Source organism: Coenobita brevimanus, chromosome 101 (assembly GCF_032717465.1).
Source record: "Coenobita brevimanus isolate Jiangsu-jjx chromosome 101, ASM3271746v2, whole genome shotgun sequence".
NCBI lineage: Eukaryota > Metazoa > Arthropoda > Malacostraca > Decapoda > Coenobitidae > Coenobita > Coenobita brevimanus.
The window spans coordinates 40,709,172-40,853,350 of record NC_137054.1 but is presented as its reverse complement, the minus strand read 5'-3'; the positions used below and the strand labels follow the sequence as shown (position 1 = coordinate 40,853,350).

At 41.3% G+C, this 144,179-nt stretch overlaps 1 protein-coding gene and 1 pseudogene across 1 annotated transcript; both read right to left on the bottom strand.

Moving 5' to 3' along the window:
* Positions 1-43,818: 43,818 nt before the first annotated feature.
* Positions 43,819-116,941, bottom strand: LOC145415011 (uncharacterized). The gene is made up of 8 exons (XM_080284428.1): positions 116,822-116,941; positions 116,439-116,501; positions 112,320-112,398; positions 110,557-110,743; positions 109,459-110,436; positions 106,938-108,521; positions 106,420-106,631; positions 43,819-44,117 (listed from the first exon to the last, which is right to left on the bottom strand). Exons 1-8 carry the CDS (start codon positions 116,939-116,941, stop codon positions 43,819-43,821), a joined length of 3,522 nt encoding a protein of 1,173 aa, XP_080140554.1.
* A 26,551-nt stretch (positions 116,942-143,492) lies between these two features.
* On the bottom strand, positions 143,493-143,611 carry LOC145415215 (5S ribosomal RNA; annotated as a pseudogene).
* Between the last annotated feature and the right edge of the window lie 568 nt (positions 143,612-144,179).

Below are 144,179 nucleotides of genomic sequence, written 5' to 3'. Positions count from 1 at the left end.
CTCCCGCTTTTAGGAAGGCGAGGCGATATAATTTGTGTCAGCGTGTGTCTGTGTGTGTTTCTGTGTTAGTGTGTATGTATCGGTTGCCAAAATGTTTCGTCATCAAATCTGATTTCTAGGCATAATATGGATTGGCTTTTTGTGAAACGCAGTGACAGAATTCCGTAGTGTTTTGCAAATCATCTTCAGATTTGGTTTGTAGGTAGCTTGTGCCGTAGCCAACAACTGTGGGCGATTTTCATTCGGCCTCCAAATGTTTTTGTTTCATTATTCCTGTTTTTCTCACATCTACCTAAATATCCATTTTCTCCTCTTTCCTCTTTTCCTCTCCCTTCCTGTCCTTTGTTTTTCCTCCTCTTTTCTTCTCCCCTCTTATCTCCTGGCTCTTACTTCCATTCCCTTCTCTTCGTCTTCCACCTTTCCTCTCGTTTGTATCTTTCTTCCTCCCCTTACCTATTTTCTTCCCTTCTCTGTTTTCTTCTCTTTCACCTTTTTGAAAACCATACCTCCTTTTCCTTACCTATTCTTATCCCATTCTTTTTTTTTTAATTTCATTCCAGTCCCTTTCTCTCATTTTCTCTTTTCCCTTACCTCCCTTCATTTTTTCTTACTCTTTATTATTGTTGCTTCCTTGCTTTCATTCGTACAGTTTTACTTATCTTTTTACATATCTGTCTTCTGTAATTTTCCTCATTCTTTTTCTCTTACTTTCCTTTGATTTCCTTCTTGACTTTCTCTCTTTTCCTTCCTTTCTTCTTTTCTCATTTTCTTACATTCTCTTTTTCTAACTTCCATTTATTCAGTTTTCCTTCCCTCCTTTCATTCTCTCTTCTAACCCCCTTTCATTCTGTTTTTCTTATCTCTTTTCGCTCTACTTTCCATATGTCCTCTTCTTTTATTTTCCTTACCCCTTTCATTTTATTTCATTTATCTCCTGCCATTCAGTCTTCTTTACCTCCTACCATTCCTTCATTCCTTACATCCCATCACTATTATATCTTCTATCCAGCTCTTAACCTGTCCTTGCCAGTCTCACTTTCTTCCCAACTTCCTTGCCTTCTTCCTTCCCTTCGCCTTCCTCTCATTTTCTCACATTCCGTTTTACCTTTTTATTCTTTAGCCTATCTGTTTTTCGGAGTTTTATTTATTATCGTGTGTTCCACTTTCTGTTCTTCTTTATTTTCCTTGTTCATCCATAATTTCTTGTCTTCCATTCTCCCTTATTTTTGTTGTTCTGTACTTTTCCTCGTTTTAGCTTCTCTGTCTCCTTCCTTGAGTCATTTTATGTTTGTATTTTTTTTTATTAGTCTTCCTTTCTCTCCTTAGAACTCTTTCTTTTCATATTTCTTTTCATTCACTCCTTACTTTGGCTTACGTTGTTCCTTCTTTCGTATCTTCATTATTGTCCCTCACTGGTATCGTGCTTGTGTGTGTGTGTGTGTGTGTGTGTGTGTGTGTGTGTGTGTGTGTGTGTGTGTGTGTGTGTGTGTGTGTGTGTGTGTGTGTGTGTGTGTGTGAGAGAGAGAGAGAGAGAGAGAGAGAGAGAGAGAGAGACGAAGGCAGACAGGAAAGAGAGAAACATGGATGGGAGAAAGTATGGAGAGAAGAATAATGGAAGAAGAGGGTAGATGGAAGCAAGTGGGAAAGGAGAAGGTGAGAAGGGAAGCAAAGAAGAACAGGAAGGGGATATGAAGGCAGGAGAGATGGAGGGAAGCAGGAGTAAGGAAGGTAGGGGATAGGTAGGAAGGGGACGAAAGGAAGAGGAGGAGGCGTGACGTAAGAAGACTTAATTATAGCTGATTATAGCACTAACACCAGTCAACATTACCATCACAGTCTCCACCACCACCACTGCCACCATCACCACCACACACCACTGCCACCATCACCACAACACACCGCCACCACCACTGCCACCATAACCACCACCACCACCACTGCCACCATAACCACCACCACAATTAACACTACAACCATGACTATCTACTGTAATTACTAGCCATCACCAGTATAGCTATATCTATATCATTTCCACTTAAAAAAAAAAGAAAAAAGATATTACCATCGCCATCACCAACAGTACCACCATAACCATTCATCATCACAAACACCACCACCACTACGAGCAATCACTACAATGACCACAATCACTACCACTACCACCACCACCAGCACGGCCACAATCATTTCTCCTCCCACCTTAATTACAGTAAGCACCTCCATAATTACAGCCATTACAATTACAGTAACCACACTCATTGTCAGCCACATAATCAATACACTATCACATTCACCACACCTACCACCACCACAGCAACTATCACTCTCATTATAACCACTATCACTATCACCACGGTACGAACATCATACCCCCTTACCGTCACCACAACTACCACAATTATCACAACAACCATCACTACCACTAACATCACTACAACAAATACCTCTATCACTGTCACTGCCACCACCTCCAATACCATCACAACCAGTATCCCTTCACGGCAACAATTTCGGTCCAAACACCATTGCATTAGCTACCACCACAATCACATTTACCACAACAGCAACCTAACACAACCACAACCACCACCACCACCACCACCACAACCACTATCAACACCACCGCGTCCATCACCACCCTTATCACGACCACCACCCCTTCACTCCCAGCCCATCATCCTCTGTTCATTCTTTCTATCTCCAGACAATTTCATTCTGCTTAGACGGTATTTTTCTAATTACAGAAATCATGTATCGCCTTCATTACCCCTTTCTCGAGTAGGCCTACAAGTACTTCCGAGCTGAAAATAATCTTTGGTGATAGGCTCAATAAGACGAAAAATGCGTTATAGGAGTGAAGGGGTTGACAGCCACTATAACAAACACCACTACTAAATCAGTTACAACCATCAAGCCTACAGGATCACAACCACCACAACTGCCAATCACCACGAGCATCACAATCACCATTACTGCAACACCTACCACAACGACCACAAAAACCACAGCTACTACAACCATGTACCACAACCCACATAACTACCACGCCCACCACACTTACAACAATCACTGTCCACCATAACCATCACACCTACCACAACTACCATAACCTTCGCAACCACCACACTCACTACATTTGCCACAGGTACCACAACCACATCAACCACAACCACCACACCTTCCACAACCACCACACCTACCACAGCACCATAACTATCACAACCTCCACAAAAACCACGGCCATCACAATCATCCCATTCACCTTCAGCCCTGCCACAACCACCACACCTACCACAACTACCACAATCACGTGACAGTGGTATGCAACTTAAAGCAATTTAGACTCGACAATATATAATCTGAGGTGGGGCGGACGCCATCTTGCCACGCTCAAAAGACTCAATTTTGTCAGTTTTTCTTATATCTGGATCGTTCCTTTTCCTTCCACTTCCCGCCTTTAATATCCTCCCTTATCCTCATCCTTATCTGTCGTTCTCTTTCTTTTCCTTCCTTCACTTTACTCCTTCTCTTTTCTGTAGTACTCTTTTTTTTCTCCTTTACAAGTCTTATCTTTCTTCTGCTCTCCATATTTACCTCCTGTTTTCTTCCTCCTTGCTTTCTTTACTTCAGTTTCTCCCCCGTCTTTTAACCTATTTCACTTCATCTTTACTTTCTCCCCTTCTCCTCCTTCTCTTTTTTCTCGTCTTATCTTCCTTCTTCCGTTATTTCCCTGCTTATCTTTCTTGCTTCTTTTATTCCATTCCCATCTATTCCTGTCTCTCCTTTCCTTCCTTTTAGTCTTTCTTCCCTTCCTTCTATCTTTATCATCCTTAATCTCTCCCAGCCATTCTTATATATGTCCCTTTCTCTTTTCTATCTTTCCATTTTTCCCATCCTTCAGTTTTCTACCCTCCTTTCCACCCTTCAGTTTTCTTCTTCCTTTTTCCTATCATTCCTTCTGCATCCCCTCTCAACACTCTCACCTGTTTCTTCCTCCCTCTACCTCATAGTTTTTCATAGTTATCTTCATTCCTTCATTTTTCTCTTCCTATCCACCTGTTTCTATCCATGTACTTCCCATTCCCACTTTTTATTTATTGTCCTTTCTCCTAATTTTTCTGTTTTCTCCTTCTTCCTTTTTCATTTTTCTAATTCTCTCTCTTCCATTCCTCTTGTCTAATCTCCCTCCTTTCCATCTTTCTATCCTAATCTGCCTCATTTCGATCCATCAGGTCTTACTTCCCTCCTTCCCATCTTTCGCTTCACTCTTCCTTCCTTTCTAGCCAGCCACCCTTTCCTTCCCCCTTTCCGTCCTACTACTTTTTCCTTCCTCCTTTTTCCTCGTACTACAGCTTGTTTCCTCTTCTCCATCCTTCTCTTCCTTCCCTTTTTCCCTCCTTCAGTTCTCACTTCTCTCTTCATTTCGTATGTTTCCCACCTCTTTTCATCCTCCCTTCTCCTCGCCACTTTCCGTCTAATTTTTTTCCTCCCTTCTTTCCATCATTATATTCCTGTACCATTCTTATCTTTCCTTTCCTTCCTCTTCTTAATCATGCTTCTTTCTTATGCCTTATTCCCAATTTTCCTCTCATCCCTTCTTTCCAGCCTATTTCTTCCTTCCTTCTTTCCACTGTTCTATGTTCTTCCTCCATTCCATCCTTCCCTTTCATTTTTTTTAACCTTATCCTCTTTCCTCCCCTTTTTACATTATTCCATTCATCCTTTTTCTTCCTCTTTCTTCCCCTCCCCTCCGAATGTCATTTTTTCTTCTTCCTTCTTGCTTTCCCTAATTCCGTTTCTTTCCTCCATTTTCATCTTTGTACCTAAATTCTTCCTTTCTTTCCATCCTTGCTTTCTTTTCTCCTTCCTTCCATCCTTCATTTTTTCCCTTCTTCCTTTTCATTTACATGCTATTTCTTTCTCCTTTCCATCCTTCTGTGTTCTCTTCACCCATTCTCACTTTGCCTTTCCCCCTCCATTTCATCTTTCTACTCTCTTCCATCCTCATTAATATAGGGGAGAAGGTGGTAATATAGACCACTTTTTGGTTTCAGACGAAAACATCATTTTTAAAGGCAAAAACTGCATCAATAACCGTCGGAAGTATTGACAAATTTTATCCTTATAACACATTCAGAGTTATAATGAGAAAAATTAAACCATTCAAATGCCACAACTTTTTATTCAAGCACATCCAAAAGAGTTGGTCCTGGAAAATGGGGTGGTAATATGAAACTAGTGGTGTGGTAATATGAAACTAGTTGGGTGGTAATATGAAACTAGTGGGGTGGTAATATGAAACTAGTTGGGTGGTAATATGAAACTAGTGGGGTGGTAATATGAAACAGTTTTGAAAATAAAAAGTAATATTTCTTTTTGTGAATACATAAATGATAATTTTACAGTGAAAAGGTATGTTTAAGAATGGAAGTCACCAATGAAAATATCATTTTCACACCCACCACACAAGACATGGGTCCATCCCTGGCACACTACACACTGAACCCATAGTTCTCCTGATTTGGACTTCGTGAATTTTTCTGAACAATAAAGACAGTTTGCATCATCTCTTCCGGGATTTGCTTCTCCCACAATTTCTTCTAGCGAGTTTGAATTCCCAGAAGACAGACTAATTCTCTCTTCTTCTTCAATAGAACTTTCATCCTCATCTCTCTGTCTTTTTGAAAAAAAAAAAAAAAAATCCGTTTTACTTTTCGCACTTTTTCCCCCATCTCCTTCTTTCTCTTCTGTGTAGGTCTGTTTGACAGATACCTTCACACACACAAAAAAAAAGAATGGTGGTAATATGGAACAAGGTAAATGGAAAAATGGTGGTAATATGGAACAAGGTAAAAGGAATGGTGATAGTATGGAACAAGGTAAAAGGAATGGTGATAGTATGGAACAAGGTAAAAGGAATGGTGGTAGTATGGAACACGCTGTTGCCACCCAACACCATTTTTAAAATGAGTTAGCAGAAATTCTAGGCTAGAAATTTTTTCCAGAAAACCAACTATGCCATTTTAATAGGTGTTCTTATGACTAATCCACACACTATATATCATAGTCCATGTATATCAATTTATATAGGATAACAAGTTTTTAATCTTAAAAAAAAAAAAAAAAAAAAAAAAGTTCACTAAGTGAAAATTAGACAATATCCTCTCAGAGCACCTCACCTCGAGTGAGTGTTTCCAGAACACTCTGGTGGCCTGTGGGGGAACTAATAGTTATGTTAATTCAGTTACCAATGGATGGCAGCACTTTTCAGCTGAGATAAGGTCTGTTTCATATTATCACCCTGTTTCATATTCCCACCCTCTCCCTCTTATTTCGTATTTTTTCCCCTCTTCTCCTCTTTCCTCCCTTTCTTCCATTTTCTTTTCTCCTTCCTTACCACAAACTTTCCCCATCTCTTCCTTCTCTCCTGTGTTTTCTTTTCCTATCTTGTCTTCTTTCTCCTCTTCTCCATCGATCTTCTTTTCCTCTCTTCCTTTACTGCTCTCCTCTTACCTTGTTACCTTTCCTCTTGTCTCCTGTTTTCGCCTTTTTTTTTCTTATCGACCACTTTTAGCTAGGCAAGGCTATTTTGTTTTCGTGCGTGTGCGTGTGTGTGTGTGTGTGTGTGTGTTGCCAAAAAAATCTCGAAAAGTTGTGGACGAATTTTCACTAAACCTTCAGGACGCAGCAGTAGGAGTAGACTGTAGCACCAGTCGAGTAGGGCAGTACTCCCAAGGTGGATAGAAAGCTGATGACAGGGAGAGCTGCAGCTCTCGTTTCATCAGCCCTCGGGACTAGGTCCCGACCATCCCCCTTTGCTGAACTTTTTCAGTGTCTCAGTAACACAGAGTAGACCAGCATGCTCTCCAATACAAGTTTCTCCAACTATCAACACCAAACTACATGCACAGTACACACCACACTTCTTTTTCAAAATTTTCAAAAAATGGCGTCGCATAACATAGCCTCGGAGTCCCCAGGGGGGGGGACCATAAATGCCCCCACCTTCAGCCCCTCTCCCGGTGACGACTCAAGGTGCCTGGAACCACTGTCTGACTCTCTTCTTCTTCATTTCTGCAACATTCGTGGCCTTTCCTCTAACTTTCGCTCTGTTGAGCACCACCTCTCCATCTCTAAACCTCACCTTCTTTTCCTAACTGAGACTCAGCTGTCTGAGGCAACTAACAGCAAACCCTTTTCTGTATCCTTCTACTTTCTCTATACTCATTTCAAAGCCACAGGTGGCTCTTGTGTATATATACGCAACAACTTATCTTGCTCTCGTGTTCCTGAACTCGATTCTTCTGAATTCTCTACACTCTGGCATCGGCTTTCCTGTCATTCTCTGACTAAATATATCTGTGCTGTTTACTTATCTCCTAAATCTACTGACTATCAAAAATTCTTTGACTGTCTTACATCTACGATGGAACACATTCTATCCATTTCTCCTTTCTCTGAAATCTCCATTCTTGGAGATTTCAATGTTCACCACCACCTTTGGCTCTCCTCTCCTTTCACTGATCCACCTGGTGAACAAGCCTACACCTTTTCTATCCTTAATGACCTAGGGCAGCTTGTACAGCACCTTACCCGTATCCCTGACCACCTTGGAGAGAGCTCCAACATACTTGATCTCTTCCTTACAACTAATCCTTCTGCTTACACTGTTAATCTTTTCTCTCCATTGGGCTCCTCCGATCACAACCTTATCACCTTAACCTGTCCTATTGCTCCGGTACGGCCTGCAGACCCTCCAAAAAAACGTCGTCTCTGGTACTTTGGAGCTGCGGATTGGGAGGCCCTCAGGCAGTACATCTTTGATTTTCCCTGGAATGATTATTGCTTCCATGCCCGGGATCCATCTGGGTGTGTCTTACGCATTATGGAGGTTATTCTTTCATGCATGGAAGCATACATTCCTTTCTCATATCCTTTGACTAATGCACGAAAGCCTTGGTTTAATCACGCTTGTTGCAATGCTGTCTGCAACAAGGAGAGGGCCTATAAAAGGTACCAGAGCCAACCCACCCCTGAATCACATCTTTTATACATTTCTGCCCTCTTTTCTACTCTGATGGCTCTGTAGCTATTTCTTCTACTGATAAAGAAGATCTCTTCGCTCAGACTTTCTCCTCCAATTCCACCTTAGACGATTCCGGTGCTGTTCCTCCATCACTTTCCCCCTCTGACTTCCTCATGGCTAACATTAAAATTTCTTCAGCTGATGTATTTTCTGCCATTGCTGGGCTCAGTACTAATAAGGCATATGGGCCTGATGGAGTCCCTCCTGTTGATCTTAAGAACTGTGCGTCTGTGCTTTCACCCTCCCTAAGTAAAGTCTTTCGTCATTGTCCGTCAACTTGCATTTTTCCTTCTTGCTGGAAGTTTGCTCTCATTGAGCCTTTCCTAAAGAAGGGTGACCATTCCCAGCCCTCTAACTATCTCTCAATTGCTTTAACATCCTGTATTTCAAAAGTTTTTGAGTCTATTCTTAACAGAAAAATTTTAAAGCATCTTTCCTATCACAACCTTCTTTCTGATCGTCAGTATGGGTTCTGTCAGGGATGCTCCACAGGCGATCTTCTCACCTACCTTTCAGACTCCTGGTCATCCTCCTTTCGGGACTTTGGCGAAAGCTTTGCCATTGCACTTGACATCTCAAAGGCTTTCGATCGAGTCAGGCATAAATCTTTAATTTCCAAACTGCCCTCTTACTGTTTCTATCCTTCTATCTGTGCCTTCATCTCTAGCTTCCTTTCTGGTTGTTCTATAGCCGCTGTTGTAGACGGCCATCGTTCTTCTCCTAGATCTATCAACAGTGGTGTTCCTCAGGGCTCTGTCCTATCACCAACTCTCTTCCTTTTATTCATCAATGACCTTCTAAACTGTACATCTAACCCTATCCACTCATACATTGATGACTCCACCCTTCACCTTTCCATTCGATTCCCACAATGTCCATCTCAGCAGTTACTTCAACAGGCAAGGGATGAGGCTATGGCACACCTAATGTCTGACTTGGCTCGTATCTCTGACTGGGGTAAAAATAATCTTGTTGTTTTTAATGCATCAAAGACTCAGTTTTTGCACCTATCAACCTGACAAAATCTTCCACAGGTATACTCACTTATGTTTAATAATACTCAACTTAATCCTGCATCATCGTTGAACATGCTTGGGGTTTCATTTACTCGGGACATGTCTTGGAAAGATCATATTACATCTCTTGTAAAATCTGCTTCCAAGCGATTGGATGTGCTAAGCCGACTCCATTCCTTCTTTGCCCCTGCACAATTGTTGACTCTATACAGGGGTTTTATCCGCCCCTGTGTGGAGTACAACTCTCATGTGTGGGGAGGCTCCCCACATACAGCTCTTCTCAATAGGGTGGAGTCAAAGGCTTTTCGTCTCATTAACTCTCCCCCTCTTACTGACTCCCTTCAACCTCTGTCTCTTTGCCGCAATGTTGCATCTTTATCTCTTTTCTATCACTACTTCAATGGTCACTGTTCTTCTGAACTGTCTGCATGCATTCCTCCACTTCTATGATGGGCGCGTAGCACCCGTCTAGCAGCAGACTCTCACCCTTTTTCTGTCCAACTCTCTAATGCAAGAGTTAACCGTTACTCCCAGTCCTTGATTAATGCAACAGGTCAACTCTGGAACTGACTCCCTCTGTCTGTATTTCCTGCTTCCTATGATCTCCAGTTTTTCAAACGCAGTGTGTCCAGGCATCTCGAAATGAATGGATCTTGAATTTGGCTCTCTCTTGAATTTTGTTTTTCTCTTGGAAGGAACAGTTTTGCTGGCTCATTGCCTTTGGTTCCTTCTTCCTCACATAAAAAAAAAAAAAAATTATGTTGATGTGCAGAAGCCTACAACTTTTGGCGAGAATTTAATCAAAGACGACCGAATGCCACCTGCCATGCATTTTTACCCAGTTTTCTGTCTGTCTGTCTGGCTGTCTGTTAACAACTTTACGCAAAAATTATAGATGCGACTTTGACTAAAATTAGAGGGATGATGGGCGATGACCTTCTGATCACCTAATTAAATTTTGGGCCAAATTGGGCAGAGGCCCAGGCTGTAGGCCCCAAAAATCTCTATCTATCTATATACCTAGGCTGCTTCCCCCAAGGAAAGGGAGGTAGCCGAGACAGGACGACACACTCCCCATTTACTCATCCATTCAAACACATTCATTCGCATCTTAGCCCCAAAGGGGAGAACGGACAGATCCTCACCGCACCACACTGCACAAGGGTCAACTGCACAATGCAATCAGTGACATCCGCAGCAGGGCCCGACAGCAGAGCTGGTTTACCCCTGCCACATCATAACAGACTCATCTCCTTACCCGCACCTGACCTGAAATAGCTGATCAGACCAAATGCGAGAGAATATCCCTTCAGGGCTGCGTCATCACTTATACATTCACAATTTCTCTCCACCCATTTCTGTCACGCACAGCCACTCTTCCTTGCTCAACAGACATCCCATCCAGCGCTCTCTTCACACTGTCCATCCATCCTATTCGTGGTCTTCCTCTCAGCCTTACACCTCTCACATCAGATCTAGTTATCTTTTTCACCAATCGCTCATTATCCATTCTCTCCACATGCCCAAACCATCGCAACACCCTCTGCTCAACTCTACCAGCCATCTCCCGAACAACTCCAGTTCTCCTTCGCACTTCATCATACCGCACTCGATCCATACGCGTCACTCCACACATACTCCTCAGACACCTCATCTCCATTACAATCAAACTTTTCCTCTCTGCTACACCCATATTCCATGTTTCAGCCCCATACAATGCAGTTGGTACCACAACACCCTCATACAGCCTTCTCTTTACATCCATTCTAAGCGAACGACATCTAAACACTTTTTTCATTCCTCCCGGCACCTTTCCTACTTCATTTATTCTAAATTTCACATCTGCATCTATTCTTCCATCCACAGCAACATGTGACCCTAGATATTTAAAACACTCCACCTCCTCAAGCAACTCGCCATTCAAAACTATATTCATCCCCCTACCATCTACCAACCTCGTAGGTAAAAAATCGTTTCTTCGCCATGACTCCTTTCAAATTCGTCATATCGCTATGAAACCAAAACCTAAATGTGCATCTTTCAAATATGCATCGTATAACATGGCTCATTACATCGGGGGGGTCATCCCCTACATAGTTATAGAGGGATCGGTGTCAGGTGGGTCGGGCCTAAAAAATCAAATGGGCATAAAAGTGTAAATTTTCACCCGATTTACTCCAAATTTGATATGTGGCATCTTTGACTAGATATCCTGTTGTGTTTATACGTCAGCACTAAAATGACTGCCGGAGACGGGTTTACTATGCCTTGGCACCGCTTCTTGTTCTCTGTTTACTTCACTTACAATCTTTTTCTACAGATATTTTCTTTAGCTTGTTTTTAATCCTTTTACTTCCTCTCCCAACATCCTGACCCATTCCTTCCCTTTATGTTCCCGTCATTCCTGCCTTTCTTTACACAATCTCACTTCCTGATAGCAACACAAGACAGTTCCTGACAGAGAAACATAATCAGGGACATCATACGCCACGAGATGTAGGAGTCCGGGGCTCTGCTACCCTTCTCGCTAACAGTTAATGGTAAGCTAAGTGATCGCCCAACCTTCCTGGCAGCATACTTGAAAAAAATGCAACGTTCCAGATTCCTTGTAGGGATTCAAACCGCAACACGCATCACATGGCCCTACCCAGACTAGCGTCGCAAAGTACTAAATTTATTTAATTATGCCACATTTTACAAGGCTTGCCTAAATCAGCATTATGACTATAACGTATGCACAAACCTGGAAACACATGGTACTCCACATGCGCTACACGAAGCCTGGAGTATACAAATTAACAGAAGCACATGCATTATTTTGTAAGCTTATTCGATGAATTTCAAAATAAGTGATAGAGCTGGGCGGGTTTTCAGGCCTCATTGTCAGCCACATTTCTTAATATTTTTGCTCCCGTGCCCCCTGGTGTATTTTATCGCTTGATGTGTGTGTGTGTGTGTGTGTGTGTGTGTGTGTGTGTGTGTGTGTGTGTGTGTGTGTGTAGCTCACACTTGTTTCTTCCGTCTTCGACCAAACTTGGTGGACAGGTTGAGGCCTATCCAAGGGGTTAACCATTAGTTTTGAGAACAAAATACCAAAGAATAATATATAAAAGATCAAGAAAAAAGGCAAAATTAACTCAAGCTGATCTACTCCGATTTTAGCAAAACTTGGTCACATGATTCCGGGTCCACCAGGGATGAATCGGTTTGATTTTGAGAGCAGTCGGTCAAAAGTCAAGCTCACAGGGCAAGATTAAAGGTTTGGCATTATAGATCAAACATTTTTTATTCGATGAAACCAAAGTTAGTGGGAAGACCTTGGGCCAAGAAAGAAGTGGTTAAAATTTTAGAATAAATGGTCAAGGGTGAAGAAAACAGGGCAAGGTCAGCTCAAGTAGTTTTGGTTCGATTTGAACGAAACTTCGTTGAAGTGTCTGGGATCAGGCAAGACTGAAATAATGATTTTAAAAACAGTCAGTGGAAGGTCGTGGTTACTAGGCTAGATCAAGTCTTGACCCATCGATCGATTCTATGGCGATAGTGTTGCATGCTCCTAGTTAAGTGTTTTGTCTAATCATGTGGTGCATACTTTCGCAGTATAGTAATTAATTTGCAGTATAGCTCCAGCATGTACTCGCAGAAAGTATTTATGTTGTGATGACCAAGGGAAAGCCAGTAACATCACCCAGGGTAATTGAAACTCGACTAACATGGGAACATACACCGAAACTCATTGGTCTCTCTATCATGGAGTATATTAGCCGTAAGAGATGGCTACACCAAACGGTAGTTAGTAAAATAACCTTTGAAAATCTCTTCCTGTCTTAGAAATAAATACATACCGTATCTAGCTACGAAGCATGGTAATAAGAACTTAAAAGATTATTGTATTTAATTTCGAGAATTTTGTACTCTGAATGCATTCAGTGCACGGATGAAGAGATCTCGTTGTGCTTACTCTCATGCCTAACTATCTTCATCTACTTGCATTCTTAGGAGTAAATCATGGTCTTAATGGTACGTCTGCTGGTACTATTTTATCAAACATTGTTGTAATTTTGTGAATGGGTTTTAACACACAACTTCATATAGTAACTGCTTTCACGAGTCAGTTACCCTCACTTACATCTTTATTACATCTTTTTTACGCATTTTCCTGGTGCGTCATCTTGGCTGCTGGTTTAACGGATGTATGTAACTTTTTTTTGTTAATGTTCTCCATATCTATTTCACACGTATATTTTCATTTCTCTCCTTTCATCATCATCATCATCATCATCATCATCCGGACCTCCTTTCCCACCCAAGGGCAGGGTGATGAGTAGCAATGTCCAGACAGCCCAAAATTGACCAATCCAATGGGCCACGCTTCCATTCACTCATCATTCAAGCCCCCGGAATCCTGGCTCTATCGGATACGCCAAAAACATTCACCACATTCTGTAGCTTCACATATCGTATCCGACAGAGTCAATCCAGACGCTGCCACATTAACCCCCTACACCGCGGGCTTGTTTACCAATGTTTTGCGTGTCCCGCAGGGTTATTCAGGCTCCGACAGACTCTCAAAAAATATTTGCCAAAAATCAGTTATTAGTCCTAGAATAATAATATTAAATAAGCTTATGGCACATACCTTCAGCTTTCTCCTGGAATGTTTCTTGAGCCTTCATCTGTTTCCGTAGGACTTGTGGAGACCTCTGAAGTAGGGTAACGAAGTCTCCACTTTACACTTCCCGACAACCCGTAATATGATTACCACAGCCAGATATAAACACTATAAACACTATTCTATAATTTTCAAGTAGTTTGGGATCCATACTCCAAAAAAAAAACACTGTGAAAGCAATGGAAATTACGAGCGCGACTGATCGTCGCACTTGCGCTAGTTCGCTCTTGGTACTCTGTCATTTATTATTCATAAAACCCCTCACACTTTATATTTCTATTACTATATCACACTTATATATATCTGGAGTCTTTCTCCATAAGTTTCCTTCAGTTGTATTAGTTTATTGTCACTGAAGTCATTCAATTTTCCATTCAGTAAAATACGTAGAGAGCCACGGATTCACTTTCACTGTTATAACATAAATTGTTTGTACTCATATTCTTATATCACTAATTACTTACATTACTATTTACATTTTCTATTCTATTTTCAATATTTACCCTTCTATTTTACTTACACTATGTTATTCACTGTCACTTTCAGTAAGATAAAACTATAATACACTGTTCAATCATATGTACTGAACATCCATTGCTTTCACCTACTATTTACACATTATTTCCAAATCATTCTGCTTCCACACTTGCACTGTTAGAACTGCTTCTGGCTGTGGTAATCGAAGAAGCAGGTAACACAGAGGGGAACCTGGCACTCAGCGCACTGCCAAGAGGTGCATTTGTGCTCAGGTGTGCGGCGGGTGGTATGCGCACATACCTGACACCTGCGAATCGCAGCCTTCCTTTTCCCTGTGGCAGGCATAAGCTCAAGTCTGTGCCGATCCATATACGCCCTCTGCTCAAGTCGGTCGGGAAGTGTAACTGGATGGCGCCTTGGAGTTGCTGCTGTCACCCTACCATATCTTTCCAGCAGCTGCTGGACAAAAGTCCTGGCAAACAACCTCAGGGAGAAGGACTTGGGTGGCTTGACCCTCATCTTTTACAGGATGAAGGCGTTCAGCATCGTCATATCTATGAGATGCAGAAAAACTTTCCTGTACCACCTAGTATTCTTCCTGAAGCAGTCGATCTCACCAATCATCATGTCGGACTTGTCCACCAGCCGCATGTTGATATTATAGTCCAACACAGCATCAGGTTTCATCACAGGTTCGCCTGTCCTACAGTCGACCTTCCCACTGTCTCTCATCTCCCCCTTATGTACGGTGGTGAGTATGTGCACGACCCTCTTGTCATGCGACCGTATTGCCAGCATCTTCTCAGACTTGCCGTAGGTGCACGTCTCCTCTCTGCGAGGTTCCCGCCTCTGGGAATTTGGGGAAGTGGGCACGATTACTTTTCACAGTGCCGCAGGAGCCAATGCCATGCTCAGAAAGGTATCTGGCAAGTTTCGGTGCAGTATAGTAGTTGTCTGTATACAGCACATGATTCCCACCAAAATACTTTTCTAGGAGCACTTTCACTACACAGCCTGAGAAACCAAGGGGGTGTGTTTAAATCCAGATCGACAGTGCTGGCTGAATATATGACGAAGTCAAGGATGTACCCCGTCTTACAGTCGCACAGTACAAAGAACTTAATTCCAAAACGATGGCGTTTGCTTGGAATGTACTGAACAAACCGAAGACGTCCTCTGAACAAAACCAAGGATTCGTCAATGACAACCTTCTGAAAGGGGTGGAAGATTGACATAAACTTATCCTTCATTCTGCTCAGAATCTCCCAGATCTTCCAGAGTGGGTCGGTTTGGGAAGGTACATCGTTGTCGGCAAAGTGCAGGTTTCCCATGATGTTCCGGAAGCAATCTCTGGCCATGTACTTATTGAAGGTGGGTGAGGGTAGTAAGGGGTCCTTGGACCAGTATTCTTCCAACTCATGCTTCTTGGAGTGTGGCATGAGAAGCATGAGGGCAAAGAACACATACAGCTCCTGCACTCCCAGCATGGACCACTGTTGCATCTTGGCTGCACCTGTACCACTTGCAGCATGTTGTGATGCATACCTGTTGGTCTCATCACATATGTGCTGCATGACTTCGTCATCTAGGAAGGCCAAAAGGTAGTTGACACACTCAGCATTTTCGTCCATAATGAAGGCAGGCTGAACTCCTGAGGAGCTCTCATCAAAAACCAAATTTTCTGGCACAAAATCTGACCCTTCCGTCCAAGCGAAGGCGTCCAGGATTCCCTGTCGTGGCGGTGTAGGGCGGGTGGTGGTGGTGGTGGTGGAGGTTGGCTGTGAGGCAGATTTATCTCGGTCAAGGTCACTCGTACTGACCCTAGGTTGCCGTACAGCACTAGCAGCCCTTACCCTACTAGCTACACTACTTTTCACTCTCCTTGATTTACCTCTACCTCTACGGCCTGCCTTCACTGTTGATGCTGGTGGTAACTCCGACGACGAAGACTCCGGAGATAACTCAGCTGACGATGATGAAGAAATGAGTGAAGTGGGGCTTGGGGAACGGGGAGCTGAATGCACTCGTGACTCGTGGCGGGCTGGGTCACGTGGGGGCATTGTTCTGGGGCTAACACGCCGCCTTTTCACTCCCTTCCCAAATTCCTGTCCTTGCTGCATTAAAGGCTCCTTTTCCTTGGAGCTAGACACTGATTCACACTCTGTAGCACTCGTTGTTGCTGTTTCTGGCACGATAACCTCACCCGGCTCATCACAAGATTCACCCGAATCGTCATAGTCACTGTCCATCATAATCATGGACAATTCTGCCAGTTCACGTGCCACTGCAGAGTCACTAAGGCCTTTCCTGCTTGCCTCACTACTTTTCTTAGGAGTAGAGGTCACAGGGCCCTTTGCAATGGGCGCAGAAGCGGCAGGAATGGCGGGGTGCGAGTGCAACATGGTTTGACCACAGCGGAGGACAAGGAACTAAATGCCGCAGCTTATCTGAGAAGGGAAGGGTTGACAATGACACTTTAGGCTGACTACTGCTAACTTACATGCTAATTTTTTATAGGTAGAAAATCTCGGCAATACATAAAGAAACAGGTAGTTCCAGGTGAATGTAAAGGTCAATTAGGATTCTCCCTTCCTTTCTGATATATATTTTTATTACAGACATCGATTACAAGGCATAATTCAAAGAGGAAATTACCATGGTAATATAGCGAATGAATGCACATGAGGTTTAGTCAGGTGATAATTAGCCAATTTCTGGTGTATAACACTATCGCTTACCTGTTTTTTTTTTTTGTATATATTATTTTGTATAAGTATAGGGCATAGGGCTTATTTCAATGGATGAAATCTGTGGAAAAATCCGGGGGAAATTTGCGTAGCGCAGCGCGGCGTGGGAGGTGAGAGGACAGGGTAATGGAGGGCAGGTAGGGAGGGGAGTCACGAAGGGGGTAAAATCACTAAATTGTCAACAATGGATGGGAGTACAGATGAGATTTGGAGTGCTGACTAGTGTTGGACATTGGCAGTACTGATAGATGATACAAGCCACCACTTGAAAGCCCGGGATAATTCAAAATAACACAGAATCACAAAAGTGACGCCCCGCGGTATGATCCATTGTGGCTGAGCATCACGAAAGTGACGCCCTGCAGTTAAGGGGTTAAACAGGGGTGCCAAAAATCTCTGATCATGCGTATCTCCTCACAAAATTCATCCGTCCAGCTCGATCCCCTGTCAGTTCCCTAGCCTCACCGACTTCCAAACCTCTGTTCCTCACACATTCATCCAACATATCTCTCCACCTTCTCCTTGGCCTACCTCGCCTCCTCCCTCCTTCGAATTTGCTCAGATATACCTTCTTCACCACTCTATTGTCATCCATTCTCTCCACATGACCATACCATCTCAGTACATTCTCTTCAATTCTGGTGTCCACTGACTTCCTCACTCTGCATCTTTCACGAATCACATTATTTCGTATCCTATCCACCCTCTGTACTCCACATACATTCCTCAACAGTCCCATCTCCACTGCTCTTACTCTTGACTTTTCATTTTCATGCCACATCATAGTCTCACATCCATATGTTAAAGTTGGCACTAACACTCCTTCATGTAAGCCTCGTGCAGCTGCAACACTCAAGCCTCTGTTTCTTATCAAGGCCTTCATTGCACCAGCTACTTTTCTTCCTTGTGTCACTCTACTTTCAACTTCTTTTGCACATTTTCCTCTCTTTTCTATCACTGTACCCAGGTATTTGAACTCTCTCACCAATTCCAGTCTCTCCATTCACTGTTACATTGCACTGGGAGTCACCTTCTCTCTCAATAACCATCACTTTACTCTTTTCTACATTTACTCTCAAGGAACGACGCTTACAGACATCAGCAAAACTCTGCACTAGCCTACCAAGTTCTTGTCCGGTACTTGCAAGCAGTACTGCATCATCAGCATACAACAAATTTGAGATATTCCATCCATCACCATTCATTACCAATGCCATCCCTTTTTCCATTACTCGTGTTTTCACTTTTCTCACCACCCCATCCATATATACATTGTACAACCATGGGGACATCACACAACCTTGTCGCACGCCCACACTAATTGTGAACCATTCACTTACATGCCCATTAACCCTGACACATGCTCCACTACCATCATAAAAACTCTTGACGGCACCTAACAGCTTACCCTCTACACCGTACATGTGCAAAACTTACCACAGTCCTTCTCTGTCCACTTTGTCATATGCTTTTTCCAGATCCATGAATGCCATAAACACCTTATGGTCCTTCTCACAAGCCTTCTCTACTATCTGTCTCACTGCAAATATTTGGTCCACATATCCTCTGCCACTCCTAAAGCCACCCTGTTCATCACTCACTAGGACTTTTGATATCTCTCTTACTTTCTCTATAATAATTCTTCCATATACCTTCCCTACCACACTCAGTAAGCTTATGCCACGATAATTCTTACATTCACTTCGTTCACCTTTATTTTTGTACAGGGGTACAATCACGGCCTTTCTCCACTCTGCAGGCACAGTTTCACTCATCCATGCCTTCTTACATATCTCCAACAAGCACTTCATTCCATTCTCTCCACTACATTTAAGCATCTCTGCATACACCTCATCAGCCCCAGCTGCTTTCCCATTTTTCAGCCGCTTCACAGCACTCTTCACCTGTGCGAGTGTCACGTCTCCTGGCGCTGCATTCCTTCTCTTCTCACCCCCAAAACCAATCATGTTTACAGCTGCCCTTCTCTCTCTATCCCCATTCATCAGGCTTTCAAAATATTCTTTCCATCTGGTCCTTACTTCATCTCCATGGGTTAATAATCTACCACCTGCATCACACCATCCCATTTCTTACCGCTTTCACTTCTACATTTCTGCACCTCTTTCCAGAATAACTTTCTATTTTCAGAGTAGTTCGCATTCATTTTTCTTCCTAGATCCTCATTTACCTCCTTCTTTTTCCTCTTCGCTAGTCTCTTTACGTGGTTCTTGCTCTCAAGATATTCAGTTCTAATTTCAACTGAACCCCTATCCTGTAACCACTTTAGCCACTTCTTCCTCTTTTCCTCCACCGCTCTCTTTACCTCCTCATCCCACCATGCTGTACCTTTCTTCTTTGTTGTTACTCTTGCCACACCACACACCGCTTTAGCATTCCTAACTAAGCAATCCCTATATGTATTCCACAGTCTGTCCAGATCCATTTCATTCCAATTCAGTAATTCTAACTCGTCCTCTACTTTGGTCCTGTATTCATATGCCATTTCTTTGATCCTCAGCTTCTCAACTTTCAGTCTTTCTCCCTGACTGCTTCTCTCTCTCCTGATCCACATAATCCTACCAGCTTTCTTTCTTCAAATGAGGGTAAATTCAGTCTTTTCAGCCTTCCTTCGTGGCTTAAATCTTTGAGGCCAGGCGTCAACCTTGCGGCTGTTCTTTGCACATTTTTTTTTTTAGTTTTGAGAGAGAGAGAGAGAGAGAGAGAGAGAGAGAGAGAGAGAGAGAGAGTACGTGTGTGTGTGTGTGCGTGTGTGTGTGTGTGCGTGTGTGTGTGTGTGTGTGTGCGTGTGTGTGTGTGTGTGTGTGTGTGTGTGTGTGTGTGTGTGTGTGTGTGTGTGTGTGTGTGTGTGTGTGTGTTCACTTTGGGATTCTACAAATGCAGTATATTCAGAGGTTGTCCTGATAACAGCTGTAGATATAATCCCAACCTTGCCTTCGTCTTTGTATTTAAATGCTGCTTACATAATGACCAGATATATGTAGTTCTTATTTGTCATTTATATGGCATTGATGCGACGACTGAATCTCCACTTATTTCAATTTATAAAATATTTTTTTGTGGACTGTTTACTTCTGATAATTCCTTTCGACTCTGAGGACAGCGTTGGCTGTGACAATTTATAAAAACACCAAGTGCAGAATAGGGGCCCAAGTTGTACAGTTTCACCAAAGGAAAGCACATCCTCACAGGCCGAAGATGAAAGCCAATGGTAAAGTTTAAAGTGTGTAGAAAACAGGCAAAGAAAAGATTTTGTACACTTTTTCTGTAGTACGAACAAAGGAGCCAAAAGAACCAAAACGGCGACCTTTTCTTGGCTTTCATCTTCGGGCTTGCAGAATATTTTCTGAGGAGTATATGTAAGATAAATTCAACCATATTCTTAAGACTTTTATAGACTTAAAATACCATCCAAACTTTCTTCTTGGAGCCTTGATAAACCAGTCAGTATATGAGTACACAACACAACAGATAAAGAACCGAAACCATGGAGAAGAATCATTTGACCTACAGTATATCACATGTACCTGATAGGATCTCTACTTACATGAATATGGCAGGGATAGATGTGATAAGAACAAGAGACTTGACAGTCCGTAATTTAATAATTAAGGACAAAAAAAAAAAATGTAAATGACGCATGTGTGTACAGAATTTCATGTTTGATTGTTACAAGGTTTAAACTGGTAAGACATTTGGAGGGTGGGAGAAAAGATTCAAGGAACATAAATGTCATATGAAAAACATTAATTTGAATAATACCAAGGTAAAACACAGATATGACACGGGTCGTGGAATGACGTGGAGTGACGTGAAAGTCTTGAGGCGTGTACAGTAATGATACTGTTTAGCGACTACGTTATGAATCAGCTCATATATCTGTCGAATAATATGAATCAAAATAAGTGTTCTTTACCAAACCTTTACCATTCGAGTACCTACTGACTACCGGGAAGCCGACTGCTTAGGTTGTTTGTCAACTGTCAATTTTGTTGTCACTGTCACCTTACTGTATGACCTATTTAAGGCACTATCCTGTGTGTGTAATACCTGAAGAAACCAAAGCTGGCGAAACGTTGAATAAACTGGGATGCTGTTCTGCGCTTGGTGTTTCTCTGTACTCGTACATGTGTTCTTATTTTGGTCATCCTGTTGTTTCTCACAGTTCATTTCCAAGACATTTTTTCAATATTAAGCCCAGTGTTCCATTTTTTACTCAAAATAATTTTGTGACATCAATTCTGACTTCACTGCAGAAATTCTATTTTCATTCTTCTTCTGACACAGGTATTGGAGGGCTTGGGTTCCTCAGCATTTCTTGCTACTACATCCCTCTCAGAATTCATTATGCTACTCTTATTTGTGTTATGTTCACTCAGAGTTTGTCAGTATTTTGCACATGCCTGGCTATTCTCGTGGCTCCTGTATCTGCTCCAAAACTGATCGCTCTTCTCCTTTGCATTCGTATATGTTGGGTCCAAAGATTGTTGGATAAATTTTTAGTCTTATTTTTACTTTGGCTATATTTTTGCATACTCCAGTTTATAAATAAATACACACACACACACACACACACACACACACACACACACACACACACACACACACAATATATATATATATATATATATATATATATATATATATATATATATTGTTACGGAACAGAGAAAGATAACGTACACTTTAAGTGAGAATGCTAAGAGTCACTACTGTCCCGTAAAGTTCCAGGTTCAAAACAAAAGAGTTAGGTAAAATTTCAAGTTAAAGTTTAATGCACAAACTAACAACAAAACATTCAGAACTCATAAGGATAATGTAATGGCAAATAAACAGGTTAAATATATGGTTAACTGCAATAGCCTCTATTAACATGAAATTAGCAAGAATAAATTTATCTAAGTCAGCCCTGATAAAATGAGATACCAGATAATACTCAGTGAATGCCAGATAAATTATTACAGATCCAAACTAGTATCAAAAATGACTGACATAAAACCCAACATCAAGCAAAAAAAGACCTCACCAGGCCCAAGAATTAACACCATGATACACAGTACAAGAAAAAACACAACAACAGTTATACTCAAATTACACACAGCTGCTAGATGTTTGGAGATTTCTTGAGCACTCACAATAATAATAACTGTACAGGGGAGGACAGAGATGTGAACAAAATGAGGAGCAGATCTAAGTGGCAATGATGCAGAGACTGAGCTCATTATATAGGGGCCAGCAGAGCTTGATACAACTTGTAAGAAGGACGCGCAAATGAAGCCATGGGGACAAAGAGATGAAAATCCCGCACTGAGTAACAGAGAACGACTTACTCTACTATAACGGTAGAAGGGGGGGACTGAGGCAGTACACGCTCGTGATCAAACATGCAGCATACTGTGCGTTAAAATTACACAAAGGATGATGAAATCATAGGCTATGTAACACCTCCCCACAAAGAAAAAAGAAATTTACAAAGGAAATTTCTTATTACTCTAAAACAATCTGTATATGGCACTACAGAACATGCAAATGTCTTTCCTAATGTTACAAAACATGAGATCTCCTTAGCACGTTCAGTCATAGGTACTTGCCAGTATCCCTTTGACAAATCAAACTTACTTATGTACCTAGCCTTTCCGATCTTGTCTATGCAATCTTCCACACGAGGGAGAGGGTAAGTGTCTGTTTTGGTTATCTGATTAACACGTCTGTAGTCAATGCAAAGCGGCTGTGACCCACCTGGCTTAGGGACTAGAGTGACAGGAGAACTCCACTCGCACTGACAGGGCTCAATCATCTTGTGGTCCAACAGGTAGCCAAGCTCCTTCTCGATGAGAGGAACTTTCACTGGGTTCACACGGTAAGGAGGCAGTTTAATTGGCTTTGCGTCTCCAACATCGACATCATGCATCAACACAGTGGTTCTTCCTGGAGTGGCACGGAACACTTGCGGGTACTCCTGCAGTAATGCCGAAAACTCCTGCCTTTCCTTGGGAGGTAGATGAGAAAGCTTAGTCTGGAGATCATTCATGATATCAGGATTCTTCCCCAAACTATCACTCAGGCTCATACTGCATAGGAGAGCTTCACTTGCAGACTCGGGTGGAACAGCTACAGTGCAGACTGGATTATTTTCGTCCCGCCTGTGATATAACTTTAGCATGTTGATGTGACATAGTTGCTTGCTCTTTCTACGATCTGGCGTGGCGATGACATAGTTGACATCACTGAGTTTCTTCTCCACGAAATAAGGGCCACTAAACTTGGCTTGAAGAGGTTGCCCATGAACTGGTAGCAGAATCAAAACCTGATCTCCTGGCTGAAAGTGGCGTAACCTGGACTTCTTATCATACCAAGTCTTCATCTTCTCCTGAGCAGCTCCTAAATTCTCTCTCGCCAGCTGTAAAGCAGTGGACAGCCATTCTTTGAACTTCATCACATATTCCAGCAGGTTGACGTCATCTTCCTCCGACAGCCAGCATTCCTTGAGTAACTTAAGGGGTCCTCTTACTTCATGGCCAAACAGTAGTTCAAAAGGTGAGAAGCCCAGTGATTCATTTGGAGATTCTCTTGCGGCAAATACGACGAAGGGAAGACCTTTATCCCAGTCTTTCTGATGTTCCAAACAGTATTTCTTGAGCATCGATTTGAGTGTTTGATGATATCTCTCCAACGCTCCTTGGGTCTGGGGATGGTAAGCTGAAGACGTGATCTGGGAGATGCCCAACTCTTTCAGAGACTGCTTGAAAACATTCGACATGAAATTACTTCCCCGGTCTGACTGTACCTCCTTAGGCAGACCAAACTTTGTGAAGAACCCTAGCATTTCCTTAACCACGTTCTTTGCTGAGATATTTCTAAGTGGAATGCCTTCAGGATAACGAGTAGCCATATCAATCATGGTCAACACATAAGAAAATCCTGAAGAAGTCTTAGGAAGAGGGCCCACAATATCCACCAACACACGGGTGAAAGGCGCCTCAAAAGGAGGAATGGGAACTAGAGGTGCAACCTTTTCGGTCTGATTACACTTTCCCACAACTTGACAGGTGTGACAAGACTTACAATACCAGGAAACATCCCTGAAGATACCTGGCCAGTAGAAGTGTTTCAAAATGCGTGCCACAGTCTTCCTCACTCCAAGGTGTCCTGCCAAACTGGAATCATGAGCCACTCTAATGATATCCTGCCTACAAACACGAGGGATGACAACTTGATGTACAACCTCCCATTCACAGTCGGCTGATGCTGTTGGGGGTCTCCACTTTCTCATAAGTACTCCTGACTTTACATAATAACAAGTAGAAGCACCGGCTGACTCTTCTTCACTGTAAGCAGAGTTAGCTAGACCTTTCAACTCAGGGTCAGCAACCTGCAACTCAACCAACTCTTGACGAGACAAATTATCAACACTACGGGGTACTGCCTCATCTGGTGAGTGGTCCAAATTAGCAAGAAAAGTGTCAGCTAGGATAACATCATCATCATCATTATCCTCTAAATCACCAGCAACTTTAGACTTAGCCCTAGTGATAGCACATGCAGGGAACACATCAGGGACATCACAATCCTGGGACGCCGCCACTGGCTCACTAGACAACTGAGGAGCTGGACACACTTGACTTCCACCAATATCATTTCCAAGTAAGAAAGTTACACCTGACATTGGGAGTGTCTCAACCAACCCAACCATAACGGAACCATTAACAAAACCAGACTCTAAATTCACTCTGCACAGAGGGACAGAGAAGTAATTATTCCCTGCACCTTGTAAGATTACAGTTTCATCAGAGGAATTAACATTAGAGCCTAGAACACTGGTCAGCATAAGGGATTGGCAAGCACCTGTATCACGATATATTTGAACTGACTTCCTGTCATTACTGTCCAGAGGACTGACAAAACCATCAGACAGGAAATTAGCACATGAACTCTTGAGAGTGTCACCCACGTTACTGCTCAAAAGAGGAGCTCCATCATGAGAATTTAAGTTACCCCTCAAAGCAGGTTCAGTTAACTCAGTTAAAGAATTCTGGGAACTCTCAAGAGTGGACACTAGACCAATTGACTGAATATTTAAAGACTCCTTTTTGTTCACATCACGCTGTCTCCTGAAACATCTCTCCGTAGTATGACCAAGCTTACTACAATAAGTACATTTACTTTTCTGAAATCTAGAGGTGAAGCTGGTATTTACTTCCTGAGAAACATCATCTTCATTTTCTTTCCTGTTACCTGTACTCTGAGTAGAGGCAACGTACTTACTCTCAGCTTTCCCTTTTTCTCTAGAATATCTCTTGTGAGTGAGAACATACTCATCAGCTAAAACTGCAGCATCAGACAAATTATCTATTCTTTTCTCATCAAGATATAGGCTTACATCTTTACTAATACACCTTTTGAAGTCCTCCAGCAAAATCATCTGCTTAAATTTGTCAAAATCAGAATCCACATTCTTAGAATTTAACCACTGCTCTAACAGATCTTCTTTGATTTTTGCATACTCAACATGGGATTGCTTATCTTGCTTGTAAGTTGTCCTAAATTTTACTCTATAAGCTTCAGGAACAAGCTCATAGGCCTTAAGAATCAAGCTCTTAACTACATCATAATTATCAGATTGATCCTGAGGCAAAGATGCATAAGTTACTTGAGCTTTACCGGTGAGAACAGTTTGAAGGAGTACTGGCCAATACTCCTTAGGCCAATTAAAACCTGTAGCTACCCTTTCAAGCAACTGAAAATACTTTGTTAAATCAGATTCATTAAAAGGAGGGACAAGTTTAACATTTTTAGCCACATCAAAATCATCAGAGCTAGATGATCCAGTTCCACCTTGTTTCATGCGATACTCATGGTCTGCCTGAATCCTAGCAAGTTCAATTTGTGCCTGAAACTCAGCCTCCTTAGCACGAGCCAGAAACTCAGCCTCCTTAGCATTTGCCTGAAACTCAGCCTCTTGAATACGAGCTTTTGCCTGAAATTCAGCCTCCTTAGCACGGGCCTCCTGCAGGGCTAGCTGTAACTTAGCTAATTCAATCTGCGTTTGCTCATTTCGAGGAGTTACATTAAACAAGCTTTCATTAATCATGTCAACAATTTGATCTTTAGATTGATGAGAGCGAACAGCAATTCCCAATTGTTGAGCAACAAGCTTAAGTTCATTCTTTGTTCTGTTTTCTACATCACACACTGTTTGCACATTTGACAAAAAATCTTTGGCTTCATCAAGTGTAGTAATAGTAGACATCATGAATAAGTAACAGTCACAAAATATCAAGCAATATCCTTATGATAATATCCTGAATATCCTGATATGAGGTCGCCAAATTTATGTTACGGAACAGAGAAAGATAACGTACACTTTAAGTGAGAATGCTAAGAGTCACTACTGTCCCGTAAAGTTCCAGGTTCAAAACAAAAGAGTTAGGTAAAATTTCAAGTTAAAGTTTAATGCACAAACTAACAACAAAACATTCAGAACTCATAAGGATAATGTAATGGCAAATAAACAGGTTAAATATATGGTTAACTGCAATAGCCTCTATTAACACGAAATTAGCAAGAATAAATTTATCTAAGTCAGCCCTGATAAAATGAGATACCAGATAATACTCAGTGAATGCCAGATAAATTATTACAGATCCAAACTAGTATCAAAAATGACTGACATAAAACCCAACATCAAGCAAAAAAAGACCTCACCAGGCCCAAGAATTAACACCATGATACACAGTACAAGAAAAAACACAACAACAGTTATACTCAAATTACACACAGCTGCTAGATGTTTGGAGATTTCTTGAGCACTCACAATAATAATAACTGTACAGGGGAGGACAGAGATGTGAACAAAATGAGGAGCAGATCTAAGTGGCAATGATGCAGAGACTGAGCTCATTATATAGGGGCCAGCAGAGCTTGATACAACTTGTAAGAAGGACGCGCAAATGAAGCCATGGGGACAAAGAGATGAAAATCCCGCACTGAATAACAGAGAGAACGACTTACTCTACTATAACGGTAGAAGGGGGGGACTGAGGCAGTACACGCTCGTGATCAAACATGCAGCATACTGTGCGTTAAAATTACACAAAGGATGATGAAATCATAGGCTATGTAACAATATATATATATAAATATATATATATATATATATATATATATATATATATATATATATATATATATATATATATATATATATATATATATATATATATATATTGCCAAACGCCATAATCCGGTAAGGGGTGGCCGTTTGACTTTGAGTTATTTGTTTGACGGGGATGGGCACTAACCCTCCACCAACCCACTTGCTGACACGTAGGAAGCACGTATGGCTTGGTTATATGGTTACCACCCAGCGTTGTAAATGGTTTCTTGGTTTACAGGAAACCATTTGGCTTGTCAGTCAATGTAAAGCCACCTGTAAAGGAAGGAAAAGCAATAAGAAGTGACAGGAAAGATGGGAGAAATAGGTATATATATATATATATATATATATATATATATATATATATATATATATATATATATATATGTATATATATATATTATATTCTTTCCAATTTATCTCCTAAAAATATACCTAAATTCTTGATAGCTACCCAATGTGAAATCTCAATTTTGTGATTTTCATATACATTACTCACGATGTGTCATGTGTGATTGTGTCATAAAAATACATTACAACTTGGGCATTTTTTGCAGATCGGAGTTTAATACATTTCCTTAATGTTCCTCTTGTTTGGTAAAAACTAAATCTAGTACAGCAGGTAGATCATCACCCCTCAGTCGTGTACGTTCTTTGATATACTTAAAAATAATTATTCAGGAGGTACCGTATGCTTAATGGTTTGTCATTCCATGTATTATCCTCACCTCTTGCCTTTAGACTTAGAGTATCCCAGGTTTATAGCATTACTGATATAATTTTACTGGACATCTCTTCCCATTATCGTAGTAAACTTTAAACTCTTTGTATGGATTTATCTGCCAGCTCATATTTTCCCTCATTTAGCATTGGTAAGTGTGTGCTTCAACAAACAGTATTGGGGTGAAACAAATGCAAGTGTTCACTAGTTTAAAAGAAATACACCAGACTAATGCTAACTAGTGTGAAAGAACTGCCTACGATGTAGTTAAAAACTAGACAGGTACACACCGTCAAGAAATTCTGTGTATTATATTGTGAAGACGGTGAGGCGGGAGAGGAACAGATTGAGGAAATACTAATGCCAATTGGTAAGCCAGAATCATTCTATTTTGCCCCCCCCCCCAAAAAAAAAAAAAATGCCCAAATGATTCATCCATCCTTTTTTCTGACCTTGACCCTTACTATACACCACACCACGCCTGTAATAAATCGGCATATCAATAGATGTTGTGGCAAGAGGGTGTGATGTTCAGTGGCACCCCAGCAAAATATGGTGGGCAGTTTTGGGTAACATCATAATAATGCCAAACCTATTTCAGTGTCCATAACTTGGTAACGTTCGAGAGGGACAATTATTACTACCTGCGTCTGTTATTTGTGTGTATAAATTTCCATCTACATCTCACTTCCTCTATGTCGAGATCTTGTCGGTGACTGTCCACTGCGTACGGAGGAATCAGTGTCTTCTGACTTCCACAGCAATTATCTGGAAGCTTCTGTCATCAAATCTAACGTGACTTATCCCCCGCAGTCCAATGAAATAAGCTCCATAGCCCGACGCACCCCAAGACCAAAAATATATGAGACGCAGCGCATCCACCACCGGGAAGGCTACCCAGGTAAAGCTGCTCACTTGCTGGAATCCAGAGCCAAGCCGCTGCCCACACGCCTGTACTGTTTGTCAGTATCTTGTGCTATTTGATATTCTTACTGTGAACATTCATACATGTTAGTTATATATGCCTTGAATGTCCTCTATGTATAATTATGTGTGGCATAAAATTGAAATGTTTTATAGTATTAACTGGACACGCTCCTGAATTTGTTAATAATAAAAGTTTTTGTGATTGTCTTGCGTTTTTCCAGCACTGTCTCTGGCAGCAGGGTAATCAACACACACACACACACACACACACACACACACACACACACACACACACACACTTAGCCAGATTTTCACTCTTTCCCCCTTGGCTATTATCCCATCGTGCTCCCCGTCTGGCCGCCCCCCTTCCCCCGTGATAATAGTGGAGCAGTACTAATGGGTGAAGTTTGGGCAGGTGGTGATGGGTTGGGCCCGTACTCCGCAAATGAAGGGGAAATAGGCTGGGGGGGAGGTGGCAGGAGTGGGGTAGTGAAGACGAGGAGAAAGTGGGGGTGAGGGGTAGTGGGGAGGGATGGAGTGGGCAAGAGTGGGTAAGGTAGTGGAGTAGGGGGTAGTTAGGGGCAGTGGGAGTAAAGGATGTAGTGAGGTAGGGTAGTGAGAGTGGGAATGAAGGAGGAGATAGAGTAGAGCAGATTGGGGGTTAGTGGTAGAGGTAGAAGGGTAGGATAGGGGAGGGGAGTGGGGGAAGTAGTGGAGCAGGGAGGGGTGGGGAAGTGGAAGAAGGAATGACTGTGAGGCAGACTACCAAGACGGACAGCAGGGGAGGTAGAGGAGTGGGATGGGAGTAGGAAGAGTGAAAGAGGGGGGGCATTGAGGTTAGTTGGGGGGAGTTGGGAAGGAAGCTGAGTAGGGGTGAGTTTGATGTAGAGGGTAGTAGGGCAGTGTGGAGTTGGGAAGGGAGGGGAGAGTGAAAACAGTGAAAATAGTTAAGTAAAATCGAGAGGGAATGGGAATAAGGGAGGTCATGAAGAAGGGAAGAGGAAGAGCAGTGAAGGAGGGAAATAATAGGAGCAGTGAAGATTGGAGCGAAATGGAGGCAGAGATGATTGTGTTGGGGTGCAAATGAGGAAGGGAGGGGAGGGATGTGGAGGAAAGAACAGTCCATCATCCTTCCCTTCTTCCTTCCTTCTTTCCCACGCATTGATTCCCTTTGGCCAGCTTTTCCTTCAGTCCACAGGATAAATACCACCAGTCCCATATTACTTCGTGCGAGGTGTCGGGTATGAGGCCAAACTGCCGTCTTCCAGAACATTTTTGGGTAGGTGACTGGCCTACATATCTGGTGGGATATTATGTTCAGAAAAAAAAAAAATGAGCATCCTTTTGGTGATCTTAACCGATGTGGACAGCATCATACCTTCACTCTTGCTGGTCTCTTAACCCTCTCAGTACGATGACTTCTTTTTGTAGTGTAGTCTTGCTGCTATCACTGAATTTCATGCCATCTAGGGGAGCCACCTGGTAGTAAAGGGTTTAATGTAGGTTGCAGCTAATCAGTCCAGTGCGGAATCTCTATCCTAAGCCGAATGAAATGGAAAAGAATCATTTTAAAATACAAAGTCCTCTGGTTGAAAATGTTAGACCACTAAGGTAGTATGCGTTCTTCTTTTCACCATTCTGATGATACAGTCACTGAAGAATTGCACCTACTTCATTCTGATGTATTTTAAAATGTTCTCACCACCAGACATATTAAGCTTTGGATGAACTTTTCGAATAGCAGCAGTTAGATATAACCTTCTCTAACCTTTCATTACCAAATGTATTTTCTAAAATGAACAAAATCGTTTGGAGATAAGAAGAAAAATTCTGTAACATGTATTATCTGATTACAGGGTCTCGAAAGCAGCAATAAGTTTTTTTTTGCACTGTCGCCATCACACACATTGTCCTTTTCACCTTCCCTTTCAGTGCCTCCTTTATTCCCCAGCCATCATACTTTTCATCCCTCACATCCTCTTTTCCCTAATGATTAATCATTTCTCTTATTCCTCCATCTCCAGGACACTCCACCTCATTCCCTCCTCTATCTGCCCTCAGTTCCTCTCCCACCCTTAGTCAACCACTCCTTCCTTATCATTCACCTTACAATTCGTTTTTCATCTCCCTGCCTTCCCAGCTTCCCCACCAGTCATGACTCTCTCTCATTTTCACTCCTCTTTCCTTCCTTTCTGTCTCCCTCATCTTCCCATTCCTCTCTCTTCTTCCTCTTCCGCCACACTGCCTCCTGCCTCCCTCCACATCACAACCACTCTCCCCCTGTACCTACATGTGCTCTCTTCCCTGTCCTCTTTCCTCCTTCCCTACATTAACTCTTCTGCCCTCTTTCCCACTCCTCTTCCTCTCCTTTCTGCTCTCCTGTTTCTCCCTGTCCCTTTTCCTTTTCTTTCTCTTCTGCATTTTCCTTATATTCATCCTTCATATTGTATTCCTTCTTCATTTTCTTGCTTATGCTCTCTCTCTCTCTCTCTCTCTCTCTCTCTCTCTCTCTCAATTTCCCTTATCCACCACTTTCATTCCACCTCCAGTCTCTTCTCTCCCCCCTCGCCTCTTATCATCCTTATCTTATCTCATCCTCAGTCTCCCTCCCCTTCCTCCTTTTCTTTCAGTCTTTCACAAACCTTCGTTATCTCTTACCCTCTCTCCAGATACATCATCTTCTCCCTCCTGTCTCTTACCCCGGCCCCTCATTCTCCATTTGTTTTTCCACTTCCCTTCTCTCCTACTCCCTTGTTTGTTTCTCACTTTCTCCCACATTCCTTCCCCCCCTCATCTTCACCTCCCTCTTTCCCTCCTTCCCTTCATTTCCCCTTTTCCCTTAACTCTGTCTCGTTCCTTCTCTCTCCCATTCTCCTTCCCTTCCTTATTTCCGATTTCCTTTCTCCCTCTCTTTTTCTTTCCTCCTTTCTATTACTTTCCCCCCCCCCCATCTCCAACAACTTATTTCTCTCAATCCTTCCTTTATACCTTTCCTACTCTCAGCAGCTTCTCCCCCTTCCCCCACACCCCCTTCTTTCCCCGTCCCAGCCCCTCCTCTCTCCCCCTCCCCCTCGGCCAATTATGCTGTAACTGCTCAACTGGCCCCAACTGCCACATCTGCACACATGTTTACCCCCGCACCCAGCCCACAAGCACCCCTCCTCCCCCAACCCACAAATACTCCCCCTTTCTCCCCCCTCACGCTTTTATTCCTCCGTCCCCGCCACTGCTCCTGTGTGCGATGCTAGCCCGAGGTAACTGCAGAGAGAGAGAGAGAGAGAGAGAGAGAGAGCAAAGGAGTGCATAGGGAAGCCGACATCAACAAACATAATGAGCCTTTCTTTTTTGTTTGTTACAGAGAATATTATGACTGCTGTATCTGATTTTACGAGCTTAAAGTCTGGATAGCAAAGTAAAAATCCCCTCCTCCCATCCACCAATCCCTTCAGCTGAAATCGGAAGGAAACAGTGGGTAGGAACACTATGTACTGTAGAATAACTGCCATTGAGATTCAACAGGAAACGATGAATAGAACCGATATTTTACTATGACAAAAGCTGTAAAGGAGAAGTGTCCTTAAGTGTTCATCGATATTGCACTTTTTTTGTGCTGTCCGTGATGATGAGGAGAAGGAAACTATTATTACATTATTTGTCTTACTCCGCCGTGAATGTGTTTACCTGGACACTGGAAAGCAGACACTTATACAGGTGTCTGTTAAATGTTACTATTGTATTGTAGTCTACCTCATTTCTAGACAGGTTATTCCGCATGTTTAGTGTACAGTTCCATCAACCTCTTCAGTTCCATGAGGTCACTTGTATTTTGTTATTGATAATTACGATAGTCCTGCCAGTCTGGCGGAGTTAGATATACCCTTTCTTAGCCACAATAGTGCAACATACTTTTTTTGCACGGATGAAACCCGCCTCGAAACAGCAATTATAACGTATGAATGGAGACGAATAAGATAATGTTTTGCGCTGAATGGGAAATTAATGCTTACTAATAACTTTACAGCCACCAGCTCTAGTGCTGTGAAATGCTTATTGACTGCTGTTTTGCATACCCTTTTAAAAATCGTTCACACTTGAATCAGCTCCGCTCGTAGTCTATGTTTTGATCATTTAAACAAATATTACTCCTCTGAATGTTCCAGTTATGGTTTGTGCCTCAGTCGGGGTATTCTTTGTCGTTTTTCACATTTTTTATATAATATAGTGGCATGAACTGAACACGATAACTCAGTGGCTGGGTACTAATATTGCACAAGGTGAGGATTCTCATGCAGTGCCGCTGAATCCAACTAATCTGGTCGCTTTCTTTCTTGTCTGAGTGCACCACAGACTTGAGTTTAAATAACTGGTTGTGAATTTTCCAAAATCTCTCCCCTGGTTAATATAAATGACCTCAGTAATATTCATAAAGTAATCAACTTTTTCATTTTGCGCCCGATATTTACACGAAGGACTTAGCACTTATGAATATCAAATCCAATCTGCTACATGTAAACCTGAGTGAACAGATTGTCAGTGTGTGTGTGTGTGTGTGTGTGTGTGTGGGGGTGGGTGGGTCTGTTCTCACACTCAGTCTGAGAGAACAGACTGAGTGTGAAGAGCGTTTTCACAAATACTGGTCTCTCTCTCTCTCTCTCTCTCCCTCTCTCTCTCTCTCTCTCTCTCTCTCTCTCTCTCAGCGTAAATAATGTGAGAGTAACAACAGCTCAACTTCTTGTCTTATCTCCGTTAAACTCTTCCACACATTACCCGGCTTAACACGCGGGGCGGGGGTAGAGGGCGTGGGAGGGGAAGGGGGAGGAGAAAGAAGGAGAAGGGGACAGGGAAAGGAGAGGGTGGGGGGCAAGGCAAGAAAAGCAAAGGAGTACAAAGTACAAAGGAAAGCAAACAACAACAGACTTTATGGTCCTTTCGAGGCTGTTTGTTACAGAGTAGACTATGACTACGAGATCTAATTTTACATGCTGAAGGATAAGGATAGCAAAGCAAGAAGGCTCCCCCAGCCTCCGAACCCTCCAGTAAAAACTGGCAGGAAAAAGTGAGCATAACCACCATGCAGCAAGGAAAAACTGACATGGAAATTTCATAAGCAAGACTGAAAAGGAAAAGTTACATTCTACAATACTTTACCAATAATCTACCAGTGTGAATAACCTGAAAGAGAAAGTAATCAAATAAACAAATAACTATGGCATGATATTATTTATGGGTACGTTGCGTTAAAGAGGCATCTGTAGACACAGCATGGAAATTGCACAGTGCACAGCGTGGATGTTCAGGGGTGGTGTGGCAGCCTTGCCTGGGGCTTTTAAGGTAGGCAGCAATTAATCAGGTCCCAGCTCCGTTCACTCCACTGAGACAAGGAACTTTCCCATACGGGACAAGCACACAAGTTACCTCCTGAAGCAGTGACCCCTGATATATTAATAATATCCCGATGGTGGTTATTTAACTAACAGGGACCCATCAGTGATTCACTGCCCATCATAGGTTGAATGTAAGAATAGTGACCATTAACTCAGGGCTATCTGTGCATATCCTAGCCTGTGCATATACTAAATTTGCTTTAATAAAATTGGTCAAGGCTCATATATATATATATATATATATATATATATATATATATATATATATATATATATATATATATATATATATACACACACACGAGGTGCTACTACCCAAAAGTTTCAGTATTTGAATATTGTAGGAAAATAAGTTACCTTACCTCCTAGTTCTCACTGTCGCCTTCAAAGTAGTCCCCTTGGGCATGTATACAGTGGTCCCAGCGTTTTTTGCACGAGCCCATGGATCCCTAGGTTTCAGGCATGATGGTCTTGAGCAACTCCGGCGATGCAGTCTGGATCTCCTCAATCAAATCAAATTGACGCCCTTTCAGTTGTAAAATCAGCTTGGGAAACAGGAAAAAGTCGCAGGGAGGCAAGGTCAGGCGAATAGGGTGGGTGGGGAATGACTACCGTGTTAGTGGAAGCCAGGAACTGCCAGACAATTGATGTGTGGGCAGGGGCATTGTCATGATGCAGGACCCAGTCCTTGTACTTCCACTGTTCTGGACGTTTGGAGCGGATGTTCTCCCTCAGACACTGCAAAACTTCACAGTAAAACTTCCGCTGACAGATTGACTGGGTGGGACGAATTCCTTGCGAACAATCCCCTGGATATCGAAGAAAACGACCAACATCGACTTGACATTGCTGTGTCATTGGTCCGTCATTGCAAAACTGCCAAACCACCTACACATCATGTTACAGTAGTAAGCGTAGCTCAACAACACGTCCGCTCACAGACACGGCCGGGGCCACACTGATGCACAAGGGGTGCTGCTGACTCCTCCTAGCGGCAAGAGGCAAAACTGGAAACGGTTGGCTTCCTCTGTTCAAATTACTGGAACTTTTGGATAGCACCTCATTTTATATATATATATATATATATATATATATATATATATATATATATATATATATATATATATATATATATATATATATATATATATATATATATCCCTGAGGGGATATTCTCCCGCATTTGGTCTGATCAGCTATTTCAGGTCAGGTGCAGGTAAGGGGATGAGTCTGTTATGATGTGGCAGGGGTAAACCAGCTCTGCTGTCGGGCCCTGCTGCGGATGCCACTGATTGCATTGCGCAGTTGACCCTTGTGCGGTGTGGTGCGGTGAGGATCTGTCCGTTCTCCCCTCTGGGGCTAAGATGCGAATGAAGGTGTTTGAATGGATGAGTAAATGGGGAGTGTGTCGTCCTGTCTCGGCTACCTCCCTTTCTTTGGGGGAAGCAGCCTAGGTATATATATATATATATATATATATATATATATATATATATATATATATATATATATATATACACGTGTTTTATTCAGAAGTAAACATATTATGTTGGAGATTAGATGTCGGACGGTTATCCAAGCAACCTTTAAATGTTAGTACTGTAGCACAACTTACTACATTCGAGGGCAATTTGTTCCATATATTTACAACTCTATTAAAGAAGAAATGCTTAGCTTCATGCGACTGGAATCATTTGCCAGTTATTTTATGCCCATTGCCTCTAGTATGATATGAGTGATCAAATGTGAAATATTTATCGACAGCCATATTATCAAGCCCATTGAATATTTTGATTACTTGAATTTAATCTCCTAGTAACCTCCATTTAGTTAGGGTAAAGAGATTCAGGGCTTCTAATAATTCCTCGTATGCTTTATTTTTTTATCATTTTTGCCATCCTTCGCTGTACTCTTTCAAGTTTCTCCATATCCTTTTTATAATACGGTGACCAAAATTGAACGCAATACTCCAAGTGCGGACTTACTAAGGAATTATACAATATGAGGACGATATTATTGGATTTATATACAAATGCTCTACCTATGAATCCAGTCAATTTATTGGCTTTTTCACAGCTTCTGTACATTGTTTGGCTGGTTTCAAATAATTTTTAATTATAACTCCTAAGTCTTTTTCGTGGTTTACCCTGTCAAGCTGGACATTTTTCATGTTATAACTTGCTCTTACGTTTTTACTGCCAATGTTTTGCACTTAACATTCATTGATACTGAAGTCCATTTGCCATGATTGGGCCCAGTTAAACAGTTGATCAAGATCTCTCTGAATTGCCTGCCTGGGCAATGCTGTATCTGCTCTGTTACCTATTTTAGTATCATCAGCAAATTTTGAAATCTTGCAGCAAAATTCCTCATCAATATCATTTATATATATTAAAAAAAAGAATATGACCTAGCACTGAACCCTGCGGCACTCTAGTTGTAACGTTTATCCAGTCTGACTCTTTTCCATTTATTATAACTCTTTGCTTTCGTCAGGTGAGCCAATCTTCTACCCACCCGAGAACACTGCCGCTGAAACCATGTGTCTTTAGTTTCTAAAGGAGTCTTTTGTGTGGAACTTTGTCAAAAGCCTTTTGAAAATCGAGGTAGACAACATGAATAGATTTAGTCTTGTCATACATGTTCAGTATATCATTGGAAAATGTCCAGCAGATTCGTGAGGCAAGAACAATTATTTCGAAAACCAGGCTGCAATTCTGTGATGAGATTGTTTGTTTCTAAGTGTCTCGCGAACTTGTCTCTGGTAATAGTTTCAAGCATTTTGCAAACCACCGATGTTAAACCAATTGGGCAGTAGTTTTCTGGTTGTGCTCTGTTGCCTTTTTAAATATTGGGGTTATGTCAGCAAGTTTTTATTCATGTGGCACCTTACTGTTCTTAAGTGATAAGCTGAAAAGTTCAGATAAAGGCTTTGATATTTCATTCTGCAGATCCTTTAATAAAATGAAGACATTTTGTCTGGTCCCAGTGTTTTATTCTCTTTTAATTTGCTAACTGCAAGTAGTACATTGTGATCACTAACTGCAGTGTAATTGATTATGTTCCCCTCTTCAATTGGAACTAGGGAAAAAGTAGGAATCATATGTACAATTTCTGTTGTAAATACTAACGCAAAGAAAGTATTAAGAATTTTCGCCATCACAGTTTCATCTTCAGTCTGCTCTCCGCTATCTGTTATTAAGGGATCGATTGTTGGTGTTATAACCTTTTTGATTCTTATGTAACTGAAAAATTCTTTGGGATTTGATTTACTGATATTGCAATATGTGTTTAAGGTTTTTCTTACTGCATTTTATTAATTAATTGGCTTTCCATCGAAGGGCATCCTATTCATTTTTGTAATTTTAACTCTCTGTGTTTTTATAAAATTTATATGCATGGTTTTTTGCTCCCAGACAATATTTAATATCAGAGTTCCACCATCTGGGTTTAGAATTTTTGGCAGGCCTTTTGTTGCGCATTGGAATTCATAACCTGACTGCACTGTTGAGAGTTTCTGTAAAAAAATTCCATATGTCATTGATATCTAAAGTTTTGACAGTGGAATGCCAGTCACCTTCACCTACGATTGCCTTTAATTTCTTAAAAATTGCCCTCTTAAAGTAGGTCACTTTCTTGCAACGGGCCCTGACATTGTCTTCACTATATTTAATGTAAAACGTAACTATGCGATGATCACTTGTACTAAATTCTTCTTCTACATTAATGTTACTCACAAGTTTTCTGATAGGGCTAAGACAAGATCTAAGATGTTAGCTCCACGTGTTGGGTAACTTACAAATTGACACGAAGAACTTTCCTATAAGTTTGTATATAGGTCTAACCTTGTGTGAGAGGATAGGGCTTCTCCCCATTTTGGAACTGGTAAATTAAAATCACCAAATATTACAGTGCTGTGCATGCAAGATATTTCGGCAATTTGATTGTAGATTACATTGTCGATGTTGAGTGGCTGACCGGTTGGACGATAAATTAAACCAAGAGTAACTTTATGACAAGATTCATTTCTAAGCTGAATAAAGTGTCAATGTTTTCAATATAGGGCTTAGTAATTACGGCTGGATGAAATCCTGATTTAATGAATAACAACACAGAAGGGAGGGAAAGAGACGAAGGAAAAGCAAGGGAGAAGGAAGGGGAGGGAGAAGGAGGACAGAGGAATGGAAGAGGGAGGGAGGGAAGGGAAGAGAAGAGGAGGTGGAGGGAGAGGCAAAGACGTGAATATACTGTCGATATGAGTGAAGGGGTAGGTGAGGGAGGAGGGGAACGGGGAAAGAGAAGGAGATTGAGAGAGAGGGGAAGAAAGGTGGGATGCGGGAAAGGAGACAGAGGAGGGGATTAAGAAGGGAACGAGAAAAGAGGAAAAAATTGAAAGCTGGGGAACGGGGGCAAAAGGAGAAGAAAAAGGGAGAGGAGGGGTGAAGAGAAAGAGTGAGGGGGAAGGAGAGAAATGAGGAGCAGGTAGAGAGGGGAAATATGAGAGAGGGAGAGGAGGGTTGAGAAGAAAGGAAGGGGAGTGGGGAGAAGGGATAAGAGCTACAGGAGGAAAGCAGGGGAGAGAGAGAGAGAGAGAGAGAGGTTGAGGAGGAGGAAACATGAGGCAGTGGACCAGACAAGACAGGAGGTGAAGGAGGATGTGAAAGAACGGAATTACATTTAATGAATATGTGTGGTACACACACACATATATATATATATATATATATATATATATATATATATATATATATATATATATATATATATATTTATATATCATCATCATCAGCCGTTTGAGTATCCACTGCAGGACCGGCCTATCCCGACAGAAGTCGGGACGATACAGCCAATATATCTTTACCAAGTGGCTTAGGCTGTCTGGTAGAGATTGTATGTAGGGTGAGAAGTGCTTGTAAGTGTAATTGTAGTGTTGGAGTGGCTTTGGATGTGTGTGTAGTCTGTGAACCAAGTGTAATCGGCCCGCGCAAGCCGACTGGGTGCAAGCATACTTTATAGTAAGCAACACTGGTTCAACCACAGCACCCCTTGTATCCGCCAATGCAGTACGTGGCCGAGTGAACACTCCCAAAGTTTATTACCCTGGCGGGGCTCGAACCCTGGCTCACCCGTGTACGAAGCACGAAATGCACACTCTACCACTGTACCACAGAAGCTCCATATATATATGTATATATATATATATATATATATATATATATATATATATATATATATATATATATATATATATATATATATATATATATATATATATATATATTTATATATATATATATATATATATATATATATATATATATATATATATATATATATATAAACACGATATATCATCATCATCAGCAGCAGCAGCAGCAGTTATTGGAAGTCCACTGCTGAACAAAGGCCTCCCCCAACCTTTTCCACGAATTCCTTGACTGAGCCAATCTCTGCCATGTTTTGCCTGCATACTTCTCCATCTCATCTCTCCACCTCCTGTCTGGTCTTCTTCTGCAATGCTCACTACTGGAGTCCAGTCAGTCAGCCTCTTGCTCCATCGGTTATCCTTTATTCTTGCTACATGACCTGCCCACCTCCATTTCTGTTCTTTATGACTTTTATAATGTCTCTGACTTTAGTCTGCTCTCTCACCCAAGCTGATCTTTTCCTGTCTCTTGAAGATATTCCCAACACTGTCCTTTCCATTGCCCTCTGAGAACGGATTAGTTGATTTTCCATTGGTTTTGTTGGTTTCCAGGTCTGACAACTGTACGTCATAGCTGGAATTATACATTCGTTAAATACTTTTCATTTCATACATAATGGCAAGCTGCTTTTCATGACGTCTTTATGTTTACCGAAAGCTTTCCATCGAATTGCAATGAGTCTTTTCATTTTGTTATCATGGTTTTTATTTGATTTTACAGTAGTATATTCCCCAAGTACCTGTAGTCCTCGACTTCTTCAAGAATTTCTTCGCTTATTCTGATGACGTCCTTGGGTGTATTTGGATTAAACATTACTTAATGGATTAGCTTTTCTCCATCTATGTTCACTCATTTGTTTTCCCAGTCTAGCTTTCTGAAAATATCTTCTAGGCATGCTGTAAATAATTTTGGTGAAATTATCTCTCCCTGATGGACGTCCTTTTCAATCCTAATTCTTTCCGAGTCTTTATGTAAATTAACTGTAGCAGTTCCTTCTTTATATACGTTTTCGAGCAGTTTTACAATGTTCTCATTTACTCCTTGCTCTCGCAGTGAACTTATAATTGCCATGTGCTCCGTTGAGTCGACAGCCTTTTCGTAATCAACAAAATCCAAGCAAAATGGTTTATAATATTTTGTAGTTTTCTCAATTAGCTGATTCATTGTGTTTAGAAGATCAGTTGTCTAATAGCCACTTCGGAATCCTGTTTGTTTACGAGGTTGGTTTTCTTCCAAATTAGTTATTGTACTGTTCTTAAAAACATACCATCAGGTCCATACAATCTTAAAACCGTCCACAAAGCCTTTCTACCAGTTCTATCATACGCATTCTCTAAGTCCATGAACGCCCAAAACACATCCTTACCTTTCGCCAAATACTTTTCATACACCTGGCTCACAGCAAACACTTGATCCACGCATCCCTTCCCTCTCCTAAAGCCACACTGCTCATCACCAGTCACCCCCTCTGTACAACACTCAACAGACTTATACCCCTAAAGCTAGTACATTCATACTGATCACCCTTACCTTTATACAGTGGAACCAAACAAGCACTTGCCCAGTCAACTGGCACCATACCACTCACAAAACACACATTCAGCAATCTACTAACCAGTCAGCAAGTCACTCCACCACCTTCAGGCATTCCACAGCATACCCATCCATACCTACAGCTTTCCCTGCTTTCATCTCCTTTACTGCCTCCTGCACTTGCTCCATTGTGATTAAAGAATCATTCAGCTCTCCCAGTACATTTACAGTATTCCTTGCACCCTTCCATCTGCTACAATTTCAGCCTCCCTTTCCTCCTCTACATTTAACAATCTTTCAAAATACTCTACCCATTTCTTCTTTACTGCATCCATCTCAGTTAACATCCTTCCATCATCTGCTTTTACCCTCTCCTCCTTCCCAGATTCTCCGTATCGCACGATTTTCACCTCCTTCCCAAACATTTTCTTATTCTCTTGAAAATTCTCAGTCAACCGCCTACCCCACCTTGCATCTGCTGCCACTTCATCATCACGCACGGCCCTTTTCACCCTATTCCTCTTTTCCTTATACCTCTCATATGACACCTCATCCTTTCTCTGCAGCCACACTTCTTATGCACGTCTCTCCTCAGCCACAGCCATACTTACTTCCTCGCACTACAATTCACTTCCCTTTCCTACACCACCACCCACTCGTCTCACACACCTCTTCCGCATGCCCCACCACAGCATTTTTAAACAACTGCCATTCCTCCTCCACACTGCCATTTTCCTGATATTTCACTGTGTTCCACTCGTCTTTCAACTTCACTTGATACTCTATCATTATCTCTATTTTATCCAACTCAATTTCAGAACCTCCCTGCCACACCTAACTCTCCTAGCTCTCACCCATCTCATACCTACTCTCAACTTTCCCTCCACCAGACAGTGGTCAGACATACCTCCACCCTCCCCTCTCAAAACTCTCACATCCAACAACCTTCCTCTTTCATTCCAGGACACAACCGCATAGTCCATCAATGCTCTATCAACAACCCATCCACCTTCCTGTCTCACCCATGTGTGCTTACATATATCCTTTTTCTCAGACAAGAAGTTTCCAATCACTACCTCTTGCTCAACACACATCCCTGTCATTCGTTCCCAATTTTCATTTCTTCCAAGCACACCATGCATACCAACTACATTTCCCACTCTAGCATTCAGATCTCCCATCATTACCACATTCACATTTGCTCCAAAACTCTGCAGACACTCATCAACATCATTCCAGAAAGACTCCCTCTCTTCTGCATGCCCTTCACTACCAGGTCCATATGCACTCACAAATACCCACAACTCACATTCAAATTTCGTTTTCACCCACATCAGTCTCAGTGACACCTTCCATTCAACATACACTGCTGCACGTCTGGGCTCACTAACAAGGCCACACCTTCTCTCGCCCTTCCTTTACCAACACCTGACATCGTTCCATTCACACTTCCAACCTTAGACTCACCTTTCCCTTTCACTTTTGTTTCACTCAAAGCTAACACATCCAACTTTCTTCTCACAAACATTCTCCCAATCTCCTCCCTTTTAACCTCAATCGTACTACATCCATGCACATTCATAGACCCAATCTTCAGGATATATACAGAATATATATATATATATATATATATATATATATATATATATATATATATATATATATATATATATATATATATATATATATATATATATATATATATATATCCCATTGGAGGCCGGTGTCCGGAATATTGGACAGAACTGGGATTTTTCAAGTCCTTATAAAGTAGGGAACCCCCGGGTAGGGACCTATGAGCTTCGCGACCATGAACCGATAGGCGGAGGGCGGTACGCTTAGTACCCACCAAGCTCCGTGCCTCGCCCAGCACCCCTGAGATCCAATGGGAGATATATATATATATATATATATATATATATATATATATATATATATATATATATATATATTTGTGTGTATTTCTGTGTGTGTGTGTGTGTGTGTGTGTGTGTGTGTGTGTGTGTGTAAGCTTGCAAGTCATTGTGTTTGTGAACCTTGGTGGTTGGGTGGATGGGAGTGGTGGATTGGTGGGTGAGTGGGTGGGGTGGACAGGGTGAGGGGAATGGGTATAAGGGAGAGTGGGTGAATGGGGTGGGTAGAGTGAGTATGCAGAGTCGACAGGATGGGTTGGATGGATGGAGGAGATGGGGAGTGGGGTGCGTTGGCTTTTGTGGTATTTTTGGGGTATTGTTGAAATGGGTCCCTAAGTAAAATAGGGCCATGATGGGTGTAGGGCCATGTGGGAATATAGGTCCATGGATACTATGTTCGTGCAGAAACGGGTTAAATTAAGAACATAGTTTCAATGGGTTAAAACTAGTTAATGGGAGAAATGGGTCCGTAAGGGAAATAGGTACATGAGAGAATGTAGGCCCATACGCAGGTTCGGTATTTTCCATGGGGAGATCATAGGCTCATAGGGGAAAATAAGTATACGGTGAAAATAGCTGGAGGGGAAGAAAATAAGTCCACGAGGAAAATGTGTCGAAGGTGGAAAATGGGTCCATGTAGGGGAAAATGGGTTGATGGGGAAAATATGCCCAAGCAAGAAAGCAGGTCCATAGGGAAAAAGACTCCAAGAGGAAATAGGCCACTGGGGTAAAAAGGCCCATGGTAAAGAGGCTTTTATAGAAAATACTGGTATGTTAACAACCATATATAGGCCCTTGGGAAAACAGGTTCATATGCACAATGTTTGCAAGAGGGAAAATAGGTCCAGAAGGGAAAAGTCTGTTAGTGATGGGAAATAGGTGGGTAGAGGCTGACACCTAGGAATGCAGGAAGAGATGAGTTTATGAGGGTATTTTATATGTCTCGAGGCTCGAAATATGGCGCTCACATGAGGGATCGTCCCGTAATCCGACATTGTAAGTTGCAATGATGGATGTCGGGCATGCCTGGCTGACAGCCACCAGTCTGGATGGCGTATGGCAGAATGGGGAAATAAAGGACCTTAAAGACCCTCCAAAGGACCCTAAACGAGGAGTTCTCTGGGGATCGCCAAGGGGGTCCAATGAAGCCCCTGTAACTGTCCTGGAGGCTGTAGGAGAGATGGGAAGGGCTGATTTCAAACTGTTTCCTGAAGACGATAGTAACACAATAACTCAGTGACACTGGCAGTCCTGGGCCCGCCCCTGGTAGAGTGCACCAAAACACAATTAATACTGTAGTACTAACTAACCTACAGACAGACGAAGTGAACAGAGCACTATCAATAAGGGGAGAGAGAGAGAGAGAGAAGGGGGGGGGGTGATAGGAAGGACTGGCAGCATAACCTGTATAAGACCCATAAGCACCAAGAACTGATAGGGCGCCAGGTATTTTAGATATCACATGTGCTTCGCAGCCCTACAGAGCCACTGTGTTCTTGCTCTCAGGCCTTGCCCTCGAATCTCAATCGTTTCCAAGTACAGTTGTCATCACTGAGAACTGCCACAGTGGCTGGCGCGTTTTGATAGATGTGGCAGGAGTGTGTTTATTTACATCGCAGCTTCAGGGGAATGACATGGCTGGTAAACCCTGTTGCTACGACGGCAGTGTGATTTGACGGGCTACAGGATTTAGATTTCACGGATTTAAATTTTCGAAATGTTGTATAGCGGCTGTGTTATATTTTGAAATAAGGACTCACAAACAATCCTACTTCCGGTTTAGTCCAAACCTAACCTAACCTAACCTAACCTAAGCTAATGCCTCCACTATATAACATTTCCAGGAATTTAATCCGTGAAATCTAAATCCTGCAAGCCTTAAAATCACAATGCCTTTACTACGATCATATCAGAGTGTCTGAGATTCCTTGTCCATATAGGCTGAATTAGCTGATATGTATATTACCTTTATACATATTACATACATAAGGAATATAGCTGTAGTACTCGTAACGTATATAATGTAGACGAATAATGTGTAGTATTCATTTGGGTAAGTGTTTCAGACTTGGTACAGACTAAGTATAACATGAATGCACTGAAGCAGCTGATATCAGAAGTCTTATTAATAAGTTAGTAGGCTGATATGTGGTGTCCACCCAAGAACACTAACGTAAAAATTTATCATACACAAAATATGGTTTGTTGAATAAGAGTTATATATACAGTAAATATCAGGCACGGAAGCAGACGGAGGTCGAAGGGTTCCAACGAATCCCGTTTTCTCCCTCTCACAGTTCCCTCCCTCCCCCAATCCCCTCCCTCTCACAGTTCCCTCCCTCTCACATTTCCCTCCCTATAACAGTCTTCTCCCTCTCACAGTTCCTTCCCTCTCACAGTTCCATCCCTCTCATAGTTCCATCCCTTTAACAGTCACCTCCCTCTCACAGTTCCTTCCCTCTCATATTTTCCTCCCTCTCACAGTTCCCTCCCTCTCACAGTTCCCTCCCTCTCACAGTTTCCTCCTATTCCCAAATATTTTCCTGCCATAAATTCCGAGTCATAATTTTTCATTCTCTCTCTCTCTCTCTCTCTCTCTCTCTCTCTCTCTCTCCATCCCTAGTCGGCCCCGTTTTTGTTTACTTGTATTAACTGCATCATTTTAACTTCAATATGTGTCTTAAGTTAAAAGATATTCCTGTCATTATTGCGTGGTAAATAAAGAGAAACTAAAATTGGGCTTAACATAGTAAAACATGGCTAAAATAGGCTCAGCTACTTGAAAAAAAAAGAAAAAAAAAGTAAGCATTATAACTCCCTCGGTTCTAAAAACATATAAATAGGAATGATTTTGTTCAGCATATGCATTTCGCCCAGACGTAACATTACCTTAGGGAGAAACACCAGCTTGTCTGTATTTCTGCTTAACCCCCCTCGCTGCCTTGACGTACTGCTTGGCTTATTCAGGATGCACTTACTTGATTTTATTTATTCTTAGAGACATATTTCGAGGTGAAAGGATTACAGAAGGTATAGTCTTCAGTAACTCCTTCAGTACTACAGTTATTATTATTATTATTATTGTTATTATTATTATTATTATTATTATTATTATTAGTAGTAGTAGTAGTAGTAGTAGTACTATGAAGATTTACTGTCCATTTGGTCATCTAGAGAGAGAGAGAGAGAGAGAGAGAGGGTGGCTGGGGGGGGGGGAGAAGCTCATTATTCCATTCGGTCTGGGATATTATTGTAACCCCAAAGACTTTATTAAGCTTACCAGGGACTTTCCAAACAGCAGGGGTAGATCGTCTTCAGTATGCCCTTCATCACCTCAGACCACCGCTATGTTGAATTTAGATCCGCTCGTGGAATCAGAATAAATGTGAAAAAGAAAGTTATCGTAGTGAAGTGCTTAACATTGAGAGCCTGTACACTTAATATGGACCAAAAGATTCGTGTAGTCTGGATTTCTGTTTAACCATGTACCATATATGCTCTCTCTCTCTCTCTCTGTTTCCTCCACCTCTATGTTTCTTCACCCCACCCCCTCCTCCCATTAGCCCCACCCACACTTTATCACTCAAAACTTTCATGCACTTAAGCGGTGGAAATCTCTCTCTCTCTCTCTCTGTGTTTCTACGTTACTGAGTTACTGAATCTCTCTCTCTCTCTCTCTCTCTCTCTCTCTCTCTGTGTTTCTACGTTACTGAGTTACTGAATCTCTCTCTCTCTCTCTCTCTCTCTCTCTCTGTGTTTCTACATTACTGAGTTACTGAATCTCTCTCTCTCTCTCTCTCTCTCTCTCTCTCTCTGTGTTTCTACGTTACTGAGTTACTGAATCTCTCTCTCTCTCTCTCTCTCTCTCTCTGTGTTTCTACATTACTGAGTTACTGAATCTCTCTCTCTCTCTCTCTCTCTCTGTGTTTCTACGTTACTGAGTTACTGAATCTCTCTCTCTCTCTCTCTCTCTCTCTCTCTCTGTGTTTCTACATTACTGAGTTACTGAATCTCTCTCTCTCTCTCTCTCTCTCTCTCTCTCTCTGTGTTTCTACATTACTGAGTTACTGAATCTCTCTCTCTCTCTCTCTCTCTCTCTCTCTCTCTCTCTCTCTCTCTCTCTGTGTTTCTACGTTACTGAGTTACTGAATCTCTCTCTCTCTCTCTCTCTCTCTCTCTCTCTCTCTCTCTCTCTCTCTCTCTCTCTCTCTCTCTCTCTCACACTCTGTGTGTGTGTGTGTGTGTGTGTTTCTACGTTACTGAGTTACTGAATCTCTCTCTCTCTCTCTCTCTCTCTCTCGTGGCCTGAGGGAGAAGAAGCAGTGCGGTGTGTTTTGATATACGTCACAGAGAGGGTGGGAGGGAGGGAAAGAAAGAGCAAGGGAGGGAAGGAAGGAAGGACGTTAAGAAGGGAGGGAGGGGAGGGAAAAGGGAAGGGATATGATGCTGGAGTATGGAGGGAAGGAGGGATATGAAGCAAAGAGGAGGAAGGATAGGAAGGGAGAGAGGGAGGAAGGGTGGAAAGGAAAACGAATGGGAGGGAGGGAGAAATTGTGGGAAGGAGAGCGAAAATGAGGAAAGGGATAAAAGAGGGAAGGAATGTGGAGAAGAGGAGAGAGGGATGGAACAGAGGGAGATAGGGAGTAAGGGAACGCGTACTGATGGACGAGGTTAACGAAATGGACAGGGATTAAAAAATAAATAAATTCATATATATATATATATATATATATATATATATATATATACGGAACAGGAACAAATAAAGAGACAGGAAAAAAAATAACATGTCTGGTAGTATAAGAGGGATAGGGAAAAATACGAGGGACAGGAAATGTAGGAGTAGTAAAGAAAACAAAAAGAGACACAAAAGGGTAGGGAAATAAAAACTCCTGGGAAAATAAGGGTGATAGAAAAAATGTCGAGGAAATATAAACGATGCGGACAATAAGTGCTTTTGAACTGATAAATTGATAATGGTTGAAAGAGTAGTAAATAAGAACACAGGGTTTCAGAATGGAGAATAAGAGTCAACAATAAGGACTAAAACTTGGGGCTCCCCCCAAGGGGAGAATCACACCAACAGCGAGATACATATCTAGCGCGACTCGGCATATGACTTTGACCTTGACCTACTATCATCATTTCCGAACTCGTAGATTTTCATCCCTACTACAGATCTGTAAAATTTTGTGATGATATCTTGAGCAGTTGCGAAGTTACCGTGCTAACAACCACACACACAAACACATAGACAAATTGAAAACAATACCAGATTCGCTGTTGCGGCTGGTAAAGATGAGAGCAAGGTAAACTGAAAGTATTTGGGTAATAAGAGCACTGGGAAAATGTCAGGAGAAAAAGTATGATCAGTTCGTTCGTTCGTTTATAAAGACTCCAGCATGCATGCATAAGTCAACTTCTGTCTCAAGCAGCCATTTTTTCAGTCCCTTATCCCCGAGGTCACATTCACTGACCGTGTCCCAGATCTTTTTCGGTCTGTCTTTCACAACTCCACCCTCAACATTCACACCTTTCCCCCTCTGCACCCAGCTGTCATCCTTCATCCTCTCCACATGGCCAAACCATCTCAATCTACCCTTTCTCATCACAATACAAATACATTTAAGTCCCATCCTTCTCAAGTCTTCATTTGCTATCCTAACCCACCCAGGCTCGTGGAGAACACTCTACAACAGAAGGAATAACTGGAGCAATGGAAATAATATGAGTAATGGGAGTGATAAGGGCAAAGGAAATACTAAGAACAGCACAAAAATATGAACAACGAATGAATGAACACAAGGGAGTATTAACAGCAGCGGAAAAACAGAGAAGAGAATTATTTGATCTAAAGGTAAAGATACAGGTGGGGACAGACGCCACGAGACTCTTAGCTGTGGTGCTTCTCTCTGTAATTGGACATTGAGCTTGTGGCAGCTATTACGCACCGTCCCAAGATACAAGATAACTACATCATCCAGGTTATCACAGTTACCTCCTTTAGGTGTTGTCGTAGATGCTCATTGTACTTACTAACCTATAATATGACTGATGAACACCTGAGTCGAGTGGTACCAGCTGCTCATTCGACTAGGAAAAATAAGTGCAGCAGAAAAAAAAACTTGTGGGAAAGGAAGAGTATCGGGGAAAAAATACGTTTCGGGTATAATGAAAGCAGTACAAAATACACAAGATTAAGGAAGATATCAGAGTGGTTTGGAAATAGGATCAGGAAAAACAAATGAACAGAGGAAAAATACGAGTACTAGGAAAATAGCAAAGAGAAAATATAAAGAGCAAGAAAAATAAGATCAGGGAACAGTAGGAGCAGCGGGAAAACTCAGGCAGAGGAAAATAAAATGGTGACAAAAGAGGTGAAGAAAATATGAGTGGCGAGAAAACAGTAGCAACGGGGAGAAAAAACAACAGGAAAAATATGAGCAACAGGAAAACTATCAGGAAAAAAAAAAAAAAAATAGGGCTGGGAATTTTTGAGAAGTAAGATGTGATGAAAATACGACACCATGTAAGAGCCGGGAAATAAGATGATGTGGGAGCGTCCGATGACCGGCCCTGGTAAACAGTTGTGGCAAATGAGAGCGGCAGGAAAGAAGGTTTGAAAGAAATGTAGGGTCTGAGAAATAAGCATGGTGAGAAGTAAAAGGGTTGGGAAATAAGTGAATCGGGATTTTATAATGGAAATTGAGAATGATGGGATATAAGAATGACGGGGAGTAATGGCTGGAAATAAGAATGAGAGGAAATAAGAATTGTGGGATATACGAGTATGAATGGTGGAAAATAAACAGCGTGAAACAGGAATGGTGGGAAATATGAATGGTGGAAAATAAACAAAGTGGGAAATTAGAATGGCATTCAGTAGAGCGCATACCTCCGCCAACGCCCTTTCTCGCAATGTTAAAAGAAAGTGAAAAAAAAAAAATCCTGGATCAGCACCTTTATCCGGAACTGCACCAAAATTTAATGGAGTCTATTCTGGGCCAAGGCCCATTCTCGTACCAAGTTTCGTGGAAATCCATCCAGTAGTTTTTGTGTAATTTTGCTCACAAACCAACCAACCAACAAACAAACAGACGGACAGGGGTGAAAACATAACCTCCTTGGCGGGGGTAATAAGAATGGTGGTGGGAAATATGAATGGTGGAAAATAAACACAGCGGAAATAAGAATGGTGGAAAATAAACAAAGCGGAACTGAGAATGGTGGGAAAATATGAGAATAAAGACGTAAAAGAGAGGAAAAATTACAGTAGGAAATAGAATGAATAATAATAAGTAGAATGGCACCCATTAGAGCGCATACCTCCTCCAAGGCCCAACATGCAGTTCCTTTTAATTCAATCAAGTCCTCTTTGTTACTGTACGGCAGCTGGAAAAAGACTACCCCCATATAAAAGCATATTTAAATCTGCTAGATCCGGAATTTTATATGGATCCGCGCCAAACTGTGCACATTCGTTGATACCTATTCGTAGATACCAACATCCTATATACGCCTGATTTTTTCATCAAGATCCATGCAAAAACACAGAAAAATTTACGAAAATGTCGAAAAACGCCCTTTCTCGCAATGTTAATGAATATGAAAAAAAAAAAAAAAAAAATCCTGGATACGCACCTTTATCCGGATCCTCACCAAAATTTAATGGAGTCTATTCTGGCCCAAGGTCCATTCTTCTGCCAAGTTTCGTAGAAATCCGTCCAGTAGTTTTTGTGTAATCTTGCTCACAAACCAACCAACAAACAAACAAACGGACAGAGGTGAAAACATACCTCCTTGGTGGAGGTAATAATGGAAAATAAGAATGGGAAAAATGAGAGAGATAAATAAATGAAGATTGTGAGAATGGTTCTTAGAATGATAAAAACGAAATATTATCTATCTATCTACTTATATATATATATATATATATATATATATATATATATATATATATATATATATTTGTCGTAGGTGGAGGCGCTCACCATCCACTCACTCGATGTAGTGCTGCTCACGGGTGTCTGCCCTTTTCTTTCCTCCTTCCTTCTTTCTTTCCTTCCTTTTCTGTCTTTCTTTACTTCATGCTTTCCTCATCCTTCACCTATGGGTGACTTTATACTCCCTCTTCTATCTTTCCTTCATTCTTTCCTCTTCCTTCTGCCTACTGGTGACTCTACACTGCGTGACAAGCCAAATGGTTTCTTATACACCAGGAAACCATTTACTACGCTGGGTGGTAACCATATAACCAAATTATGGCGCCTGATGGTTTAGTGGGTAATTACGGCATTCCAATCGGATTGAGCCTGTGAAGGTTTATATCCAAGGAGTGGTTGGGATTTATTGCCCACATAATGCCACTCAGGGATGAGTGAGGCTGGTCACTCTCATCTTAAATGTCACGACCAACTTGCCTAGCCCCGGGCTCCTACGCTCCTCATGGGACAATGTAGGATTGGATGATATATATATATATATATATATATATATATATATATATATATATATATATATATGAAATAAGACTGAGTGGTGCATTGGGTGGTAGAATGTGGTATGAAATAAAACCGGGTGGGTGCATTGATTGAATGAAGGGGTGGGCATGATGGAGTGTGAAAAAAGAGTGAGTGGGTGGATGACATGGTGGGTATGTGGGTGGGAAATAAGGATGTTGGAAATAAACGAGCTGTGGTGTGAACTCAGAGCGGGCTGGAGGTGTGGGATGGGTGGGGCGGTGGCGGGGTGGGTGGCAGTGCGGGGTGGCCGGCCAGTCAGCCAGCACGAGACAAACGACCCAAGTTTGGACCTCACCAGTCAGTCTGGGGCTGAAGCAGGAGGAGGGCAAGGAGGGGTAAGACGGGGAAGCAGATATGGGAGACAGAGGTGGGGTGATATAGTGAGGCAAGAAGCAGGCAAAGGTGAAACAGGGGGGCGGATATCGGAGAGGCAGAAAAGGGAGGCTTGGTTGGAGCAGGGGCAGGCAGAGGGCGCATAACAAGTATACAAATAGGGGGTGCTGGGGATAGGCAGTAAGTAGGCTGGGGTGATGCACGAATTATAAAGTGGCAGGCTGGGATAGTGTGAGAAGAAGAGGAAGGTAAGGGAGACTAGTGCAGGGCATGGGGCAACAAGGGGCGAGGGGATAGCAGACAGGAAAGAGGTTCGGGGCAACCAGGAGTAAAGCAGTGAGCAGAGAAGGGTGAGGTATGGGGCAAAGTAAGTGTAAGGTAGGGGGCAGGCAAGGGTGAGGTAGGGGGCAGACAGGGATGAGGCAGGGGTGAGGCAGGGGACGATGAGGCAGATAGGGCAGGCTGAGAGTGAGGCCAAGCAAGGGAATGTAAGGCGGTAAGGATTTACAGTAGGAGGCACAGGAGTATGGTCGGAAATACATGATATTAGGGAGAAGTAGGCAGGAGGATGTTTAAAGTGGTAGGCAGGGGATGAGGCAGGCTAGGCAGAAAAAGAGTATGGCAAAATAGCTAGGCCGGGAGACTAGCAGGAAAATAAGGTAGGTAAGGAGGATAGAAGGGGTGAGGCAAGGAGGCTAGCATTGGTGATACAGCGGGTGAAGCAGGGAGGTAATTGGAGGGTATGGCGATGTAGGCAGAACGGAGAAAAAGAAAGCAGAAGAAAATGGGACAGAGAGAGTGTGTAGAAAAGAGCAGAAGCAGAAGATAGGAGAAGGGAGGACGGCAAGGCAAGGTAAAGGGAAGCAGAGGAGACAGGCATGGGGGAAGGCAAGAGGAAGGAGACAGACGACAGGAATGGAAGGAGAAATGTTAAAGAAAGGTAAGGAGAAAGACAGGGTTAATGCATTCACCAAGAAGCGGCTCTCTTAAGCTGAATAAAATCTTCTGGCGACAGCAAGAATAAAATATATATAACGTTATTGTGATTAAGGCATTACGGGCTATGAACGACAGCAAGTACTGCATAGTAGATCGAGAGAGGATAAGCGGGTGGAAAAGTATGGCAAGGAGGAAGAGAGGTGGAGAAAGGAAAGAAAAGACTGGGAGCTGTATAGAAGGCAGGGAAGCAGTGAGAGATGGAGAAAGCAGCTAAAACAGGGAGGCAAGGGAAATATGGGTAAGGCAAGGAAACAATGAGAGGGTAAAGCGAGTACAAAGACGGCAAGATGAAAAATGGTGTCGGAATAAGCAGTCATGGAGGTGGGAGAGGCCGGGAGGACGTGGCCAAATAAAGAAATGGGAGGAAGTAGGAGGCATGTTTCATATTTACAAACTTTATTAGGCTTACGTTATGAATTCTTTACTCACACAGATGCCAAAAACTTCACAAGCACTCTAGACTGAACGTTAGAGTGAAGAAATACGAAAAATTTCCACATCGGAGTCTTCTTTGTCCTGCAGTCTAGTTAAGATCCTTGGTAAATACGAACTCTGGTCAGGAATGAGGTCGGTATTCAAGAAGGGAGACAGACGAGGCGGGGGGAAGGGGAGGGGAGCATGGTGGAGGGAAAAGCTGAGGAGGGGGGCGGCGGGGAGACGAGGATGTGGTAGAGAGTTCCAGGGAGAGTGGAGGTGGGTAGGAGAGGCAGACGAAGGGAGAGGAAGGCAGGGAAAGGGAATGAAGAGACGAGGGACGGGAGGTTGATAAGAAGAAAGGAGAAGCGGTGAGGGGAGAGGGAGGTTAATGGGGGAGATAGGAAGGAGGGAGTAGGTAGGCACGAAAGGGGATGGGGGAAGAGATGAGAACTGGAAGGGGAGAGAGAGAGAGAGAGAGAGAGAGAGAGAAAGAAAGAGAGAGAGAGATTTCTGATATTATGAAATCTAGGAAAACATAGATTTAGAGGGAGGAAGTAGTGAAAGAAGAGAAGAAAACAAAGGAGAGATGGAATACAAGAGGTAACAAGAAAGAGAGATCAACACAGTGGTGATAGAGGAACGAAATTAGAGGAAACCAGCTAGTGACTGGGATGTCAATAAAAACATGAAATTTAAACCAGGATACACACACACACACACACACACACACACACACACACACACACACACACACACACACACACACTAGTAGGGGTACCCGGCGTTGCCTGTCCAAAAAGGTGAACACTCTAATCCTATTTGTTCACATTCAATCTCTCTTTCTACTCCAGAAAGACCATGTAACTCTTGTGCTTTTGAAGAGGGATTATCAGAGGTCCAGGAACTTTCTATTTAAGCTTTTGCAGACTATCTATCTATCTATCTATCTATTGCCAGACGCCTCAATCCCGTTCGGAGTGGCCACAAACAAATCGCCTCCACGTCGCCCTGTCCCCCGCCATTTCACTGCCCCTCTCCCAACTCACACACCCCTCTCTCATATACCTCTCCACCCCATCCTGTCATAAAAGACATTGTAGTAACTTATAGAGAAGTTTTGTTGTTTGGTTGTCACTCTCGATTTCTTGTAGTAGGAATTAAAGATGAATACAGTGAGTTGATCTTAATTTATTATCCTCAGAGAAATCTAAGTTGAGCAGGGTATGTCTTACAGAGACAATATAATAAGTAAGTCTAGCTGAGCCCCTCTTTCTTGTTCACTCTCTCTACTACCTGTCGGTTCTAATGCTAGCCTCCTTCTGAGCTCTCCTTCCTAAATTCTGGTGAAACAGGGGTCGTGTCACGTGTGTTTCACTGTGGTTGGAAAGTTCCAGAAACCTGTGTGTGAGTATGTGTGTATGTCACTAGGCTTTGTTCGCCTGCTATCTCGCTGACACACTACCTACATCATCCCCTGACATTGCTACTTCCTGTGTAATGGTCAACATTTCCTCAGTTAACTTGCAAGATCATTTCCCTTTCCCAGGCTTGCACGGAGCTGTCTATCTATCTATTTATCTATCTATCTATTATGATTTGTAATTATAATATGGACTCATAACATTGCTTGGCCACGCCGCTGAAGGTCCTCCAACAGCAATCATCATTGACATATGCTAATCTATTAGTACATAATATTGATTATAATATTGTATACATATAATATTCATAGTAAATTGCAATGATCTAGTAATATTACATTTTAACAAGTTGTATACATATTTGAATAAATGCAATGGTTGTTGTATGACATTTTGTAAGATGTGTATGTATAACAGACATACGCATATAATTGTGCAATGGTAATACTGCTAGGTTATACATTACATATTGAGTTATCCCTTTAGTAATGTATAATATTTCACCTAACTTGAATGATGATACTGGTAGTACAGAATTGTGGTATAACTGTATGACTTTACATAATATTGTAGTAACATTGTGGTAATACATAATTGTAACATTGTGAATTGTTACATAATTATATTGTTATTGTTACATTGTAGTAACATTGTAGTAATACATAATTGTAACATTTTATGAATTGTTACATAATATTATGGTAATACATAATTGTGCTGGCCTTATAATTGTAGTTACATTTTGTTAATGCAACTGTTACATAATTGTGTTGGCCTTATAATTGTAAAGTTACATAAAAGTTACATCTTGTTAATGCAACTGTTACATAATTGTTACATATTGCTTGTAGTTACATAATTGTAGTTAAAGTTACATAAAAGTTACATCTTGTTAATGCAGCTGTTACATAAATGTTACATATTGTTTGTAGTTACATAATTGTAGTTAAAGTTACATAAAAGTTACATCTTGTTAATGCAACTGTTACATAATTGTTACATATTGTTTGTAGTTACATAATTGTAGTTAAAGTTACATAAAAGTTACATCTTGTTAATGCAACTGTTACATAATTGTTACATATCGTTTGTGGTTACATAATTGTAATAATTGCAGTCCTGACATTGAATCCGGTCATGCTGCGGTCGATGATATGATGTGCCATGCCACTAGCTTGTGGAGACAACAATTTGCTTTTTTGTTTGTAGTTTATGTGGTATTTTGGCATTTGTAGTAACACTTACAGTTATTTTCATTTGTTTGTTATGTGATCTTACTCTATTACTTTTTGTCTTTCTTTTTTTTTTTTTTTTTGTATGTATTGATTTTTTATAGTTTGTTTTTCTTCGTTTGTATACGCTTTTTCTGTGTTGTTCGAGGTTGCATAATTGTTGGTTAATTCCCCTGGGACCCATTTTTATGGTTTAGTCTATATTGCACAGATATTACTGAAAATGATATTATATAACCCCATATTTTGTTATTTTATATAAAAAATATATATACACTATATGCAGTATTAACTATATACACTGACTTGTTATTCACTTGTACCTATCGTGGGCAATATATGTGTCAGCACTGTGTGGAAATCATTGTCTTCACGATTGTGTGGAAGATGTTCATTCTTGCTAACGTCATTTATGTTGGCCATTTTTTTTTTCTGGTTTTCCTTGTAACTTGATTTATCTGTTTCCACTAGGTAGCTTTAGTAAGTGTTTAATACAGTTCTTTTAATCGCTCACTGAGTAACTGTGATGGTATATTTTCTTTATTACTTTGTAGATGTAATAATGTATAGCTGTATGTATGCAACACGTATTTTATGTAGGTATAAATGGTAACACTCGTTGGTAGTAAATAAATGCTATAATAAATGAATGAATATATACAGTGTAGAATATTTATTGTTGGTGCAAGTATTTAATGATTGAGTTATGAAGATAACTGAAGTAGGTATATGTATTTAAGTTGTAACTATACAGCACGTTTTATGTTTGTGCAGAAGTTTTTTGTCTATCACTGTGTATTGTATAAATGAAGAAATTATGTAACTCAATAGTTTTTACCGTGGTGGAAATGGTGTTAGTGATGGTGCAGGTGGTGTGTTGACTGACGTGGCGTATTTTCAGCAAGCACGCATGATGATGTCGACTTCCCACACTGGTAGCTGTGGTGAGTGAATGAGTAGCGATGAGTAACTTGAGTGAAGATGAGTGAGTAAGATGAGTTGTGAATATGGACTTGGTATTTGCTTCGTCGTCTTGACCTCTTCACTCCTGCGTCAGCGGTGGAGGTTGGGGGACGGTAGGAGAGAAAGGAGGGTGAGGTCAAATGGTTGTTAGTTGTGAGTCGTATCTCACTCTTCGTTTGTTTGTTTTGTTTTTTCTTTCTTGATGTATTCTCGGTCCTTTTTTCTTGTGATTTACTTGTTGTGGGATGAAGACTGCCACTACTTGTAGATGCGTGTAGATTATACAGACGACTCGTAGAGTTGTTACTTGTAGTTGATTGTAGACGGTTGTACTTCGTTGGTTCGTCGTACAAATTGCAAGATTGTTTATATCAGTATTTTGTTAAACTACTGGCAAGACGTCGTGTGATCACTTCTAAATCAGCGTGATGATCGTGGAGACGGAGGGAGGGGTTGGAGAGAATACTGTCAGGAGCTGGTTGTTGGTTGTGAGAGTTTTTTTTTTTTTTCACTCTTGATAATGCAGAATCAATTGTACACTCGTGGGCTTGTATTTTGTAGGAATTCATTGTAGAACTGAAGCTAATCTTGTAGAGTGTCACCTGCTTTTGTAGAAATTCACTGTTGATTCAAAGACGAGGTCCGTACTTTCGCTGACCACCAAATGTCATAAAAGACTTTGTAGTAACTTGTAGAGAAGTTTTGTTGTTTGGTTGTCACTCTCGATTTCTTGTAGTAGGAATTAAAGATGAATACAGTGAGTTGATCTTAATTTATTATCCTCAGAGAAATCTAAGTTGAGCAGGGTATGTCTTACAGAGACAATATAATAAGTAAGTCTAGCTGAGCCCCTCTTTCTTGTTCACTCTCTCTACTACCTGTCGGTTCTAATGCTAGCCTCCTTCTGAGCTCTCCTTCCTAAATTCTGGTGAAACAGGGGTCGTGTCACGTGTGTTACACTGTGGTTGGAAAGTTCCAGAAACCTGTGTGTGAGTATGTGTGTATGTCACTAGGCTTTGTTCGCCTGCTATCTCGCTGACACACTACCTACATCATCCCCTGACATTGCTACTTCCTGTGTAATGGTCAACATTTCCTCAGTTAACTTGCAAGATCATTTCCCTTTCCCAGGCTTGCATGGAGCTGTCTATCTATCTATTTATTTATCTATCTATCTATTATGATTTGTAATTATAATATCGACTCATAACAATCCCTCCATCTCATCCTCGGCCTCCCCCTCCCTCTTCCCCCCTCTACCTCACTCACATACACTCTCTTCGTCAGTCTTTCACCCTCCATCCTCTCCACATGGCCAAACCATCTCAGTGTATTTCTCCTAACGCTTCCTATCACATCCACATCCACACCACAATGCTCCTTTATATTCTCATTTGTCAGCCTGTCTCTCCGTGTGACTCCACATGCTCCTCTTAAATAACTCATTTCCACTGCTCTCAGTCTTGACTTGTGTCCTTCCAGCAACGTCCAAGCTTCACTTCCATACGTTAGAGTTGGTATCACAATACTGTCATGTAGTAACTTTTTCACTTCCATGCTCACTTCCCTGCTTCTTATCACTGCTTTCAAGGAACCAGCAACCTTTCTTCCCTGCTGTACCCTTTCAAGCACTTCATCCTCCAAACCTCCATCCTTACTCATCACACTACCCAAGTACTTAAACGTACTCACATTTTCCAATTCCTCACCATCCAACCTCGCTGTACATTCACTAACTTCACCTCTCTCAAAGACCATCACTTTACTCTTCCCTACATTCACCTTTAGGTTCCGTTTCTTACACACTCTCCCAAACTCATCCACCAAGCCTTGCAGCTCCCCTTCGTCTTCACTGAACAACACAGTATCATCTGCAAACAACAGTACAGGGAGTTTCCAAACACTACCCTCTCTCACCACGGCCACTCCAACATCCACTAACTCATAGTATTTGTGTGCACTTGTTTACTATGAGCGGTGACCGCAAATGACCTCCAACCAGTGACCTCAAATGACCTCGGAGGTAAACCTCACATAGCCTATGTCCAAACTGGAGATCATGTGAGTCTCCATGCCAAAAATTAGGTGGCTGGGTCCAGTTGTTATAACGTGTACATTCGATGACATCAAATGACCTCCGGTCAGTGACCTCAAATGACCTCGGAGGTCAATCTGACAAAGCCTATGTCCGAAATGGAAGACATGTGAGTCTCCATGCCAAAAATTGGGCTGCAGGGGCACCTGACGTTTTCCAGGCCAAAAAAGCGAACACTGTATCAGTGACCTCAGATGACCCAGATCTGAGTTTTAACCCCCCTAAAACCATCCTTGGGTCACCCTGATTCAGAATATATATGGATCTGGGGATCTCTGCCCCTTGGTTTGGGCGTGATTGAAGGACAAACAAACAATGCAGGTCATACATACATACGGTATATATATATATATATATATATATATATATATATATATATATATATATATATATATATATATATATATATATATATATATATATATATATATATATATATAAGTGGTAGGTGGTGGCGACCATCATCCACTCACTTGATGCAGTGCTGCCTACTTCTTCCTTAGCCTGTATCATTCTTTTTCTCTGCCTGCCCTCCTCTTTTCCTATTTCTCCCATCTTTCCTGTTACTTATTGCTTTTCTTTCCTTCACAGGTGGCTTTACATTGAGTGACAAGCCAAATGGTTTCCTGTAAACCAAGAAACTATTTACAACGCCGGGTGGTAACCATATAACCAAACACTACGTGCTCCCTACGTGTTAGCAAGTGGGTTGGTGGATGGTTAGTGCCCCTTCCCGTAAAACAAATAACTAAAAGTCAAATGGCCACCCCTTCCGGGATTATGAGTGTGGCAGCATATATATATATATATATATATATATATATATATATATATATATATATATATATATATATATTGTTACATAGCCTATGATTTCATCATCCTTTGTGTAATTTTAACGCACAGTATGCTGCATGTTTGATCACGAGCGTGTTCTGCCTCAGTCCCCCCCTTCTACCGTTATAGTAGAGTAAGTCGTCCTTTCTGTTATTCAGTGCGGGATTGTCGACCGTTTGTCCCCATCGCTTCATTTGCGCGTCCTTATTACAAGTTGTATCAAGCTCTGCTGGCCCCTATATAATGAGCTCAGTCTCTGCATCACTGCCACTTAGATCTGCTCCTCATTTTGTTCACATCTCTGTCCTCCCCTGTACAGTTATTATTATTGTGAATTTCTCAGGAAGTCTCCAACCATCTAGCAGCTGTGTGATTTGAGTATACGTGTTATTGCATTTTGTTCTTGTACTGTATAGCATAAGTTTAATTTGTAGGCCTAGTGAAGTTTGTAATTTATGTAGGGTTCTTTGTCAGTCATTTTTGATAATAGTTTGTATCTGTAATAATTTATCTGGCATTCATTGAGTATTATCTGGTATCTCATTTTATCAGGGCTGACTTAGATAAATTTACTCTTGCTAATTTCGTGTTAATGGAGGCTATTGCCGTTAACCATATATTTAACCTGTTTATTTGCCATTACATTATCCTTATGAGTCCTGAATGTTTTGTTGTTAGTTTGAGCATTAAACTTTAACTTGTAATTTTACCTAACTCTTTTGTTTTGAACCTGGAACTTTACGGGACAGTAGTGATTTTTAGCATTCTCACTTAAAGTGTACATTATCTTTCTCTGTTCCGTAACATAAATTTGGCGACCTCTCATCAGGATATTCAGGATATTATCATAAGGATATTCTTTGATATTTTGTGACTGTGATATATTCATGATGGCTACTATTTCTACACTTGATGAAGCCAAAGATTTTTTGTCAAATGTGCAAACAGTGTGTGATATAGAAAACAGAACAAAGAATGAACTTAGGCTTGTTGCTCAACAATTGGGAATTGCTGTTCGCTCTCATCATTCTAAAGATCAGATTGTTGGCATGATTAATAAGAGCTTGTTTAATGTAACTCCTCCAAATGAGCAAACGCAGATTGAAATAGCTAAGTTACAGCTAGCCCTGCAGGAAGCTCGTGCTAAGGAGGCGGAGTCTCGTGTTAAGGAGGCTGAATTTCAAGCACGTGCTAAGGAGGCTGAGTCTCAGGCTAAGGAGGCGGAATCTCAGGTTCGGATTCAGGAGGCACAGATACAGGCTCAGGCACAAGTTGAACTTGCCAGGATTCAGGCAGACCATGAGTATCGCATGAAACAAGGTGGAACTGGATCATCTAGCTCTGATGATTTTGATGTGGCTAAAAATGTTAAACTTGTCCCTCCTTTTAATGAATCTGATTTAACAAAGTATTTTCAGTTGTTTGAGAGGGTAGCTACAGGTTTTAATTGGCCTAAAAAGTATTGGCCAGTACTCCTTCAAACTGTTCTCACCGGTAAAGCTCAAGTAACTTATGCATCTTTGCCTCAGGATCAGTCTGATAATTATGATGTAGTTAAGAGCTTGATTCTTAAGGCCTATGAGCTTGTTCCTGAAGCCTATAGAGTAAAATTTAGGACAACTTACAAGCAAGATAAGCAATCCCATGTTGAGTATGCAAAAATCAAAGAAGATCTGTTAGAGCAGTGGTTAAATTCTAAGAATGTGGATTCTGATTTTGGTAAATTTAAGCAGATGATTTTGCTGGAGGACTTCAAAAGGTGTATTTATAAAGATGTAAGCCTATATCTTGATGACAAAAGAATAGATAATTTGTCTGATGCTGCAGTTTTAGCTAATGAATATGTTCTCACTCACAAGAGATATTCTAAAGAAAAAGGGAAAGCTGAGAGTAAGTACGTTGCCTCTACTCAGAGTACAGGTAACAGGAAAGAGAATAAGGATGATGTTTCTCAGGAAGTAAATACCAGCTTCACCTCTAGATTTCAGAAAAGTAAATGTACTTATTGTAGTAAGCTTGGTCATACTACGGAGAGATGTTTCAGGAGACAGCGTGATGTGAACAAAGAGGAGTCTTTAAATATTCAGTCAATTAGTCTAGTGTCCACTCTTGAGAGTTCCCAGAATTCTTTAACTGAGTTAACTGAACCTGCTTTGAGGGGTAACTTAAATTCTCATGATGGAGCTCCTCTTTTGAGCAGTAACATGGGTGACACTCTCAAGAGTTCATGTGCTAATTTCCTGTCTGATGGTTTTGTCAGTCCTCTGGACAGTAATGACAGGAAATCAGTTAAAATATATCGTGATACAGGTGCTTGCCAATCCCTTATGCTGACCAGTGTTCTAGGCTCTAATTTTAATTCCTCTGATGAAACTGTAATCTTACAAGGTGTAGGGAATAATTACTTCTCTGTTCCTCTGTGCAGAGTGAATTTAGAGTCTGGTTTTGTTAATGGTTCTGTTATGGTTGGGTTGGTTGAGACACTCCCAATGTCAGGTGTAACTTTCTTACTTGGAAATGATATTGGTGGAAGTCAAGTGTGTCCAGCTCCTCAGTTGTCTAGTGAGCCAGTGGCTGCGGCCCGGGATTGCGATGTCCCTGATGTGTTCCCTGCATGTGCTGTCACTAGGGCTAAGTCTAAAGTTACTGGTGATTTAGAGGATAATGATGATGATGATGTTATCCTAGCTGACACTTTTCTTGCTAATTTGGACCACTCACCAGATGAGGCAGTACCCCGTAGTGTTGATAATTTGTCTCGTCAAGAGTTGGTTGAGTTGCAGGTTGCTGACCCTGAGTTGAAAGGTCTAGCTAACTCTGCTTACAGTGAAGAAGAGTCAGCCGGTGCTTCTACTTGTTATTATGTAAAGTCAGGAGTACTTATGAGGAAGTGGAGACCCCCAACAGCATCAGCCGACTGTGAATGGGAGGTTGTACATCAAGTTGTCATCCCTCGTGTTTGTAGGCAGGATATCATTAGAGTGGCTCATGATTCCAGTTTGGCAGGACACCTTGGAGTGAGGAAGACTGTGGCACGCATTTTGAAACACTTCTACTGGCCAGGTATCTTCAGGGATGTTTCCTGGTATTGTAAGTCTTGTCACACCTGTCAAGTTGTGGGGAAGTGTAATCAGACCGAAAAGGTTGCACCTCTAGTTCCCATTCCTCCTTTTGAGGCGCCTTTCACCCGTGTGTTGGTGGATATTGTGGGCCCTCTTCCTAACACTTCTTCAGGATTTTCTTATGTGTTGACCATGATTGATATGGCTACTCGTTATCCTGAAGCCATTCCACTTAGAAACATCTCAGCAAAGAACGTAGTTAAGGAAATGCTAGGGTTCTTCACAAAGTTTGGTCTGCCCAAGGAGGTACAGTCAGACCGGGGAAGTAATTTCATGTCAAACGTTTTCAAGCAGTCTCTGAAAGAGTTGGGCATCACCCAGATCACGTCTTCAGCTTACCATCCCCAGACCCAAGGAGCGTTGGAGAGATATCATCAAACACTCAAATCGATGCTCAAGAAATACTGTTTGGAACATCAGAAAGACTGGGATAAAGGTCTTCCATTCGTTGTGTTTGCTGCAAGAGAATCTCCAAATGAATCACTGGGCTTCTCACCTTTTGAACTACTGTTTGGCCATGAAGTAAGAGGACCCCTTAAGTTACTCAAGGAATGCTGGCTGTCGGAGGAAGATGACGTCAACCTGCTGGAGTATGTGATGAAGTTCAAAGAACGGCTGTCCACTGCTTTACAGCTGGCGAGAGAGAATTTAGGAGCTGCTCAGGAGAAGATGAAGACTTGGTATGATAAGAAGTCCAGGTTACGCCACTTTCAGCCAGGAGATCAGGTTTTGATTCTGCTACCAGTTCATGGGCAACCTCTTCAAGCCAAGTTTAGTGGTCCTTATTTCGTGGAGAAGAAACTCAGTGATGTCAACTATGTCATCGCCACACCAGATCGTAGAAAGAGCAAGCAACTATGTCACATCAACATGCTAAAGTTATATCACAGGCGGGACGAAAATAATCCAGTCTGCACTGTAGCTGTTCCACCCGAGTCTGCAAGTGAAGCTCTCCCATGCAGTATGAGCCTGAGTGATAGTTTGGGGAAGAATCCTGATATCATGAATGATCTCCAGACTAAGCTTTCTCATCTACCTCCCAAGGAAAGGCAGGAGTTTTCGGCATTACTGCAGGAGTACCCGCAAGTGTTCCGTGCCACTCCAGGAAGAACTACTGTGTTGATGCATGATGTCGAGGTTGGAGACGCAAAGCCAATTAAACTGCCTCCTTACCGTGTGAACCCAGTGAAAGTTCCTCTCATCCAGAAGGAGCTTGGCTACCTGTTGGACCACAAGATGATTGAGCCCTGTCAGAGCGAGTGGAGTTCTCCTGTCACTGTGGTCCCTAAGCCAGGTGGGTCACAGCGGCTTTGCATTGACTACAGACGTGTTAATCAGATTACTAAAACAGACACTTACCCTCTCCCTCGTGTGGAAGATTGCATAGACAAGATCGGAAAGGCTAGGTACATAAGTAAGTTTGATTTGTTAAAGGGATACTGGCAAGTACCTATGACTGAACGTGCTAGGGAGATCTCATGTTTTGTAACACTAGGAAAGGCTTTTGCATGTTCGGTAATGCCATATGGTATGAAAAATGCACCAGCCACATTTCAGAAGCTCATGAATGTTGTAACAGAGGGTTTGGCAGGGTGTGTTGTTTATATTGATGATGTATTAATCTTCAGTGACAACTGGAAAGATCACCTATGCCATGTCAGTAAATTTCTTGACCGTTTAGTTCAGGCTAATCTTGTAGCTAATTTATCAAAGTGTGAGTTTGGTCAAGCTAAAGTTCAGTACCTTGGGTATGTAATTGGTGATGGACATGTTGCACCACCAGGAGCTAAGGTTCAGGTTATAAGTGATCTTCCCAGTCCTAAAAGTAGGAAAGAGCTACAAAGATTTTTGGGAATGGTAGGTTATTACAGGAGATTTGTTCTTAACTTTTCTATTCTTGTATCACCACTTACAGACTTACTGAAAAAGGGAGTTAAATTTGTCTGGACTGATAACTGTGAATCCTCTTTCAACAAACTTAAAGCTATTCTATTAAGTCAGCCAGTGCTCGCTACTCCAAATTTTGCTAAGCCTTTTAAGATGGCTGTTGATGCAAGTGATACAGGAGCTGGGGCTGTTTTGCTGCAAGAGGATGATCAGGGTATTGAACATCCTGTATCTTATTACAGTAAGAAGTTCACTCCACCTCAAAAGAACTACTCCACTATTGAGAAAGAGCTTTTGGCCTTGATTTTGGGTTTACAGCAGTTTTCATTTTATTTGTGTTCTGGTTTTGACCCCATAGTCATTTATACCGATCACAACCCACTGAAATTCCTTAGTAAGTTTAAAGATAAAATCAGAGATTGACAAGATGGAGTCTACTTCTTCAGGAGTATTCATTAGACATACAACATGTCAAGGGGAAAGAAAATGTTATTGCAGATTGCTTATCTAGACTTTAGACAGATTGTTTTAGAGTAATAAGAAATTTCCTTTGTAAATTTCTTTTTCTTTGTGGGGAGGTGTTACATAGCCTATGATTTCATCATCCTTTGTGTAATTTTAACGCACAGTATGCTGCATGTTTGATCACGAGCGTGTTCTGCCTCAGTCCCCCCCTTCTACCGTTATAGTAGAGTAAGTCGTCCTTTCTGTTATTCAGTGCGGGATTGTCGACCGTTTGTCCCCATCGCTTCATTTGCGCGTCCTTATTACAAGTTGTATCAAGCTCTGCTGGCCCCTATATAATGAGCTCAGTCTCTGCATCACTGCCACTTAGATCTGCACCTCATTTTGTTCACATCTCTGTCCTCCCCTGTACAGTTATTATTATTGTGAATTTCTCAGGAAGTCTCCAACCATCTAGCAGCTGTGTGATATGAGTATACGTGTTATTGCATTTTGTTCTTGTACTGTATAGCATAAGTTTAATTTGTAGGCCTAGTGAAGTTTGTAATTTATGTAGGGTTCTTTGTCAGTCATTTTTGATAATAGTTTGTATCTGTAATAATTTACCTGGCATTCACTGAGTATTATCTGGTATCTCATTTTATCAGGGCTGACTTAGATAAATTTACTCTTGCTAATTTCGTGTTAATAGAGGCTATTGCCGTTAACCATATATTTAACCTGTTTATTTGCCATTACATTATCCTTATGAGTCCTGAATGTTTTGTTGTTAGTTTGAGCATTAAACTTTAACTTGTAATTTTACCTAACTCTTTTGTTTTGAACCTGGAACTTTACGGGACAGTAGTGATTTTTAGCATTCTCACTTAAAGTGTACATTATCTTTCTCTGTTCCGTAACAATATATATATATATATGTATATATATATATATATATATATATATATATATATATATATATATATATATATATATATATGGCCACCCCCTTACGGGATTATGAGTGTGGCAACATATATATATATATATATATATATATATATATATATATATATATATATATATATATACACAACAGTGCTTGCCTGCAAAAACTTGCAGGACTAACTAATAGCCTTTCCTTCACGAAATGATTGCAAATACCATTATCTTTGTTCCCATACTGTTACTGAGGCTTCAGTGACAACTTCTGATCAATATGTCGGGGAAAAAAAAAAAATGAATATTTTAGTGTGTCGCAATTTCCGGCAATTTTGCACCGTCGTGTCGTGTGCTAACGCCATTATTATTTTTTTTTTTCACTCTCCGTGAACTTACCTTGACCATATGGAAAAAAATTAGGTCGATATCTATTACCGTTCTCGTGAAAGAAACGAACAAACTCACAGTCAGATATTCTCTCATGTCATTATTTTCGACAATTTCCCTCCTTCCCGTCGCGCGCGATTGCCAAAGTTTTGTGGATATTTTTCTGTCACTCCCTGAACTTACCCTGACTAAATGCTAAATGAATTATGTCGATATCTAATACCGGTCTTGTGAAGGAAACACACACACACACACACACACACAGGTTGACCGTACATAGAGAGAGAGAGAGAGAAAGAGAGAGAGAGAGAGCGAGGGGGGGTAAATGACTGCTGAGAAGGAAGACAGTGTTACTTCTTTTTTTTTTTCCCAAAATCAGTTTATGGCTAAATAAAACCCAACACAACAACTGAGCCATCATTTTAATTGCTGGTCCTTTTACTCGTACACAGGTGACACCATTTTAAGTTTATTCTTGCTTCTACCAGGCGATTTTATTCAAGAAAGGACTCTCGTTCTGAAGGTGTGTACTAATGCTACATATCCTCTCTTGTTAGAGACTCATTCACAAGCTGTATAAACTCTTTTGAATACGGCAAGGATTAGATTATGTGTCACCGGATAGAAGGGGTTAACTTAATTATTTAATGGCCCAGCCCTTGAACAAGCGGTTATTGGTTTTTACAGGACAATTAGGGAATAATAATTGATGGGAGTGAACCACGAGAGCTGCGGAATGTGTCAATACTGTCTGTCCATTGTGGGTGATGCATCATTGGAGGGAGTATGTGTGCATGTATGTACAATATGTATGTATGTATGTAGCGGCAGGCTTGTATATGTCTTGATATAGGCAGGCACCTTTATTATAGATTAATAACGGGAAAGCACACACCAAGGACAGACAACAGCTATACAAGAGTACTGTACATAGCAAGCACACCTGGCCAGACTACAAATACTTTAAAGGACTAAGACAAACCACACCGGCGCCCAGCAGAAATGCGGACAAGAACTGGCAACCCCTGACTCAGAAGGGAGTGAAAAGGTGACGGACGAACAGTGGACAGTCGGCGGAACAGGTGGTGCACTGGTTAGCAAGTCCAGCTGGAAACTGGAAGAATCTGCATTTGCTTCAAAGGCCTGTAAGACTATTGGCGTAAGTTTGTTTCAGTAAGTTCCTGCTGTCTCAGCAGCAATACAGTTAGGGATCAGAAGTCAACATCGAACTACAGTGAGTCATATTCTTTGAGATTATTGGGATTAAGAAAAAAATTTCTTGTCTGTCTCAATAACGCTCATGCAGTAGATGGCTGTAATCTAAGTGCTTTTGAACAGAATCAGGCAGCCCGCCGGTGCACCCCCAACACCTCTTTTTTTTATTCACCAGGCGCCCTTCTGCTGACATTAACTGCTTCCGAAAAAAAAAAAAAAAAAGAAATCCCACCTGACCCTCCATCAACATCTTCACCACCTGGAAAAATTACATCCATGTTTAGACAGTGATGAGCAATTAGGAGAAAAAAATAGCCTAACTTCAGCTTGGACCACCTAACCTGAAGAGGGTCCATGTCGGGCAGAGGCTGTTGTATCTCCCCAGTAAAACATCTTTTGCAAATGTGTGTCAAACTCTTCCATCTGAACACTCCTTCCAGCCTTGACAGATGCTGAAGACAGATTGGCCCTACCACTACGTATTTTTTGTACATGTTTCCTACTGTGGACATATAGTAACTAGAAGGTTCGTTCCCTGAGGCCCAGGAATTTTCCATATCACACACCTTCACATTTCACCCCTGCAGCTTTAATACCAACCTTGCATACTGGATACATGCTGGAGCTCTCTCATTTAGGACTGGTGTGATGGTATTAGAGCAGATGTTCATAGGAAAGGTTTGTGCGTATTGTGCAATGCAAGTGACTTATAACCAACTCAGAGTTTTATGCTTTTCCCTGCCGCCACCTGGGATCAATTTCGTGTCGTTTCGGGCACCAAAATGCTCTTCTATCCTTTTCACCATCACCTTGAGAACAGCACCATTCACTCCCGCGGTATTCACATTAAGGCGTCCAATTTTACCCTGAATAAGTTACCTGCACTACGTCAGCCATGCCTTAATGCCTGCTGAAGGAGAGATCGCAAGAGAGGAGCTATCACATTAATTGCCACTCCCTTCAAGTGGGAATCAGTACCGCTCTAAGCAACGCTCCATTACCTCCTGGAGAATCCCTGTTGGAGAGTTAAATAATCGTCTCCTGGCAAGACACAGTAGCAGCCGGTGACAAGGAAAGTTTTGTATTTGTCAGACCTCAGACGAGCTCACCAATGCTACTTAACGCTGTCCCTCAAACTCATGTGAGTCCTCCTGTTCCCAGCCATCGTCGGCAGTTGGTCTTGCCTCCATGCTGGTGTGCTCGGACGACTGAACGGAGGTTTTGGATGTGGTTACCAGCATACTGTATATAGAGCTTCACATATGAGATGCCCATGGAAGGATATCTACCACGCTGGGTGGTAAGCATATAAACAAATGACGCCTGGTGGTTGAGTGAGTTAAGGCACTCTAACTGGATAGCTTCCTTCAAGGCTTACATCCCATGGATGATTGACGACTATTGATCACATAATACCACTCATGATAGGCGAAACTGGTCGCCCTCGCCTTAAATGCTGGGACTGAATAGCTTAGTCCTGGGCCACAACGCTCCTGATGAGGGAAAGGGGGACTGGATGATGGGTGGATGAATGGACAATAATTACATATACTGTACTGTAAGTGTGGCAGATAAAAGGCTAAACATCAAGGTATATCTTAGTTCTCTTATACCCATGACACTCTTCTAGGAGTATCAGCCAATACGATCATTTCCGCACATAAAGATGGTGACAGAATTTGATATATCCCATTATTAGGCTGCAGAAAAAAAATCAGTTTATCAGTTAATCTATCTATCTATCTATCTATATACCTAGGCTGCTTCCCCCAAGGAAAGGGAGGTAGCCGAGACAGGACGACTCACTCTCCATTTACTCATCCATTCAAACACATTCATTCGCATCTTAGCCCCAAAGGGGAGAACGGACAGATCCTCACCGCATCACACTGCACAAGGGTCAACTGCGCAATGCAATCAGTGACATCCACAGCAGGGCTCGACAGCAGAACTGGTTTACCCCTGCCACATCATAACAGACCCATCCCCTTACCCGCACCTGACCTGACTAGCTGATCAGACCAAATGCGGGAGAATATCCCCTCAGGGCTGCGTCATCACTTATTCATTCACAATTTCTCTCCATTTATTTCTGTCACGCACAGCCACTCTTCCTTGCTCAACAGACATCCCTCTCGCATCCAGCGCTCTCTTCACACTGTCCATCCATCCTATTCGTGGTCTTCCTCTCAGTCTTACACCTCTCACATCAGATCTAGTTATCTTTTTCACCAATCGATCATTATCCATTCTCTCCATACGCCCAAACCATTGCAACACCCTCTGCTCAACTCTACCAGCCATCTCCCGAACAACTCCAGTTCTCCTTCGCACTTCATCATTTTGCACTCGATCCATACGCGTCACTCCACACATACTCCTCAGACATCTCATCTCCATTACATTCAAACTTTTCCTCTCTGCTACACCCATATTCCATGTTTCAGCCCCATATAATGCAGTCGGTACCACAACACCCTCATACAGCCTTCCTCTTTACATCCATTCTAAGCGAACGACATTTAAACACTTTTTTCATTCCTCCCAGCACCTTTCCTACTTCATTTATTCTAAACTTCACTTCTGCATCTATTCTTCCATCCACAGCAACATGTGACCCTAGATATTTAAAACAATCTACCTCCTCAAGCAACTCACCATTCAAAACTATATTCATCCCCCTACCATCTATCAACCTCGTACACTTCCTCACTTTACTCTTATTCTCATTTACTTTCAATTTCCTCCTTTCACACACCCTTCCAAACTCCTCTACCAACTGTCTCAATCTCTCCTTTGAATCAGTCACCAGTGCAGTATCATTTGCAAACAGCAGCTGCTTCACATTCCACTCTCCACCATCAACATTTACCAGACTCAGACCACCTAAAACTCCTGCATTCACCTCCTTTCAACACCATCCATGTAAATATTAAACAACCAAGGCGACATCACACATCCATGTCACAGCCACACTCTCACGGGAAACCAATCACTCACAGCATTTCCCACTCTTACACATGCTTTACTATTTACATAAAAACTTTTCACCCCTTTTAGTAACCTACCATCAAGTCCATACAATCTTAAAACAGTCCACAAAGTCTCCCTATCAATTCTATCATACGCTTTCTCTAAATCCATAAATGCCCAAAACACATCCTTGCCTTTCGCTAAATACTTTTCACACACTTGTCTCACAGCAAACACCTGATCAACGCATCCCCTCCCTCTCCTAAAGCCACACTGCTCATCACTAATCACTCCCTCTGTACCCTCTCTAACTCTCATAATTAACACTCTACCATACACTTTACCTACAACACTCAACAGACTTATACCCCTAAAGCTAGTACATTCATACTTATCACCCTTGCCTTTATACAACGGGACCACACAAGCACTTGCCCAGTCAACTGGCACCATACCTTTCTCAAAGCACACATTCAATAATCTTACTAACCAGTCAACAATAGTCACTCCACCACCCTTCAGGCATTCCACAGCACACCCATCCATACTTGCAGCTTTCCCTGTTTTCACCTCCTTTACTGCCTTCTCCACTTCCTCCTTCGTGATCAAAGAATCATTCATTTCTCCCAACACATTTATTCATTGCACCCTTCTATCTGCCACAATCTCAGCCACCCTTTCCTCCTCTACATTTAACAATCTTTCAAAATACTCTGCCCATCTCTTCCTTACTGCATCCATCTCAATTAACATCCTTCCATCCTCTGCTTTTATTCGTTCTTCCTTCCCAGACTCTCCCTTTCGCACCCTTTTCACCTCCTTCCAAAACATTTTCTTATTCTGTTGAAAATTCTCTGTCAGCCGCCTACCCCACCTCTCATCTGCTGCCACTTTAGCATCACGCACAGCCCTTCTCTCTCTATTCCTCTTTTCCTTATACCTTTCATATGACATCTCATCCTTCCTCTGCAGTTAATACTCTGTCTAAATGCAGGAGAGAGAGAGAGAGAGAAAGATCAGATGTTTATTTTCCAGGAAATATAGCAATATCTCTGGGTTAACAACTGGGGTAGAGTCACTGACCTAGAAATATGCAGAAGACACTGAGAACTTGAACTAAAAACAGAAATAGAACTATCTATATGTATCATCATCCTTTAATCTGGAAGGTGTCATTCACTTTCTTATACACCTACTTGATTTCATGGATCAAAAGTGCATTAGTTACCGTTCATTTCATTTCACTTTACATTTTGCAAAGTTTCAGTCCTTAGCGATAGAATTCAGGTACTTCTCACAGTCTAGTCATAGTTATAAAACGGAACAAGCAGGTGTGGTTTTTAACGTGTTTTCTCACATTTTATTTGAGTTTCTCTCTCTCTCTCTCTCTCTCTCTCTCTCTCTCTCTCTCTCTCTCTCTCTCTCTCTCTCTCTCTCTCTCTGTCGACCTGTTTCTCTCATCTCTACCTGTCTGTCTGTTTCTTTATCTCCTTATTAGGTGATTTCTCTGGCTGCCTAGCTGCTCGTTGTCTGTCTTGATATTTCTAGTTCTCTGTATGGCCCGTTTGTCACAAGGTATTGACTTGGTCGAATTACTTTTCGCTTCCTCCTCATCCTTTTCTACTCTTCTATTAGTTGTTGTTGTTATTTTGTTGTTGTTGTTATTTTGTTGTTGTTTTGTTATTGTTGTTGTTGTTATTTTGTTGTTGTTTTGTTATTGTTGTTGTTGCTATTTTGTTGTTGTTGTTTTGTTATTGTTGTTGTTGTTGTTGTTCTTCTGTCTCCACACATCTGTCCGTCTCTGTTTGTAACACCTACTCTCTGTCTCTATCTCTTAATTTTCCTCCTCCTCCTCCTTCTCCTCCTCCACCTTCTTCTGCCACACCCACAGGCATAATCAAGTCAGTCTTTGTCCCCACCTGTGCCATTTACTCACTCTCTCAGTTGCTGTACCACTTCTAAGGATGGCGTCCTGGCTCTATGGGGGTTGTGTTGCTTTGCCTAGGGATGTGAATTTTTTGCATAGTGGTAGATATCCACCAAGACCATACTTTAGGCAGACAGGAACCCCCGAGGACCACCCTAAAAGGAAGGCTTGGGCCCGGGGTTCCCAGCCAAATCGGTATGCATAGCCAACTACTGTTGCATTTTTTTTTTTAATTCTGCGAACGCAAAATTTTACACAATAGTAGACCTCAAACTACACTAGGATACAAGCAGAGTGAGACACCCGAGGGCCGCCACCAAGGGAAAGGGGGGTCCCAGGCAATGCTAGTATGGATGGCTGAAGTTTTTTTTTTTTTTTTTTTTTTTTTTTTTTTTACTGAATACAAAATCTGGCACATTGGTAGTCTTCCACCCGGACATGATTTTAGCCAAGGTGTGACCCCCTGTGGCCATTTACCGTAAATGATAACTTTTTCCTTAGAATACTGCAAGGATGGATGCGACTATCAAGTGTCCGTAGTTTTATTCCTTTTTCTTTGTTGGTCAGTTGTTATCTGTGTATCTGTAAATTACAATCTGTCCGTCTGTCTGTCTCCATTTCTTCATCTTATTCTTCCATCCCCCCCCTCTCATCTGGCTTCTCGCCCTCCTTCTCCTCTTCCTCTCCCTCCTCCTTCGTTTCCCCCTCCTCCTCCTCCCCTTTTTTTCTCTGGTTATATTATGTCTTTCTATGTCTCTTCATCCTCCCTCCTCCTCCCTCTCCTCCTAATCAGATTCAGTGGTAGAGCATTCGATTATAAATGAGAAAATATCACCCTCACTTTGTATAACGTTTGTAGTATACCCACACTTAGAGTACTGTGTCCAGTTCTGGTCACCTTATTACAAAAAAGATGTAGAGAAACTTGAAAGGGTACAAAGAAGGATGACAAAAATGGTACATAGATTCAGAAATAAACCACACGATGAACGTTTAGAAGCCCTGAATCTCTTTACCTTTACTAAGCGCAGGTTGTTAGGAGATTTACTCCAAGTATTGAGAAGTATTCAAAGGAGACTATATTATGACCATAGATACATACTTCAACAACTGTAAATATTTGTAACATACTGCCCTTCAGTGTACTAAACTAAACTGTAATACTAAACTTTAAAGGTCGTCTTCTAACCCGCAGTAAAGTGTATTCACTCCTGAATAATACATTTCTGGTGTTAATGAGTTTTTTTCTTTTTGTCAGAGCCTTGATAATATAACCCGCTGAGCACCAACGATATTACTGTTCGCTTAATGATACTTTCCTGTTCAGGTAGAGTGTTGAATAGAATTTCCTTTCCTTCTTCCCTATGAAATTTCCATGACAGCTTTTCTATGCTACATGACAGCCCTTCTCACTATTTCCTGCCGGCTTCAGTTGGAGAGTTTGGTGAGTGGGTGGGGGAGCCATTCTGCTTTTCTATCGTTGTCTTTAGTTGATAGAATAGTTTAGTTACTGTAGTTTCGTATATCCTTCCCTCTACCAAACAACCACGAGAGGACAAACAGGTCTGCTGTTGCCTGCTTTCCTTTGTACGCCTTTGTTTTCTTACTCTTCCTCCTCTTTCTCCTCCTTCACTTCCTGTTCCTGGTCATATTCCTTTTCCTCCTCCTTCTTAACTTTTTTGTTTTGTTTTTGTCCTTCCTTATTTATCCATCTGTCTTTGTCTTTCACAATCTATGTCTGTCTGTCACTATCTCTTATTCTTCTTCCCCCTCCTCTTCCTCCTTCTTTTCTCCTTCATTTGTCATTAGTAATATGTCCATCAGCCTCTGTCTTTTCATCCATTCTTCCCTCATCCTCATCCGCATCCCCTTCCTCCTCCTCCTCTCGACTGTGCCTGCCTGCCTGCCTGCCTACCCCTGGCCTTGCAGGCGAGGCAGGGAGGGTGAGGCAATAATGATGGTGTGGTCTTGCATGCACACACCCACTACACTGCTTCTCTCTCTCTCTCTCTCTCTCTCTCTCTCTCTCTCTCTCTCTCTCTCTCTCTCTCTCTCTCTCTCTCTCTCTCTCTCTCTCTCTCTCTCTCTCTCTCTTTTCCTTCACATCCTTCATTCGTACTTCTGCCTGACTCCCACCCCTTAACTTCATTTTGTCTAAAGCTAAAAGCCTTTATTTATCAATGGAAAATCATTATTAGTCAGAAAAATGAAAATAATCTCCGTAAATTTGACTTTCTCATCTCTTTACCCCAGCCTCTCTTGCCCCCTTGTCTGCCTCTTGGCCTGCTTCTCCACGTCTACTCTTGTTTGTCTCTCTGTCTATTTATCCACGTCAAACTCTACCTGCTTTGCTACCTGCCTGCCTTCCTCTCTGCCTACCTACCCATCTTCCTGTCTGCTTACCTGCCTTCCTGCCTACCTGCCCGTCTGCTGTTTCTCTCCGTTGCCAGTTTCTGCCTATCCACCCTCCTACTTGTAAAATTTCATTCTCACGCCTAACCTCCCTTTTTCACTTCTCTATCCTTACTTATCCTTCTCTCTCTCTCTCTCTCTCTCTCTCTCTCTTTCTCTCTCTCTCTCTCCTTACCTTCCTGACTCCCTCCTTCCCTCCCTGCCTCTCTGCCTGTCTATTTTCTTCCTCCTTATCTTTCTCCCTGCCTCCCTTCATTCTTCTATCCTTATCTCCCTCCTCTTTCCTTCTTCACCTCGCTGCCTCCCTCACTTCTTACCTACCTTCCTCCCTTGCCTGTCAGGCACTACTTACCTCTCTTCCTTCCTCCCTCTTGACATATCTATCTTTCTTCCTCCTTACCTCCCTTCCTCCGTCCTTATTTCTCTCACTCATTACCTCATTTCCATCTCTCTCCCTTCCTTATCCTTTCTCCAGTCTCATTTCCCTCCCCTCCTCCTCCCTTCCTCCTTCCCTATCCACTTCCCTCCCTTCCAAACAGAACAACAGGTTTGTTGCTGTTTGGTTTCCTTTGTACTTCCTCCCACATGACTTCCCTCCCGTCCTCTCTCCCACATGACTTCCCTCCCTTCCTCCTTCCCACATGACTTCCTTCCCTCCCTCACTTCCACATGATTTCCCTCCCTCCCTCCCTCACTTCCACATGATTTCCCTCTCTCCCTCCCTCCCTCCCTCCCTTCCATCTCACCTCGTTCCGTCCTTGTCTTCATCCCAGCGTTCTCTCATTCAAGACCTCGCTCGTAATACTGAGCATCTTTTCTGCATCTATTAATGTCTTCGTTTCTTCTTGCAGTCCTCTCTCTCTCTCTCTCTCTCCATTTATCTATCTCGTAAAACTTTTATCTAAATGATGTTAAAATATCATGTGAGAAAAACAATATAAAATTAGAGAATAAGAAAAAAACAATAAATGAAAAGGTGAGAGAGAGAGAGAGAGAGAGAGAGAGAGAGAGAAAGAGAGAGAGAGAGAGAGAGAGAGAGAGAGAGAGAGAGAGAGAGAGAGAGAGAGAGGAACAAAAGGTCACTGGAAGAGTGGGAGCGATAGAAACAGCTTGGGGAAGAGGATGGGAAAGAAAAGTGATTGGATGAGAGAGAGAGAGAGAGAGAGAGAGGGGGGGGGGAGTCATACAGCTACACCCACAACACAGATCCTTCGGCTTCTTCGAGGGGGTCAGGCCTTAATGTAAAAACTTAATCCTAGCCACAGGAACAGGACAAAAGGACGGTATAGGAGTTGCCTTGTTTCCCTCACCCCCCATACCCTCTGGCATTTGTCGAACAGGAAGAATAAGTTTGAATTATTACCTAGTTGGAAAATTACTACCTTGTTGGACTGAAAAACCTGGAGGAAATTTCACAGCATCGGTAGAAATTTGTGTCAGAATGGAAAAATAATAGAATATGCATGCAGTCACAGTCGATGGTTAAAATAAGCTTAATCTATATGTGCACTAACAGAGAGGCAGACGAATTTTGCTACGAAACAGAGAGAGAGAGAGAGAGAGAGAGGGAGAGAGAGAGAGAGAGAGAGAGGGAGAGAGAGAGAACAGTCAAGTTAAGCCAGCAGCCTCACAGCCTAAGTTAACAGGCAGAGGACGTGACACAGGAATTGCACGTCTCTCTCTCTCTCTCTCTCTCTCTCTCTCTCTCTCTCTCTCTCTCTCTCTCCACATATTTCTTTTTCCACTGTATTCTTTCCAAACTTTTCTCATTCTCTTCCTCACTTCTTTCATTTCTCTTCTCTCCTCTACTTTCGACTTCTTTCTTCTCCTCCTTCACTGTCTTCCTTTTTTCTCTCGACTCAGAATAGCTCTGTTTCCCTCTGCTTTTTCTGGCTATATACATTTTTTCTCCTCCACTGTATACTTGTCATATTCACTTTTTTCATTCTTTTTTTTTTTTTAATTTTTTTAACCTACATGTAATTTTTGCGTCTATTCGTCTCTCTCTCTCTCTCTCTCTCTCTCTCTCTCTCTCTCTCTCTCTCTCTCCTCATTTCCTCCTCTTACAGTGCATTCCCTCCTTCTCACAAATCTCCCTTCCTTTCTCAACCGCCTTCCATCCCATCCTCCTCCCTGCCTCTCCTCCTCACTCATTCCTTGTACCCCACTTCCCTTCTCCCACTCCTCTTCCTCTTCCTTTTCCTCCAACTTCTGCTCTTGTTCCTGCTCTTGCTCCTCTTCCCATTCCTCTTTGTCCTCCTCCTCCTCCTCCTCCAACCTTTGATCTCTCTTCCTCCTCCTCTCCTCTCCTCTACCCCTCCTCCTACATCCCTTCCTGTCAACACTACCATCCCCTCACCATCCTATTACTCACTCCTCCAATGCTCCTCCCCCCTCACTCTTCCTCTGTTCCGTCTCGTCTTCCGGTTTTATCATCCTTCCGCATACATATCCTTCTTTCCCTATTTGCTGTCCTTACTCCCTACTTCTCTCCCCCACTCCCTTTCATCACTTTCTTTTACTGCTTTCCCAAATTCCACACTCCTCTTTCTGCATACTCCCTCTTGCTCCCATTCACTCTCTTCCCAAGTCTTCCATCTCTCCTGCCCCCACATCCATCCCACATACCATTATTCCTTCATCTTTGTTCTCTGTCACCATCTCTCCCACTCCCTCTCATCCTTTTCTTCTTCCTTCTCTCTCTCACATCCCACATCCCTCCCTGTCTGTATTCTCTCCCTCCATATCATTTCCCTCCGTCTTTCCGTGTTTCCCTCTCTCCCTCACCCGTCCATCTCTATATAGTTTTCTACTTTCCCACACATCTACCTCTCTCCCACATCCCTCCCTTTCTAAATAGTTTTCTTCTTTTCCACACTCCTCCCTCTCGCCCACATCCCTCCCTGTCCTTTTTTCTCTCCCACATCCCTCTCTCCCTATACTCCCTCCCTATCCCCCCTTCTCCCAACCGCAACCCCCTGCATTCCCTCCCCCCCTCCCTCGCTGACCTGGCCCCTGCAGCAACGACCATTATGACGGCAATAATTACCACATAAATCACACTAATTACTTCTGAACCGCCCTATGGAGATGCACACCCTCATTATTTTCTGTTTTTATTATTATTTACAATTAATTTCCTATTATCTCATCATCTAAACATTTAGACAAATACCCGTAAGAACATTTAATTTCTTTACAGGTATCATTGTCCTTGACAGACATACTGTGTCCCCGGTAAAGCGTAAAACTTCTAAAATAAATAATATAGTTGGTTCAGTTTATGGTATGGGATTGTAGTGTATGCAGCCTTGGAGCTGTTGCGGCAAAGAAGGAAAGCTGGTGATACGGGCACGGGACTTCCTCTGATTTTGCCTCACCCTCATCATCGACATCTTCGTGGTAAGGATGCAGCAACAACAATATTAATATGGAAAACTATGAAACGCGACGTACAAAATACCGAGTGAAGTGAGTCCTACATCTATTATCTCATCACTGGGGCTTGTGCAGCAGTTCCATAACCCGAAAAAAAAAATTATGCTCTGGATTTCCCCACGTTGTATATCAGGGAACACAGCTAGATTGCTGCTGCTGATGATGATGATGATGATGATGTTGGTGGTGGTTGCATACTAGCGTCTTCCAAAAATCCATTCTAGTTTGTATAATAATATAACCTAAGTTTTAAAACCCTCTATTAAGATTTTTCCAACGGCAGGTTCGATTTCTTGTGCAACCACATATTCCACCTTCATTATAGTCAGATTCAATATAATCTAAACTTACTGTAAATACAATACTTAATTCCGACCTTTCAGAGTACCTGATAACCTAATTACTTCTAAAAGCCTTAAAATAATACCACATTGCGTTCAGTTCTGTATTGTCATTTCTAAAAATAATCTCATAACATAATTACATCTACAACAGTCTTAGTAAGAAAAAAATTAATGCAATTTCTCCTAACGTTAATTACATGATATTACGTTGTATTTGTAGTACAAGTGTATAACTTTTCTATACCTATAACTAATTAGTACAAGCAAACCTACTTTAACTATCTTCTGAATGCAATTTACCTCTTCTAATGTTTGATATAGCATAATTTAAACTGCAACTTGCAGAGGAAATGTTCAGTTAAAATATCTGGACGTGGCAACATTTACACCTATCTCGTCTTCCGTGGCTCTAAGAGGACAGAGTAATGACCAGATATATGATGAAGTGCTAAAAGAAGCACTGGAGCATGCGTTCATCGAAGATGTGAGGAAAGAAAAGTAAAACTAAAAAAAGAAATATTGCTGAATCAATGGAGACGTAACTACACAAAACATTTAAGAGGGGAGAATATTGGCAGTTGTTTAGGGCAAGGTTCCTTTCGTAAAGTGAATTAATCCAAGGATTCTCATATTCTTATTTGTACATGAATCTGTTATACAGAAATCCATAGGATCAACAGAATCATTACAATGATAAGTGTGTTCCCGTACCGCTGAGTGAGGAGGGTCACTCACAGAGAGACATGACCTGCTAGACTGACCTCTATACTCTTTGATCGTTGGTTTGAAAGCTCATTTGGTGCTTCCAGTATACCTTGTGTGGCAACTAGGCCACTTGTATTTGTAAACAATCGACGAGTGAAGGGTGGTCAGCAGTCGGTCTTTGTAATGGAAAAACTGCATCTTTTTTTTTTTTTTTTTTTTTTTTTTTAATGAATGAACCGGAATTTGATTTGGGGATAAAACACAGTAAATTTACTTCTGGCCATTTTCTTTATCTTTTCTGAAGTTTAATCAAGAAAAGGGAGAGAAAGATATATTTCCTCCTTACTCAGTTTGGGTACAAATGCCTGGGTTGGTAAATTTGAGCTAAGAACTGTATTACACATTTGTCAAACAGTCCAGCCCTGAATCCACTACTTGCAATGAATTCCGTCAAAAACCAATTTTCTTGAGGAGTACCGATATGCTACATGTGGAAGTCAGATACCAAGCTCAACATAAAAACTGTCTTGACAGAGTTTATCTTGTTTACTGGTAGTTTCAGATTTCATGGTAATTCCAGTGTTCTTATGTTTTTTGCTTAGGTAGCTCAGGAAGTGTGGAGCATGACTTATCTTGAAAAATAAGGTGTGTATCATCTAAGTATCAACGAAAAATGATGTGCATAAAGGACACTGGGCAGCATTCTAGCCTATTCATCACCCTTCCCCCAAAAAAGAGAACATGAACAACAGTGGAATCCAGAGATCAGCCCATACCAACATCATCTACAGTATCTGTCTATAAAGTTCTTTACCAAACGATAACGGGAACAGAAATATGGCTTTTAAAGCAAACTTTGATCGTACCCATGAACTTCTAACTATTAAAGACTGACGCAACATATAAATTTATTGTTTCATTCAAGGGAATTTTTGAAATAATGTGGCTATATCGACGTTACACATGTAGGAGGATGAGGACAGTCTGAGAGAGAGAGAGAGAGAGAGAGAGAGAGAGAGAGAGAGAGAGAGAGAGAGAGAGAGAGAGAGAGAGAGAGAGAGAGAGAGAGAGAGAGAGAGAGAATCAAAGATTATACCAGTTTTTAACAGTAAAGTCGTTGATTGTGAAATATGAAATGATGGAGACAAAAAACATAACTATTTTATAGCAGGCAGTGTTAAATGCAGCCATGACTGGACCGAGACGTACCAATTGTTTGTGAGCTTTGGGCAATTCACATAGACGTGCTGGGGATGAACCACTCGATTCCAAAGAATTTGAGACCTCTTCCAAAATAATCGTACTTCCTGTTTTATTCATGTACAAAAAAAAAAAAATCCATCCACATTTATAAAAAGAATCCTGCCCTAAATGACTACCAATTAGCTATCCCCTAAAACAATTTGTGTAACACAGTCTCCCCTTAGTTCAACATTACTCTTACTTTTTTTTTTTCACTTATATACCCCTACTGTATGATGAGTTCATGGTCAAGCCCTTCTTTTAATACTTCATCTACATGCCATTTCTCTGTCTTTTTAACCAGCGGTGTCCCGGGGACGTACTTCCACGTCCTCACGTTTTGTCACAGCTAATCCCGGGGACGTACTTCAACGTCCTGCAATTGCAAGGTTCATGATTTCCACAATTTTCAAAATTCGCGCGAGATTTTCGTTTCGCCCGGGTACCCAAGCCTCCCCTTCCTGCCGCCAGGTGGGCAGCGTCCTAGACCCCGCGTGACCCGCGCTCGCCCTTGTCTCAGTCACTCACCTGCTAGCAGTGACCCAGGTCAGACATGGCGCGGAAAGGTCTCTCAGACGAGTTAATCGCATCCGTCCTGGAAGCCTTCACTAGAGACAGTGATTCTCCACTCGACGATGATGTGGTAGATCGCGATTACGTCCAGCCAGAGGAAGAAATAAGTAGCAGTGATGAGGAGGTCCCTTCGCCCCGAAAAACGCGGTATGTGACATACCGTAAGGCAAGGGAAGGCCAGCCTGCTCCCCAACCACGTGCAAAGCTATCTCTCCATCCTGAATCTGATAAGGACGAGGATGAGGACGATGAGGATGACGGAGGCCTAGGACGTGATATCGCCTCGTGGTTGGGAAAAGAGAAAATATCACCACGAGGATCAGAAGGTGGGGCGAGACGACACATAAGGTATGGTCAAACTACTTTGTCTGGGAAAGTGGCAAGTGGTGTGGTGGGATTGCTGGGTGAAAGGGAAAGTGTTGTGGCGGCAGCGCGGGGTGAAAGTGAGAGTGGTGTGGGGGTAGTGCGGGGTGAAGGGGCAAGTGGTGTGAGGGAGGCAGCACGAGCACGTGGTGCTCGTAGGCCTAGGGGAGAGGAGGTTGAGTCACTCCCCAGCACTTCTTTCGCCCCTGAATATTCCCAAACTTCCTCCCCACAGCCCCAGGATGTGGGGAAAGGAAAGAAAGGGAAGGGAAAGGGTAAAGGAAAAGGGAGAGGGAAGAGAAGTGCGAGTGATGAGAGGTGCCGCTCTCCACCTCCCCAACCTCCCTCACCACCCTTACCTCCCCACCCTGACGAAGGGGACGATGGTGACGTGGTTAGTGTAAGTGGAAAGAATTGTTATCAAAACTACACCCACTGTGTAAATCTGGTCAGTAAATATGTGATAGCAAGGAAATAAAGTGGAAACGGGTGTAATGTTAGCATGAATAAAACGTATAAGTTGAACATTACTGTAAGTTGTCATAATTGATGTCACGAGTACACCCACATTCTGGTCAGTAAGTATGTGATAGGAATTATATACAGTGGAAGATGTTGTAATGTTAGTAGTAAGGTATTTTATAAGTTGATTACTAGTGTAAGATGAAACAAATGATATCGCGATAACACTCCCTGTGTAAGTACGCGCAAATATGACGCTAAGTTCCATCGTACGTTCAGAAATGATGTGATATTAATTATATCAAGTGTTTACATGTGCAATGTTAGTGTAGAATTATTATATAAGTACAAAAATAGGTTGTAAGTTGAAATAGTTGTCATAGCGACTTCACCATGTGTGTTATTATGCGCTATTATTACGCTATATATTTACGTAAGGCCTGAAATAATCTCAAAACAGTTCTATAAAGTTGAAAAGTGTATAATAATATTAGAAAAGTATTATGTAAGTAGAAAAAGCACAATACGAGTTGAAACAACAGTCACAGCGAGTTCACTCACTACGTAAATAAGCGCTAACATTACGCTAAATGTTATCAAAAGGCCTGTGAATACGTAAAAACAGTTCAATAAAATGTAAAATGGTATAATGTTATTGTAGAAGTATTATGTTAGTAAAAAAAAATTATATGTATCATGATTTTAGAATGTTAGCGATTCATCGTGACCAAGTTGGCCGATTTTGCTCGTTTCGCACGATGGTACAATGCTTATTTCTGCTTTATTTTTGTATAAAATCCAATATACTCTTTTATCACATGTTTTTATGTTTGTAATAAATTCATTTCTACTTACTTTCATTGGTTTCCCAGACTTATAATACCATAGAAAACGTTTGAGGCTCAGACCGCCTAGGGAGAACACGGGGCCAGGTGGGACCAAGGCATACCTGGTTAAGCTAATTAGGGACCCCGGGGACCAATGTCTTTGCCACCGACCATTGTTTCTGACCAAAAGCGAAAGTTTAAGCAAAAAAAAAAAGGTCGAAAAATGGTCGGGATTGGGGGGTACCAGTGATCGAAAAGTGGTCGGGATGGGGCGGGTTAATGAATATTCTGTTTGTGTCCATTTTATTTGGACTTTTCCTCTGCAAGTTGTTGTTCCCTCAGAACAAACCTGCATCATACATTTAAACCCCAATAAGCAATTTTTAGAAGACGCTCAGTTTCTAACTTCTTAGAGTATATGTTAAAATTCCGTTCACTCGCCAGACTCCAACTAATCTGCATTAACAGTGTCCTTGTAAAACACCAGATAAATGATTCCGTTGCAATCCTTGACGGTCTAATAGTTTACTTACTTCTAAATCCACGTTCTCTATCCTTATATTGTAAGCCCCCATATATATATATATATATATATATATATATATATATATATATTTTATCCTTACATTGTAAACCCCTGTGTGTATATATATATATATATATATATATATATATATATATATATATATATATATATATATATATAAACTGAAATCGATGAAGATCTATGCATACAATGTAAGAAACCTCACAGAAGATTACAAACTAGATAACCTGATGACTGGACTGGAAAACATTAGTTGGGATATTGTAGGTTTGAGTGAGACCCGCAGAAAAGAAGAAAAAGTAATTCAGCTCGAAGACAGCAACCACCTGTTTTACTACAGAGGAAAGGAAAATGAAAGAGTTAGTGGTGTAGGATTTCTAATTAACAGAAATCTTGCAGACAACATTGTTAAATTCAGCAGTGTATCTGACAGAGCAGCATTTGTTGTCATTAGACTGTGCAAAAAATATACCATGAAAGTCATATAAGTATATGCACCAACTTCTCAAAGCCCAGATGAAGAAATAGAAACATTCTATGATGACATCTCCCAGATTATGGAAGAATTAAAGTCAACATATACTATACTAATGGGAGACTTGAATGCAAAAGTTGGGAAGTAGAAAAATGGAGAAGCATGTATGGGAAAATTTGGAGTGGGAGAAAGGAATGAAAGAGCAGAAATGCTGGTAAATTTTGCTGAAATGTTTAACATGAGAATACTGAACATATTTTTCCACAAAAGAACAGGAAAAAAGTGGACCTGGAGAAGCCCAAATGGAGAAACAAAGAATGAAATCGACTTCATTATAGCAGATAAGAATAACACGATCACAAATGTCACAGTTATCAACAAAGTAAATATTGGCAGTGATCATAGAATGGTGGGTTGCACAGCCAGATTCAATTTCAAAAATGAAAGAAAGAAGATGATTAAAGATAAAAAGATATGCCCAATAATAGTAAATGAAAACAAAGCAGCCTTTCAGTTGGAAATAAGGAAAAGATTTCAGGCTCTAAGTAATGCTGAATGTGACACTGATGAGCTGAATGACAGACTAACAAAAGTGCTAAAAGAATCAGCAGAGGTACTAGGAAAACCTAATACAACCAAAGCCAAGAAGTATTCAGAAAAGACACTCGAGTTTATGAAAAAACGAAAGGAAATGAAAGTACAGACAAAGAAAGGCGAAATAGAATGAGCAGAATTACATAAGCTTATCAACAAACGACAAAGAGAAGAAAAAAGAAAGAGAAACATGGATCAGATCAAAAAATCTTTAAAAAAGGAAAAAGTCTGAAGCAGGTCAGAAGCAAAATGACACTAGGAAAGCAACAAATTACATCACTGAAAGAAAAAAAAAGGTGAAATCATTAAATGCAGAGATAAGATGTTGAAGAGAGTTGAAGAATTTTACAAAGAACTGTATGCATCAAAGATAGTAGTACCAATAGCTAACTTTTCAGTTGACACAAGTGAAATATATACCTGGGGTAACACCAGACGAAGTAAATATTTTTTTTTAAACTATGAAGAGGGAAGGTTCCTGGAGAAGATGGAATAGTAACAGATTTACTTTTGGGTGCCGGAGTAGAAGTACAAAATAGGCTTGCTCACTTATTTACCCGCTGCATAAAACAGAAGAAAATTCCCAAAACATGGTGTAATGCAATAGTTATTTTACTCTACAAAAAAGGTGACTCAAAAGACCTTAGTAACTATCGATCCATTAGCTTATTATCAGTCATTTATAAACTCTTCACTAAAGTCCTTACAAACAGAATAACAACAATTTTGGAGGAAAACCAACCTCGTGAACAGGCAGGATTCCGAAGCGGGTATTTGACCATTGATCATCTACATACAATGAACCAGCTAATTGAGAAAACTATAGAAAAAAATAAACCACTGTGCTTAAGTTTTGTTGATTACGAAAAGGCTTTCGACTCAGTGGAGCATATAGCAATTATAAATTCATTGCGAGAACAAGGAGTGAATGAGAACATTGTAAACCTGCTCAAAAACATATATAAAAAGGGAACTGCTACAGTTAAATTACATAAGAACTCAGAAAAAATTAAGATTGAGAAGGGCGTGCGTCAGGGAGATACAATTTCACCAAAATTATTTACAGCATGCCTAGAAAGTATTTTCAGAAAGCTAGACTGGGAAAACAAAGGAGTGAACATTGATGGAGAAAAGCAAAACCATTTAAGATTTGCAGATGACATTGTCCTAATCTCAGAAACAGCGGAGGCATTCCAAATGTTAAATGACCTGAACAGAGAAAGTGTGAAAGTAGGACTGAAGATGAACCGAAGAAAAACTAAAGTAATGTTTAATCCACAAACGCCAAAGAGCGTCATCAGAATAAGCGATGAAATTCTTGAAGAAGTTGAGGAGTACAACTACTTGGGACAAGTACTAAATTTAACGAAAGATCATGATAGCGAAATAAAAAGATGCATTACAATTGGATGGAAAGCTTTCGGTAAACATAGAGACATTATGAAAAGTTCCTTGCCAGTTTGTATGAAACTAAAAGTATATAACGAATGCATAATTCCAGCTATGACGTATGGTTGTGAGACCTGGAAACTGACAAAATCGATGGAAAATAAATTAATCCGTTCACAGAGAGCGGTGGAAAGGTCAATGTTGTGAATATCTTTAAGAGACAGGAAAAGATCAACTTGGGTGAGAGAGCAGACTAAAGTCAAAGATATTGTGGGGATTATAAAGGAACAGAAATGGAGGTGGGCAGGCTATATAGCAAGAGTCAGGGATAACCGATGGAGCAAGAGGCTGACTGACTGGACACCAAGAGAATGTAAGCGTAGCAGAAAAAGGCCAGACAGGAGATGGAGAGATGAGACAGAAAAATTTGCAAGGAAAACGTGGCAAAGATTGGCTCAGTCAAGGAATTCGTGGAAAAGGTTGGGGGCGGCCTTTGTTCAGCAGTGGACTAGTTATAGCTGATGGTGATGATATATATATATATATATATATATATATATATATATATATATATATATATATATATATATATATATATATATATATATGTGTGTGTGTGTGTGTGTGTGTGTGATTTATTTATTTACATTTATATTTATGTCTACTGATGGGACTATGCCTTTTTACTAGGTAATGCTTATAAAGACCATTAGAGATTTTTAAAATGTTTTCTGTATATGCATCCAAATTTTCTTTGATAATCATTCACTGGCAATTTTCTTTTAACACTCGGTTTTATATTCTTCTGAAAGCTCATTTTTTGCCGTTGTCTAACGGTACTCCATCAGTTGCTAAAAAAAAAAAAAAAATCTATTTTCCTCTAAGCTCTGATTCATTAGTCAGACTCTTCACAGGATTCTTTTCTAAATGTCCATGTTAAGATATCTTTAACCTAATTCTATTTCTAAATTCTTATAGCAATATTTGCTAAACTACATTCCATAACCATTTATTTTCTTCTAAGGATCAGGCTAGTAGTGTCATCTACATCGTATATTTTTTTGCAACCCATACAATATGCTAAATAGTCTTAGGACGTTCTAATCTTCTAAAGACCATTAAATATTCTTACAAAGCTTCAGTCATTACCTAAATCATTGTTTTAATCTCTTTGCATAATTTTCTCTACCAAGCCATGATCATGTTCCATCTACACCATTCAGCATACAGCCGTATACAACTAGTATTTCATGTCCCCCCCCCCCCCACTAAAATCTCATATTCTCTTTTCCTGTTACTCTCTGCAATGGATGAGGCACACTAGGCGCTTAGATTATGGCTGACACAAAACAACTGAATCCATATAAAAAAAGGGGGGAGGGTTTAAATCACACAGTAAAGTGTTCTGAATTTAAACCACTGGACTTATTCGAGGAGAATATTATTATAATGATAAATATAATATTGATTACTTTATAATCATGATAAGTGTGATGATTGATGATGATGATGACACTGGCGTAACTACAAAACGATAATTCCTTCAATCCCACAAGATAAAACTGCAGAAGACACAAACCCAATTAAAAAAAAAAAGTGAACAGCTGTTGTGAAAATAAAGGTAGTCCCAGGCGTGGTCAGGGCAGTGAGATTAGCCTGTGTGCTAATGCTAGCGGGGGTGGGGGCTGCGGAGGCGGATCAATAGCACAACTCTCTACATGGGTCTCTGGTGAGTAGTAGTGGACAGAGAGAGAGAGAGAGAGAGAGAGGAATGTAACGTAAGAAGGGTTAAAAAAGAGAAAAAATAACCAAAGAACAGAAGGAAGAGAAAATGGAGCGGATGTGAAGAGAGAGGAGCAAAAGGCAATAAAGAAGCGAAGAGACAAAGAAAAGAGGAAAAGACAAAGAAATTACCCAATAAAGGAGGAGAGCATCGGATCAAGGAGATGAAGAGAAAGAGTATGAGAGAAGATACATGGAGGGAAGGAAGAAATGAGGAAAAATGAAGAAAAGGGGAACTAAAGGAAAGAAGAAGAAAAAGGGTGAAGTAAAAGGGCAACCGAGTCTGAATAAGGAGGGAACTGAGAACATATTAAAAAAAAAAAAAAAAAAGACGCAAATATGATAAAGGCTGAGAGAGCAAATGGAAATGAGTTACCAGAGGAATATTAAAAAGAAAATGTAAAAACATGAAGCAAGATAATTATGACCAGAAAACAAAAATTTTCTTTTAAAATGATTGTTAAGAAGTAGAAATGACAAAACTGCACAGACAAAAGATGAAAAAAGCACAGGAAAAGAGCATTGCACCAGCTACAAATACATGTTTGAAGCTAAGGTGTGGAATGTGGAATTGGGTATAGGTCTCCAAATCTGCAAAGGGCAAAAGTGCTGTGATAAGCGGTGAAAGAGGCACAGAAACAAGAGAAGATTCAGGATGGGAGGAGATTTGGAGACCTAAACCCATACTACATTCCATACTTGAGCCACCAAGTTGTACCGTAGATGGTGGAATGTAGTAACGGGTATGTCTCCAAATCTCCTCCCTGTGCTTTTTTCATCTCTTATCTCAGCACTTTTGCTCTTTGCAGATTTGGAGACCCATACCCATTACTACACTCCACACCTTAGCCACAAATATGCATTTACAGCTGGTGGAATGCTCTTGTTTCTGTGCTTTTTCATTTCTTATCTGTGCGCTTTTGCCATTCCCAATTCTTACAGTCATTTTAGAAGAATTTTTTGTTTTCTAATTTATGATCTTTTTGTGGAAGTATAATGATGCATAAAGCAAGTGTTAGATTTGGATTGTTACATGCATAGCATGATTTCAGCATTCCAAGCATACATGTACATGTATCATGTGATATGATTTAGATACTTCTCTCTTACGTACGTAGGATGATTTCAGTATGCATGCACGCATTCTGAGCATACGTGTGTATGTACCACGCTCTTAGGTCTGGCGCCAAGCTGAGAGATTGAGATATATAATTGTAGGAGAAAACAATGACAAATGAAACTGAATGAAAACCAGAAGCCATCTCACGATGTTATCTCACCATCCGCGTAGCCGGAAAGTTCAAGGTCACCAAAGGTCAACTAATTAACCTTTGACAGCCATTTTGTTGACCTTCACCCCGAGTGCCCATTTTCGAACTGGTCCAAGATTTTGATCATATCACGATACCCTGAAAGTTTCATGCTGGTAGCTCAAGTTGTTCGTGAGATAACTTGATTACCCACACACAAACAAAGCCAGCCGGCGAACCTCAAGACTTGAAAACATTACCTCTCCGCTCAGTTCGCAACACGGGTAGTAAACAATGAGAATTATTATTATTATTTAATATTAAAGACTGAAGTAGAAAGTCCCATGATGCCTTGCTCCCTGTATGCTGACTGATAAGGTAACATGGTCTTTATCACTGTTATATCACACTTGGGGAAAACACTAGATATTGTGGATGTACGCGCATGCATAACACCATGCAGGCATGCACGTACATGTAACGGTGAAGTATCCTCAATTGCATCATTAAGGGTTAGTTGTGAAAGTCAGTAGAAAGCTTGCTCGTGTCCCAGGATTGACTGGTATTCAGGGTAGGGTTTAACCTGTTGTTAGCCTTTTACAGAAAGGTAGAAAGCACTGCTGTCAAAATGTAGAGATAAAGTTGAGACCAGGAGAATAACGCAGGAAGCTGTAGCTAGATAAGGTAGAGCGATGCTGTTTAGACTGCAGTTACCTCATAAAACATGGCTTTATTGCTACTGAAACACTAAAACGAGTGTGCCATCCCATGAAAGAAGTGTTTTGGTACGTTCTTTAACTGTAGGAGAGCTGTAGCTAACCAGTATTGCGCAAAATGGCGTACTTACGAGTGACTGCGATGTAGTTTTCAGGCCGTAACTAGCGAACTGAAGCCGGATTGCTTTTCTAAATGTGAAAGAAACATCTACACTTGGCTAAAGCGTTTTGGTGTATAGTACGCTCGCGTACGCCTTTTTGTTTTGGAGTTCTGATTGATGAAGAAGGAAAGAAAGAAAGAAAGAAAAAGAAAGAAAGAAAGAAAGAAGGAAGGAAAGAAACAAGAACAAAATCGATATTTCTGAGGTTCAATTTTGCGACTTCTACGAATGTTTGCAAGACTTTCGAGTAGTTTTACACCTGAATAACGAAGGCCTTTTAGTTCATAAGCTTATAACTGGAATTTGCGACTGTTTTGTGTGAGCGCCCCTATAACCTATGTACAGGACGCCATTTGGAACCTGCGCCATTCCTACTAACGGAGTGGCTACCGCACTCCATGTTAAAGGGGTGAAAAAACAAATGTTGAAACAGCAAAAAACGATAGGAGATGAAATGTACTGAATGTGGCAGAGTAGAGGAAGAAAAAGAAAAAAAAACAGGAGAGCAATAAGAAAAAAAAAAACTACTCGAAGGAAGACAGGGTGGATAAAAGGAGAGAAAAGAAAAGATGGGTAAGGATGAGAGAGAGAGAGAGAGAGAGAGAGAGAGAGAGAGAGAGAGAGAGAAGCGTACGGAGTGGGAGAGGAGGGGGGAAAGAATGGGGAGGAGGTAAGTAAAAGAGGAGGAAGAGAAAGATAAGGAAGAAAGGGAGCAGAAGACGAAGGAAGAAGGGAACTGGGAGGAAGGAGACAGGATGAAAGAGGAAAAAGGAGACTGAGAAGGGGAAGAGTGTTGAGAAAAGGAAGAGAGTTAGGAAAGGGAAGAGGAACTGGGAAAGGGAAGGGAGAAAGGGATGGGAAGGGAGATTGGGATGGGGATGGGAAACTGGGATGGGAAAGGATATTGGGATGGAGATGGGAAATTGAGATGGGAAGCAAGATTAGGATGCGAAGGGAAACTAGAATGGGAAAGGGAGACTGAGATGGGGAAGGGAGATTGGGATGGGGAAAGGAGGTTGGAATGGGAAGGGAGATTGGGATGGGGAAGGGAGATTGGGATGGAAATGGGAGATTGGGATGGGGAAGGGAGATTGGGATGGGAAAGGGAGATTGGGATGGGGAAGGGAGATTGGGATGGCGAAGGGAGATTGGGATGGAAATGGGAGATTGGGATGGGGAAGGGAGATTGGGATGGGGAAGGGAGATTGGGATGGGGAAGGGAGATTGGGATGGGGAAGGGAGATTGGGATGGAAATGGGAGATTGGGATGGGGAAGGGAGATTGGAATGGGGAAAGGAGGTTGAGATGGGAAGGGAGATTGGGATGGAGAAGGGAGATTGGGATGGGGAAGGGAGATTGGGATGGGGAAGGGAGATTGGAATGGGGAAAGGAGGTTGAGATGGGAAGGGAGATTGGGATGGAGAAGGGAGATTGGGATGGGGAAGGGAGATTGGGATGGGGAAGGGAGATTGGAATGGGGAAGGGAGATTGGGATGGGGAAGGGAGATTGGGATGGGGAAGGGAGATTGGAATGGGGAAAGGAGGTTGAGATGGGAAGGGAGATTGGGATGGAGAAGGGAGATTGGGATGGGGAAGGGAGATTGGGATGGGGAAGGGAGATTGGAATGGGGAAAGGAGGTTGAGATGGGAAGGGAGATTGGGATGGAGAAGGGAGATTGGGATGGGGAGAATGGAATGGTGAAAGGAGGTTGGAATGGGAAGGGAGATTGGGATGGGGAGATTGGAATGGGGAAAGGAGGTTGGAATGGGAAGGGAGATTGGAATGGGGAAAGGAGGTTGGAATGGGAAGGGAGATTGGGATGGGGAAGGGAGATTGGGATGGGGAAGGGAGATTGGGATGGCGAAAGGAGATTGGGATGGGGAAGGGAGATTGGGATGGCGAAGGGAGATTGGGATGGCGAAGGGAGATTGGGATGGGGGAGGAATATTGAGACTGGGAAAGTATATTGGGATGGGGAATAGAAATTGGAATGGGGAAGGTAATGGGGAAGGATAGAAGAGATTAGGAAGAAGACAGAGAGGATGGGGAAGGAAAAAAGGGTGGGGAATGAAGGAAGGGTGGGGAAGGGGCGAGAGAAAACTGGAGGAAGAAAGGAAAAGAAAAGGGAGAAAGGGGAGGAGAAAATAAGAAAGGGAAGGCAAGGGATGGGAAAGGACCAAGGGAAGACAGAGGGAAAAGGGAAGGGGGAGGGACAGAGGGAAGAGAAAGTGAGATAGACTTGAAGACGAGAGAAATGAGAGGGAAAGGAATAATGGAAAAACGAAAGAAATGGAAGGGAATGGTAGAGGGGTCATGGGAGGGGAAAAAGAGAGGAGACAGGGAGAAAGGGTAGAAGGGAGGAAAAAGAGAAATGCAAGAGAATGAGGAGTGAAAGTAGTATGAAAACCCGGCACCTGAAGCACTGAAATCTGAACTAAATGAACTCACATGCAAAATTAGAAACACTACGCTGAGAGAGAGAGAGAGAGAGAGAGAGAGAGAGAGAGAGAGAGAGAGTCCTCGGGCATTTGCGATGAACATAATATAGTCATAATAAATTAAGCATTCTGACTCCCTCCCCTATCCCGTCTCTCTCTCTCTCTCTCTCTCTCTCTCTTTCATTCTCTCTCTCTCTCTTTCATTCTCTCTCTCTCTCTCTCCTGAGCAGCCACACAAATTAAGGGAGGGAGGAGAGAGGCGTGACGAGAATGGAAGGAAGAATGTAGGATGAGCGGAATCAGGGAAGAGATCGAAGAGAGTGTTTGATGAGAGAGAGAGAGAGAGAGAGAGAGAGAGAGAGAGAGAGAGAGAGAGAGAGAGAGAAATGTTATTATGCAAGCTTCTTTTGCGTATCTCACTCACGGACCACAAAAGCGTGTATCATTTTATATCCATGACTGTAAATCTTCACCTCTGTAGTTCGCTTTTCAGTTTATATTCAGATTAACATACACTCATTCAATATATTTCTTCTCTTTCACCTCCCGGTACTTTTCTACGCACACACACACACACACACACACACACACACACACACACACACACACACACACACACACACACACACACACACACACACACACACACACGCACACTTCAACAAGGCATCATTAGCGGTGTGGTTCAGAATCGACTATCGGGAATCAAGGTGAGCTCATCCTGGCTTCTCTTGCTTTAACCACAGATTTAGTTCAAGGTCACCTGGTCGACATTATTTTTCCTCACTAGTCACTCCATTTCGACGACATGAATTTCCATTGGTCTGCGCCGTCTCTCCAGGATTATATGTAGGAAAGATTTTATACTGGAAGGATTGTGTGTACTCCCAGTTGTCCTTTATTCCTTTACTTTGAGAGGGCTTTCCTCAGTAGAATATGACAATCTGATGCCAGAAAGAATAAAATGCAAATAAAATCGTTCTGGAGTTAAGAATCACTGTCGTTGTTGTTGCTGTTGTTGTTGATGATGATGCCTCCTACACACCCTTGCAGCACGAGGATATTTTTTTAAATTTTATTGTTCCTGCATCATTACAGAAGATTTTAAAGGGATATTTAGGGGTAGTTTTGAGGCTAATGAAGGCTCTCTGACCTCTCCAATTCGAAATGCATTTCCTGATTTAAATACAACAGTCAGGTGTTGGCAGGATTATAATGCATTTTACGTTATCGGACTGAAGGGGTTAATGCACCTTTTTCGTCTTCGTCCTCGTTTTTGGTGTTCTTTTCTTTCTTTGTCACCGTTAATATTCGTTCAGCAGTGGCAGAATACCCAAGAGCCATGCAAGGAGTGGTTCGAACCCTCATGTCAGTAGGTTTTCCATCATGTCAGTCGGATACCTGCACTCGTTGGTCTCCGCCCCTGCACCCCTTTAAATGACCTGGACTAACAAAAACCAGGCTTGCTGCATCTTCATTTCCGAAAGATGTAAAAATGGACAAATTGTTTTGCTGTTCTGAATCTCCTTTCCACATATTCCATTTTTTTTCTTCTTCTTTCTCATGTTCCTTATTCGTTTGTGTTTTTACCACAGTCACGACCTTTTCGTTTCTCCAGTTCATTTTTCTTTACTATTGACTTCTTCTTTTTTCATGGCTGTTCATCTTTGAATGGGCTTTCCCAATCATAGTCATCCATCAAAGTCTTCCTCTTTGCCGTGTTTGTTTGTCATAGGCTTCTTATTCTTCATCATAGTTTTTATCATGGATTTTTCGCCCTAGCCTTCTCCATCACAGACTTTATCAATGTCATCTTTATCAAACTCCCTATCATAATTGTCATCTTTGTCACAGTCGTCATCATAATTCTCAAAATAGTCTTCTCCATCACAGTCTTCTTCATTAGTCTTCATCATAGTTATCATGGTAGTCTTCTTTAGCATAATCTTCACTTAGTCTACTTCGTCACAGTCTACTTATCACAGTCCTCATCTCAGTATTCTTCGTCATAATCCTTTTTATACTTCAAGATACTTTCATCGCAGTCTTTGTATATTATTGTGCTCATCATTGTCTTCCTTATTATTGTCTTCTTCATCATGATCAGCCTTCTATTTCGTCAGTTTTCTTTATCACAGACATCTTAATTACTATATTCTTCCTCTTCATTAGTCTTCTTTATCACAGTCTTCTTCTTCATCATAGTCTTCTGCCTTATCATAGCCTTCTGCTTTATTAATCTTCTTTATCACAGTAATCTTCTTTGTCATGGTCTTCTGTCATACTTTTTTCTGTTACAGTCTTCTTCATTGCCTGCAGTCTGTCTTCGTAATTACTCTCATTTTTCGTATTCATCTCTATCTTGCTTTTTCTTTGCATTTTTTTTTTCTTACTCTCCTGTACAATAATGCTTTTCCTCCCTGCTTTCACCTCGGTTTAACTACTCCTGTGGATTTTGTGTGAAAGTTGAAAAAATTGTCATACTAATGGTTTTTATGGGGTTTAACTGAACACGAGGATAACAAGCAGTTCATTTAATTGATAAAGATGAAGGCATGTCTTTGTTTTAGCTGCCTGATAACATTAGTTGTACTTGGCAATTGCAAGAATAATATCACAACCTGTTTCTTGAATATTTATAATGTAGCCCACCCATATATTAGGAAAATAGTATTAATGAAGAAATAAAGGAAAACAGAGGTTCCTCCCTTGAAGTTAGGAGTTGCACAGTACAACTGGAAGTGGCGGAAGAGATATTTCATTGATGTTATATACATTTGCTTCATATTACAATGTTTCAAAAGTTTTATATTCTTTTTTGAGTTTGGCCTGCATCTCCAGGCTTGGAATTTTTTACAGCACTACATAATTCTCACCTTTTCAGCAACATGCAATACAAACATTCCCAGTGTACCCTGCACGTGTTGTACTGTATGTATTTGTACAAGTATGGAACCATTACTGTCCTTTGTATGTGGGCATGTCTCTCTGAGCAAATAATGTGCACCCACAGCTTAAGAATACCTTTTATGATTTCCACGGCTTTCAGAACATTTTAAAACGACGAACATTTCACAAGATACGTAAAATACGAGTATCTCATCAATTGTATCTGGCTTTATAATTTGTCTGGGATATTTTTAGCAAATTCTACAAGGAAACTGAACTGAGCATCACATTTAAATGCTTGTACATTATATTTACTACATAATAGCATACTTTTTTTTTTTCCACTTGCCAGGTTAAGATGGCTATGATCAAGTGGTTGAAAAAAAAAAAAATAAAAATAAATGAACTTCTTTTCAGTTAACATGATCAACTGTTTGTTGTCATGCTTCTCTACTAAAACATACAAAATGAAAAACATTCGGAAACCGAATGCTAATCGCCCGCCAAAATATGTTGTTGGCCAGATTGCAAACTACTTACAGACCATAATAATGTGAAGAAAAGTAGCAAAACTCTACGGAATTCAGTCACTGCTTTTCACAAAAAAAAAAAAAAAAAATCCATATTAAGGAAACTAGTTGACCTTTGGCAGCCATTTTGGAGATCTTGCCCTTGACCCCGAGTGCCCATTTTCGAAGTCGCCTAAGATTTTGGTCATATCTTGCTGCCCTGAAGGTTTCATGATGATAGCTCAAGCCTTCCATGAGATATAATGGTGCTAAAGGCGGGTGATAAAGACTAGTTGACCTTTGGCAGTCATTTTAGTAACCTTGACCTTAATCCAGAGCGCCCATTTTTAGACTTGTCCAAGATTTTGGCCATATCTTTTTTTTTTTTTTTTTTTTTTAATGTGCTCAACTCTGGACATAGGCTTCACAGCCTGCTCCCGAGGCCCAGTAGTCCTCCTACACACCATACACCTCTACATGTCACCACTTCGGAGCTAACACCCACCGTCCATATTGAATACATGCTAGGGCTGTCTCATACAGGACTGGTGTATTGGTATTAGCGGGGGTATTTTTACGACATGTCGGAGGGTCTTCTGGTAGATCGGTAAAGTCTGCTTTGTATGAAATTCAAATCCTTAAACTGTTCCCTGCCCCAGCGGGGATTTGAACCTGGGTCCGGTAGGACCGCAGGCCACCTCTCTACCGATTGAGCCACCGCCTCCCCCTGAATACGTTGATAGCTGAAGCCGTTCATGAGATATAATGGTAATACGCTCACAGACAGACAGACAGATAGACACACACACACACACACACACACACACACACACACACACACACACACACACACACACACACACACACACACACACACACACAGACTTGGGCAAAAACATTTTCGCTCCGCTTTGCTAAAGGCGGCTGATAAATGTATTAATAACCTAATATATGATTACTGAAATGTACGCCTTGTCTTAGTTATCGTCATGAATGTCCAACAAACTATCGCAGAAACTATCGCCCTGGACACAATGGAAACCTATGGCATCAAGTGGCCATATGGGTCTGGGGTGTCTTGTAAATGTATATGGCCCTGAACTGACCTGACTCATGCCTGCCAAGGTGTGAAGGATCTGAATGAATCCTGATGTGCCATAAACTAACCTTTAATGGCCAACAGTTAAAATGAATGCATACACTCACACTGACGAGCCTGACTGGATATATGTGGATATAATTATCCTTGAATGGCCCTTAACTGACCCCAGTGACCTGACTGGGCGGGAATGGGTGTGAAGTGCCTTTATGAAAATGGTCTGCGTGATTTGAACTGATGTAATTGGACTTAAAAGAAATTCAGCTGAGGTGAACTGACGTGACTGGCATGGACTAGATATGAGGGCACTCAATGAATATACCCGGACCAGAATGACCCTCATTTGACCTTAAGTCAAGTCAAAGTTGGTCTGACCCTACATAAATTGTAGATATGGGCTGTGCATGGCTAACAGTATGGATGCAACAGTAGGTGAAAAGCTTGAATATACCTGAATGGACTTGACTGTGCTGGAATTGATGTATACTGTAGTGCCTCAATGGACCCGAATTAATTCAGACTAAAAAGTGAACTAATTTATTCTAGCATGGCCACGGAAGATTATAATTGGCCATCTCAAGTCCGCTGTCCAGATAATTATGCCACTTTGGGGTTTAACTGGTTGACAGATATGCCCCTTGATTGTTTATCATTTGCTAGTGTCATTAGGTGATGGATTGTTACATAACAGTTATACTGGCTGATAGTTATACTAGATAACGGTTATACTGGTTGGTGGTTATACTGGCCGCTTTGTAGGTTGTCGATTATGCCGGCACAGCATAGGTACGAGGTCGACGACCTCGCTTGTTAATGACGTACCTCGGCGGTCTGTCAACGGTGTGTGTGTGTGTGTGTGTGTGTGTGTGTGTGTGTGTGTGTGTGTGTGTGTGTGTGTGTGTGTGTGTGTGTGTGTGTGTGTGTGTGTGTGTGTGTGTGTGTGTGTGTGTGTGTGTGTGTGTGTGAAGGACACAGTGAAACAATTACCTCACAGCTCGCTTTGCTTCCTAGCAGTGACTTCCTCTCATCAGTCGCTCTTACCTGCCGTTCTCCTTCATTAATTTCGGTCCCTGTTCCCCTGGACAGCAGATTCTAGCCACTAGCTGTATCCTTCTCCTTCTGACAAGTTTTTGCAGCACTCCACACACACACACACACACACACACACACACACACACACACACACACACACACACACACACACACACACACACACACACACACACACACACACACACACACACACACACACACACACACACACACACACACACACACACACACACACACACACACACACACACACACACACACACACACACACACACACACACACACACACACACACACACACACACACACACACACACACACACACACACACACACACACACACACACACACACACACACACACACACACACACACACACACACACACACACACACACACACACACACACACACACACACACACACACACACACACACACACACACACACACACACACACACACACACACACACACACACACACACACACACACACACACACACACACACACACACACACACACACACACACACACACACACACACACACACACACACACACACACACACACACACACACACACACACACACACACACACACACACACACACACACACACACACACACACACACACACACACACACACACACACACACACACACACACACACACGAAAACTGCTGCTGGTAAACATTTGACCACCAACAAACAGTGGACGCCACAGGGGCTGGAATTGTGTTTACTGACGCTGACAAAGAGAATAACAGAGAAAGTCAATGGCCAGTCAGGCTAGGTCATCTGGCAGTCTTATTTGGTGGTAAAAAATGGTTCAGCAGGACAACTGTTATCTGTTGGTGATTGTCTGAAAAATATGCTTGACTGTGTTGAACCGTTGTATATTACTCTCCTGGTAATACCGTTTCTAAAGCAAGGAAAAATCTTACAACAGTGCCGTTATCATGAAAGGAATTCAGACTTTTATGTTGTCCAATCATCCATCTACATAAACAATACTTATTCTACATAAAGGGTCTCAACCTTATTGAAAGTATCAATCATATTCACTAATTTAAGGAAAAGTAAAACGTAACATTTATCATAAATAAATCCTTTCGTACACACACACACACACACACACACACACACACACACACACACACACACACACACACACACACACACACACAGATAGATAGATAGATAGATGATAGATACTAAAAAAAAAAAACTATATTGATTTAAAAGCATGTCATTGTTTCCATGGGCATTGGGTAAAATATTTTCATAGTTCAGTCTTCTCTTAACCGTTCAGGCACACTAGCATCGTAAGCCTGTCTCATGCCTAGTCCTACTGGATGCCACAGGTCCACCCACCCACTGCAGAAGTCGCCCACTCAACCACAAGCCCATTAACCCACCTCACCACACCCGCTCATTCACCCCATCCACCTACCTCCCTGCCCACTCACTCACAACCCAACTCCACCCACACTGCCCAGTACACATGTCCACCCATCGATTATCTACCCACTCACCTCACTCATCCGCCCACCAAACTATCTACGTGGCCACCAAGCTTTACATGTAGAACAACTTGAAATTCCACCTCCCTCACACCTCACAGGAGCTCTTACGGTGTAGATGGGGACCTGGTTCAAGGTTACTCATTCCAGACATTTAAAGTGAGTGACCAGTCGCCAACCACTGTGCTGTATAGTTTGAGAGAAAAAATTCCATTGGACATAAACCCTTATTGGCCACATGGCGTTGGAGAGTCGTATCCTTCTGCATCATCAGCTGTCCATATGTTGATTACACAGTGACCAAGCAATGTAATAAATGGTATCCCGGGCTTCATGAAACCATTGGGCTTGCCATTTGACGTAATCACATCAAACAAGTGGATGCCGGGCGCCCCCACCTACCACTAAAAAAATAAGTAACATACGTTTATCACAGTACTACTATGATTCAGAAATGCCTACCATCAAATATCCAGCCCCTAACGATTTATGGAGGTGAAAGAATTCATTTTTAAGTCTCAGTTTCTTCTCCGTCAGGTATCCAAATAAGACCGAAAAAAGCTGGTATCATTTTATATATTTCTGTCCATGCATCATTTAACGTACATCCTTCCGGGTCCCTCAGCAGTAACGAATATAATATTAAGGTCACTCACCAGCACCACTGATCATGACAACACTAATCAATACCACACCACCAGTCATCACAACAACCACTATTGGAGGCGATAAGGACAAAACAAAACCCTCTTTTATCAATTTTGCCATATATCTGCAATAAGTTTTCTGAAAGTTGTATCAGATCAGATAAGGAACACTAATACTAATACTACATTAATACTAATACTAATGTGGGCATGTACTTAAGCATATTTACTCGTAGTTTACTCTATGTTGATGGTACTATTGTTTGGCAGAAAACGACAGAGGTACAGAGTGCTCTGGGCGGCATTCATGACTTATAATTTGTGATTTTTATATAATAACCAATAAAACTAACCTTATTGTATTTTCTAGAGGCACATTGAAAACCTACAAATGTTTCAAGACTGGTTTAAATAATATTGAAGCAGCACTGCTATTAATTTCAGTGCTTTGTCTCATAGTGACAAAGTCAAGCAAATAAATCATGGGAAAAAGGGCTACCTACGGGCTATTAAACAGACTTACATGGGCAAGTTTACCTTCTAAAAATTCCATTGACTTATACGAGAAACTTGTATCACATATTTTACTGTACATGGGCAAAATCTGATATTCGAAAATGTACAAAAACTCTTTATTACACTTAAGGAATATCACAGTGATATTGCTAGTGGAGCTAAATATATTTTTCCCTACATGCTCACCAATTTACACACACACACACACACACACACACACACACATATATATAGATAGAGAGATAGATAGATAGATAGATAGATAGACAGATAGATATAGATAGATAGATAGATAGACAGACAGATGGATAGATAGATAGATAGATAGATCGACAGACAGATAGATACATAGACAGATAGACAGATAGATAGGCAGAGATATAGCTATAGATCTTCTTCATCATGATTAGATAAAATTAAAGACATTTTGGCTTGCTATAACAAGTTAAATGTATTTCATAATGTGCCTTGTTAAATGAAAAGCTGGTATTTAAGTTGAGGTTAAATTGCATAACCAGAGGAGATCAGAAAAGATTAAAACTCATGTAACTCTTTACTTGAAATTTATAAAACACTTGAATAATACAGTACCGTAGACAGTTTGGAATCACAAGTGCCGTTTCAAATGAGGAAAACATGAGTTATCACTTGTAATGGGAAGACTGGTAACTCAGTAAGGGGTGACAACTGATTTAGTAATGAGGCAGTAGTACGGTTAGGGATGAAAGAATCTGCAGATTATTGAATCAAAATTATATTGGAGTTGAATTCGTTATTTATTTAAATGTCCTTATATTTTTCAATTCACGAAAAAGACTGCAATGAAATATTAAAATAACACTTAGGCTTTGAAATTTTTCAGATAAATAAACACTAGCAGCCATTGTTATTGTTAAAGGTAAGTTCATAAGTAACACTATAAACCATTTCCAAAGGCCACGATCTTTGCCTGCAGGGATTCTGCGTTTATTGCACTGAGGGTAAGGTAAAAATTTTACAAACATTTTTTAAAATAATGTTGTAAATAAAGCTGACCTATTATTCGGAAAATTTGTATGTACCAGCAATAGAGGTCAAGGAGATTTCAGTCAAGTCAAGGCAGTTTGAATAAGTCAGGCCACATCAAACACTTGTTATATTGTTTTATAAGGTGAGCTGTTGCATTAGTTTACCCAAAAGTTTAATAACCGATCGATTATTGTTTCAGCATCTTCAGTGCACGAAAAAGGCAGATTTGAAACTATGAAGTATACTTGTTTGGTATGACTGCTAAGAGATTGACATCATTTATCAGACATTCTCAACTCAAAAAATGTAAACCAGTGCCATATAGGATAACACCATTGTTGAAAGAATAGAATTAAGTTCTTCAGGCAAAGTACTTTGCGAGCAGCGCCGAAACCCAAGTTTCGACCTTTAGGGCGAACGACTTTATCTCACATAAAATGTATTTTGGTAACACTGAGTGTAGGGCAGTTTTGTTGTGAATCCTTATTCCCAGTGGGGATAACAAGATTATGAATAATCTTTAAAACACTTCACCACATTCACTACCAAGCCACCAGTCATCATCACACCACCACCATATTAACAATAATCAAAACATTACAATCACCACATCACAGTACAGTCGTACCACACCACCAATCACCAGCACACCAACAAAGGTTACCACACCACCTGTTAACACCAGAACACCACTACCAAATTATCAATAATCAACACAGCGAACACCTTTAGGCCACCAACCACCACCAAAACATGACCACAACATGATGATCACACGATCAGTGCTTACCACAACACCACTACAACACCAGCAATCCTCACAACAGTACCAATCATCGCCAGACCACCAATCACCACGACGCCACACAGCACTCATCACCACCACAGTGTGAGAAGATCATCACCACCATTCTATCAAACAGAAATAAGTCCACCTCGTCAGTCACCACCACAAAAAGCCATTGCATTAGAACTACACCATCAATCATCACCACCAAAACATCGCCACATCACCGTCACTTATTATCACACCACTACAATACCATTACTCAGTACCACAACACCATCATTTCATTTCCACCCAGCACATCACCACCACAGCATCTGATGTACACCCATCTCACTGCCACAACAACTTCATTGTACAGCGTCACTACCTCCACCACCACAACCACCACCATTACAGTCACCTCACCACCACCACCACCATTACAGTTACCTTACTACCACCACCACCATTACAGTCACCTTACCACTGCCACCTCCATCATTACAGTTACTTCACCACCACCATTACAGTTACCTTACCACCACCACCACCACCATTACAGTTACTTCACCACCACCATTACAGTTACCTTACCACTACCACCACCACCATTACAGTTACCTTACCACTACCACCATTACAGTTACTTCACAACCACCATTACAGTTACCTTACCACTACCACCACCACCATTACAGTTACCTTACCACTACCACCACCACCATTACAGTTACTTCACCATCACCACCATTACAGTTACTTCACCACCACCGCCATTACAGTTACTTTACAACCACCACCATTACAGTTACTTCACAACCACCACCATTACAGTCACCTTGCCACCACCACCTCCATCATTACAGTTACTTCACCACCACGGCCATTACAGTCAACTCACCACCACCACCACCATTACAGTTACCTTACTACCACCACAACCATTACAGTTACTTCACCACCACCACCATTACAGTCACTTCACCACCACCACCACCACCACCATTACAGTCACTTCACCATCACCACCACCATTACAAATACTTCACCATCACCACCATTACAGTTACTTCACCACCACCACCACCATTACAGTTACTTCACCACCACCAGCATTACAGTCACTTCACCACCACCACCATTACAGTTGCTTCACCACCACCACCACCATTACAGTTACCCCACCACCATCATCACCACCATCATTACAACCACCTCACCACCACCACCATAATTACAGTCACCTCACCATCATCACCACCACCACCATAATTACAGTCACCTCACCATCATCACCACCACCACCACAACCACCACATTACCACTGCAAGCATCACCGCCACCGCCACCACCATCATTACAATCACCTCACCACCACCATTGCACATACCTCACCATCACCACCACCACCACCATTACATTTACCTCACAACTACCATTACAATCAATTCACCATGACCATGACCACGGCGTTACCTTTAATCCAGCCGTCCATTTAATAACCCCACCTGTCTCTTAGGGAACTCTCTCACTGCTGTTTACCTCTGTCATGTTTTGCTTCTTGGATTACTGAGGCGACCACCCGAGTTTACAAGCCACTGTTAAGTCCACAAAGGTCTCACCTCTCACACTACCACTTAGGATCATACCACCCAACCACTCCAGCACACCATCCCCACCTCACACCATCCTACCACTACTCACGCAACATATCGTATATATTTCTACCTGCCATAACATCCACCTCATCACCCAACTTCGCCTCACTCCTCCTCACCGCACTACATCCCTCCACCACCCCATCTCTCCCCACCATACTATTACACCTTATCACCCCACATCACCCTTCCGTATCATTATACTCCACTTACTGCATGGCTCCACATCACCTTATCACATCTCATCAGTTCCCCGCTTCTGACCATATCACCACATCTCTCGTCACTCCACCATATCACAACAATCCACTGCACTCAACTACCCTATCTCTCCCCATCACCCCACCTTACCCCATCATAATACGATTAAACTCCATCTCTTATCACCACTCCACCTTATCCCAGCTCACCCACCTTATTCCAGCTCATCCCCCACCCTATTCATTCCACCATACTACTACATCCTGCCTCACCACACCACCTCGAGAATCCCATTTCACCTCACTTCATTCCACCACCACACCACCCCTCTTACCTTACCTCATTCGACCAATTAATAGTGGGGTTCATTTTTATAATTTCGCTGGAGGTGATTTTAAAAACTGTCAAATTGGCTTCCCTAAGGAGTCTGTAAGACAATCAAACCTGCTTGTTAATTTTCTGTTTATACTTTAAATTTTTACACAGTATTCCGAAAATTATATAATACACTTTATACAAATAATTATAGTGCATGTTTTAATGTATTATAATATTACTCCAGAATTAATATTAACAGATAAGCAGCAAAGTAGCGAGGCTTGTCTAAAAAAAAAACATAGTATTACCTCCGAGCCCGCAGTGAGGAATGTATTATATTGCTCGGTGTGTGTGTGTGTGTGTGTGTGTGTGTGTGTGTGTAGCCAACAGAACTCAAAGAGTTTATATTCGTTTTGGACCAAACTTAGAGAGAGGTTTGGGGGGTAGTCATGGATGATGTGATTTGATTATGAGAACAAAGGGTCAAAAGTGAGGCCACAGGGCAGGATCATTTCAAAGAGTTTTGGCCCAAATTAAACCAACCTTGATGGAAAGTTTAAGTGTAAGGTAAAGTGCTTTGATTCTAGAACATCTGCTCAAAGGTCGAGGTCACAGGGTAATGTCAAAGGTCATGCCAGTTACTGAAACAGCATTGATTCACTTTGGACTAAACTTGTTGGAGGGGCTGTAGGTCAGCCAAGAATGAAGTGGTTCATTTTTTAGAACAACCGGTCAGAGGTATAGGTCAGAGGCCTAGCAGACATTCCCTACCCGATCTGGACTAAATTACGGGACAAGCTGCGAGTCAGGTAATGATGAAGTAATTAATTTTGAGAATCTGTCAAAGCTCAGGGTCACATGACTAGGCCAAACGTTCTACCCTCAGACTGACTAATGGACAGGATGTTGCACTCCATGAGTGATTTTTCTTGACGAATATGTAGGAACCAGTAAGACTAGTTTGAAGTTTCATTTGCAGGTCTTAAAAAAAGTAGGAAGCTCTAATTCAACATTGCATTATTTAGCCAATATAACAGAAAGTTTCTATAGCTTGCAGGGTGGTGAGGAGACTGCCAGGACCACGGCTCAACGTCTGCATATTAGGCCATCACCACCACGCTAGAGGAGGAGTATCCTACTTTTTGGCTGAGCATCCAGCCCAACCAGAAGGGGAAGTATATCCTTGTCACGGAACGTTGTATCGCTGGCTGGGTCACATAAACTCAAGGATGCATTTTCTTCTTTATATATAAAAATACAACAGTACATCCAGGTATATAGCGGTAAATAAGTAGGCAGTCACTAACGCTATCTTCTCTGCCCACCCTCTCTCAGCTCTGTCTATCCCCGAACTGCCCTCTCACAACGCCCTTGAACACTCACCTCGATTTTTCCAGCCAAAACACAATTGTCAATTCATTACGATATTCAGGCATATAAACATAATCATCTAGACTTCCGTTCGAACAACTGAAACCTAGCTCACACCAGGAAACTATTTTTAACCAACACCTGCATGAAGAAGAACCTGAGCAAATTAATCCAATAGCCAACTAACAAGGGTCAGATACAGTTAAGAAAATTAAACCCTCGAAAAAATAAACCTTAAACATAAGTATCATACATCAGAATGGAAGCTTGACTCACAGTTTGGATAAGATTACACTATAATTCGAAGCAACAAGCTTACATTCAGTTCAACAATCACACTCATTATAAGGCGAATGTGACACTCCCCTCCACCAAGTTTCACAAAGTGACAACCTTTACATTCGACTTAAGAAATCTGATAGCAAATTGTCTTTGCCTTTTAAGGCTTTGATTGTGAAGGCGTAATTCTGTAAAAGTAAGGACCATCTCAAAAGCCTGGAATTTTCTGGTTTCTTTCTTTTCAAATATTCCAGAGCAGAATGATCGGTGCACAACATAAATTCTTTACCATAAAGGTACTGGCCAAACTTTCTCAGGGCAAATATTATGGCCAGACATTCCCACTCTATAATTGAATATCTGGTCTCTCTGGGTAGCAACTTGCGACTAGCATAGGCCACAGGGAGAAGTCCTTCCTCAAATTCTTGAAGTAGTGCTGCTCCTAAGGCAGATGCTGACGCGTCAGTCTGGACCACAAATGGTTGTGCAAAGTCAGGTGCTCTGAAGATGGGAGAAAATATTAGACATCTCTTTAAACAATCAAATGCCTCTTGGTGTACATTTCCCCACTTCAGTTTGTTAGGATATCCTGATTTCAATAGATCAGTTAGATGAACTGTCACATGAGAATAGTGTGGTATGAATTTTTGATACCATCCTATTAGACCCAGAAATTACCTTAACTGTCTTTTTGTGCATGGAACAGGGGTTTTCAGGATTCTATCTACAGTGTCATCTACAGGGGTAACTCTTCCCCTTCCAATCTTATGACCAAGAAAGGTTACAGTCTCATAACCAAACAGACACTTTGAAGGTCTCACTGTGAGTCCGGATTCTCTTATCCTATCAAACAGCCCTCTTAGAACCTCAAGGTGTTCATTCCAGGTTACTGTATGACAAAGAACATCGTCTACATAGTTACTGATGTTATTAAGACCATGCAAGAGCTTTTTCATCATCCTGTTATATGTGCTTGGGGAGTTCACCAAACCAAAGGGCATTCGAGCAAAGTGATAGCTCCCATTAGGACCAACAAACCCAGTGAAATGCTTTGAATCCTCTTCCATCTCAATCTGCCAGAAACCTTTACTAAAATCTAATTTTGAAAAGAAGGTTTTCTCTCTTAAACTTGCAAGAATATCATCTGGTTTATTCACTGGCTCACAGTCAAACTTGGTTACTTTGTTCAACGTCTTATAATTTACACAGAACCGAAGTGTCTCATCAGGTTTCTTTACCAATACTATAGGAGCACAATACTCAGAACTGGATTTCTCTGTTATTCCCTCCTTTAGCATCTTGTCAATTTCCTTCTCTAAGGATTCTCTGACTGAAAAAGGAATCGGATATGGCCTTTCTCTGATAGGAGTGTGATCTGTAACGTTAATAACATGTTTCACCAGATTAGTTCGACCTGGCTTATCTGTAAAAATGTCCTTATATTCATTAATCAAACTCTTGAGCTCTGCTATTTGGTCTGGGGATAAGTCAAAGTTTACATTTACCATTGTGAAATCTTCTTGGCCTTCAGTTTCACAAGTTTCTATAGGAACATCATCTTCATAAGTATCAGTAGATTCTATGACAGACACAGATATGGACTCACTTTGTTGAGTTTCACCACCAGCTGAATTATCAGCGTCACTTCTGGTCTCATATTTTTTTAGTAGGTTTGCATGGAATATTTCACTTCTATCCTCACTTATTTTTATCTTATAGTCTAGGTCTCCCACTTTCTCAATTATCTTAAAGGGACCTTTCCAACTGAGCAACAGCTTGTTAGAGTCTGTAGGCAAAAGTAACAGAACCTTATCTCCTACATGAAATGGTTTCTTTCTGGCCATTTTGTCATAGTGATGCTTATATTTTACTGAAGCATCTTCTAAACTACCCTGAACCAATCTACAGGTCTCTTCAAGTCTGTTTCTCAAGTTGGTCACATATTCATAGGTATTATGTACATCAACTCCATCACCTTCATTAATCCATAATTCCTTTAAAAGTTTAACTGGCCCATTCACTCTGCATCCATATAGAAGTTCAAAGGGTGAAAATCCCGTGCTAGCCTGTGGTACGTCTCTGTAAGCAAAGAGAATTGCAGGAAGATATCTGTCCCAGTTTTCAGGCCGCTCTTGGCACATTTTTTTTAACATGGTCTTAAATGTACCATTAAATCTTTCATTTAGTCCATTTGCCATAGGGTGGTAAGGGGTGGTAAACGCTTGTTTTACACTGATGAGACGACAGACTTCCTTCATGAGCTCTGAGGTAAACTGAGAGCCTCTGTCACTTAGAATTTCCTTCGGAAATCCCAGTCTACAAAATATGCTCAAAAGTGCCTCAGCAACTCTCTTAGTATCTACAGAGGGCAGGGGTACTGCTTCAGGCCACCTGGTGGCATAGTCAACACAGGTTAAGATATACCTATTACCCCTGGGAAGATACTGGAGTAATTGGTCCTACTAAATCAATGACAATTTTATTAAATGGTGTTGACATCAATGGGGTTTTACCCAGAGGAGCCTTCCCTGCTTTCCCCTTGGGTAATGTACGTTGACACTGGTCACAACTGTGGCACCACCTCTTAACATCTCCACCTACACCAGGCCAATAAAAACTGTCCAAAATTCTGTCCAAAGTTTTCTGCACTCCCATGTGACCCCCCATTAACGATTCGTGAGCAAGCATTAAGACCCTTTCTCTACGTTCTTTCGGTAACAATAGCTGTTTAACTACCTCACCACTTTTCCTAGCATAAATCCTATACCAGAGCCCCTTTTTACCCTGAACAACCTCAAACTTATTAAAGTTTTTACATCCCTGAATGAAGTTTAGCAGTGTCTCGTCTGCTTCTTGCTGCTCATGGGTAATAGGATCCTCTTTAGGGGTTGCCTGGTTAGGTTCTGTCACCCTCAGCGGTCGTAGGGGTCGATCCTTCCGTTGCCTTTGTCCTCGGGTCACCACTGCTGCCACAACCTATGTCTTTGTGCTTTCCTCGACATCAGATGAAGAGGATGTAGAAGTGTCAGAGTCAGGAGTCTGCGTGCCTGCCCCCACGCTGGATGCAGACGGGACAGAAGAGGTAGAGTCGAGTGACACTGTTACTGGCTCTGTACACTCAGACTGGTCCACCACCTCCAATGGTACCTCATTTGAGCTAATGACTGTGGCATCTGTTGGTAACACTACTTCGGGAATGTTGTCTATGATCAGGTCACAAATTGCATTTTTCATGCAGACGGCTTCTACTTCACCTGAGTGTTAAGGAGTATGTACGTAAATACGGGCAACAGGGCAGAGTCTAGCAGTATTGTCTATGAGAACATACCTTTTCATACTGCCAGTCATCTGCTCCGGACGAACGAGCCTTGCCTTTACCATTACTCCTGTACAACCAGAGTCACGAAGCACCTTCACTGGTTTCTCATGGACGAAGCCATCTTCCTGTAGAAGTCCTGAATCTACAGACCCTAAGCCAATGACCAAAGGTACCTTCTCACCCGACGGGAGAGTGACCAGCCGTTCCTGTTCCATGCACAGTGCTGCTTTCTCTTCCTTCTTCACAGGTCTGCCATGTTGTAAAGATGTAGTTGTAGTAACAGATGCTTGGTTTGGTTTAGAGTAGGTTTTAAAGTCACGAGCTAGATGACCCACTTTGTCACAGAGAAAGCACCTTCCTTCTCGAAAAGCTCTTCGAGAAACAATTTGTAAAGTTACGTCCGGCCGTGTCTCGCCAGGCATATTGTCTTGCCTGTTGACTGCTTTCTCAACCTGTTGCTTTGAACGAAAACACAGGGACCCACCATGAGCTGCCAGGAATTTCTCGGTTATGTTCACCATCTCTGATAAAGACTTTGGGGTCCTTTCCTTTAAAAACATCCTTAATTCGTGGTGACACTTCCCCAGAAACTGTTCCCTGATGATTAAGTCACGGAGGTCTTTATATTCTTTCTGAATGCCTGTCAGGTCTATCCAGCGATCGAAGTACCGACTTATCCTCGACGAAAACTGCACTACGGTCTCTCCTTTCTCGGGAGGAGTTTCTTTAAACTTCTTTCGATACCCCTCCTCAGTCAGCATATACCGTAACAGGATAGACTTCTTCACTTCTTCATAATCATTAGCTTGAACGGTAGGAAGGCTAATATACACTTCTAGTGCCTTACCAGTCAGTAAAGGACTTAAATAAACCACCCAGTTGTCCTTTTCCCACTTATCAGCCAAAGCGTACCTCTCAAATCTTTCCAGATACGCGTCCACGTCATCCACTTGTTCGTCCAGCTTCGATAATTTAGGCTTAGGTGTTCTAATCACAGAACCAACACTATGTGTAGTACCCGTATTCTCACGAGACTGTCGAAGCCGTTCTAGCGTAAGTTCATGAATCTTTTGTTCATGAATCCTTTCTTTCTCATTCTATTCTAACTCCCGTACTCTGCGTTCATTCTCGAGTTCTCTGATTCTTGCGCGTTCTTCTAACTCCTGTATTCTGGGTTCATTCTCCAGTTCCATGATTCTTGCACGTTCTGATCTTGCTTCTTTCTGTTGTTCTTCCACAAATGTCCAGAGTTCATCGCCTTCGTATCCCAATTCTCTTCCCACCTTGAGAAGGTCTGATCACGTAGTGTTTTCACTCATTTCGCCAAATCAGGATATCTCCACTTCCAGATGAACTTACAGGCTCTTCTTCCTCTGGATGTTTCGTAAACACGTCCTTGAAGAATGTAACCACAGCACTTGCCACGGTTCCCGGGTCTAGGCACCATTTAATTGTCACGGAACGTTGTATCGCTGGCTGGGTCACGTAAACTCAAGGATGCATTTTCTTCTTTATATATAAAAATACAACAGTACATCCAGGTATATAGGGGTAAATAAGTAGGCAGTCACTAACTCGATCTTCTCTGCCCACCCTCTCTCAGCTCTGTCTATCCCCGAACTGCCCTCTCACAACGCCCTCGAACCCTCACCTTGATTTTTCCCCACCAAAACACAATTGTCTTCCGTTCGAACAACTGAAACCTAGCTCACACCAGGAAAACATTTTTAACCAACACCTGCATGAAGAAGAACCTGAGCAAATTAATCCAATAGCCAACTAACAAGGGTCAGATACAGTTAAGAAAATTAAACCCTCGAAAAAATAAACCTTAAACATAAGTATCATACATCAGAATGGAAGCTTGACTCACAGTTTGGATAAGATTACACTATATTTCGAAGCAACAAGCTTACATTCAGTTCAACAATCATTCTCATTATGAAGCGAATGTGACACTCCTCAACCCTAGAATGTGGAATCACCAGGTCGTCTATAAGCCCTCACTGTGGACTGCGATGTCTTGGTTCAAATGCAGCTTCTTGAGCATTCAGAGGAGCAGTATAAAGTTTTCTTCCAGCAATATCTTTCAACTTTCAGCTTCAGGCAGTGCAGGCCCATGCACAGGCAACGAAGTTCCTTCAGGTGAAAAGGGATAATGCTGTGACCTGACAGCTACCCATCACATCTGTGAGTTCCTTCCAGAAAAGATGGTCTTAGGATGATTGGGAAGAAGCATACTTCTTGTGCATGTACACACATGAGCCTATCACGTGGTAAAATGTCAGCAATATAATGGCAACCCGTGCCTCTGTATCTTCATTGCTAAGTGGGGGTTGGGCAAGAGGGCTTACATGACAGAAGTGCTTGCAAAAATATAAATAAATAAATAAATAAATAATTAAAAAAAAAAGGCCAATGAAGAGACCATTACTAAGCACCTCAACTGTAATGGGGGGCATCATGTATCGCATGTTGAGGTTCCCTGAGAACTTATAGAGGATGCCACTTAAGTAGGCATTAGACATTACAGCCTCACCAGTTTGCCTGCCCAACCCCCTCCTGCCCGGCCTGTGGTCAGTTTTCCATTGGTGGAAACTTATCATCACCAGCACTGGGGCAGGGGGTGTGACCCAGCAGGCGTCACCTCACACAAAGATGGGTGAACCTCCCTAGCCACAGCATCATAGGAAACCACACCAATACAAACAAAGTCCCATCTGCCCCCAGTAGACTGTCATCATTGCCACAGTAGCTCTCCAGCCTGCTTCCACTGCCATGGTCACCAAACAGGTCACTGCTACTCCCAACCACTCAAGTGCAACAGCAATTACAGCCGGGACTTCTCATCCATTGGCCATTGTACTCACCACTGACCACTTGCATGCCCTGCTGGTACGGTATGCCTTTATTAGCTGGTGATGTGTCTGGTGAGTGATGCAGCTTCCACTGTGGACATTGGCCTAGACATCATCAATGTCATGTTAATGCCTGATAAGTTGTTGAGAGCTTTATGAATGATGTATCTACTTCCACTGTTGCAGTGGAGGTTAGTGTCATCACCAGTGCCAAATCATCACGTCAGTGACACCCCAACCTAGTATAACCACCGGCTCCTCATCTTTCATACCCAGCTAATTCAAGGTCCTGCGGTGGAATATCCAAGAAGTCAGAGGCAAGAGACTGAAAATCACTAAGACCATCAACATGCAGGATGTTAACGTGATCCTTCTCCATTAGACTGGTGCCAGTGGACTGAATAATCAATTGTGGCCCCTTGCTGGTGCTTGGTGTTAGGAATCAACGCTCTATTTCCAAATCTAGCTCGAGTGTAAACATACTATATAAAAAAGAAGGAGCACTCAAAGAGTACTACACCCACACCCACCAACTAGACTTAGGCATGAACATTTTACTTTGTCATATGACTCTGACCTTGGACAAATTAATCTAAAAATCAAATGGTTTCATTCTTGCATAGCCTTTAACACCTTCACCAACTTAGGATCAAATCAGACCAAAACTATTTGACTTTAATAGTGACCTTGACCTGTGATCGATCTTTGTGATTTTGACCTTTAACTGGTTGTTCTGAACACTTTCGCAAAGTAAAGTTTGTGTGGGATAAAAAATGATTCTTAAGCTAACCTTGCCATGAGACCTTGACCTAGGATCTATTGGTCTAAAAAAAAAAAAAAAAAAGTCAGCCCCTTTGGTTATCCTCAACCAATCCGCAAAGAGTGATCTACATGAGACCAAAACTGCTTTGATTATTTTATTCACACTCAAACACAATTGGTCGAAATTTGACCTTGCCCTGTTACCTTGACCTTTAATTGTTCTCACAACTGAATCCCAGTGTTCTTGTTTGGCTCTTTGACTAGTGAGTCTCAAAATGTAATTCATATACTCCTGCCTTATCCTTTACATTTCCACAAAATATGGTCAAAATTGGAAAAAAAATACTGAAGTTAAACTTGTCCTGTGACCTGGGCTTTTGACCTATATTTCCTCACCCCCCCAAAAAAAAATGCTGAAAGTATACTAATTCCCTAACCCTTAACCGTTCCACAAAGTTTGGTTAAAAATTTATTAAACTGTTTGAGTTACTTTTATTAATAAACACACCCATGGATCGACCTTGCTCTGTGACCATGACCTTTGACTGTTCTCAGAAATAAATCACTTATTTCTTGCCATACACCTCACCTACACTTTTCCCCAAAGTTTCGCCAAATGATGAGATATACCCTAAATAAACAGCATTTTCAAAACTAACAAGTAGTGGTGCCAAGGAACAGCAAACCCGTCCCCGGCAGTCATTTTAGTGCTGACGTATAAACACAACAGGATATCTAGTCAAAGATGTCACATATCAAATATGGAGTAAATAGGGTGAAAACTGACAATTTTATGCCCATTTGAAATTTTAGGCCCAACCCACCTGACATTGAGCTCCATATTGCTAACTGATAGTGACCCCGCTGATGTAATGAGGCATGTTATAGGATGCAGATGTGAAAGATGCACTTTTAGGTTTTGGTTTCATGCCAATATAACAAATTTGAAAGGAGTTAGGGAGAAAAAAACGATTTTATTTATTTTTTTACATTTTTACACTGAAAATGCCTTCAGTACTATCCCACAATCAATACGTTTAATTCGTCAGAAAATAAGATAATGAGTCTCTAATGAAACAAAGAATTCCTCCTTCATCCCTGTTGTCAAAGTAATTCCTTGATCCTGTGGAACCTCTTTTCACATGAATAAAATAATCTAGCGCTATCCAGAACAAAATATAGAGCACGTGGTCGGGCTAAAGGGGGGAAACAAACTATCCAAAACTGTTAAGAGCAATAACCAGTATTTTAAAAGTTACTGGGAAAAATATTTGCCTTTGATTTTCAGTGAGGCTTAAGCGAGATAAAGCAGTATAAATAGCCAATTTACAATTACTTGTACAAAACGCGAGAGACACAGAGGTGGTGGGACGTAAAGAGATTCCTGGGCCAAAGGGGACCAACTCTCATGTCGATACCCAGAGTCAGTTCCATAAAAAAAAGCAGGTAATGCTATACTCCCATGTTCTTTCTTATGCTTTTTCCATTATTTATTATCGTAACACAAAACAGTATAGTATTTTTTTTTATCCCACCTTCCTATAAAATATTTGTTGCAGTTTTTAGCATGGCATGCTCTGTCTCACATCTTATCGGGTTCGACTGGAGAATTAAAGGATGGAACCTTTGGTTACCTCTGCCAAGGAGGTTATGGTTTTGCCTGCGTTGGTTGTTTGTCTGTTTGCAGGATTACTGAAAAAGTTATGAACGGATTTTGCTGATTTTTTTTGGAAGGGTAAAGGAACAAACCACAGACCATTAGAATTTGGTGGTGACCTGGATCATCATCCGGACCCTGGGATTTTGTATGTGTTTGTCTGCGCGATATCTCCAAAAGTTCTCAATGAATTGCGATGAAATTTTGTGGAAAGATGGGCCATGGACCAAGAAAGAAGTGATTAAGTTTTCGGGCGGATCCGGATCCGGACCCAGATCCTGCAGTGGCACTGGCGGAGGTATGCGCTGTCTGAGTGCTGTCTAGTTTTGCTATAGTTTTATTGCTCAAACAGACCATACTCATATCCTGCCTTATAACCAACAGCTGTGTAAGAACAATCGATAACCATGTGTTTGATTTCCGTGAATAATCTTTGTCTTGGTGTTAACAAAGGATGTAGTCAACCCTCAACTCAGCATTGTGTTGATAAACAGCCTGGATTTTGCTCTAGTACAGCAGGGATAACAGGAGGTAGGTAACTCTCTAATTCAAGTCTCCAGTGTGATCAGTGAGTCATACTTTGGGTCTTTACACGCAATCAACTTGTAGGAACTTAGGTTACAGGTACAAAGATAATGATGTTAGCAACATTATCAGAAATTTGTCTGATTTTTCGTGGCTCGACACATTAAGATGCGTGTGTTACTGCTAAACTATAGCACCACATGGCAATTATCAGAAGCTAAAGCACCCGTACTGTACTAATCATATTTCTTGGTGTCAAAGTTTGGGTCTGAATGTTTTCCGCTGGACAGAATTAGTTCCTATAGGCTATACTTGGGAAAGGCGGACTGTTCCTCTATCGTCGTACAGTTTGCCCTGACCACTGTTGTGCATCCCCACTACCACACATTAAAACCTCACTGTCACACTCACCCACCATCACCATCGCTAAATACTCAACGCCTAAACAATTTCAGCACATTACATCATCCATAACACCAGTCACTCACTCATTTACTTAGTGCAGATCCTACTGTGGCACACAGCCTCATTCAACATCAACCTCCAGCCATTAGGGTTAGTACATGCAAATATTCAACAACACTTCTAATCCTATGTAGCTCCCGATGGGAATAGTCGGCTTCGTTTAGTCACGAATTTTGTGGTCTTCCTTTTGATCTTTGCCACCCCAGGTCATCGCTTTCAAAAACTACCATATGAGAGGGATCACTCTCTGGGAAAGGTGCCAGTTGCCCATATAACTGGAGCTGGCGTTCACGTATTATGCAGTGACTATGCCATGACTTGATCTCTTGCAGTAAATGACCAGTGTTATGCATTCTATCTTATCAACGATACCTTACGATCCTGCAAAAGGTACCTGACACCAAAGGAATTTATCCGTCACTCCAGAGCTCTCCTGCCAGTAGTGTCAAGGCTTCACAGTCATAATATAAGACAGGGAGCACTAGCGCCTGGAAAATGCAAATCTTCATCTTTTTGCACAATTAAGAACGCCAAACGCTCAAGCTGCATGGGTAATAACACCATACTGTAAGTTGGACCAATGCAAGGAGAAAAACCCAACACTCTGCTCCACCTTAGTTATGGACCACACTGCTAAGACAGACGAATCTCTCCAAGGCCTCTATGTCTTCACCACATGCCTGAAAAGACTGCACAGCTTCTCTCAACAAGCTAGCAGTTACCTGGTCCTTGGTCTTTGTCCAAGACACCGTTAGTCCCACCGGCTTGGCCTCCTCATGAAGTACCTAGAGAGCACTCAGGAGAGTCATCAGTGGCTATGCTAGGATAACTGCATCATCAGCATGTAAAGAATTGGTAACTGATACTCCTCAATTACTTTATCTCACAATCCGACCATGCATCCATTCCTTGCACGTGGCCAGAAGCTGGGAGGCAAAGGCCATTCCCTTTTCTTACTACAAAACTTAATGAAAAAAAAATCAAATGTTCCCCCTCTACACTTGACAGCACTCTTGGTGTCTGAACACAGGCCAGTTGTGAGCTAGACAATCCCTGCTTAGACCCCAAGGAATCGGAGGAGTTCATATAGTACCTCCTAATTTACTGAACCACACGCCTTCTTGTGACTGACATTGGCTGCTAGAATTCCTTCCCTAAGCTCACTTCGATGTTCCACGAGAGTTCGAAGTGCTAGGATCGAGTCAACTGTAGATTTGCGGGGCATGAATCCGGATTATTCTGGTCTCTGAAACTTTAGCAAAATGGCTCCCACCTCTCATTAAAAGCAGGAATGCAAGAGCCTTTCTTAGCACACCGATTACTATTACACCCCAATAAGTACTGCAATCACGTTCGCATCTTTCTTCCTGACCAGGTGGGTAACCAAACCCTTCGCCCAGAAAGAATTATACTAGACAGCCAGAATGATTCCACAACTGCTTGAAAACCCTCGTCATGCTCTTATACTTTTCCACACTCCTCCCCACCAACCCCTCATTACAACGTCCTGACCACATTACACCACCTTCCTCTTAAACCTCCCTCCCCTCAAAACACACACACACACACACACACACACACACACACACACACACACACACACACACACACAAACACACACACCTCCACCACCACTCCCAGTGTACCAAAACAACTACCAGTATATCTTTTGTATTTACACCATAAACCTTCACCACATCACACCACACCACACACTACTTCATTACATCATCTTAACCCTCTCAGAAACTGCCACGGCAGAACTCTGATAGTTTACTCTACTTACCCACAGAAAACTCCTGCAATGGTAAATGTATTTTATTTTGGTATTTGTACCCCCGACAAGTTTGCTGTAATCGTTTGCGAGAAACCCCACGCAGTGAAAAGTTTATCATTGCTGCCCTCTCGCTTCCTCCACTTACTCCTGACCAACAATCCTCTTCCCCGCCTGACGGCACCCCTGTATTTTGGAAGGTGATGTACCGTATCATTTCGCTGCAGCCAGCAAAGTTTAGCAGATGAAATATGGACAAAGGACACCGCTCATTCCGCCACCAAAATACGACTGATATTCTACACACTTGCCAGCTCGGACAATTCTCTTCAGGTGCTGTCGTCCTTGTATTTCTGTTTCTGAGAAAAAGTTTACATTCATCAGCCGTAAGGGATAGGGTTGTTCTATTCCTGTTTTCAGCAACGTTATGAACATTAACACACGGGGTCACATTTAAGGGTAAATTGCTGAAACGAGTGTAATCTGACATTTTTCAGTAACAAAACAATTCAAAATAAGATTTTAGATATTCGAATTTCTACCTTATTAGCGCATCAATAAAGTAAAAATCAGCTAAGAAACGAACAACACGGCGTGGGGACGTATTCTGGTCGTGTTTGTAGGTGCTCCAGCACCTCCTCCTTAACAGTTTATTATGAATAATACTGTACTATATTATTTTTCGTATACGAGTATGATGTTTCAACAAAATACTCATAACTAGCTAAACAAGAAAGAGGCTTAAATTTTATGCATGTCGATTACAAAAGGGTCATTGAGGAAGACCAAGTATGAATTAAAATAAAAATTTCAAATCAGAATCTCGTCGAAAGTGAATGAAGGCAGGAAAAGGAGGATGGGGGTAGAAACACTAAGCAAGAAGAGCGAGGGAGAAAAGGAAAGAAGGATGCGGGGGCAGTGGTTTTGTTGGGTCCACTTTGACATATAGCTGGCTTCCTTGAATACTGTGATTCAATGTTTATTCTTATTATGTTTAGAAAGCTTTATTATAATCAGAAAATCCTTTCGTACATAAAGGTTAGTAAAGGCTGTATCGAAATCATTCTAGTTCGACAAATTTCTCCTTCAAAGAATAATATCGTTTGGAGATGGCAAAAATGAATATAATATTTGTAACAGGACTGAAGGGATTAATGTTCTGTAGAGGTATACACTACACCTAGGTCAAGACACTGGTATGCTTTATGACAGCTTAAGGAGCTCTGAAAAACAGCAACCTGAGGAGGGAAGTAATGCTCTGGAACACTTCGGGGGGGGGGGGGGGGTTAATCTATCATCCCTTGTGGGGCACGAGTTTCATAAACGAACCTAATCAAGACAAAACAGATGAAAAGAACACATATAAACCGGAAGAAACCTTTTTAGCAGTAACAGCATATCTAACGCCACGAATGACGGAAATCCATATACATACGAGTACACGACCTTACATTTCTCACTGAATTGTAAAAGACTCTCACAAATAACATTATGTTCTGCTTCAGACCTGCATTATTTGTATGCATTCTTCGTTTCATTTTCTTTATCATGGTCTGGGTCAATCAAGGGGATGAAGGTAGTTAAAATATCTACGTAAGGGTCTACTAATCAAAAAGTTTGGACAACACTGCTTACAGTATACCTTTTTCATACCAACGGGCACTAAGAATCTCTGTGGGAGGATAGCTAACAGACTTTGGTAATTAAAACTTGGGATGTATAGTACAAAGTCCTGCATTTAGTAGTGAACCTAAGTTAAAAGATTTAAACTGGACTGTCATAGGTCTTAGCTACTGAAGTCAGAAGACTAGGTGAGATATTTATAGAATTACCTGGTGGTCAAATACTGTTCTACTGGGCCAAGCACCAAAAGACGTAACATGGTGCAAGAGGTCTGGGCAATGAATATTTAAGTGGTAATACTAAAGAATTCTTTTGTATAATTATATGATACCCTAGCAAGCGAAGCGGTAAAACTGAAAAGATATTAAACTGAAGTTAATCCTAACCTAAGATCCAACATCAGTGTAAGGACGCGTCCACACTTGTCTTCGAATATGTGTTGACAACACAGCTGTTAACATGTTTGGATACATGTATGCAACAGGATTTGGACAAGTGTGTGCAAACGTGTTTCAAAACAACTTCGAAATTACTGGCAGCAGTGGTGATGAGATAATTGTTCCAAACAAGGCAGCTGAGACTTCATCATGATGTTGCCAACATTCTGTAATCTGGACACTGCTGTCAACATACTGTAATCTGGACACTGCTGTCAACATACTGTAATCTGGACACTGCTGTCAACATACTGTAATCTGGACACTGCTGTTCTGAGCATGTTTGCAGCTTCTTCATTATTGTGTTGTTTACACGTTGTCTGCCCTCTTTCAAGCACACGAGTGGACACGCACTAAGACGACGACGAAGTTGAAGATTTTTACAAATTTTAAAAGGAAGATAAACACACACACACACACACACACACACACACACACACACACACACACACACACACACACAGTACACATTTGTGATGTGAGCCTTTGATGCAAACGTAGGCAAGAAAGGGTTAGGCGAGACCAAAGCAGGGTATTTTGGGGTGGGCATTCGGAATGAGAAGTGAAAAACTAGGGAAATTTATTGACAGAAACGGTCTTAGAGTGATGAATACTATTTTTCGAAGAAACAGTGTACTTCGATGGAATCAAACGACGAAAAGAAATATGGACATGAGTTCATCCTCACTGATTAACGACGTAGATCTCATTGTCACTGACAGATTACATACCAGTATAGTACAGAACGTAAATGCATATAAGAGTTAATACAGCATGCGACCAGAAAATGGTGAGAAGTCGAGTAATACATCTCACGAAAGAGATGGAGCAGCCAACCCATGTTGTAACGAGTGAGAAAGACCTGAGCTTAGTCTGTTACTTCAAAATAAACGAGTAGCGGTGCCAAGGCACAGCAAACCCGTCCCTGGCAGACATTATAGTGCTGACGTATAAACACAGCAGGATATCTAGTCAAAGATGTCACATAGATTTTATACCCATTAGAAATATTAGGCCCGACCCAGCTGACACTGACCCCCCTACCGCTAACTGAGGGGTGACCCCCCAGCCCCTCCTTGGCGGGAACGGGTAATTATCGCAGTCCAAGGATGAAGTACATATCGACACAGAGCCAACTGATGAGACAGTAAATGAAGCTGTTCTAAAAATAAGAGGCAGGTTATCAAGAAACAACAACAGCAAAATCCTAGAGAGGACAAAGGGACCGCTAGAGAAAACGCGGAACGTGATTTAAAGGATAAGGAGATCTCATACTGAAGCAGCAGACCTACAGAAAACTATCAACACGAAGAAAAATGGGGACATTTGAAAGCTTAACGTGGGCAGAAATGAAGAAAATCTGTGGAATGGAGAAAACCTGAAGCCTGAAGGCATAGGCCTTGCACAAAAAAAAAAAAAAAAAAAAAAAAAAAAAAAATTGCGTTGAGAGACTCCAACAGGGAAACAACGAACATCAGACATGAAGTGATTAAACAACAGAAGAATTTCATGCAAATATTTACAGTAGCAGTACCATGATCGAAGGATCACCTCGGGATAGAGAAATGGTGGACACGCTGATCCTCAACAATACACTGAAGGAAGTAAAAAAGGCTTTGGTACGGATGAAGAAGGGTAGCTAAGGCAGCAAGTGATGACAGTCTCACCGCTGATATCAGTGAGGATGCATGTGACTTTATATTAAAAGACCTAGCAAAACAACTCTCACTATGCATTGAGGTCAAAGCACTATAACCACATCACTGAAAAATTAAATAAAAAGTGGCTGCCAAGATATACAGGTATAGAGCTACCGTCCGGTTATTCTCCCTTTTGAGTGGAAGCTTTTCACAAAAACTTTAACTAATCATAATAGCACTACACTAGATGGTTATTCGACAACAGACCGTAATCAGGTTATTAATCTATTGATTATCTGTGTCTGGGAATTATTTATTCAGAAAAAGCATATGATTCATTTTAAACAATTGTAGTGGTGGGAGCAATTCGAGAACAAGATTTAAAAGGAGCTCATGCTAAATCACTGGGAGACATTATTTTGTAGATTTAATACTGCCATTAAAAACTCCATAAGCATGGCCACACAAATTGAAGACGGGTGTGAGACAGACAATTTCACCAAAGTTATTCACAACATACCTAGGGGACGTTTTCAGAAATTTAGTTTGAGATGAAAATGGAATTAGCATTAATAGTGAGAGACTGAACAATTTTCTATTTGCTGACGACATCCTTTTCAGTGAATCAGGGGAACAACTACAGTCTAACAGCCAATCTAAATAGGGAGAGACTGATGCTCAGGCTAGGTTTGAAAATGAGCCTGAAAGAGGCGAAAATTACGTTTAACAGACGTGTTCAGGCCCTTCGTGTAAAACTGTGAGACGGAAAACTAGAATGTCTTGAGGAATACATATACCCAGGACAGACAGTTTAAGCAGACCCAATCCACTGCAATGATATCAAACCAGGAGCATGAATTAATGGAGAGTTTTTGGTAACCTAAATAACTACGTGAAGGATAAGCAATTACGGTTATATATATATAAAAAAAATGGTTGCATAATTTCCGTTCATCCTTCCTGTTTAAAACTAAAGGATCTGAAGGTGGTGTCAAAAGGGGAGGGAGGCGTTAACTTTTTAAATTCTGGGTATTAGTGAAGTTTAGGACCAATATGGCTTTCAGCATTTCCAATCTTACTATCCTCTAAATCTCTCTCTTCTAAGCATTTTGAACCTCATCAATAAGTGCCGCAAATGTATAACAAAGTTGGAAATGATTTTTGAAATTTTTCCAGAATTTGACTTCAGACCGCTCTGGTGGAGATGTTGATCATAGCGTCCCGTGACCGTTGTGTGTTCGTAGATCTGTTAGCTGCAGCTGGCGTGAGCCGGTAGTTGTTGCATGATGACGTGTAATTAATCTAACCAATTGCTTTTGTTTTACAAATCACATGATGACGTGACGGACGGGAGTCGCACCAGGGGTTGAATTTCAAAAGCATCTGTCCACATCAAGACATGGAAACGGGAGGACAGTGATGTGGGTGTGCTCCGTTGCATCATAAAATAATACAAAGAGACTCGCAAAAGAACAAGAGGAGAATAAATTTCCTACAAAAACACGGAGTCCTACCTTCGCAAGTGTTGTGTGAGAAATTTCAAAAGCCATGTCATCTACGTGAAAACAAATATATCTGGAGGTGTACTCGTTCTTACAGCATGGCAAAGAGTAAGAAAAGGAAAAACTGTAACTTTTCTGTTAGTGATTTTAAAGGCATTTTTTTTTTTTATAGCAAATACGCATCTGAAGGCTTGGCAGATAGTGTGCTTTGTAAACCTCTGGGTCCAAAAATACTTTGATCATAAATCTGTGGTAAAGAACTTGTCTTTTTCTAGAAAAACTAGTATAGACTAGAGGAGTTTTTGTTCAAAGGGTGTGAGAACTGGTTCAAGAACCAGAGTGCAATAGGTGGCCCCGGAGTTGTCGTTGAAATAGATGAAACATAACTAGTGCGTCGCAAATACGAACGAGACAAAACAGTGGTGCAAACCTGGCTCTTGGTGGCATCGAAAGAAAGCCAAAAAAGCTTTTTGTGGTCCCTCTCCTTGAACCGTTTGGTGAAAAATGTGACCGTGCCACCCTCCTACCCATTATTAATAGATACATACAGCCTGGCTCTGTGATTTACAGTGACAGTTGGCATGCATATGCCACGCTAGGCGAAGAGGGGTTCAGGCATGATGCCATAAATCACAGTGAACATTTTGTGAATCCTGAAAACCCTCAGGTACATACACAAAACATTGAAAGACTTTGGCATGATGTCAAGGAGTGGGTTAGGAAGCCTGATATTAGGGCCATGTACCTTACACAGTACTTAAGTAGGTATTTGTTCCTCAAAAACTACTCGGACTCGGCCATTCACCAGCTCTTCATTGAAGCTGCCAGGCTTTATCCATCTCATGCTAACACCCCACGTGATGCTCTGCCGATACCTACTCCCAGGGTCCTTATTCCTGCCATCGAGGGTGATCCCACCGATGACGCTGATGACCTTGAGTTTGACTTCAGTAAGGGATGTGCTAGGGCATTAGGTTAGCGACGATTCCACGGCGTCAACAAGGGGGCCCGGGGGGCGGAGCCCCCTGGTTTATGTTAGGTTAGGTTGGGTTGGGTTAGGTTAAGTTAGGTTGGGTTTGGTTAGGTTATGATAGCTTGGGTTGGGTTAGGTTGTTATGTTGGGTTGGGTTAGGTTAGATTGTTAAGTTGTGTTGATTTAGGTTAGGTTAGGTTTGTAGAGGTTTTTCTGATGGTTTTTGATGTGGTTTGAAAGATTCTGACCTTTTCATTTGGCAATGCTTCGTTTTCCCTTCTACCACACCCAAAGGGGGAGGGAGGGAATGGGAAAACGAAGCATTGCCAGCGGAAATGAATGTCAGATTTTATCAAAACACATCAGAAACCACCAGAAAAACCTTGTCTGCATGTTGAAAGCCATATTGGTCCTAAACTTCTTTTACCAAATTCTGGATTTAAAGTTATAGGGTTTACACTATTTTGGTTTATGTCGCCGATTCTCTGAAAGTGAGAAATTTATGAACTTTGTCTTCACACAGTAGGCCTACACAGCGAGGAATAATCACTCATGGAGGTTGATTTAACAATTACTGATGGCCTCTACAGAAAGAACCTGCCCTCTGACAATTAATAATTTACGCTGGAACTTAGTAATACTAAACCAGGCTCTTGCTTTTGCCTCCTACCTTTTGCGAACGATTTTATTGTGAATTAATATGAAAGATTGGCTTAACTACCAGTCGTGATTAAGAAAAGTTAGTGCAAGCTGAGAGCAAAGTAAATTAAGAACAATTTGGGAGAATGAAACACGATTTTACATTTAGTCGAACCCAAAAAGGCTGTAAATTTATTTATTACAAAATGAATGCTTACGTTAAAAACTTAAAACAAGTTAATTCGCTCATTCATGCATTCAAGCTACCTAACACTGTTAAATCTAGAAAACTGAAAGAAAATACTGGTAAATGGAGAGATATGAAATCACAGAACTGCAGGAAGATTGGCTGATCTGCTGATTGCTGCTTGGGTTGCACTGCTCTGGAAACACGTCCGTCTCCCTGGGCTGCCGGCTTTATACTCCATGGAGAGATATGGCGTCCCAGAACTGCAAGAAGACTAGGTGATCTGCTGCTCAAGACACCAGGGATGGCCTTCGGTGATCACTGCTCATTGCACTGCTCTGGAAATACGTCCGATTCTCAACTGAGTGTTCTCGTGGATGCCCTGTGGCTATCGTGGGAAAAGGGCGGAGCTTCCTCTCCCAGCAGTTATAGAGTCAGGGTGAACGGTATATACATACTAATTTCGCTCAGTAATACACTAATGTCTGTGCATAGACAGTCGCTCCTGAAATAACGGCAAATGTTTCGAAAATCTGTTCTAGTTGGAGTACTGAAGTAGGACGTTAGTAGCTGGGCGAAGTTTTCTGGGATTTCCACTAGCATTCGTAGACTCCCATAACAATACATTGTCGCGAATTCGTAATAGGTGGACTGTAACATAATCCTTGGAACGTAAACTTAAGTATTCAGAGAAGAATGGAAATGATCATGTGAGGGGTCACATGAAGAGAGAACGAGAGCTTCCTGGATAAGAGAACAGATGGAAATCAAGTAGAGGATATTATGACAAAAAAAAAAAAAAAAAAAAAAAATGGATGTGGGCTGGTCTTGTCCTTCACAGAAGAGAATACAGATAGTCAGCCAGGATACCTGAGTGACAACCCATAGATTCGGTGAGAGGAAGAGAGAGAGAACAAGAGGGGGGGATGAGATTTAAAGATTATATATCTGTGATTTTTTTTATGTGCACGACTCTATGTATAAGCTTGAAGTCTGTTCCCTAAGGTCCAACACTCCTCATACGTACCATACACCTCCAAATGACACACTTCAGTACTAACACCCACCGTACATACTAAATATATGCATGGGTTTTCCCATAAGGAAATGTACATTGGTACTAGTGGAGGTGTTTATGCGAAATGCCAGCGGGTCTTTGGTAGATCAGAAAAGTTTACTTTACAGCCGAGTTTTGATTCTGCTCACATTGGGACAGTAGATCAGCTCTCTATCGACTCGGCCATGAATGAAACTGGCTAACAGCCCACAGACCAGCGTGGAGAAAGATGGGAGAGGTATTTGACATGGGCTGGGTCAGGAGGTTGCTACTGCTGCTGCTGCTCCACTAAAACAAGAACTACAGTAGTTAGCGTACATCCAGGTCCCCATCTGTACATCTGCGTGAACACAGGTAAGGAGGGAATAAGATGTGTCCAAGAGTCTGACCGGCGAAGAGCAGTCTAGATCCCCTGTTACCCTTTTAACAAATGGATGTTCTTTTTCTAATTATTCATGTCACCGCCGAAAGACTCTGTTCATTTCAGGAGACTTCCATCACAGCAAAGGGGAGGTGAGTGTGGATTCTATGTGGATGAGTATAGTTACTGTCACGTGCTTGAATTCTTAACCACGTGACCATGTCTGCCCAATCTTTCTTTCTTTTGTCTCCTCATCATTATCAATTCTCTCGTTCCTCATCTTCACAACAGATGGAGTTACTTATTTCGTATTTTGGGTTAGGATGTGAATTTTTTGCCCTGTTTTAACTGTCACTTTTTCTATACAGTACTGTTATTGATTCCTGTAATTATAGGCTTTTTCCAGTGCCGGTAATAATTGTCATATTTTTTTTCTTATAAAATATGACTGAAAGCCACAATACTGAGCTTGAGCCGTGCTTAGTTGGAGTTAACTTGAACTTTATCCAGACTTCATACTGTGTTAACTGTGCCCACTCTCCGTCCCCTTCTCCCCTCTCTGGTGTCACCGCTGCTATGGGTGAAGGTCGTACTGCTTACTAAGGCGCCACGTGCCTACATCGCTTCTTTTCTCCTCTGATAGCTTCGTGACGGGTGTGTCAAGGTTTATTCTTCTGTACTGGGGTTTTAAGAGGAGGCAGTCGGTGTTAGATTGTTCTATTAAGTATGAATAAGAATGTGATGTATTTCTTCCCTTGTTAAATTTTTCTTGTGTTGCAAATACTTTTGTAAATAATAATTCAAGGATACAATGAACATTTCATTTTTTTTTTTCTCGTTCGTTCCATTATTTTCTTAGTAAGCCAAGGCTAATATTCTTATCAGTGCTGTGATCTATAACTAAATCCGGACCCAACTGAGAGGGTAAATTTTGCATCAGTAACCTCTCTTTTGTGGCAATCATGGGGGTGTGAAAATGCAAACTAGTGGATAACGCAGATACTAAGGACTCCAACACCACAACCACGTCCCTTTAATCACTTCACTACGATAGGGACGATCCAGGAATGTACTGAGGTGAAGTCCATACCATGCTCAGAGTAATGAACGTTTGGCATCCCCTTTCTCTCAGCTTGGTAACATTAAATATTTTAAACTACTGAACCTAGAACGAGAAGCTGTGAAAGTAGACGTGAAATTGATAGTCTGCCAATCATGGATGAGTTGTCAAACGTTAGTTTCGTTTCACTAATAAAGGCCCCAGCATGCTTGCATGCGTCGGCCTTGATCACCTGGTGGCTCCTCTCCACGCTACTCTATCTTTGGCAGCCTCCCCATTCAGTCCCTTATCCTTGAGGTCACACTGTTTGCCTCTCGCAACCCTATCCTCCACCTTCACACGTCTGACTTTCTGTACCCAATTACCATCCCCCTTCCTCTCCACATGCCTAAACTATCTCACTATCCCGTCTCATCAGTCATCACAGCACCAATACACTCCAGTCCCATCCTTCCTCTCAACACTTCTATTGTAAACCTAGCCCATCCAGGCTATACATTCAAGGTCGCACTGCACATCTACTTAGTTATTGTCATTTCTGTACGTTTAAGCTTACGGATATCCTCTTCCTTTACAGCCCAGATCTCACAACTATATGCCGCACAGAAAGATCCCTTAGCACGGAGGAAGAGACCTCTCAATGTCAGGAGAGGCAACAACTCACTGAACTTCTTCCACCCACTCCCCACACTAGCCACAGAGCTAGTTCCAGCCCCACCTCCAGGATATAACATGTCTCCCAAGTAGCAAAACTTTCACACAGTCAGGAGACCCACCAGCAAAATCAGCTCTTTCACACACGACAATTTCCACCTGCACTCCCCAACACACGGCACACATAAAATCAGCATTATCTAATAGTGTACGTCTAATACCACTACTTCTCCTACGCACCCACTTACCATACACACTGTACGAAATGGAATTATTTCCCAAGCTCTTGAGGCAAACCGCACATGGCTGCTCTCCCTCTTCTTTGACAGTACCACCACCAGCCATAGATACCATCACTTTCGTTTTATCTGCATTTGCTTTCAAGCCCTTGTGTCCCATACCATCTCTCCACTTCCTAAATCTCTCCTCTGCCTCACTTCAATTCTCTACAGTCAACACCAAATCATCAGCGTACACCATCTCTCACGGGAGTCCATCTCCGAAGTCACGTGAGAGGACTTCAAGCACCGTGATAAACAGTATGGGGCTCAAGACTTACCCCTGATTCACACCAACTTTCACGGAAAACTGATCACTCTAATTTCCATTCACTCTTACCTGTGTGTGAGCACCCACATAACATAGTCATAGCCACTCTAACCAACCACTCCCATGCGTTCTTGTTGCTCATTTCACCCTTTCTCTCTCTCTCTCTCTCTCTCTCTCTCTCTCTCTCTCTCTCTCTCTCTCTCTCTCTCTCTCTTCTCTCTCTCTCTCTCTCTCTCTCTCTCTCTCTATGTATGTATGCATGTATATATATTGTTACATAGCCTATGATTTCATCATCCTTTGTGTAATTCTAACGTACAGTATGCTGCATGTTTGATCACAAGCGTGTTCTACCTCACTCCCCCCCTCCTCCCTTATAGTAGAGTAAGTCGTTCTTTCTGTTGTTTAGAGCAGGATTGTCAACTCTTTGTCCCCTATGGCTTCATTTGCGCGTCCTTCTTACAAGTTGTATCAAGCTCTGCCGGCCCCTATTTAATGAGCTCAGTCTCTGCATTAATTGCCACTTAAATCTACTCCTTATTTTGCTCACATCTCTGTCCTCCCCTGTACAGTTGTTAATACTGTGAGTGCTCAGGAAGTCTCCAACCATCTAGCAGCTGTGTAATTTGAGTATAAGTGTTATTACATTTTGTTCTTGTACTGTATAGCATGAGGTATTGATTCGTGGGCCTAGTAAATTTTGGTAATTCATATTGTCAGCCAGTGGTAATAATTTTGTATCTGTAATAATATATCTTGCGTTAACTGAGCATTATCCAGTGTTTTCTCATTTTATCAGGGCTGACTTAGATAAATTTACTCATGCTGATTTCGTGTTAATAGAGGCTATTGCAGTTAACCATATATTTAACCTGTTTTTTGCCATTACATTATCCTTATGAGTCCTGAATGTTTTGTTGTTAGTTTGAGCATTAAACTTTAACTTGTAATTTTACCTAACTCTTTTGTTTTGAACCTCGAACATTACGGGACAGTAGTGATTTTTAGTATTCTCTTTTAAAGTGTACATTATCTTTCTCTGTTCCGTAACATAAATTTGGCGACCTCTTATCAGGATATTCAGGATATTATCATAAGGATATTGCTTGATATTTTCTGACTGTGATTTATTCATGATGTCTACTATTACTACGCTTGATGAAGCCAAAGATTTTTTGTCAAATGTGCAAACAGTGTGTGATGTAGAAAACAGAACAAAGAATGAACTTAAGCTTGTTGCTCAACAATTGGGAATTGCTGTTCGCTCTCATCATTCTAAAGATCAAATTGTTGACATGATTAATGAAAGCTTGTTTAATGTAACTCCTCGAAATGAGCAAACGCAGATTGAATTAGCTAAGTTACAGCTAGCCCTGCAGTAGGCTCGTACTAAGGAGGCTGAATTTCAGGCAAATGCTCGTATTCAGGAGGCACAGACTCAGGCACAAATTGAACTAGCTAGGATTCAGGCAGACCATGAGTATCGCATGAAACAAGGTGGAACTGGATCATCTAGCTCTGATGATTTTGATGTGGCTAAAAATGTTAAACTTGTCCCTCCTTTTAATGAATCTGATTTAACAAAGTATTTTCAGTTGTTTGAGAGGGTAGCTACAGGTTTTAATTGGCCCAAAAAGTATTGGCCAGTACTCCTTCAAACTGTTCTCACTGGTAAAGCTCAAGTAACTTATGCATCTTTGCCTCAGGATCAATCTGATAATTATGATGTAGTTAAGAGCTTGATTCTTAAGGCCTATGAGCTTGTTCCTGAAGCCTATAGAGTAAAATTTAGGAGAACTTACAAGCAAGATAAGCAATCCCATGTTGAGTATGCAAAAATCAAAGAAGATCTGTTAGAGCAGTGGTTAAATTCTAAGAATGTGGATTCTGATTTTGGTAAATTTAAGCAGATGATTTTGCTGGAGGATTTCAAAAGGTGTATTTATAAAGATGTAAGCCTATATCTTGATGAGAAAAGAATAGATAATTTGTCTGATGCTGCAGTTTTAGCTGATGAATATGTTCTCACTCACAAGAGATATTCTAAAGAAAAAGGGAAAGCTGAGAGTAAGTACGTTGCCTCAACTCAGAGTACAGATAACAGGAAAGAGAATAAAGATGATGTTTCTCAGGAAGTAAATACCAGCTCCTCCTCTAGATTTCAGAAAAGTAAATGTACTTATTGTAGTAAGCTTGGTCATACTACGGAGAAATGTTTCAGGAGACAGCGTGATGTGAACAAAAAGGAGTCTTTAAATATTCAGTCAATTGGTCTAGTGTCCACTCTTGAGAGTTCCCAGAATTCTTTAACTGAGTTAACTGAACCTGCTTTGAAGGGTAACTTAAATTCTCATGATGGAGCTCCTCTTTTGAGCAGTAATGTGGGTGACACTCTCAAGAGTTCATGTGCTAATTTCCTGTCTGATGGTTTTGTCAGTCCTCTGGACAGTAATGACAGGAAATCAGTTCAAATATATCGTGATACAGGTGCTTGCCAATCCCTTATGCTGACCAGTGTTCTAGGCTCTAATGTTAATTCCTCTGATGAAACTGTAATCTTACAAGGTGTAGGGAATAATTATTTCTCTGTCCCTCTGTGCAGAGTGAATTTAGAGTCTGGTTTTGTTAATGGTTCCGTTATGGTTGGGTTGGTTGAGACACTCCCAATGTCAGGTGTAACTTTCTTACTTGGAAATGATATTGGTGGAAGTCAAGTGTGTCCAGCTCCTCAGTTGTCTAGTGAGCCAGTGGCTGCGGCCCAGGATTGTGATGTCCCTGATGTGCTCCCTGCATGTGCTGTCACTAGGGCTAAGTCTAAAGTTACTGGTGATTTAGAGGATAATGATGATGATGATGTTACCCTACCTGACACTTTTCTTGCTAATTTGGACCACTCACCAGATGAGGCAGTACCCCGTAGTGTTGATAATTTGTCTCGTCAAGAGTTGGTTGAGTTGCAGGTTGCTGACCCTGAGTTGAAAGGTCTAGCTAACTCTGCTTACAGTGAAGAAGAGTCAGCCGGTGCTTCTACTTGTTATTATGTAAAGTCAGGAGTACTTATGAGGAAGTGGAGACCCCCAACAGCATCAGCCGACTGTGAATGGGAGGTTGTACATCAAGTTGTCATCCCTCGTGTTTGTAGGCAGGATATCATTAGAGTGGCTCATGATTCCAGTTTGGCAGGACACCTTGGAGTGAGGAAGACTGTGGCACGCATTTTGAAACACTTCTACTGGCCAGGTATCTTCAGGGATGTTTCCTGGTATTGTAAGTCTTGTCACACCTGTCAAGTTGTGGGGAAGTGTAATCAGACCGAAAAGGTTGCACCTCTAGTTCCCATTCCTCCTTTTGAGGCGCCATTCACCCGTGTCTTGGTGGATATTGTGGGCCCTCTTCCTAAGACTTCTTCAGGATTTTCTTATGTGTTGACCATGATTGATATGGCTACTCGTTATCCTGAAGCCATTCCACTTAGCAACATCTCAGCAAAGAACGTGGTTAAGGAAATGCTAGGGTTCTTCACAAAGTTTGGTCTGCCCAAGGAGGTACAGTCAGACCGGGGAAGTAATTTCATGTCAAACGTTTTCAAGCAGTCTCTGAAAGAGTTGGGCATCACCCAGATCACGTCTTCAGCTTACCATCCCCAGACCCAAGGAGGCGTTGGAGAGATATCATCAAACACTCAAATCGATGCTCAAGAAATACTGTTTGGAACATCAGAAAGACTGGGATAAAGGTCTTCCATTCGTTGTGTTTGCCGCAAGAGAATCTCCAAATGAATCACTGGGCTTCTCACCTTTTGAACTACTGTTTGGCCATGAAGTAAGAGGACCCCTTAAGTTACTCAAGGAATGCTGGCTGTCGGAGGAAGATGACGTCAACCTGCTGGAGTATGTGATGAAGTTCAAAGAACGGCTGTCCACTGCTTTACAGCTGGCGAGAGAGAATTTAGGAGCTGCTCAGGAGAAGATGAAGACTTGGTATGATAAGAAGTCCAGGTTACGCCACTTTCAGCCAGGAGATCAGGTTTTGATTCTGCTGCCAGTTCATGGGCAACCTCTTCAAGCCAAGTTTAGTGGTCCTTATTTCGTGGAGAAGAAACTCAGTGATGTCAACTATGTCATCGCCACACCAGATCGTAGAAAGAACAAGCAACTATGTCACATCAACATGCTAAATTTATATCACAGGCGGGACGAAAATAATCCAGTCTGCACTGTAGCTGTTCCACCCGGGTCTGCAAGTGAAGTTCTCCCATGCACCATGAGCCTGAGTGATAGTTTGGGGAAGAATCTTGATATCATGAATGATCTCCAGACTAAGCTTTCTCATCTACCTCCCAAGGAAAGGCAGGAGTTTTCGGCATTACTGCAGGAGTACCCGCAAGTGTTCCGTGCTACTCCAGGAAGAACCACTGTGTTGATGCATGATGTCGATGTTGGAGACGCAAAGCCAATTAAATTGCCTCCTTACCGTGTGAACCCAGTGAAAGTTCCTCTCATCCAGAAGGAGCTTGGCTACCTGTTGGACCACAAGATGATTGAGCCCTGTCAGAGCGAGTGGAGTTCTCCTGTCACTCTAGTCCCTAAGCCAGGTGGGTCACAGAGGCTTTGCATCGACTACAGACGTGTTAATCAGATAACTAAAACAGACACTTACCCTCTCCCTCGTGTGGAAGATTGCATAGACAAGATCGGAAAGGCTAGGTACATAAGTAAGTTTGATTTGTTAAAGGGATACTGGCAAGTACCTATGACTGAACGTGCTAGGGAGATCTCATGTTTTGTAACACTAGGAAAGGCTTTGCATGTTCTGTAATGCCGTATGGTATGAAGAATGCACCAGCCACATTTCAGAAGCTCATGAATGTTGTAACAGAGGGTTTGGCAGGGTGTGTTGTTTATATTGATGATGTATTAATCTTCAGTGACAACTGGAAAGATCACCTATGCCATGTCAGTAAATTTCTTGACCGTTTGGTTCATGCTAATCTTGTAGCTAATTTATCAAAGTGTGAGTTTGGTCAAGCTAAAGTTCAGTACCTTGGGTATGTAATTGGTGATGGACATGTTGCACCACCAGGAGCTAAGGTTCAGGTTATAAGTGATCTTCCCAGACCTAAAAGTAGGAAAGAGCTACAAATATTTTTGGGAATGGTAGGTTATTACAGGAGATTTGTTCTTAACTTTTCAATTCTTGTATCACCACTTACAGACCTACTGAAAAAGGGAGTTAAATTTGTCTGGACCGATAACTGTGAATCCTCTTTCAACAAACTTAAAGCTATTCTATTAAGTCAGCCAGTGCTCGCTACTCCAAATTTTGCTAAGCCTTTTAAGATGGCTGTTGATGCAAGTGATACAGGAGCTGGGGCTGTTTTGCTGCAAGAGGATGATCAGGGTATTGAACATCCTGTATCTTATTACAGTAAGAAGTTCACTCCACCTCAAAAGAACTACTCAACTATTGAGAAAGAGCTTTTGGCCTTGATTTTGGGTTTACAGCATTTTTCATTTTATTTGTGTTCTGGTTTTGACCCCATAGTCATTTATACCGATCATAACCCACTGAAATTCCTTAGTAAGTTTAAAGATAAAAATCAGAGATTGACAAGATGGAGTCTACTTCTTCAGGAGTATTCATTAGACATACAACATGTCAAGGGGAAAGAAAATGTTATTGCAGATTGCTTATCTAGACTTTAGACAGATTGTTTTAGAGTAATAAGAAATTTCCTTTGTAAATTTCTTTTTCTTTGTGGGGAGGTGTTACATAGCCTATGATTTCATCATCCTTTGTGTAATTTTAACGCACAGTTGCTGCATGTTTGATCACGAGCGTGTTCTGCCTCAGTCCCCCCCTTCTACCGTTATAGTAGAGTAAGTCGTTCTCTCTGTTATTCAGTGCGGGATTTTCAGCTCTTTGTCCCCATGGCTTCATTTGCGCGTCCTTCTTACAAGTTGTATCAAGCTCTCCTGGCCCCTATATAATGAGCTCAGTCTCTGCATCATTGCCACTTAGATCTGCTCCTCATTTTGTTCACATCTCTGTCCTCCCCTGTACAGATATTATTATTGTGAGTGCTCAAGAAATCTCCAAACATCTAGCAGCTGTGTGTAATTTGAGTATAGGTGTTGTTGCATTTTTTCTTGTGCTGTGTGGCATGGGGTTAGTTCTTGGGCCTAGTGAGGTTTTTGATTAATGTTGGATTTTATGTCAGTCATTTTTGATAATAGTGTGTATCTGTAATAATTTATCTGGCATTCACTGAGTATTATCTGGTATCTCATTTTATCAGGGCTGACTTAGATAAATTTACTCTTGCTAATTTCGTGTTAATGGAGGCTATTGCAGTTAACCATATATTTAACCTGTTTATTTGCCATTACATTATCCTTATGAGTCCTGAATGTTTTGTTGTTAGTTTGTGCATTAAACTTTAACTTGTAATTTTATCTAACTCTTTTGTTTTGAACCTGGAACTTTACGGGACAGTAGTGATTTTTTAGTATTCTCACTTAAAGTGTACATTATCTTTCTCTGTTCCGTAACAGTGTGTGTGTGTGTGTGTCTGTGTGTGTGTGTGTGTGTGTGTGAAGGTCAAATGATGTACCTGACAAAATGTGACGTTCAGAAAAGTTCTGGCGCTCTAGATATTTTGTTATTCCATCCACTGAACAATGTCAGGTAAATAATTCGTCTGTGGTATATCTATCTATCTATCTATCTATATATATATATATATATATATATATATATATATATATATATATATATATATATATATATATATCTCAGTGGTAAAGTGTGCGTTTTCGTACACTGAAGATCGAGGGTTCGCGCCCCGCCAGGGTAATAAACTTTGGGAGCGTTCTTCAGGCCACGTACTGCATTGGCGGACACAAGGGGCGCTGTGGCTGAACCAGTGTCGCATACCGTAAGCTTGCACTCAGTCGGCTTGCGTGGGCCGATTACACTTGGTTCACAGACTACACACACATCCAAAGCCACTCCAACACCACAATTACACTTACAAGCACTTCTCACCTTACATACAGTCCCTACTAGACAGCCTAAGCCATTTGGTACAGATACATTTGCTGTATCGTCCCCACTTCGGTCGGGATAGGACGGTCCTGCAGTGGATACTCAAACGGCTGATGAGATGATATATATATATATATCATCTCATCAGCCGTTTGAATATATATATATATATATATATATATATATATATATATATATATATATCATCTCATCAGCCGTTTGAGTATCCACTGCAGGACCGTCCTATCCCGACCGAAGTGGGGACGATATATATATATATATATATATATATATATATATATATAATCTCATCAGCCGTTTGAGTATCCACTGCAGGACCGTCCTATCCCGACCGAAGTGGGGACGATACAGCAAATGTATCTGTACCAAGTGGCTTAGGCTGTCTAGTAGGGATTGTATGTAAGGTGAGAAGTGCTTGTAAGTGTAATTGTGGTGTTGGAGTGGCTTTGGATGTGTGTGTAGTCTGTGAACCAAGTGTAATCGGCCCACGCAAGCCGACTGAGTGCAAGCATACGGTATGCGACACTGGTTCAGCCATAGCGCCCCTTGTGTCCGCCAATGCAGTACGTGGCCTGAAGAACGCTCCCAAAGTTTATTACCCTGGCGGGGCGCGAACCCTCGATCTTCAGTGTACGAAAACGCACACTTTACCACTGTACCACAGAGGCTCCATATACATATATATATATATATATATATATATATATATATATATATATATATATATGTATATACAGTATATATATATATATATATATATATATATATATATATATATATATATATATATATATATATATATATATATATATATATATATATATATATATATATATATATTACAGTCAATATCTAATTCCAGACAATTTGTAAAGTGACTGAACTTTTCAGGCAATATATGAATTGCCTGGTTCACCCAGTCAATTTAGAAGTCAGCTAAAAATTGCAGACAATTTACAAAGTGACTAAAATTATGATAGATTTTCTTGGCATATTGACTAATATGGGGTAATATACTGACTGACATAGACAAACAAACAGTATTCTTGGGTAAAATTTTATTTTCTAAAACCTACGTGACGATAGAATGTGATAATAAAACCTACGTAACAATATAATGTGATAATAATACAATGAAAGAATAAAATGTATAAGTGGCTAATGGTGTATCAAGATCACCTAACAAAGTATTGCATATTGCGTCCCTTAACTTCAAAAAAGGCTGCTGAGGTTGCATTGCAACTAATGGACATATTTTTAATGTTTAGAGCACCTCAAATTCTTCAAAGCGATAATGGTAGTGAACTTACAGCATTAGTGATTTCGGAACTCAAACTTCTTTGGCCAGACTTGTTAATGGTTCATGGTAAACCAAGGCATCCGCTGAGTCAGGGATCAGTTGAACGCCTTAACTGTGATATAAAAGACATGCCAGTTTCATGGTTAGGTGATAATGATACAAGTGACTGGCCCATGCGACTCAAGTTTGTGCAGTTTCAAAAGGACACCAGTTACCATTCTGGGATCAAACAATCCCCATATAAAGCACTCTTCGGTGTTGAGGCCAGAGTAGGTCTACGCTCAACTGCACTTCCAGAGGAAGTTTTGAAGACAGTGGTTACTGAAGATGATTTACTTGGAGCTTACACTTTCCCCTCGGACTCTGCTCATCCAGATGATTCACCTGAATCCTCTGCTCGTCCAGTTGATCCGCCTGAGTGCTCTGCTCATCCAGATGATTCACTTGAGTGCTCTGCTCATCCAGATGATCCACCTGAGTGCTCTGCTCATCCAAATGATTCACCCGAGTGCTCTACTCATCCAGTTGATTCATCGAAGGGCTCTACTCATCCAGATGATTCACCTGAGGGTTCTACTCACTGTGAGGACTTCGCTCATCCAGGTAGTGACACTCACACACAAAAAAATAAAAAATTAAAAAAAGGTAACTGATAACTGATCTCATTAAGCTCATAACCACATGACAAGTCTATCACCATTAATTAAATACTTATCTCTGTTATAAAGCTAAAAATCCATTGCTTTTATTCTTTTTTTGTTCATTCAGATGGTTTATCCGAGGGTTCTGCCTATCCAGACAATTCACCCTGTGACCATCATCCTACAGGAAGACTTCATGTGCTCCAAGAAAACATAGCACTTCAACGGTCAAGAGCAGCTGCTGGTTAGTTAGCCCAAGCTGAACGCATGGTGAAACGTAGTCGTTTAGATCATGCCCCTGGTAATCCCGGAGATAATGTGACAATTCCCATCCCGTTGGTTGATCGAGGTAAAGGTGATCCCCGAAATGTTATACGTGTTATCTTAGATCGTAATGAAAATGACATGTATCGAATAGCCGTGAGAGAAGGAATACTTAAGGGACGCTACAGTAGAAGTCAGTTTGATATATGTACCCAGCAACTGTATAGCCTTGGTGACGTGAGTGCAGACAAGGAAATAGGACTTCGTCAGGCAGTACAGCAGTCATCTAGGTTTGGTGGTCAAGGTTATACTAAGTGCAATTGTACTGTGAGTAAGAAACAATGTCAAACAAATCTCTGTAAATGTTATAAAGAAGGTCACAAGTGCAATAGTCGATGCCACTCTAGTTTGACCTGTAAGAATAAAAACTGATTTAATGTCTTACTTTATTGTCACATTTCATTCTTTCATTGTATTATTATCACATTATATTGTCACGTAGGTTTTATTATCACATTCTATCGTCACGTAGGTTTTAGAAAATAAAATTTTACCCAAGAATACTGTTTGTTTGTCTATGTCAGTCAGTATATTACCCCATATTAGTCAATATGCCAAGAAAATCTATCATAATTTTAGTCACTTTGTAAATTGTCTGCAATTTTTAGCTGACTTCTAAATTGACTGGGTGAACCAGGCAATTCATATATTGCCTGAAAAGTTCAGTCACTTTACAAATTGTGTGGATTTAGATATTGACTGTAATATATATAGAGAGAGAGAGAGAGAGAGAGAGAGAGAGAGAGAGAGAGAGAGAGAGAGAGAGAGAGAGAGAGAGAGAGATAGATATATATAGAGAGAGAGAGAGAGAGAGAGAGAGAGAGATAGATAGATAGATAGATATAGATATATATACTGTACTCTATATATATCGAGATGCAGTATCCCACTGCTACCTGGCACGTAACGGGGTGGCGGATAGGGGAATGCCTTGTCGATATACGAGGTGTCTTCTTGGATGGTGCAGACCATGGGACCCCCTATACATAATTATGTAGGGATCTACCAAATACACTAAATAAAGTGGCACAAAAAAATACATCTCAACAGAAACTATGTGGCAGGGAGGTGAAATTATTTGCCACAATCCTTCCAACCATGAATTCTACTACAAATGATTTGATGGTCGTTCCTGTTGGGTCATCGTCTGCTAAGATCTAACTGCACTGCTTCCTTTGCATACGGACAGTGTGCCACCGAAAGTGAGTAGGCACCGTGTCGGCAAATTAGACACTGGGATATTAAACAATATGAAATCCATGAAGATCTTTACATACAAAGTAAGAAGCCTCACAGATGATTGCAAACTTGATAACTTAATGACTGAACTGGATAACATTAGTTGGGATATTTTAGGTTTGAGATCCACAGAAAAGAAGAAAAACTACTTTCAGCTCGAAGACAGCAACCACTTATTTTACTACAGAGGAAGGCCAAATAAAAAAAGTTAGTTTTGCAGGATTTCTAATTAATAGAAATATTGCAGAAACATTGTTAAATTCAACAGTGTATATGACAGATCAGCATGGGTTGTAATTAAACTGTACAAAAAATGCACTGTGAAAGTGATACAAGTATATGCACCGACTTTTCAAAGCTCGGATGAAGAAATGGTCATATTCAGTGACATCTCCCAGATTATGGAAGAAAAAAAAAACACATATACTATATACTCATGGGAGATTTCAATGCAAAAGTTGAGAAATCAAAAAATGGAGATGCATGTATGGGAAAATTTGGAGTTGAAGAAATAATTGAAAGAGGAGAACCTCTCCTCTTTCAATTATTTCTTCAACTGGTGGTAAATTTTGCTGAAACGTATATGACAATGAAAAACACATTCTTTCACAAAAGAGCAGGGAGAATATGGACCTGGACAAGTCCAAATGGAGAAACAAATAATGAGATCGACTTCATTACTGCGGCAAAAAAGAACACGATTACAAATGTCACTGTTATCAACAAAGTAAATATAGGAAGTGACCATAGAATGGTGGGTTGCACAGCCAGATTTAACTTCAGAAGTGAAAGAAAGAACATGATTAAATATGAAAAGACATGCCCTACAAAAGTAAATGAACACACAGCAGTCTTTCAGTTAGAAGTAACGAACAGACTTCAGGCTGTAGGTAATGCTGAATGTGACACTGATAAGTTGAATGACAGACTAACAAAAGTGCCAAGAGAATCGGCGGAGGTAGTAAGGAAACCTAATACAACCAAAGCCAAGAAGTATTCGGAAAACACACTCTAGCTCATGAAAAAAGGAAACGAAATGAAAATAAAAACAAAGAAAGATGAACCAGAACGAGCGGATTTAAATAAGCTTATCAACAGGAGACAAAGAGGCGAAAAAAGAAAGAGACATATGGATCAGATCAAAGAAACGATAAAAAAAAACGAAAAACTCTGAAACAGATCCGAAATAAAATGACAATAGGAAAGCAACAAATTATATCACTGAAAGACAAGAGCGGAGAAGTCATTAAATGCAGAGATAAGATGGTGAAGAGAGTTGAAGAATTTTACAAAGAACTGTATGCATCAAAGACAGTAGTACCAATAGCTAACTTTTCAGTTGACACGAGTGAAATATCTGAGGTAACACCAGAGGAAGTAAACATTTCTCTTCCTAATATGAAAAGAGGGAAGGCCCAGGGAGAAGATGGAACAGTAGCAGATTTACCATTGGATGCAGGAGCAGAGGTACAAAACAGGCTCGCCCACTTATTTACCCAATGTATAAAAAAAAAAAATAAATAAATAAATAAATAAATAAAACTCCCATAACATGCTGTAATGCAATAGTTATTTTACTTTACAAAAAAGGCCACTATAAAGATCTTAACTATCGACCCATTAGCTTATTATTAGTCATTTACAAACTCTTCACTTAAGTCCTTACGAACAGAATAGCAACAAATTTGGAAGAAAACCAACCTCGTGAACAAGCAGGATTCCGAAGCGGATATTCGACTACTGATCATCTACACACAATGAATCAGCTAATGGATAAAACTACAGGATATAATAAACCACTTTGCTTTGGTTTTATTGATTACGAAACGGCTTTTGACTCAGTGGAGCACACAGCAAATATAAATTCGTTGCGACAACAAGAAGTAAATGAGAATACTGTAAAACCTTTTGAAACATATATAAAGAGGGAACTGCTACAGTTTAATTACTGTACCTAAAAACTCGGAAAAAAATAACACTGAGAAGGGAGTGCGTCAGGGAGATACGATTTCACCAAAACTATTTACAGAATTCCTAGAAGGTATTTTAAGAAAGCCAGACTGTGAAAACAAAGGAGTAAACATTAATGGAGAAAAGCTAACAGTTTAAAATTTGCAGATGACAATGTCCTAATCTCAGAAACAGCTGAGACAGTGCAAGACATGTTAAATGACCTGAACAGGGAAAGTCGCAAAGTAGGGTTAAAGATGAACCGGAGTAAAACCATTGTTTAATCCACATACACCAATGAGCGTCATCAGAATAAATGAAGAAACTCTTAAAGAAGTCGAGGAGTACAATTACTCGGGGCAAATACTAAAATTAACGAAAGACGATGGCAGCGAAATAAACAGACGCATTACGAGTGGATGGGAAGCTTTAGGTAAACATAGAGACATTAGGAAAAGTAGCTTGCCAATATGTATGAACCGAAAAGTATATAACGAATGTATAATTCCAGCTATGACGTACCACTGTAAGACTTGGAAATTTACAAAATCGATGGAAAATAAACCAATCCGTTGTCAGAGAGCAATGGAAAGGTCAGTGTTGGGAATATGTATAAGAGACAGGAAAAGATCAACCTGGGTGAGAGAGCATACTAAAGCCAAAGACGTTATAGAATTTATAAAAGAACAGAAATGGAGGTGGGGAGGTCATGTGGCAAGAATTAGGAATAACCGATGGAGCAAGAGGCTGACTGGCTTGACACCAAGAGATTGTAAGCGTAGCAGAAAAAGGCCAAACAGGAGGTGGAGAGATGAGATAGAGAAATTTGCAAGGAAAACGTGGCAGAGATTGGCTCAGTCAAGGAATTCGTGGAGAAAGTTCGGGGAGGCATTTGTTCAGCAGTGGACTTTTAATGACTGACTTTTTAATGATATATATATATATATATATATATATATATATATATATATATATATATATATATATATATATATATATATATATACGTATGTTTATTTATATTTATGTATCCTTGGAGGCATACGAGGTTGAAAACTATGGCACATTTCCTTTGTTTTCTTATGTACTGTTTCTATTTGCCGTAATAATTTTCGGTGGTCTTCTTGCAGTTTTTTCAGGAGCTCCCCGAAAGGGAAGCAACATTTCCAAACTATCTTGTTCCATCTTCAGGCTGTATCTGATGATTCTGTAATTGGTGGCTGCCTATATACAAGTCAACTGAATCAGGTGGAGACAGTTGGGTGGAGCTGATCAGGTAGGCTGATCTCTCATTGTCTGCATCGTTGGCTAAGCCGATGTTGCGTTTTGATGACAGTAGGATTTGGAAATCATCGACTTGTTTGTTTATTGTAGGTTGTTTTGTGATAATGCAGATTGCCTCTAGAAACAAGAGACGGCGAGGGTCTTGTTCTCTGTCGATTAATTTGGTGTTCTCTTCCAGGCGTTGTCGTGTCAGATGGGAGTTGTGTAGGGTGGCGTGGTAGTTCTTGATGGCTCCATTCTGTAGGTGCTAGGAGAGGCGCCTCGATGGTCTGGTCCATGTCGTTCAATGTATGAGTGAGGTCCACACTCCTCACTGTTGCACTTATGCAGGTAAATGACATGGTCCATCTGAAGGTGCGTATTGGTCATGGCGGGTCGTTAAGAAGCATGATGTGGGTTTTTTTTATTTTTGTAGTAGATGATGAGAGAAATGTGTTGTTCCCGCTCGGTAGGGGGTACATTTCCTTATACAATGTCCTTCATGGTCTTCTCATCCATCTTGTAGTCTGTGGACATGTGGTTTCACTAGTATATCTTGATGTATTCGCCAGTTGTGGGTGTAGTGGTGTCTTGGTGAGTATACCATTTGTCCATGTGTCTCTTAATTACGTCGGATACGATGGTGTTGATGTAGCCGTTGTTAACGAGGACTTGGGTCACACGTTCTAGTTCCTGGTGGGCGTCTTTCCAAGTAGAGCAGTGGGAGAGGGCTCACCTGACGTAGGCACTGATGGTGGAGGGCAGGTAACATTTTGGACACTCACTATCTCCATTCAGGCAGAGTCTTTTGTTCGTAGGCTTAGTGAATACTGTAGTCTTGAATCCTACCTTGTGTGCGGTGACGAGTATGTCCAGGAAGGGGAGGCGTCCGTCATAGGCTACTTCATAGGTGAAGTTAAGTCCAGATGCGCCGAAAAAGCGCTTTCTAAGGTCCTGCAGCTCCTGAAGGGCCTTGATACGAATGAAGATGTCGTCGACATAGAGGCAGTACAGGGAGTGAAGGCTAGTAGCTCATTTAGCAAGTAGTAGGTAAGGTAGCAGAATAAGTGATAATCGATGGAGCAAGAGGTTGACTGACGGGACTCCAAAGGATTGTAAGTGTAGCAGAAAAAGGCCAGACGGGAGATGGAGAGATGAGATAGAGATTTTTGTAGACAAAACGATGGCTCAGTCAAGGAATTCGTGAGGTTTGGGGAGGCCTTTGTTCAGCAGTGGACTTGAATTGGCTGATGATGATATATATAAATCACTATATATAACTATATAAATATATATAACTATATGTATAACTATATATATATAACTATATATATATATATATATATATATATATATATATATATATATATACTGTATATATAACTATATATATATATAACTATATATATATTCATCCATCCATTGCCAGACGCCATGTATCCCAAACGGGGTGGCCAAGGGCTTAGAGTTAATTGTTTTACAGGGAGGGGCACTAATCCTCCACCAACCCCACTTGACACGTAGGGAGAATGTTATGCCAACAGCATCTGGTGTTCCCAGGCGGTCACCCATCCAAGTACTAACCAGACCCAACGTTGCTTAACTTCGCTGATCGGACGGGAAGCGGTGTACTCAACGTGGTGTATATATATATATATATATATATATATATATCAGCATTGCAAGACCACACACACACACACACACACACTGTTATGTATATGTACTGTATATGTAGATAGATAGATGTGGATATATGCGGTATAGAGAGAGAGAGAGAGAGAGAGAGATGTATATATGTATATATATGTCTCCCCCCCAATGTATACATGCCCCCACTAAACTTGCTAGGTCATCACGCTTTTCCAGGGCCCAAGCCTGGTCAGACGGCGTTACTGCGTCAGTTGATAGCAGGCAGCCGAAATGGGCAGACTATTTTACTGTGAGCTTGTAATAAACTCCTTATCTAGCTGTTTGTACACGGAGTTTCTATCACCAAAGTATTGCAAGTTACATTTGGTAGCAGCGGTGTTTCGAACCATCAGATTCTGACCGCCTCCACCGATTTAGTGACATCACAAGATACACGACGTCTCGCATCTGCCAGCCTCGCCCCTCCTCAGTGCCTCTAGTGGTGTAATACCTGGCTGTGCTTTCCGAGTGTCCAATTTTTCTCATCAGTGCTCACCTCTCAAACAACCCCGCCACGCCTTGTTCCTGGC

Bases quoted from the DNA above. Each gene is read 5' to 3' on its own strand.
- LOC145415011 (XM_080284428.1), bottom strand. From the start codon at position 116,941: ATGCCCCGCAAATCTACAGTTGACTCGATCCTAGCACTTCGAACTCTC. The intron at 112,399-116,438 runs GTAACTGCTAGC...CAATGTCCACAG, and splicing joins GGACAAAGACCAAGGACCAG to TGGAAGCTGCATCACTCACC. The intron at 110,437-110,556 runs GTTAGAATAGAA...TTCTGTGATTAG, and splicing joins AATGAACGCAGAGTACGGGA to AACACCTAAGCCTAAATTAT.